The sequence below is a fragment of the Canis lupus genome, chromosome 27 (genome assembly GCF_048164855.1).
Source record: "Canis lupus baileyi chromosome 27, mCanLup2.hap1, whole genome shotgun sequence".
NCBI classification, from domain to species: domain Eukaryota; kingdom Metazoa; phylum Chordata; class Mammalia; order Carnivora; family Canidae; genus Canis; species Canis lupus.
The window spans coordinates 17,113,899-17,253,593 of NC_132864.1; the positions used below are offsets into that span (position 1 = coordinate 17,113,899).

Sequence of the window (139,695 nt, forward strand, 5' to 3'; positions counted from 1 at the left end):
AGAGAGAGAGAGAAACAGAGACATAGGCAGAGGGAGAAGCAGGCTCCATGCACCGGGAGCCCGACGTGGGACTCGATCCCGGGTCTCCAGGATCGTGCCCTGGGCCAAAGGCAGGCGCCAAACCGCTGCGCCACCCAGGGATCCCATATTTGTCCTTTTGTAACTGACTTCTATTCACCTAGCATTATGTCTTCATGGTCTTCAATTCTTGTAGCATTTATCAGAATTTCATTCCTTTTAAAGACTGAATCTAATTTACTACAATTTGTTTATCCATTCATCCATTGATGGACTAGAGCTGCTTTTTTTTTTTTAATTTTCTTTTGGTTTTATTTATTTATTCATGAGAGCGAGAGAGAGAGAGAGAGAGAGAGAGAGAGAGGCAGAGGGAGAAGCAGGCTCCATGCAGGGAGCCCCCTATGCGGGACCAATCCCAGGACTCCAGGGCCGAAGGCAGAGGCTCATCCGCTAAGCCACCCAGGCGTCCCTAGAGCTGCTTTTTAAGGAAAGGATTGGTTGACCTCCATACTGCACCATTCTGGAAATGAATCTCTGCAGGTGTAATTTTACATATATCTATATATTTCTGGATTAATGACTACCTCCCCCATTAGACAGCTCCATGAGTGAAAAAATGTTTTGTTGTTGTTGCTTGCTTTACCCCAGCCTCCAGTAGTAGGCACTCAGTGAATCCTTGTTGAATGTATGAATATTTAAGGTATGGAACGAGATGACTCCCCCTGATCCATTTTAAGCAGGAAGATTCAAGGGCAAATGTGCCGTAGGAAGAAAAAGAATTGCCGGTATTTGCTGATCACTGATACGTCGTTCAGCTCCATGCCAAGCTTCTTGATGTCTTGCCTCATTTAATCCTTACAACAAACCTTTTGAATGAAGTCTGTACGACGAAATCACATGCTAAGGCCAAGAATGGGAGTTCAGTTCTAAGGTTGTTAGCACAAGGCAAAAACTGGTATAACCGAAATGACCTAATCTGAACATTCACTCAAGTGAGATGCCTTTCGTCGCATGCTCATCCTGGAATTCATGGCCTTTGGGTGGAATGGTAGGGAACTTATAAACGACCCTCTCATCCCCGTCGCCTCTGTTTGACTTGAAATCAGCTAACTAGGAGAGACTCCACCTGACTAGTATCCTCCACGCTTTAAGGATGAAGTGGTAAGTGGAAGGGCGGAATAGGGGCAGGGACCCACAAGCTGTCAGGCGTTCTGGCAAGGAGTTGGGAGGGAGGTCTGCACGGAGGCAGGAGCTGGGGAGCACGGTGCTGGGGCAGGGCCGGGCCCGCGGTGAGGGCTGCTGAGTCCTCGGGCAGCCAAAGGATAGCAGGCTGGACCCCACTGCACATCTCCCGCTCATTCCCGGCCCTGGTCCCCACGCGGCCAACTCACCTGCTCCGAGGGCACCAGGCTTCTCCGAGCCGTTTCCTCCGCGGTGCCCGCGTTGCTAGGTTACCCGCCAATCCCGGGGGGAGGGACTCGGTATCTGACTGACTTTCCTTTTCACCATTCAATTTCTCGTTCCGTTCAGTTCGCCCCACCTCCTGAGGCTTGACCAATCAGAAGCACCGCCTCTCGGACCCTCCACCAATCGAAAGACCCAGGACTCTCTCTGGGTTGGGCTGAACGAGTAAGGCGGGGAGGGTGGGAGGGGAAAGGGGGCGGAGCTTCCTTATCCCGCCCCTTCCCAAGGAGGGGGGCAGGGAGTCCCGCATCAGCAGCGGGAGAGAACTGGGGGAAGGACGTGCCGCTTGGCCAATCACAGCTCATCATGCAACCTCGCTAGCCAATAGGCCGTGGCAAAGGGGAAATGGGGCGGGGCCGACGGGGTGGAAGGGACGGTAGGCGGCGGATGGGAGAGCTGGCGCAGCTGCCGTGGTGGCAGCGGCTGAAGTGGCGGCGCCTGCGGTGGCTGCAACAGCCTCGAGCCCGGGGCTTTGGCGGCGGCGCCCGCGGGCTGGGCTGCGCGGTGCGGACCCCGGCGCGCGGTCCAGGTTGCTGGGGCGGCGCGTGTAAGAATCCGAGGGGTGCGAGCGACGGCCTGGCGGAGAGGGCAGGGGTCAGGGGTCAGAGGGCGCGGAGTGAGGGTTTGCGCTGCGCCCTGGGCTGGGGGAGGCGGGCAGAGCGGGACCGGACCGCCCGCGGGAGTCGTCGCCGCGCTTTCCTCCCTCCGGCCCGGGCCGGGGCTTGACGCCCCCTCTCCTGGCCCCCGGCTTCCCGGGGCGACCCCCGCGCGGGGCCGGGACCCGGGACCCGGGACCCGGGCGGGGAGCACGTGGAGCTGGAGCCCGCGGAGCTGGAGCCCGCCCCGCACCCCGTCAGCTGCTCAGCTCCCGGGCGCCCGCGGGGACTCGGACCCGCACCCGGGGCAGGGATGGCTGCTGGCCCGCTTTCCTGGGCCCTGTCCCCACGGGTGACCCTTCCCTTCTGGGTGCCCTGCACAGGAAGAAGCCGAGCCCGCCGGAGGAGCCCTGGGCTGGGACTCAGGAGTCCTGCACTGTGTGACCTTGGGCAAGTCCCTTCTCCACTCTGGGCCTCACTTTTTCCCTCTCTGCAAAATGATGGGCTTGAATTCAAATCAGGGGCCTGGTTCTGCCAGGAGGTAGAGGGTAATGGTTAAGTGGGGAGGGCCGCTGAACTCAGACTGCCCACGGTGAGCTCTAGGCTCTACCAGAGCTTGTAAAGGGTGGGTTAAGTTAACCCCTCTAAGCCCCAGTTGTCCTCATCTGGGAAGTGGGGATATTAGCTAAACAGGATTTCTCAACAGCAGCGATACTGACATTTGAGCTACATATTTCTATATTGGTGTTAGGTCTCCCCTGTGTTTTGTAGGATGGATGTTTAGGGGCATCCCTGCCCTCTGCCTACCAGCACCCCCACCCCCTAGTTATGATAATCAAAAATGTCTCAAAATGTATGCTGCTGGCATCCCGTGGGGGGAGGGGGCAAAGTCACTCGGGTTGAGATCCACAGAGCTAAGATACTGCATGCATTGCAAACCAACAGTCATGTATTTTTTTTTTTTTTTAGATTTTTTTATTTATTTATTAGAGACACAGAGAGAGAAAGAGAGAGAGGCAGAGACACAGGCAGAGGGAGAAGTAGGCTCCATGCAGGGAGCCCGATGTGGGACTCGATTCCGGGTCTCCAGGATCACGCCCTGGGCTGAAGGCGGGCCTCAACTGCTAAGCCACCCAGGGGTCCCCCAACAGTCATGTATTAAACATTAAAATAAAAAAAAAACTTCTAGCCATTATAATAACAATGGTAACATTTAGAAACCTTCTTGATGGAGTTGAGAAGGTGGATAGATTCTCTTGCCTATAAAAAAAACAGGAGAGGATGACAAGATGTTCATTGTCAAAGTGGAGTGAAGGCTACAAGGAAGTTCATTTACATATTCTATTTTTGAGTATGTTTGAAAATATCTGTGGTAAGAAGTTAAACCGAAAAGAGAGCAAATAAAACATTTAATTCTTAAGACAGCCGGATGGTAGCGTCTCATTTGGGATTTCCTCTTTTGTCTCCCCGCTATTGAGATTGCAAAGGAAAATTAATCTCCAGACCTGGGGGAAACTTGAAAAGTCTTACAGGAAGTTGGCTGGGCAGAGAGCTACAGGCTTAGCAAACAGAATGGTGCTCACTTTCGCTGCCTAGTTTTACGAAGATACGAACGGAAAGGAACTTGCCCAGGGTTCCTCTGGTGATGTGCAAAAAGAAGCAAATTGCCAGGTTGCCATTTAGTGGGTGAATTTGGAGGCCGACTTGATTGAGCCCAGAAGGCCTCAGTTTGAGGAAGGAACCTGCTGCTCTTTCCGAGTTCAAAGGTCTGCTGTCAGATCTGCTGAGTCTTTGCTTTTGGTCCTACTCAGCGGAAATGGGAATGTGTATAAATAGGAACTGTAACAGGCAAGTTCTGAGTGTTTTAAAGTTGGGAGTCCAGGATGAGTGCCTTTGTTGTGTGACTGGACAGCACTTAAAAAAAATACTCTTCTCCTTCCTCTAAAACACCTAAATCTAGGAGAATAGTGCCTATATGAGAATGATATGGGCATGTGTAGGTAACCTGGCATGCCAACGCTGCACGTCATTGAAGCTAGATGCTCTGTAAATACCCAGGATGGGTCTTAGAGAAAATGTAGTGTAGTGGATAGGATAACAGGTCTGGAGCCAGACGATGAAGTTCAAAGTTTGGCTTCCCAGTTGTCGGTTCTTGGGCAAGTTACTTAATCTCTCAGAGCCTAGAATCTCCTACTCTGTAGGAGGGGGGGTTAATAATCCTACTTACGAAGTTTCAATCAGCTTTACTTAAAATTTGCTAGAAGAGCCCCTTACATAGTAAGTGTTCACTGAGTATGAACTACTATTATTTTAATGATTGTATTTTTTTTAAGTCTTTAAAATCTTCATACACAAAAAATCTTCACAAAACACATAAACCAGGGTAAAGAGGGATAGAGGTGGAACGTATTAGCCATAACCTCAATCTCCAGCCATAATTATGTTTAAATTTCCAGTATTTGTTCTTACAGAGCCCCCTCTCCATATTTTAATGCTATTAGTGTAATACTCTATTGAGATATAATTCACATACCATAAGGAATCCACCATTTTAAAGGGTACAATTCAGTCGTTTTTAGTACATTTGCATGGTTATGCAACCATTGCCACTGTCTAATTCCAGAACATTTTCGTCAGTAGTGGTTGTGTTTTGATAATTGTTTTTCTCTTTTTATTCCCCAAACCCTAGAAGATGCTTCTGATGGAGGAGTTTCTGAGAAGCACCTCTGGGCCAGTGGCTTTGAAAGGGAGCTCAAAGCAGAGACTATTTAAAGCTCTGGACATCGCATCCTGAGGGCTACTGTCGAGGAGAGCATGGCTGTGAGTTTAGATGACGACGTTCCCCTCATCCTGACCTTGGACGAGGGTGGCAGTGCCCCACTAGCTCCCTCCAACAGCCTGGGCCAAGAGGAGCTGCCTAGCAGAAGTAAGACTGGGGAGGGGGCACAGCTTTTCTGTTTCAGGGGTGAGTTGTGGGCTTGGTGGTCTCATAGTAGATGCATGTATGCTAATGCCTGACTCTGCATTTGACCCCTTAGTTCTGACACAGAAACTACTGGGAGACTGTGGGGTCCTGATCTTGCATCCCCAGCTTAGGGATGCTTCCAGGGAATGAGTAGCCTGCCCTCCCAGGACTCTCGCCTCCCTCAGTGCATTATGTCCCTTGCATTTGAGGTCTGCTGGCTTTGTTTGTGGATGCTTGGTGGGGACCTCAGGCAAATCTGCACTTTGGCTAGTTTCCCTGCCCCATTCCTTGTTAAAAAAAGAAACAGATTTCAACACTAGCCTCCTCTGTCCAACCTGAAACCGGCATGAAAGCAAAGATGATTGCTTCTCCACGCTGGAGCTCAGTCCCTGCACTGCCCAGGACAGGGTGGGAGGGGGCCAGCATTTGTTGTGATCCATTGATCTGAGGGTTTGGGGTTTTGCTTTGTCTTCCTTTTAAAACCAGAGCCTAGCACAAAGTGAGCCCAGGAGAGGTGAGCTTTAAATTTTTTACATTTTAATTGTGTTTCTGGCAGAATAAGAGACCTTACAAAGCTTTCTGGTCCTTGTCCTGGAGCCATTTCCCTCATATGCTCAGGCCTTGGATTAAGAGAGCTTCAAATAACTCTCATTCTGTGGAGGGTCCTAAGATGTCAGGGACTAGTGCTTTAGAATCTCCTCACCAAGTGCTTGTTCCATCTGCTGGCCATGCTCCTCAGCCAGGCTGGAGGGGGTACTGCTGCCTTCTGGTTCACGAGTGAAGATGCTCGGGTTCAGGGAAAGATGAGCCTGGCTCTCCCGTCTCCTTTGTCCACAGAGAACAGAGTTGAGTTCTCCCTGCAGAGCAGGTTGCTCAGCAGCCTCCCTTTGAAAGTGATGAAGGACAGCAGTGTCCCTGTGGACAGGAGTGCGGTGGGAGGCCTGGCTTCCTATAAACTGGCTCTCCTTACTTCAGCATGCTCAGCCCACTCTGAGTGGTAGAGATGGGGAATTCAGGAAGGGTAGATTCTTCCCTAAGCACCATTCAGGGCTGAGAAACCACAGGCTCTGATTTCAGGCTTACTTCTGAAATGCCCTAGAGCTGGCAAGCCTAGTGTTAGGCGCTTTCTTATCTGTTTATCTTAACTAAGATCCTTTTGTAGGGTAGGCAATATTATCCCTATGTGACAGGAGAGGAAACCATGAGTCAGAGAGGTGAAATGACATGCCCAAGGTCACACAGCCAAGCAAGTTGGGTGGGCGTAGATTTGAACCCAGGACCGTTGGATTCCCCTCCTCCTCCTCCTCCTCCTCCCTTTTTTCCTCTCCTGCTTCTCCTTGTTCCATCATAAGCCCTTAATAAATACAAGTATTGGCCCTTAGCATTTATGTATATTAATCTTATCATATAACCTCAAGATAAAATTATTGTTATTTTCCATATTTACAGAGGAAGAAACAGACCCTCAAAGAGGTTAAGTAACTTGTTCAAGGTCACACAGCTAATAAGCAATAATGCCCCTCTGATATCTGTCTCTACATCATTGTGTAAGGTGCTTTGAAGAAAGTGACATAAATGAATGTGACCTAGTCTCAGCTTCATTTTTTTTTTTAACGTCTTATGTTATGAGTTGGATGCTCAACAGACCGAGCCTCCCAGGCCACCGCCCCCACTGCTCCCTGCCCAGTCTCAGCTTCAAAGTAGGATACTCCCTACTGAGGGGGAGTGGTCAGGTCCATGGCCAACAAGGGAATGGACTCCAAGGGTAGGCGGTTGACATACTAAGGGTGTGTATCGTTCCAGAAATAGTCGGGCTCAAGATTCTAAATTGGAGTCCTGATCATTGTCATGGGTGCCACTTTTAAGCCCTTGTGCAGTATCAGAGCTGATGGCTGAGGGGGTGTTTGGCTCTCTGGCAGATCAAAGTGGGAAGAGCAACCTAGTTCTGTGTCAGGATCAGGTTTTGAATCACCGATGACGGAGCTTGAGTGGGAAGTAGGCCAAGTAGACAATAAAACCAACCTTGGATGGGCCGTTAGTGAGGTTATTCTTATCTTAGTGTGAAATTGGTGGCTTCTTTGGCTGTTTAAAAATAACAAAATAAAAAAAAAATAAAAGTAACAAAATATAAAACCCTCAAGGTCCAGGGAAACTGCTTTGTTTCTCCCCTCACCCTCTTACTAGGTCATTTGCTCAAACCTCCAGGAATTCATGGGTGTCATTCACCAAGGCTCATTGACAAAATGATCGGGCCTGCCTGAAGACAGGGTTGGCCTTTGTTATTTCATGCTTGGATTTTGGCGTTGACGTTCCTCCCAAAGTCCACCGGCCCTGCTGTCTGAGCAGCCTGTGTAAAACACAAATCGGACCCGGTACTCTCCCCAGCTTGCAGCTCCCCAGGACCTGCCTGTCCCCTACAGGATGCAGGCCAAGCTCTTTAGGCAGTGTACAAGGCCATGTGTGCTCTGGCGCCTTCTTGCCAGAATGATCCCATTTCCTGCCTCAGCCAGTGTCACACCGCTTCTAGTGCTGTGAAACCCCTGTGCATCCTTAAACCTCTCTGCTTTGCTGGCGACTCTGTCTGGAATGCCTTTCCCAGCCTCTTGTTTGCTGTTGTTCCTTATTTCCAGGTCTGTCTCGGAAATCCTGTTGATAATCCCATCTCTTTGAAGGCTTCACTGAACCTCCCCTCCCTGACACAGCTGATTACTCACTGCCCTTTTCTGCTTCGGTATCTAGATGAGACTTCACTATTACAAGTAGCTTACTGCATAATAATGACTTGCTTAACCATCTGATTACCTACTGGGCCCTGAGTTCATTCATCTTGGTATCACCCAGCTCTGTGCCTGCAGCATATAGGTACTTACCAAATCCTGGTGGAAATAAACCTAGTTGGGTTTCTGGAATCTTGTAACTACCTCCTAAGAGTGACTCTCAGGGGCCCCTGGTCAGAGGTGGGCAGGATTGCCCCCTGCCTCTTCTTCTAACCAGTGCTTGGAGTCTCATTGCTCAGAGGACAGCTGATTATCCTAGAGGCTGCCCCCGGCACCTCCAGCATATGGTTGATATAAACCCTTGTGGTATTTAAGAGTTGGCAGAGTTCAGACAGAGACCTTCAGCAGAGTTGAAGGGTTGGGTGGGCATGAGCCACTGAGAACCAAGCCAGCTTTCTAAGGGCATGAGCCTTGGTCGAGCCTGGGCCTCTGCCCAGCCCAGCAGCTGTCACTGAGCCTTCTGCTGGCTCTGTACCTATGTTCTCCTTTGTTTTAGTCTGCTTTAGCTGCCATGATAGATAGCACAGGGTGGGGGGCTTTAGCACCCAAAGTTCATTTTCTCACAGTCCTGGAGGCTGGAAGTCCAGGATCAAGGTGTCAGCAGGGTTAGTTTTTTTTTTTTTTTCTGAGGCTTCCCTCCTTTACCTGCAGGCAGCCAGCCGCCTTCCGACTATGTCCTCACATGTTTGTCCCTTAGTGTGTGTGTCTGTGTCCTAATGCATTCTTACAAGGACACCTGGCAGATTGGATGAGGGTTCAGCCCTATGACTTCATTTTACCTTAATTACCCCTTTAAAAGCTCTGTTTCCAAATACAGCCACATTCTGAGATCCTGGGGGTTAGAACTTCAGGATAGGAATTGTAGGGGCACGCAGTTCAGCCTACAACTCTCCTGCCCTCTCCTCAGATGTAAGTATGCAAAAGCCAAGCCAACTGTGCTGCCTACGACCTTTGACCCTGTGCCAGGAATGGCCTATGCTGGGGTGTTATCCCTGCTGGAGACTGGAGGGTTGGGATTGTTTTTTTTTCTCATTGTGGGGTAAGAATGGATTTTATCCAAGACTCCAGCATCTCTGGGCTATAAGAGCGGCTGCCTAAATGCTAATGTATGACTCATAGGCAGAAGATGTCAGGTTGATAAAGGAGGCAGGTAGAGGCAGAGGTATTTAAAGCCTGGAAATTAGAATAACCTTGAAAACGGGCAATAGGGCTGGCATTTGACAGTGTGGTTGCAGAAAAGCTCACAGTTTGCATTGTGTACCGATCAGGCAGTGATCTAGACCACCACTAGACCATAGCGTCTGAATGCTGGGGGCAATACATAGGATTTCCCAAGGGAATTCTGGTCACACCTTTTGCCTTCTCATTGCCTTTTGACCCAACAGTGGCCAAAATGGGCCTGCATACTATGCTTTTTCTGGGTATAAAAAGGATTGGGGTCAAGGGGAGTGGCCGAGACACTTGGTCTCACGGGCTACTTTGGTGCTGGTGGTCCATGGTTTCCAGATGACAAGCCATGCAGGGATAAGGCCTAAAGTAACAGAGCAGAAGAATCCCCTCCTCACCCTGATGCCTTGTATGCCATCAAGAGTTACCTAACTCCGTGGTATGTAGCAATATTGAGGGCCACTGCCCCCTTACAGGAGGCCAACATGTGGCACCCTGGCTCCTTTTCCAGGATCTTCATGAAGCCAGAGGCAGTTGGCATCAGGCTCAGTTAAGGTGGTCCAGAGTTGTTGGCCTTGGGGCAGGTACATCCAGGATGAGCTGGGAAAGAGCAGTGGGTGCTGTCTGCCTGAGGATGATCAACCCCAAGGCAAGCTCTTCATCACAGAAATCTGTGCCTACGGTTCCTGCCCAGTGTACTTGCCAAAGGGTGAAACCCAAGGGACTCCTATAGCTTTTACTACTTGTGATACCCCAGGTGGTAGGCTGGTTCATCATGTGGGCTCCAGAGTCAAGCACCAGGCTTCCAGTCCTAGCTGCGTAGGGATCTTCACCTCTGTAAACCTCGGCCCCACTCCTAGAGTGGGGTCATGTTAGCATCTCCCAGGAGAATTGTTGGGCTTCAGTGAGATCATGTGAGTGCTCCCCGTGAGAAGTTCTCAGCCAGTCGTAAGCATTATTGTCATGGCCGGAGACTGGGAATTCTTCTTTAGAACATGATGGTACACAAGCAGGGGTCCTGAACCCAGGCCAGGATCTGAATCCTGTTTGCCTCTCTCCTGGCACAGTGGGTGGCTACCAGCAAGCCAGGAAGCAGAGACAGCATGGCAGCTGGAGACCAAACAGCAATTAGATTTTCACAGCCTCCCAGGGAGCCTGGGCATTTGGCTCTGCAGCATCATTCCTCTGGATTTCTTAGGGCCTCACCAAGGCATAATGCTGGGTGTCACCAGGCTGGTGAAGGCACCAATTAAAATGAGCAAGCACCCGGCATGCTGGGTTCCAGCCTCATAACCCAGACCTAAAGCTTTTCACTTCCTCAGCCCTCTGAGTCTTCATGGGGGATCCTATCTGTTGCCTTGGACCCCCTGCCATGAAATGCCATCTCTCCCCTCTGCATGCAGAAAGCTGCCATGTCGAAATGGCAGTAGTGGCAGCTGGGTGCAGGCTGGAGTGCTGACCGCACTGCTCTTTACCCATTGCCTTGGGCTGGGGGGGGGGGGGCTCAGTTCATGCTTGCTCCAGAGCAGTCAGTTTCTCAGTCTCCAAGTCAGGGAGGGAACATAGGAGGGCTCTGACGGCTCACAGCAGTGCGTCTCTGGGGGCTTCTGATTGCGGTGCCCTCCCTGAGGCTGCCTCGAATGGTGGCCCAGGAAGGAAACCCAGGCTCTTGAGAGGAGGAAGCATCAATATGGAGATCGATCCCCAGATTGCCTTCATCCCACCTTGGCGTTCAGGGAGCACATGAGGCAGCTCTCCATTCTTATCCCTTTCATGGGGCAAATTCCCTGATTTGGACTTTTCTTAACTCTTTAACTCCTCAAGTATTTAAGCCTCTACCAATGCACCAGGCAGTGTCCAGAAGCATTTTGCTAGGGCTGGCTCTCTGTTGAGTGCTCCCAGCAGGTGTGTGTGGCCGGCGCTCTCAGGATCCTTGTCTGACAGATGAGGAAACTGATGCTCTGGGTGGCTGACACTCACCCAGGGTCACATAGCCAGGAAGTGCCACAGCATCGAACTCATGTCTCCTGACTCTGGACTCAGGCTCTTAACTGATGTGCCACATGCTAGGAGGAAAACTCTGTGGAAGAGGGAGAATTTTAGACCGAATTTTCTTTTCTACGAGGAAGTCTGTTTCTCTCTTTATCTTATTATTTTTTTAAACTTTTATTTCCTACAAGGCATGTTATTCTAAATTGGAATTCCATACCAGAGCTCCTTTTCATTGCATAAAAATAGCCAAGCCAATGGGGTGTCATTTTACAAACTGTATTGGATCATCACAGAGGAAGCAGAAAATGTGGGCAAGTGAAAAAGCTGACCACAAAGGACACCCACGATTCCCCCCCAGTAGAAAACTCTGGCTTTCTCCTCAATGCATATACCCTTCTCTGGTTCTTCCTCCACCCAGGCATTGGACTCAATTTTACATCACGGTGGTTGGGCTAAAAATGAGAACGTATAGGATCAAGATTGGGAAATAGAAAGGAAGGACAGAGGAGCACCAGCTTTGGAGTACAGAGTAAGGCTCAGAATGCTGCCTGGGGTCCTGAGGAAGGCCCCCTAAGGTCAGTAGTTCCCAGGGCAGGTGACCCCACATCAGGGCCTCCCTGGAAGATGTCCTTAGATTGGATAACTGAGTTAGGGCATTGGTGTTTGGGCTGCCTTTGGCACTGGAGGCCTCTTTTGCCTTGTTTGTTCTTTGTGGGAGGAATTTATTGAGTTGTAAAAACAGGATCTGGTTCAGCTGAATTGACCTTGTAGCATAGGACCCAGGGCCTGACCGGCCTAGGGCATGCTGGGAAGTGTGTAAAGGGTGGGACCTTCACTCTGGCACTCACTGCTGTGTAGGATCACAGGCTGGTTGTTACTAGATTTTCCACTGTATCAAGAGAAGTTAAAACCTACACTTTTAATCGGAAGTTTTCTGATTTTTAAATATTGGTAACCAATTCTGGTTTCTTAAACATGGCCAACCAAATAAAGTCTGGTCAGTGGGCTGCTGCTTTATGCCCTCCAAGCTAGAGCACACCAAATTAAGCCTTGGCTTTCTGTTCCGAACAAACGACTTCAAAATAAGGAAACAGTATACAAGTGACCAAGGAACCGCGGCCCATGAGATATTCTTGACCTTTGGGTGGCATTCAGTGGGAATTGGAATCAGCCCGGAGATTTTTCTGTCTCCTTCCACATGATTGGCCTAGAGAAAGACCAGATTTCATCCATCTGTGGAATGGAGGCCAGAACTAGGGGGTAGGAATGCCAGGCACATAAGGATGAGAGGACAGAACAGGCGGGCACTTCTCCCACAAACCCCTTCGTCTTCCTTTTCTGTTTAGTCTTTCCTCCCTCTGGGTTGTGGTTCATGTGACTCTCTGCCAAAGGGTCCATTTTCCATTCTTCTCATCTACATTCTGCCCAACTTTAAGACTTTCCTCTCTGTTCTCAGTTATTTGATCCAAGCTGGCTGGGACTTTTTTTTTTTTTTTTTGGCTTTTACTTTGAGAGGTAGGGTTTTTAAGCAGGTGTTACAAAAAAAAAAAAAAAAAGGCTTAATAGCTAGTGTTTATCTCCTAATTCTTCTTATGTTAATAATCACTGCCTTCTTGTCAACTGAAAAACTAGTAGAGCTTTTCAGCTAGCAGACACATATTTCTTTTTCTTTTTTTTTTTTTTTTTTAAGATTTTATTTATTTATTGAGAGAGACACAGAGAGAGAGGCAAGAGACATAGGCAGAGGGAGAAGCAGGCTGCCTGTGGGGAGCCTGATGTGGGATTTTATCCTAGGACCCTGGGATCATGACCTGAGCTGAAGGCAGATGCTCAACCACTGAGCCACTTAGGCAACATTTTTTCTGAAGAATGCATATTTCTGAAGAACTTAGAATAACTGCCATGGAGGTTTTTAGGTGTAGTTATGGCTCGTGGAAGGACCCATGGTCTGGGTGGCCGCAAGAAAATTGAGGATGTAACGTGTTCCTTTTGTGGCATGTGTTGGAACTGTGGGAGGGATTTGGAGGACAGGAGAATAAGGAAGGCAGGGGAGGTAGGGATATGGGGCAGGAGGAGTCAGTCTCCCTGATTCAGGGCTGGAGTAGTGTCTGCAGAAGCTCTAGAGAGACTGTGTCTGAGTGTGTGGAGTCTTTAAGGAGATATGCAGGGCGTAAAAGACCATCCCAGAGGAAGGGAACAGGCGGGCAGAGGCCTGGCAGTGTCAGAATGGGTGGGTATGAAGGCTGGTGCTTAGGTTGGAGAGTGGGGAGGAGAAATTGGCTCCTGATCTTGGAGGTTCTGTCCTCCTCCACCTTCAGGGCCAGGCCAAGCTGCTGGGACCTCATCCTGCGTGATAGAGAAGCTTGAGAAGGCGCTTTCAGCTGGGGAGTGACATGGTCATGTTTCCAGGGAGTGTCCGAGAATTCATGCAGGCCGCCCTGAAAAGAGTGGTTGGAGTTGAGTGTGGAGACTGGGTTACATAGTGACAGTCACAGGGACATGGTGGGACCTGTTTTCTTCAGCCTCAGCAGTGTTTTCAGAAGCGCCATAATCAAGCAGGCCTTATGGTTGGTCACAGGATGAGTACTAGCACCTGTGGTCTTACAGACTCCAGCTCCCCATGTTTGTTACCTGCCTGGGGCCTGTAGGCATTTGAGTTTGTTGCCTTTGAAGTATATTCTGGTGGCATGGCACTGACACGTATGGCACTGCAGCAGGTGACACTGTGGCAGGAGTCAAGGGAGCAAATGATGGTGAGGGCTCGACTAAGGGGTAGTAGACGGGCCTGTGGCCAGGTGGAATTTAGGGACAGGTGGGCATTGGGGGTGCTGGGGAGATGGGCAGGGGCAGTGGCACGGGCAGAGAGACGGAGGTGTGAGCTACCCCATGCAAGCCAGAGGCCAGGGCACCAGGGGTGCATTGGGTGTGGGCTGTGGTGAAGAGCAAGTGCTCTCAGGTCAAACCTGCTGAACTTGAATCTACTCTGCCATTTACTCCCATGGGTTAAACAAGGTGGCATACCTCAGACCATCACACAGTGCCTGGCTTATGCCAGGTGGAGCCCTTGGTAGATGTGAGCCATTATGATTAGGGTCAGAGCCGGCAGACCTATTTTATGGAGAGTCTAGAATGCCAATAGCAGGGGTGTGAACTTGGTCAAGTAGGACGTGGGAGCTACTATGTCCGTTTGGACCAGAAAGTGACATGATGAGAAAGCATCTCCCCTCTGACCTCTTGCCAACTCTGGCTGCCTTCTCCAGCTGCCAGATGCTCTTCCTTAGAAACCCTGAGGTGGGTGAGCCCTGAATATGAGTTACTTTTCCCTCTGGAGATGGGAGAGGGGAGGTGGGCGGACAGGACACTCCTAGGATGTTCTATTAGTGGCAGGAGCCAGGTGTGGTGTTTTTCTCTCTTTTCTGACCAGGCTCTGGTTTTACCCAGGGCCAGGTCAGATGCACAGCCTTGGAGCCCAGCACTGTGCCTGCCTCATGCTAGGCACTCAGGAAACATCTGGACAATACAGAACAGAGGAGTCCTCGCACAGGCTCCCCTGGCCTGGAGCGTAGCTGAATGCCTCCTAGACACATCTGGAGCTGCATCCGACAAGGGGAAAGGAGGTAGAGAAAGAAGAGTGAGGTTGGGATGAGCATACTCTGCTGTGCCCTGGCCCGCCATGCCTTCCCTAGTCCTGCCACCTCCAAGCCCTTAGCATCAGAGAGAACCTGCTCTCCTGATTTACAAAAGCAAGGCTTCTGACTGTATCTGGCAGATAAGTTTCTGCTTTGTCCACCCCCCCCCCCAACAATCCCTTGTAATCGAGGGCCAATCAGGAAGTCCTCAGTCGGCTCAGCCGGGAAGCTAGATCTAGCTCTGTCTGTCCTTCTCCACGATAAAGCCCGCATGTGTCACATTTCCCCTCCAGGCGAAAGGAGGTTTGGATTCTGTCTTCATAACCACCCTTCGTGTACTGAGGAGGTGATAGGTTGGAATAGGACAGGGTATTTGGATTGCAAATTTAAAAAATACTTATATGTTTTTTTCTCCCTCTATATGTTAGCTCTAAAAGCAAGCACAGAGCATAATTTTGCAACCAGAGTGTCTTTTTGTTTTTATTTATGTTTTTGAAGGCATGATTTAGGGGCTTTTTATTTCCATGAAAGGCTCAGTTATGTCTGGGGAATCTCCTAGTTGAAGGCACGGTGGTGTCAGCCAGTTTATGAATGACACTTGCACACATCTTCCTGGAATGCTCTGTGGGTACCACCCCTGCTCCCGGGCCCAACAGTGACTCCAGTAGCTGCAAATCAGTGTCCTATATGTTACCTTAAAGTCTGTCTTCCTCCCCTCTGAGCCAGGAGCCAGTCTTGTTGCTCTATTGTTAGAGGCAACAAAGCACTGTGACACTCCAAAGTGGGGAGGGAAAGAATGTAGGCAAGAATGTTTCTAGTTGCTTCACCCTAATAGTCCTTGTGCAGTCATGGCATACATCCCCATTTTGCAGATGTGCAATCTGAGGTGTGGAGAATGAAGCGGAGTAGAGCTCTTTCATTCTGTCACCAATAGTGGGCTGCCTTGTGCTGGCACAGGGTGGGGTGTGAGGGCGCCTGGACAGACAGATGGGTTGTGAGCCCAGTCCCAGACCCCTGCTGCCTCTGCTCTCAGCCCTGGCCCTGCAGGACTGCTTCCCTGCCCAGGCTCTAGTAGCCTTGAAAGTTTCACTAACCTCGGAGTGTAGACAAGGAAACCATAAACTTCCACCCGCTCACATGGTGAAGGTTAGGCCAAGTTCTCGGATCAAGTGAAAGATGAAGCCCTTGGAAACCAAGTACACTGACCCACCTTCCCTGCCTGGCTCTAAGCCCCTGGCAGGGGTCCCAGCGCTTTCCAGGCCATGAGAAATTTCTTCTCAGTTACACTCCTGGCTAACTGGCCTCCCTTCTCTTACTCCACCCCAGAACTCAGAACCAATAACCAGGAGTCTTAAAACATGGCACTGCTCATATAATCTCATTTGTTTTCTCATTTAAACCACTTTTCAGTACCCAATGTCCACGTAGGCTGCTATCTCTTGCTTCTGATCTATCCCCACTCCAACTTTCTCCAGCTGAAGACCTTTGTCCTGTTCTGCCAGCCAGCCTTCCCCAAGCCTCCCTAACCAGTTAGGGTAGTGGCTGCCCGTCCACACCCTCCCATTCTCCACGCTGTCTGTACCTCCTTCTTTGCTCTCTGTGCACAGAAGCCTGGTCCCTCTCTAGCACCTGCGAGGGATAGATTTGATTAATGTCCTATGTACTGAATTGAGGTTTGCGTTGTGCCATGATGGATTCCCAAAGATTGTAAGAAAATGGAAATTTTGGTGAAATAGATAAGTTAAAATATGCGTAAGAGGGCTGGGTTTGGCAAAGCATCTTCATAGTATGATTAATACCCCCTTGGTTCATCCAGTGTTGAGTTGGGTTTTATAAACCAAGTTCCTTCAGTCAGGGTTTAACCTGTTTGTGGATTTCTTTCGAGTGTCCCTGTGATGCCCATTGAAGCGGGGAGGAAGGACCGGGGAGAAAGGCAGAGTGCACCACTCAGTGTAATGTCTGGGTAGGTGCTGTTGTTTTAGATGCTGATGTGGGGCACAAATGTGCCTCTTTCTGATAGTACAAGTATTTGCAAAGGCGGAGACCGTGTCTTTTCTCTTCATACCCTGAGCACTTCATAAACAGATGCTAAGAAACATATCTGAGAGTGACTCACCAGATTCACAGAACATCCAAGGCCCCAAGTGACTCTGTGGGTCATAGCGTAGCCAGCTCCTGGAGCCATCTGGGGTGACAGGGAGACTCATACACATGTGATGGGTCAGAAATAGTCTAGGCAGGGCCCGGCCCCTGCTGCCCTTGGGAAGAGCTAACTTTTTGGATTGTTTTAGCACTTCATACTTCTCTGGGATCCCACATGTGTCCCATAATTGCCATGGCTGCCTTGGGTGCTTGGCTCCCACCTTCCAACCCCCCTCACTCCACCTCCCGGCCATTTGTAAGCTGCCTTTTTCCTCTTGCTATAATCTCTCTTTTTGTTAGATTGGGTATTTATTTTTTAATTTTTTTTTATTCCTTTAGCTCTTGCTGAAAATCAGCTCGGGCAGAGCGGTGGTGCTCAGTGCTGGCTAATGGCTTGGAGCACCTCCAAGCTGCCGGATGTGTTGGCTCTCACTTGTGGGTGGTCGTCGACGAGCGTGATGTCTCCTTTCTGTGACTCCCGAGGGTGTCCTCTTCTTGCGGGCTCGGCTGTTCACACTTGGCTGGCTGGTCTTGTCTGCAATTGCAGTTTTTAACGGTGCACCCCGGGGCCAGTCTGGTTGCCTCGACAGGGCTCAGATTTATTCAGTACCGGAGCCCACTCAGCCTCCAGGCCACTTGGCTGTGTGCTGTGGTTCCAGGTTGTTTCGTGCTGTTTTGGGTGTGGAGATCAGACGCTGGCCCAGGGTGCACAGACTCACAAGTCTGGAGGCAGGGGTGGCTTGGGAGAATTCTCAGGTTGTTAGAAATGTGCGTGCGTTGGGTGGGTGATGTCTGCTGGTATTCTACGACATTCTGCCGTTTCTTCAGAGACTCTCAGTCTACAGCAGAGGATGGGGTTGAAATATCAGCATCACTGGCTAGTAGCTGTGCAACCTCAGGTGAAGAGCTGAGCTTCAGCTTTGTTATCTGTAAAATGGGGCTAAGAATACTCCCGTTCAGGGTTGACACAAAGATTAAGTGGGAGATTCCATATAACATCTCCTAGGACCAACTCAGTAAGTGGAAACAGTAGGTAATAATAAAGCATCAGGGTTTTGTTTTCATTTTCTCTCTCTTTTTTTAAAGACAGTATTTATTCATGAGAGAGGCAGAGACACAGGCAGAGGGAGAAGCAGGCTCCCTGCGGGGAGCCCAATGCAGGACTCGATCCCAGGACCCTGGGATCATGACCTGAGCCAAAGGCAGTTCAACCCCTGAGCCACCCAGGTGCCCAAGGTTTTATTTTCAACAAAGTGGCGATGTTGCCCCTTCCTGAGCTTCGAGTAGGGAATTTGAGGACTCTGGATTGAGAGCTTGAACGTGCTCTTTCTTTTACTAAATTTCCTGACTTCCTTTAAGGAATGTTAGCCAGTTTTTTGAATTTTCTCAGATGGTGAATGTAAGAATGACGTTTACTCCCTTGACCGCTCTCTTGGGCATGCTCCAGGGATAGTTGAATTCAAGCAGCTCTGTGTCTCGCCTCACTCGTTAGATTGGCTTCTTGCTTACCATTGTGATGCCTCTTTGGGGCTGCCTTCCCCACTCAACAGGAAGGTACACTGAGGAAAAAGGAGGCGAAGAGAAGGCTGAAGGCAATGCCAGGCCATTGACCGCATAGGCTCTCAGGCCCCTGTTGCCTCCTCTGGGAGCAGCAAGAGCCAGACAAGCTCAGGTCTCCAGAGAAGCGGCATGCTTCAGCCCTCAAGCTCTCTGCACAATGTCAGCTTCCAACCACTGGGACTTCCCCCAAAGGGCCTGTGCCTCCGGCCACCTCACCCCTGTCTCGGCTCTTCTGAGCAGAGCTGCTAAGTGGCCTCGGAAGATCTAGATGCAGGGGGCGGGGCCAGTGTCTGTGAAAGCCAGGTCCAGCAAGCCTCCCTTGTGCTCCCATGCAGGGGCCGGTGCGGACCTCTGGTCTATGCTGGCAGGACCATCGACTGACGACACATCAAGTGGCATTGTGGAGAATGAATCTCATAGCCAGACTCGTCCTCTGAATGCCGCTTGTCTGCTGACCTCTTGCAGAAGCTCTGGGAGCTCCGGGTACAGTGAAAATGCCTTATCCTGGTGTGCTCTTCCACAGCTCCCTTCCTGGTCCTTGTGTGGTTCACAATTAGCATTTCTGATGCTTCCAAGTGAATGCGGGACAGATGTTCACACAGGTGCTGCACTCCTCATTGGGTAAACAGAGTGGAGCTTGCAGCCTGTGTGAGAGAGAGAGAGAGAGAGTGTGTGTGTGTGTGTGTGTGTGAGAGAGAGAGAGAGAGAGAAGCGGGGAGGGGTGGTTTGACGTGTGCATGGACATATAAGTGTCTTTTCAAGGCACCTGAAGCACTTTGCACATGATAGGTGTTCAGTAAATACTTTGTGATGCGTGTTCAGTACTAGTGAAAGCCCTTTGTCTCAATAAACCCCGTGACACAGAGGCATGAAGTAGAATTGCAAGCCGAGTCTTGAAATACACAGATGAAGGAAGGAGAAATCTCCTCTTGCCTCACCAAGAAATTAACCTGCGGGCATCTGGCAACCACTTGTTTTCTCTCCGCCTGGACAGAAGGGATGGTGCTGGGGTGTGCTGTAGTGGCCAGACCACGCGGTGAGGAGGCTGAGACAGCGGAAGTGAGCTTGGTGGCTCCCCGAGAGGTACCTGCCCTACACCAGTGAGCTCACTGTGCTCCCCTGGGAAAACTAACTAGCAATTTTGCTGTGCAGTGTTTGTAGATGCGGTTACGATATTCACCAAGATCAACCACCTTGCCGTGTATTTCCAATTGGCACGTCCAGTTGGGTTGGTTCCTTTTGAAACCCAGTGGCTCTGGCCCTGTCTCCTTGATGTGGCTGACAGCTGGTCTGCTGCTCCTGCCTTGTCTCCGCCTGTGTCAGCTTCAGGATCACTGAACCCTCTACAGTTTCCCAGATATGCCCTGCTGTTTGCTTTCCAGAGCTTTATGCATGACCTTCCTTGTTTCTGGAAGGTCCCTCTCATCACACCCCCATCCACCTTGTGATCTCTCTTCATCCTTCATTCTTCAGAACTGGCCCAGACATCACCCCCGAATTTCCCTGCCTTTGCCTACTGGCCTCCATGGAGGGTAGTTGTCACATCCTTTTTAGGCTGTTATAACTAAGAAATGACTTAATGCACCATAATCACATTCTTTCTCTTGCCTCCTGATTGTGAGCCCCATGAAGACAAAGTACATGGTTTGACTTTTTCAAATCCAATATGTGGCACAATGCCTGGGATACAGTAGATGCTGAATAAATGTCTCTAAATTAAACCGTATTTGTATCAAGAAGGCCAGCCTTTTAAAATTTCACCCACCCTGTTCTCTCCCAGATTCCTGCATAACTTAAGAACCTTGCAGAGTTGCTATCAAGGTCATGTTCAATGGAGCCTGCTTCTCCCTCTGCCTGTGTCTCTGCCTCTCTCTCTCTCTCTCTGTGTCTGTCATGAATAAATAAAAATCTTAAAAAAAAAAAAAAAGGTCAACAACCTCAGGATGTGAGCATGCCGGGTAGCCAGTTGGAGGTGTGTACTTGGAGCAGTAGTCACTACTCTAAATTACCAAGAGGCACTCATTTCCCCAATCCCTCCCAAGAGCCTCTGTGTACAGCCCCTGCTCCCAACCTTCTAGCCATTTCCCTGCCAGTTCAGGGCCCTTCAGTGGCTGAACTCCTGTATCTACAGAGAATCTGGAGATTTGGCCACTCAGGTCCCTGTCAGCTGGCCGGAAACAAAGTTGAAGGTGGCACAGGGCGTTATCCTGGCCACTTCCAGATGGGGGCTCCTCCTTCTAGAACAATGCTTGACCCATAGCACTGGCCTAGTTGAGCCTTTTGTTTTTCCTTTCCTCCTCTGGCCTGAGCCTTTGGCAGGACGGGTTTCAGGCTCCAGGCCAGTGATTCAAACTAGCTTGGCTCTGTGTCAGTTCCTGCCTTTCTAGAGGTCAATATATCTGCCCCGGTGCTCTGTCCATGTTTGCAGTCTTTATTAGCATGCATGGATAACAGGAGTCTATGTCCCCTGCCATCTTGCATCCAGTCGTCAGAACGAGAGGGCCTGAGCATAAGGAAATGTGCACTCTGCTTTCTTTCGGCAGCGTGTCTTTTGCCTGATTTTTATCTGGGGGCCTTTGAAGAGTCAGCCAGTGCAGAAGCAGTACCCAGAAAACTCATCAGTGTCACTCTGGTTTATTTGCCTCTTCTCTTTGAGTTTTTTCCCATGGAGTGGGGCTCTCAGCGACAACTGGCGAACGGTTGGGCGATTGCTCGTTGTCATTCTGGTGGGCACTGGTTTTCCAGAGGGCTCCGGGTGCTTTGTGGGTATCCACATTTGTTTCTGTGACACTCAGAGCACAGTTGGCCCCAGTCCCAGTTAATGGGTGGAGAAACTGAGGCTCTGGGGATGCAGAGAGTGAACCAGGGAAGGGGGACAGGGAGGGAGGGGCATGGTAGGGAGTGACCCTGGGTATCCAGGGCCAGGTTGCATCTTGAAGAGGATGTGCAGGGTATGTGTGTTTGAGAAAGGGTGAGGTTGTGCACCTGTAAGAGAAGGAGAAGTAGAAGGAGGGAGGATTGAATGAGAGTAAAGTCCTCCATTTACACCTGCCCAGAAGCACTCATGGTCTGGCGTTCTTTCCCATCTAGGAGCTCATAGGCCTTTCTCCAAAGCAACTTCTTGCCCTAGGCCCCAAAGGTCTCAGTGGCTTACTCAGCCCATGAAGACCCTGCCCTTGCCCTTGCCGAGTGGGGAGTTGGATCACAGAAGCCCTCCCCTCCTGCTCATTCTCTCCCTTTCCTCCCTGGTGCAGCTTTATGGTGGCATATGGAAACTGTTTCTATTTACCCAGCACTGCCAGGATGCTGCTGCACGCTGTGCTCCAGCGAACGGAAACCTTGGATTCCCTGCAGGGTCATTTCAGAGGCTGCATGCAAAGCAGCCAGCTGTTTTGCAGGGAGCGTCTGGGCCCTGTTACATCAGCGTGGAGGAAGCGTTACCATCTGTGCAAACAGGTCATCCTGGTTTGTCTGCGGCCTGTCCTCTGAACAGGGAACTTCTCTCAGACTTGGAGTCAATGTTTTGTTACTGTCCTTGTGTATTCTGATGCCTGCTCATTCAGCCTTTCCTTTCAGCTTCGTCCTCTCCTCCTGCCAGTGATTTTGTGTTCACCACCCTGGGCTGATTGCCAGGATTCAGGAAGGGTATATAGTTAAGGGGTAGGTGTTGCATAAACCTTTAGTGGCTAAGGTCTGCGGGGGGGGGGGGGGGGGGGGGCCCAGGCCTGAGGCCGCAGCCTGGTTTTCATACAGGAGAACTCTGCCTAGGGCAGCAGAAGTGCAGAACAACATGTTTCCCTTTCAGGGGACTTTCCCCCCAGCCCCCCCCCCCCCCCCCCCCCCCCCCCCCCCCCCGAGGCCCAGAATGGGATCTTCCTGGTTGCCAAGAATGTTCCTGGTCAGCTTCCTCTGGCCCTTTTAAAACCTCCTGCCAGCGGGAGCCAGTGGAGAAGCTGGCTTGCTGGGAGGGCCTGGAATCCTGCTCCTCCCACCCTCCTGCACCTGCTGTGTGTCTTTTTCCCTTCTTCCCTCCCGCTTGCAGTCCGGCTGCCTCCTAGGAATTGGACATGCAGAGGCCAGGGCCGCCAGCCATTGTCTTCCTGGAGGAGGTAGTGGAGGGCCAGCTCCCCAACAGCCCTGTGGTGAGGTCATCCAGTCTCCACCAGCTGGGCCCTTGCGGTATGCCTTGACCTTGCCTTTCTAGCTCACCTGGAAGAGCCCACCTGCTCCGGGTGAGGGCAGTGCCAAAGTCTGAAGTCATGGATATTGATTCTCACGGGGTCTCTAATAATCCCTGGTGTGAGAGGTAGTCTTGGCCCCTAGGGTTGGGCTGGACCCGGGGTGCTGTGGGGAGAGCCTCTGTGACTGCTTTGTTTTATGGGACTCTCCCTGTGCAGGGGGCATCTATGCGAGCACATCATTCACCTGGAGACCTGGGAGCCGGTATTTCTCCCAGGAAGTGCAGATTTGGCCAGGGTGGCAGGAATAGGTGGGGTGGGCAAGGCAGCAGGGCAGGTGGCTACTCACACCCCCTGAGGTCTACCCCCAGATAGATGATCCAGAGCAGCCCCAGGGGGCACGGTGCGTGGACCTTAACCACGCACATGAAGTGCCACATTATTCCCTGGCACTTCATGTCCATTGGTGATCAATCAGGGGAACTAGGAGTCCTTGCATGTCCTCCCACATCTGCTTCAAAGGAGTCTTTCCTAAGGAAGCCCACTGGGATCTGTTCCCCAAGAGGCAGGGCCTTATACCCCCAAACACCCCACCGTCTGAAACACAGGCCCACAGTCTGTGTCCTCGGGCTCTGGTGCCCCCCTTCCCCCAGCCCTCTGGCCTCTGACCTGCCCCCTGTACCCCTGCCTTCCTCTCCTTTATTGGCTATAATTGTCTTGCCTGTTTCAGAAGCTGCTGAGCCTTTGAACATGCCTTATAGTTCATCAAGAAAGCACTTGGGATTTGGAGCATTTCCATCACCTCTGTGGCCACTTTTCCAGCCTAGAAAGTGGGAAGCAGTGTTCAGTGGGGCAGGGAATTAGGACCCATGTGATGCCCCAGCCCCCTTATTTGCGGTGTACTGAAAGTGCTTCTGGACTTGGCTGCGGGGCTGCCCCCTCTGCGTGAGGGCTGCCTATAAAAGGAACAGGATAAGCCAGGGGCTCCCTGCCTTCCATTTGCGCCCTTTCTATAATCCCTAAATGTGCGTCCAGCCGCTGCCTAGCCACTGGAGCCAGGTGTAAAGGGGGCTCTGTGAGATCTCCTGTGGCTTTCCTGAAAAGCCCCGCAGCCTGCCCCCACCCCCACCCCCCAGAGCCTTTCAGCCCTCCCTGCATATAAGAGCCACAAATAAGCTATGGGGCTTTGCCTTTGGGGACCTAGTAAGCAAGCCAAGTTCTGTGTTCTGAGCAAGCATCAGGTTGAATGGTTAGAACAAAGTCCGCCCGGGAGGGGAGGCTCCTCCATTCTCTCTTCTTGGCTCTGCCAGTCACATTTTTCCTTTTCTTTTTAAGGGTCTGCTCTGAATTATTCTTTTTTTTTTTTTTTTTTTCAGTTTCCCCCCTGGACCACTCTGAATTATTCTTATACAAAATAGTGCCTCTCAAATCCTTAAAAGAATGATCTTTAGAAAACACAGAGATCAAGTCACTGCCCCTTAATGCCCCCTGGTACTCCCACTGTACTCCTCGAAGGAGCCCCAAGCTCTGTGCATGCCTCCTGGGCCCTGCCCTGCAGTCACTGGCCCCGGGAGTGCACTTCTAGAATCTTCGGGGAAGAGCTTTTTCTCATTTAATTCGGGTATTTGTGGAGCATTTGTGCATCTTGCTCAATACTGTTCTGGGCCCTGGGTACTCCACAGCAAGACAAAAGTCCCTCTCCTCACAGAGCTAACATTCCAGGAAGGGAAACAGACACTAAACAGGCCAACAAGTAAATAAATGCCCCAGGGGGAAGCACGGAGGAGGATTGGGCAAGCCAGTGAAGTGATTTACAAAGATGAGAGAAATCCGGGGAGGGCAAGAGGGAATTTAGGGAAGTGCAGAGGTCCTTAGGAAGGACCTTCCCCGCCTGTCCCAGGACAATAAGGAGGCCAGCATGTCTGGAGCAAGAGGGAGGGTGGGGTGAGACATCTCAGTCTCTTAGGCCCTTTTAATCCAAGGAAGGACTTGGAGTCTTCTTGGGAGCTAGATTCTGCAGTCTATTTGGGGCAGAAGAGTGATACCATCTGGCTTAGGTTTTTAAAGGATTATTGTTATGCTGAACTACAGAATTACTTAAAACACACACAAACAACAAGGAACTTCTCTGGCATAGAGACTAGACAAAGCCAGGGCCCAGGAGTAGGGAGCCCAGTTGGTAGAAGGGGTTGTGCTTCCTTGGGGAAGAGGTGGCTTGGGCCATGGCAAAGGGGTGGAGTGAGTAAGTCATGGGATCTTATGGTCCAAGCACAGCCAGTTATCTGGGCGTCATTCAGCATAACAAATTAAGGGTGTATGAGTGGGTGAGCCTTCTGACTCTCCAGGATGCTTCTGCCCTGGGATTTGTGTGAGTGTGGCTGCTCTGTTCAGTGCTTTAGGTCAAGGAAAATACTTTCTTGCCACCCTGCCAAGACCTTTTGCCTGTCTGTCAGTCACTCCTGGCCCTCAGTGGGCATCCCAGGTGCCCCGGCCAACAGAATGTAAAGCCCAATCGCTTCTCTTTGATGGGTCTCATAGCTGTGTGCACAGTGGAACCACCCACCACATTTCTCTGGTGAGGGATGAATGATCAGTGTTTGTGTTAAGAAAGGTGCTAGATGGGGAGCCAGGAGACCTGAGTGCAAGACTTGGCTGTCCCACCACTCCCTGGCCCCCAGTTCCCCACCTCTAAAAGGTGGACATTGAATTAAGTGGTCTCCACCACCCATTCCAGACCTGATAGTCATTGTTTCCAAGATGAGCAGCAGAAAGTACCCCAAAATCTAAGCGCCACTACAGTGCTCCTCAAATTTACAGACACAATGAGAATGAATCACCAGGAAAAGGAAATGTAGCAACCATGTCAATGACTATGGCAGTGTCCAAAAGTGGGCTCCAATTCCCAGATTGATGTCCGCCCAGCCCATAATACACCATCTTACACCGGCTGCCTACCTGCCGAGCACAGAGGGTGACCCTCCTCTGTAATTAAGCATGGTGCTTTTAAACATAGACCCGGTTCACTTTCTGAATGTGTGAGATTCTGGACAAGTTCACACTTGTTCTGTGCTTCCATTATCTTATCCGTAAAATGGGGACAATTGTGGTAGGTTATGAGGATGAAGTTCATATGTATATGGAGTGCTTGGAAGAATGCTGGCAGAAGCTAAGTTGCTGAACTCTAAGGTATGTCCATCTGGGGGGCTGCAGTTAATTAGGGGAAGGAGAGGGATGAGTGTGCTAAGGGACGCCTTTACCCTATCTGTGCAGCCAGGCGGTGTTTGTGGAAGACTGTTGATAACTAGCAAGGTCCAGGCGGCTGGTCCTGCCTGCGGGAAGCTCATGAATTTGAGTTGTTTTTAAGGCCATCTGCCCCTACCTGCTGTCTCTTCAGAGTCTCTATGTACCTGTAAACCTATGTACTTTCCAACCTAGATGTTGGAAAATGCAAGGGCAGCTAGTCCAGCTCCCCACGTGCTGGGTGAATCTCCTTTCTGTTGAAACATCCCATGGTTGGCTGTGGAACATCTTCTTGAGGCCCCTTGGTGATGGGGTCCTTGCTGCCTTAGCAGACAGGTGGCTCTGCAGGGCAGGGGCTCTCCAGGTACCTCCTGTCCCCACCCGGGGCTTCTGGGCACTGCCCTCTGCCCCTGGGGATGCCCACGAAGCCAGTGAGTGGATGAACAAGGCAATTGTTGGTTTAAAATTATTTTATGAAGAATAATTTCCAACTTACAGATCATATTTAGAATAAAATAACAAGTGCGTACCCAGCTGTAAGAGGGCCTAGCATTTACTAACTTACTTTTAGCAAATCAAACATGACAGTTAAAGCCCCCTCTGCCCAGGGCATCATTGGTCAACTCTGCTTGTTGGAAAGGCCCTCCCTGTGACATCCCCTCCTGGGTCCTCATTCTGCCCTTTGCAGCCCTGCAACACGTCTGCTCACACACACCAGCCAGCTCTCTGTGATCTGTGACCATGAAGTATACATTTTATCTCTGTGGTGCTCACTGTCACATGGAGGCTCCTGTATCCTCAGTGTTCCATAGTAACCAGCTGCCCTCTGGAGCCCATGAGCGCCAAGCTGATGATCCACCCAGAGCTTGGGAAGGAACGCAATCCTAAAGACACTTGCCGCCTCGATCCATATCAGCTCCATGCGATCCATATCAGCTCCATGCGGGTGAGGAAGTCTGAGTTTTTCCTGAGGGCAGGCCATTATGAGATTTTAAGCAGCAGAGCACAATCATGTTGATGCTTTGCTGATCTCATTCTGCAACCAGATGCCTGGAGTCAAGTGGCCAGGAAACGCTGGGGCAGTGAGAGCCAGTCTGAGGGCCTTTTACTGTCTTATAGCTGAATGGCAGGAGACCACCCCCCACCCTACCCCACCCTCCCCAGACCTGGTGACTTACTGGGTGTGATAGTGGAGAGAAAGGCAATGTCAAAGCTTTCCATCAAAGACTGGAAGCCTGGTCCTTTTCCCTGTCCCAGTGGTCCCTATGGATTTCAGAAACTGGAGGGAGCTGTTGTTTGTGGTTTTGAGGGGAAGACGGCACCCAAACCAGGGCACCTCAGGGTTCTGCCAGGCAAAACCCACTGGTGTGGGTGTGAGTTGCAAGGAGCAGCCCACGCTGGGGGGTTGCTATAGCCTCCCGGGTCACAGTGGTGTGCAGTGTATGTGGTGAAGGCCAGAGGGCAAAAACTGGGAGGGCCAGGTGCCTTCTCCCACCAGAAAGGGTGGAAGGACGTCAGATCTATCTGCTAAGAGCCCCAAGAGAGAGGAAGGGCTAAGAAGGTTTGCACAGAGGATCTCAGACGGGCTCACACAGATGCCAATGTCTAGTGCCGGCTGGGAAAGCCGCACTAATGTCCACTGCCATCTGTGCCAGCTCACGGCTGCCCACCCCACACTGGTCCTGCTATTTCTTTCACCTAGGACTGCTGTGGTGTGGGCATGGGCTCCTGCCGTGGCAAGTGAAGGTCGCGGAGGACAGGCACAGGCACACGAAGTCACGGGACCGTCCAGCTGTCTGCCTGCGGCTTCTCCTACTTGGGAGGTGCATTTTGGCTCCTGCTTCCCTGGTCTACATGAATGCATCCGGGAAGGTGGTTTGACCTTCTCCTGTCCCTGCCTAGGGCTTAGTTCTTTCAGAAAAAGACACTGGGGGTGGAGTCGGGGAATGTCTTGGGTAGAGAAGGACCAGGATGGTCAAGGGTGAGCTGCAGCCAGATGTGCCACCTCCTGCTTGTAACTTTGTGAAGTGATGGAACTGCTGCTGTATGTTTCATCCTTTTGGCACTACCCTGACACCCTTTCCAGGCTTCCATTTCTTGAGCAGCACGTAGCCTGCTGATGGGGAACTAGTCACCCAGTTCCGCATCTCAGCCCTGCTTGCCGCTCACTGCTTGGGCTCAGGAAGGTACCTGGCCTTTCTGTGACTTAGATTCCTCAAGTCTGAAGTGGGTTAATAGTACCTTCTTCATAGGATTGTCATGAGCATTACATGGTCAGTTGGTATAAAGCACTTAGATATGTGTCAATTATCTATTGCTATATAGCAGAGTACCATAAAACATAGTGCTTGAAAATAGCAGATATAGCCTTGAGATATTTTGTGCAAGAATCTGCAGTTTGGTGGTGCCCAGTAGAGGGGCTTATTTTTCTGCCACGCAATGTCAGTTTGGACACTTGGCTAGGGCTACAAGATCTGATTTTGAGATGGTTCATTTACCTGACTGGCAGGTTGCAGGCTGTTGGCAGGGGGCTCAGCTGGGCTGTGGACAGGGGGCTTTCCTTCTTCTCCATAGGCCTCTCCACCACACAACATGGTGGCTGTTCCATGAGCAAGGATCCCACTAGAAAAAGGTGATGGTGCCCTTATGATCTAGCCTCAGAAGTCATTAGCATTATGTCCTCCATCCTACATTGGTCAAGATAGGCACAAAGGCTCACTGGTTTCAAGAGGGAGACATGGGCTTTGCCTGTTTGTGGGGAAGCAGAAGGGTTCTAGAAGAGCACATAGAATGAAAGATCATGCTGTGACTATATTTGGAAAATAAAATCTGCCACAGCATAGGTTTTGGCATGTAGTAAGCCTCAATAAGTGTTTATTACTACTAGTTTAAAACCATTGTCAGGGGTGCCTCGGTGGCTCAGTTGGTTGGGTGTCTGCCTTTAGCTCAGGTCATGGTCCTGGGGTCCTGGGATCGAACCCTGCATCAGGCTCCCTATTCAGTGGGGAGTCTGCTTCTCCCTCTGCCTCTGCCACTCTCCCTGCTCGTTCTTTCTCTCTTTCATTCTCAACTAAATAAATAAAATCTTTAAAAAAAAAAAAAAAAAAGACCATAGTCAGCTGTGCTTCTCCCCAGATTCCTCTTTCTTAGAAGGTGGTAGTATAGTATAGGATAGTGGTTAAATGCATCTGCTCTGGAGCCAGGCTGCCTGGGGTCAAATCTTAGCTTTGCCCTGTAGAGCTGGGTAACCTTGGTTGAATTGCTTAACCTCCTCCTGCTGTAGCATTTATGATAGTACATACCTCTTGGGATTACAAGGATTACATCAGCATGGAGTACAAACACAGAGCCTGTGAGTAGTGTTAACTCCTTTCATATGGGCTTCATTGGTGCAGTCCCTTCCAGAAAGATTCTCCTAGCACACATTCTCCTAGTTACACATCCTAGCAATGGAGATGAAGCTCAAGCCAGAGTAGGTTTGTGAACTGGAAGTCCCTGTATTTCCAGAAGCCTGAAGGTTGGGAGGGGAGAGAGTGAAGTATACTGTTTTAAGATTCTTATCCTATGCATGAAGTGGCATGATGCCACTTGAAAGTGGACTGTGGTAAATTAAAAATGTATAAAATATATCCTGTAAACCCTAAGGCAACCTCTAAGTAACAAAAGAAAGCATTGCAGTTAAGCCAACAAAGGAGATAAAATAGAATCATAATAAATATTCAGTGATCCAAAAGAAGGCAGAAAAAGAGAACAAAGAACAGATGGGACAACTATAAAAAAATAGCAAGATGGTATATTTAAACCTAACCATATCAATAATTACATTAAATGTGAGTAATCTAAATACTCCAATTAAAAGGCAGAGATTTTCAGATTGGGGTGGGGAAGCAAGATCAAACTATGCTGCCTCTAAGAAACACAGTTTAAATATAAAGAACTAAGAGATTAAAAGTAAAAGAATGGAAAAAAACACTCTAATCACTAATCTAAAGAAATAATTAAAAGTTGGAGTAAATATGTTAACAATAGGTAAAGACTTGTGTATATTTAGAGAACACATGTATGTATGTATATATAAAATAACTCTCAAAATTCAAAAATAAGAAAATTACCCAAAAAAGAAAACAAATGAAAGATTTGAAAATGCTTCAACTAAAACATACAGATGACATATAGGCATATGGAAAGATGATCAATATTATTAGTCCTAAAGCAAATTAAAAGCATTGAGATTGAGATGCCTGGGTAGTTCAGTGGTTGAGCATCTTCCTTCAGTTCAGGGTATGACCTCGGGGTCCTGGGATCGAGTCCCACATCAGGCTCCCTGCAGGGAGCTTGCTTCTCCCTCTGTCTATGTCTCTGCCTCTCTATGTGTGTCTTTCATTAATAAATAAATAACAGCTTTAAAATAAATAAATAAAAGCATTGAGATTAAAACAATGCAATACTATCCCACAGTATTTAGAATGGTCAGGATTAAGAAGGCTGAGTGTGTCAGGTGTGGTTGAGTGTATGGAGGAATGAGGACTCTCCTGCACTGCAAGTGGTAATATAAAATGGGTACAGTCTTTGGAAAACAGTCTGACAGTTTCTTAAAAAGTTAAACGTATGATCTAGTGATTTCACCCCTAGGTATTTACCCCAAAGAAATGAAAGCATGTGTCCATACAAAGCGTGTACATGCATGTTCCTAGCAGCTTTATTTGAAACAGCCCCAAACTGGAAGCAGTCTCAGTGTCCATCAGCAGGTGAGGGGATGAACTGTGGCACATCTGTACAATGGTATGCTACTCAGCCAAAAAAAATCCAAAATGAGCTATCGAATCACCATTACAACATGGATGATTTTCGAAGTACTCACGCTGAGGGAGAGAAGCCAAACAAAAAAAGAACACATGCTCTGTGATTCCATCTGTATAAACTTCTGAGATGCAGATTCATCTAATAGCGACAGGGCGTAGATCAGGGATTGTCTGGGTGTGGATGGGTGGGCATGGATGTATGATCTTCATTGTAGTGATGGTTTCACAAGTGTGTGCATATATCAGAACATATCAAATTGTGCATTTTACTGTGTGTCAAATTTATCTAAATAAAATTATTCTTAAAAGTAGGTGAAGAAGAGCTTTGCAAGATCCTGCTGCCCCTGGCTGGCAGTTCAAGCTTAGAAGGACCAGTTATGACCCTGCAGCCATAGGAACTCTGCCTATTTTCTCCCCTTTACTATTTGGTGGTGAGCTTTACATATTTGCTTCCTGCCACCTCTGCATGTCTCCTTATTCAAACATGTTTCATTCATCTTCCTGTAGGTGGATCAGTTTGAGTGTGAATTGTGGGCAACGAGATTCTCATCCTAGATGATGATAAATCTTCCCAATAAATTAACAAGTTGAAAGTCATTTCTTGGTGCCTTTGTTTACCATGTATCAGTAGACATGCTTGAGTGTTGTGACAAACCCAGTTTAAACAAGCCTAAGTATAAAAGGATCTTTATAGGCTCAGATATTGGTGGTGGATATGAGGCACAGTTCAATCTTAGGGCTGGAACTAATGTTATCTCTGTGATTCTTTTGTTCTCTGTTGGCTTCCTTCTCAGGGAGGCTTCCCTCATGTGGTGGTGCCAGAGGCAGCCACCAGCCAGTAACAGGGAAAGAGCCCCACCTTCCTGAGTGGTCTAGGAAAAGGTCCGAGTTCAGCCATCATTGGCTGGGCTTGGGATAGTACCCCTGCCTGGACCAATCCCTGTCCAGGGGAATGAGGTGCTTTTATTGCACCTGCCCTGGAGACAGGGGTAGAGTCAGCCAGAGACAAAGAAGGTGGGGTGGGGAGAATAAGGAGAGGATGTTCTCCAAAGGCAGATGGGGTCAGTATTACTGGAAGTAAAGAGGCATGGGTGTCAGCAGGGAAAAACAACAGATGAGCCTACATCAGGGAACAAATCCAATTATTTTTATGTTTTAACCAAGTAGGATTTAACATACTTCCAAAAGTCAAAAGTGTACAAAAGAGGGTGGCTCAGTTGGTTAAGTGTCCGGCTCTTGATTTAGGCTCAGGTCATGATCTCAGGGTCCTGGGATTGAGCCCTGCATGGGCTCTACACTCAGTGGGAAGTCTGCTGGAGATTCTCTTTCTCTCTCTGCCCCTCCTCTTGCTCTTTTTCTCTAAAATAAATGATTTTTTAAAAAAGATTTTATCTATTTATTCATGAGAAACACAGAGAGAGAGAGACAGAGACACAGGCAGAGGGAGAAGCAGGTTCCCCGTGGGGAGCCCGATGTGGGACTCAAACTCTGGACCCTGGGATCACGCTCTGGGCTGAAGGCAGATACTCAATTGCTGAGCCACCCAGATGTCCCAAATAAATTAATTTTTAAGAAGTATACAGAAAGATCACTTTGAGTAACACTTTAATGCTGGCCCCCCACCCCTTGTAAGGAAATTTATCCTTCTTGTTTCATAGATATCTGTATGTTTTCTTTTTTCCTCCCTTTTTCTTTTTTACACAAAAGATAGCATATTATATGTGCTCCTTGAACTAGGTTTTTTCATTTAACAAGAGAATGAAAAGCATTTTTAATTAGCCATGCTAATTCCTGCTATTATTACATGGGATGGGGCATTGACTTGTAGATAATGGGACATACAGGTGAGCTTACGAGCCCTTTCTTCTGGTGAATGGTGTTTTTATCCTCTTGAGCCTACACTGTAAATGAATCACTCTCCTCTTCTTATGCAGATGGAGGCAGCTATGCTGTCCAGGACTCCCAGACCTCCAGCCTCGGCTTGGGGGGTGAGAGTCCCCCATCAAGCCCCACGGGACACAACTGGGAGATCAATTATCAAGAGGCAGCAATCTACCTCCAGGTGAGCATCTCTGATCAGGATCTGTTTTGGGTGCCTGTTGGCCAAGTAGGGTTCCCAGGGTAACCTACATCCCCAGAAATTCAGTTCAGGCTTTGGTTCCCATCTCTGCTCTGTGTGTGTGAGTGAGCTTTGCGTCTGTAAGATGGGGATAACCAACCTGATCATGCCCAGACAGGGAGGGCGATGTGTATGGGCTTTTTTGTGACCCCCACCCAAGATGGGTCCTGCCTGACCCTGAGTCTCCCTGAGTCTATCCACTTGACCTTCTCTGGCCTGATCCACCTTCTCAAGGGCACACTGGCAGTCAGTTCTCAAGGGAGGAGTTCTTTAAATACGTAATGTTGTAGTAGGGCTTTGTCAGCCTGGTATGGGAACTTAGACACCTTTATTCCTTTCCTGTTAATTTGCTGTGCTGCTTTCATGTTTGTTGTTTCTTACTTGGTTCTTGTTTTTTCTTTTCCTCTCTCTGTTTCTTTCAATTAAAAATTTTTTTCCTTCTTTTTTTAAAATATTTTATTTATTTATTCATGAGAGACACACACAGAGAGGCAAAGACATAGGCAGAGGGAGAAGCAGGCTCCTTGTGGGGAGCCCAGTGCAGGACTCGATTTGAGGACCCTGGGATGATGACCTGAGCTGAAGGTAGACGCTCAACCACTGAGCTACCCAGGTGCCCCCCAAAATACTTTCTTTATAGAAGTAATACATACTCATTGCAGTAAGTTTAGGGGCTGTGGAAAAAAAACATTCACTTAAGTCACTGCCAACATTCTTAAAGAACAATACATAGGTTTTATGTGTTTTGTAAAGTAGTTTTAAAGTCACGTGGTATCTACGGTTGTATGGTCTTTTTTCTCATAGTGTGTAACAGAAGCTCTTTTTATGTTATTATAACTCCTATAAACAAATTTTAATGACTTTATATCTGGTAAATGTATCCTAATTTATTTAAACCTATCCTGATAAGGCTGGATATTTCCCCTTTTACTGCTTCCCTTATTGTATGTTATGTGTTTCCCTATTATAAATTATAATCCAACGACAGTCTATGCAGAGAGTTATTTCTCTGTCACTTTAATATCCAAGATTATTTTATTAGAAAAGCCTCTAGAAAGTGGAATTACCAGATGGATGGAATCAACATTTTTAGGGCCCTTGATGTACAGTTCTCGAGTGCTCTCCAAAGGGGATATTGCCTCTTAGCTGCCCGTCTCACTGTCTGTGGCATTGCCACTTTAATTGCCACTATAAGATTTCCATCTCTTGTGCACACGAGGTTTAGGCATGGACATGGAATCTTTCTTAAATTCACTCGAATAATAATTTTCCGTAATCTTTTCTCTTTGAAGCAGCTCTCATACTGCATGTATGTGTTTTCTTTTTTCTTTTTCTTTTTTTTTTTATTGGAGTTCAATTTGCCAACATACAGTATATCATCCAGGGCTCATCCCGTCAAGTGCCCTCCTCAGTACCCATCACCCAGTCAGCCCAACCCCCTGCCCACCTCCCCTTCCACTGCCCCTTGTTCGTTTCCCAGAGTTAGGAGTCTCTCATGTTCTCTCACCCTCACTGATATTTCCCACTCATTATCTCTCCTTTCCCCTTTATTCCCTTTCACTATTTTTTATATTCCCCAAATGAATGAGACCATATAATGTTTGTCCTTCTCTGACTGATTTATTTCACTCAGTATAATACCCTCCAGCTCCATCCACACTGAAGCAAATGGTGGGTATTTGTCATTTCTAACGGCTGAGTAATATTCCATCGTATACATAAACCACATCTTCTTTATCCAGTCATCTTTCGATGGACACCGAGGCTCCTTCCACAGTTTGGCTATTGTGGACATTGCTGCTAGAAACATCGGGGTGCAGGTGTCCTGGCGTTTCATTGCATCTGAATCTTTGGGGTAAATCCCTAACAGTGCAATTGCTGGGTCGTAGGGCAGGTCTATTTTTAACTCTTTGAGGAACCTCCACACAGTTTTCCAGAGTGGCTGCACCAGCTCACATTCCCACTAACAGTGCAAGAGGGTTCCCCTTTCTGCACATCCTCTCCAACATTTGTTGTTTCCTGTCTTGTTAATTTTCCCCATTCTCCTGGGTGTGAGGTGGGATCTCATTGTGGTTTTGATTTGTATTTCTCTGATGGCCAGTGATGCGGAGCATTTTCTCATGTGCTTGTTGGCCATGTTGATGTCTTCTCTGTGAAATTTCTGTTCATGTCTTTTGCCCATTTCATGATTGGATTGTTTGTTTCTTTGGTGTTGAGTTTAATAAGTTCTTTATATTCTTGGAAACTAGCCCTTTATCTGATACGTCATTTGCAAATCTCTTCTCCCATTCTGTAGGTTGTCTTTTAGTTTTGTTGACTGTTTCTTTTGCTGTGCAGAAGCTTTTTATCTTGATTAGGTCCCAATAGTTCATTTTTGCTTTTGTTTCCCTTGCCTTCATAGATGTATCTTGCAAGAAGTTGCTGTGGCCAAGTTCAAAAAGGGTGTTGCCTGTGTTCTCCTCTAGGATTTTGATGGATTCTTGTCTCACATTTAGATCTTTCATCCATTTTGAGTTTATCTTTGTGTGTGGTGTAAGAGAGTGGTCTAGTTTCATTCTTCTGCGTGTGGATGTCCAATTTTCCCAGCACCATTTATTGAAGAGACTGTCTTTTTACCAGTGGAGAGTCTTTCCTGCTTTGTCAAATATTAGTTGACCATAGAGTTGAGGGGCCATTTCTAGGTTCTCTATTCTGTTCCATTGATCTATGTGTCTGTTTTTGTGCCAGTACCACACTGTCTTGATGATCACAGCTTTGTAGTACAACCTGAAATCTGGCATTGTGATGCCCCCGGTTCTGGTTTTCTTTTCTAATATTCCCCTGGCTATTTGGGGTCTTTTCTGATTCCACACAATGTTTTGTTATTTCTTTTGAAAGACTTCATTACATTTGGATATTTATTTGGTAGTCATTCACTTGTCTTTCTGCTGCTCATGTTTTATGCAGCCTCACATGAGTTGTACCCCTCAGCAGATGCATTCTGATCCAGGTTAAGGCAATAGAAATGTTTTGGGGACATTTTGGTGAGCTCAGGCGTGTCTGTTGATGATCTGGCAGGGTCCCCCAGGGTCTCCCTGTGCACCGTCATCTTCTTCAAGGTTGACTAAGATGCTGCAGAAGAGTATGGGGTGGGTCAAAAATCAGAGTTAGGATGGCCTAGGAGACTTCAGAAATTTGGTAATTCTTTCTCTCCTTAAGAGAGTGAGCAACCCCCACCAAGGTGGTTTGATCGTCTCCCATTTACAGACTAGCTGCTGACACTCAGAGGGGCTAAAGGAGTCCAAGGCCAACCAGCTAGTAAGTTACAGAGTGTGGATTTAACCAGGTCTGGCTCGGGGCACCTCGTTGGCTCAGTGGTTGAGCGTCTGCCTTTGGCTCAGGTTGTGACCCCAGGGTCCTGAGATCGAGTCCCGCATCAGGCTCCCCACAGGGAGCCTGCTTCTCCCTCTGCCTCTCTCTCTGTGTCTCTCACGAATAAATAAAATCTTAAAAAAAAAAAAAAAAAAAAAAACTGCAAAACAACCATGTCCAGCTCACTTCCAAAGGATGCTCTTTCTTCTGTACTTTGTGGCTTCGTTTCCAAACCTGACTACATGTATCCATTTGAAAATGAGCTGTGTGGTTGTGGAAAAAGAGCTACAGAACTGCAGATGTAGTAGGATAATTTTCATATAGCGTTTATATATATATATGTATATACCCATACACATATAAGTAGGTTCATACACACATATAGTAACATATACATATGTGTGCATGCACAGATCCCCACTCACATCTGGAAAGTAGTTCACCTAAGTGTTAAAGGTGATTATCTTTGGCTGATGGAATTTTTACTGCCATATAATCCTGTGTGTTATTTGAATTATTTTACCAACAATGCTTTGTTTGTTTGTTTGTTTGTTTGTTTTAAAGATATTATTTATTTATTCATGAGAGACACACAGAGAGGCAGAGACGTAGGCAGAGAGAGAAGCAGGCTCCATGCAGGGAGCCCAATGTGGGACCCGATCCCGGGACCACAGGATCATGACCTGAGCCACAGGCAGGCGCTTAACTGCTGATCCACCCAAGTGTCCCACAATGCATCATTAAAAGAAATAATGAAAAAAGAAAAGCAGAACTCAGATGCCTGTGAACAATAATCATGGCTGTTTCTGGGGGGTAGGTGTAGGTGGTGTCACACATGGTCTTCTTTTTCATGCTCTGTGGCTGAGCTGTAGCATGGCCCCCGAACCAGGTGGTTGGTGTACTCTGGTAACTGACTCCTTGCTGCTTTGAGATACCTGGTATCTGTGGTTTGTTTCCTCTCTTCCCAAATTTTACCTATTGATTCACACACCCTTGAGAGCCATGTACTCTGCTCTGCTCTGCAGTCCCAATGCCTCTGAGACAGACCTGGTTTCCTGGGTGGACTTCCACCCCAGGGAGCAGAGAGAACGAAGCTGGAAGTCACGTACAACTGGCCTGTCTTCTTATTTCTTGTAATCTAGTTCATGATCAGCAGTGAGGAAACAAGGCCAGTGTTCTCCTTGGGGTTTGGATGAGAATCCAGGGACACGAGTAATATTTCACTCTAGCCTTGGTGGTGGAGACCTTATCTTCTGTCTCTCCTGGCTATTCCACATCCCAGAGGTCAAACCTGAACCGCACCGCCCCCCACCCCCGTCAGTGGTTTCCTCTAGCCAGACCTTCATTCCTGGCTATTTATTGGAAGACATTACCTGAGAATTGCATTTTTAAGTTTTTAAATTTTATTTTAAGAAAGATTTTATTTATTTGAGAGAGAAAGAGAGAGAAGGAGCAGGGGGAGCAGGGAGGGAGAAGAGAACCTCCCCCTGAGCAGGGAGCCCGATACTCCCAGGGCTTCATCCCAGGACTCTCAGATCATGTCCTGAGCTAAATGCGGACACTTAACTGACTGAGCCACCCAGGCACCCTAGAAATGCATTTCTTAGTAATCTAAACCCAAAGTTTCTCAGGCCACTCCAGGTGTCCCCCCAGCCATGGAGGTGGTGGTAAAAACCACAGTCCTGCACAGATCACAGGACTGTGATTGACACTTGCTCAGCTTGCCCACTGTTTGATTCCTGGGGTGTTTCTTCCCTTTGTCTGGCTTGCCCCTGTTGAGTCTTTATTTTTTGTTAATGAGGGTAGTGATGTGTCTGGCTTCAGGAAAGTGACTCACCCAAAGCTACCCTGCAAACCACAGCTGAGGTCAGAGCTCCCCACCTCACAGCTATTGGGCAGTCCCCAGGCTGAGCCAGGGCCTGGGCACATGATCTCTTGCAGGAGTGGTTCATCCTACCAAGCATCCATTAAACACCTACTATGTGTACCAAGGTGAGACTTGACAAGCACCCCTTGCCTTTCCTGCTCTCTGAGACAGGCTTGGTGAGCTGGAGCCACCTCAGGGTGGCATGAGAGCCCACCAGGCTCAAGTGCTTGCCACATCACAGTGTGTCCCTCTGGGCCATAGTTCTTCTTCCTGCTGGCCTGTGGCTTGGGCAGGAATCACTGTGGTGTGTGTTCAACTCACCTCCCCGAAATAGGGTTTGAGCATGGGGAGGGTGGCCTTTGTTCCAGAAGAGCTGAATAGTTGGAATAGTTGAAAGTCTGACCTCATTCCAGGACGGGTGGAATGCTTCCAGAGGGCTCTAGGTCAGGAGACCTGTGTGTCCATTCTGGCTCTGCCACTCTCCCCTCCAGGAAATGAAGCTAGTGGGAAGAGTCTATGCTGAGTGTTCATGCTGCTTCGAAGTGAATGAAGCTGGATCTCTCAAGTCAGCACTACTGATGTTTGGGGCCAGATAACTAACTCTTTGTTGTGGGGGCCTCTACTGTGTATTTTAGGATGGCTAGTGATATCCCTGGAATTTGTACACTAGTTGCCAGCACCACCCCCAGGTGTGATGAACAGATATCTCCAGGCCAGGTTGGGTGGGAGGAGGTGGAGGGGACAGCATTGAGAAGCGCTAAAGCAAGGCAATGTATGTAGAGCATTCCCAAGTAAATTTCCACTGTGAATTGGCTGCTGGGTGGGGTGCAGATGTGATGGAGCAGATGAGGTGGGGTGACCCTCATCCCTGTGCCCACCAATTCCAGGGAGGCAGTAAAGACTCCTCCCTGCAACCACCAGCACAAGAAGGCTGACCCTAATAGGGAGTATGGCCTTACAGTGTCATCTGCTCCTAGTCACAAGTGGACCATTCCCAGGGCTCTGTCACTTACTTATTCTCTGCATCAGCAGAGGCTAATTGCAAAACCAGGGTGTGGACCTAGATTGCCTGGCTCTGTAAGCTCAGGTGCTACTGAAGCTTGTATGCCTTGATTTTCTTATCTGTCAAATAGGATAATAAAAGCACCCATCTGAGAGGACTGTGATCAGGAATAAAAGAGTGTCTAGGATTCAGGTAAGAGGCTGAGCATGGTGCCTAGCCTGGTAGGCACTTGGTCAGGGCCAGCCTCTGTCCCATTATGTTGGAGCGCAGGAATCAGGGCAAGGCCTGTCATTTTGCAGGGGTTAGGAAATGAGGTGAAATAGTCAAAGTAAGAAGGGAATATATATATATATATATATATATATATATATATATATATATATATATTTATATTTATATGTATATAGAGTAAAGGTATTCTCAGGCTCCTTTTCTTCTCAATGTTAGTATCATTTATAATCATAGTAACAGGTGACATCTGCAGGGAGGCCACCATACACCAGACACTGTCCTAAATGTCTTGTGGGAGCTGTATGAGTAAGTGGACATGTTAGTCCATTGGTAGTTGACTAAGGCGAAGGAACTTTCTCAGCATTCTCCAGGGAGGAGTGGGGAAGCCAGGACTCAGCCGTGTTGGCTCCTCCCCAGACCACAGTTCTGAGAGCAGGAGTTTGGCTGCCAAGGGGCTCACATGTGTCACCTCTGTTTGTTCTCCGGACTATTCTTTGATTCTTCCAGGTTGTTTTTTAGGAAGAAGCAAGTCTCTTGAGCCCCATCAGTAGACTTGACAGGGGTGCAGTTTGATGAAGATAATACTTTGGACCTTCCATCCTCCTCCATCTCTGGCCCGACTCCTTGCTCATCCACCAGGGCCTCCCCTTCCCCTCTGCCCCCCTCAGCACCTCGAGGTGAGTCATCCCGAGGCCTGTTTGCCCACACTGCTCTCATTTCCTCAGGAAGGCGAGAATAACGACAAGTTCTTCACCCACCCCAAGAACGCCAAAGCGCTGGCGGCCTACCTCTTCGCACACAACCACCTCTTCTACCTGATGGAGCTGTCCACAGCTCTGCTCCTATTGCTGCTGTCTCTGTGCGAGGCCCCTGCCGTCCCTGCGCTCCGGCTCGGCATTTACGTGAGTGTCTGCATGGCACACCCAATGGTGAACATTCTAGAAGGGCAGACACTATGAGCGGATTTAATACGAAGAGGCCCTGGGGGGGTCATAAAGGCCTCAGGAGCAGCAGTGGATCGTCAGTCTGGCTTAGGGTCCCTGCTGGAATGAATGCACCCCCCGTCCCCACCCTCTGATTTGGCTCACTAGTAATTCCAGGAAGGAGTGCTATCTGATTGCCTCACTTAGGGACCATGGGCCACATGTTGGCTCCAAGTAAGCAGTACATCTGATTAGCAGCACCATCCACCATCTCCAGGCTCAGGGGAAAGGTAGCTGGGTGTGACCACCAGTCAGGGAGACAGTGAGGCTGGTGATGCCACATCTCCTCCATACCCTTTGGTTGCAGGTCCATGCGACCCTGGAGCTGTTTGCCCTGATGGTGGTTGTGTTTGAACTCTGCATGAAATTGCGGTGGCTGGGCCTCCATACCTTCATCCGGCATAAACGGACCATGGTCAAGGTGATGTGTCCATTTCCGTATGGCATTTTCTTCCATTGTCACCTTCAAGCCTGTATTGTCAGTTTAATTCCACATCCCCCTTGGGCTGAGCCCTGTGTTCAGCAGTGTGACCCTGGAGCCCTGTCCTCACCAAATCTAAAAGCCTTGTCCAGATGTCATGATGATGCTGACAGGAGCCACTGTGATTTAGCATCTAGTGTGTGCCAAGCACTGGCACAACAGCCTTTGCGGGAGATGTGTTACTGTTCTCAGTTTACACCCTGCCAGCCAGATGAGAATGGGATCTAAATCCCAGAGGCTTGGGATTCAGACCCAGGCCTGTCTGGCCTCTAAGCCCATGCTGATCAGTAACTAGTAATCTACATACAGCTCCCTCTGTGCAGTGAGTAGGAATGTGGCAGGGCACACTTTGCTGTGTAGAAAGCACACACCCTTGTCCAGGAGAATGTGCCCAAGGAACGGCAGATAAGGATGCCCTGCGGACCTCAAGAGTGTGGGGAGAGCTAAAGGCAGAGGGTGGGCAGACGTGGCCGGACAAAGTGGCAGCTTCGCTCAGGGGGTACTGCTGGATGAGCTGCTGGGAGCTCTGCCTGTGGGTTTGTTCTCCTGGGGCTCCACATCTGTGCCTGTAGTCAGAGGGCTTGTCTCCAGGGGCTGCTTGATGTTGGGGGAGGCCTGAGAGAGATCTGGAGAGAAGGGAAGGGTCTCTCAAGGCCAGAGTGGGCAGGACCTGGCCAGCCCTCTGTTCAGGGTATTCGGGATGGGGGTGCTGATGGTGCTCTGTGCCTGTCCACCCCCAGACCTCCGTGCTGGTGGTGCAGTTCATCGAGGCCATCGTGGTGTTGGTACGGCAGACGTCCCACGTGCGTGTGACCCGGGCGCTGCGCTGCATTTTCCTGGTGGACTGTCGGTACTGCGGGGGCGTCCGGCGGTAAGGCCTGGGGGATGAGACAGTCGCTATTCTGGCCTGGTCTGGACCTCTGGGCCTGCGGGGCAGGACTCAGTGAGTCAAGTAGTGATAAGATCAGTCCTGCACACTGGGAAAATACAAGCACGCTCCCTTCCCTCGGCCACTCTGCCCACACGGAGTGGAAAGCAGTACTCCACTCAGATTCTGGTTTCCTGGCACCAGGCTGGGGCTCTTTCCCGTATTACCTGCAGCCTTCTGGGGCTGGCTTCTCTCTCTGAGCACATTATTTGCTCATGAAACATGGCAGCGGTGGCAGTTGAAAGCAGGCAGCTCCTCAAAGTCCAAGTGACTCAGCAGGCTACCACCCCGACTGAGGCAGGAGGCTGGACTCAGCCTGCCCACTGGCCTGGAGTTAAGCTTAGTTCTGAAGAATCCATCTGGAAAACCTCTTGGCTGAGGTACTGTTGATGAGAGCAGGCTAGTGGTTCATTCTTCAGGCCCATCCTCAAAGTTGGAAACAAGTGTCCGAAGAGTAGGTGGCCCCAAAATGTCTTCATGCATCCCACATCCCACTTGGGGAAGCTTTGTGCCCAAGGCCATGCACTTGGCCTTCTGCTTTTCCCTTCATTCCTTACAGGGGTCTGGCCTGTTTGAGCTCCACAAGCAGGAGGAGGGGCTGCCGGTGCCACACCTGCCCCGGGCCTCTCCAGCACCCCTGGAGTGCAAGTCCTCCGGGAAAACGCCAAGCGTGATGCCATAAATCAGGGTGCAGTGGGACTTAGCGTTGTGTGAACCAGGAGTTCCAGGCCCCCATCTCATCTGTGGAGTCCCAGACAGCACTCCCTTGGACCTCATCCTGCCTACCTCACCCCTTCCTGCCCTGCTTTCTCCCCAGCAACCTGCGGCAGATCTTCCAATCTCTGCCGCCCTTCATGGACATCCTCCTGCTGCTGCTCTTTTTCATGATCATTTTCGCCATCCTAGGTGAGTTTGCTGAGCCCCAGGGCCCTGGCAGTCTCTAAAACCAAGTTCACAGTTGAAGGAAAATTCACTTTGACAGTTTTAGAAGTCCAGGAAGGTTTTACAACTGGTTAAACACCCACGGCCTTCTATTCAGGGGATGAAGTATTAGGAAGCAAATGGAAGCCACCTCTGAATCTTTTCATGAGGTCCATTCCCTTTCCCCTCAGAGGTACCGCCTAACCTAGGCTTACCATGGGCATGTGTATCTTTGTAATTATACCTCCTATTTTCTTAAACCGCAAATAAATGCTGTTGCTTTGCATATTGAAAAAAATTTTTTTAATATTTATTTATTTGGGAGAGAGAGAGATAGCAAGGGAGAGGGAGAAAGCAGGGAGCCCAATGTGGGACTTGATCCCAGGACCCCAGGATCACACCCTGAGCCGAAGGCAGACACTCAGCCACTGAGCCACCCAGGTGCCCTCACTTGCTCCTGTTGACAGAATGTGTGTTCTGTAGAATGCCGCAGTCCCCACCACTCCCTAATGTTCTCCTTCTGCCTCCTGTGTTCGTTTACATCTACTTTGCAATCCTTTGACATCTGGGTTCGGGACCTGCTGTAACCCATTTTGTTTTCTGCCACCTCCTAGGCTTCTACTTGTTCTCCCCTAATCCTTCAGACCCTGTAAGTAATCTGTATTTGTCTGTTTCTTTAGTTGTTGCTGTTCCTTTTTTTTTTTTTTTTTTTTTTTGAGAGAGAATACATGCATGCATGGGGCGGGCAGGGTGGGGGCGGTACGCAGCAGTGGGAGAGAGAATCTTAAGCAAGCTCTCCATGCCAACGTGGGGCTTGATCCCACAACCCAGAGATCATGACCCGAGCCAAAATCAAGGGTCAGATGCTTAACCAACTAAGCCATCCAGGCGTCCCTCTCTCTTTATGTGGGCCTTTCCCCTCAGACATGGTGGCCGGCCTGACCCCTGGCCACATTAGGAAGGTCTCTCAGCATAATTTATGGCTCTGGAAAGCTCCGGTCACCCATACTTGAGCTGCTCCATTCCTTAAGCGCCAAGGGAATCCTCTTTCCTGCCCTTGAGAGTCCTGTTCCCAGCATCAGATCTGGAACAGATTTGGTGAAGGAGCAGTGGAGGGGAGCCAAGCCGGTGGTGCAGACTTGTGATTGTCTAGGAAAATAGTCCCAGTCCCCTCTGCCAGAAGCACAGAGTTCAGGAAGGAAGAGGCGGCTAGACTCCACATTTGCTCATTCCTCCATCCTCCATCAGGATTCCTTGGGAGGAGGGAGAGTTGGTGGGGGTAGGGGGGAGGAGGGTGGGGCCCTCTAGGTGGCCCATGGCGGCTTGTTCCTGAGGCCAATGCGTTCTTCTGCTTTCTTTCCCTACAGTACTTCAGCACGCTAGAGAACAGCATTGTCAGTCTGTTTGTCCTTCTGACCACAGCCAAGTGAGTGTGGGCTCTGCTAGGGCTTGGGACCTCTGCCAGTGCCCCAGAGTCTTCTCTTTTTAGCCAAGAATATTGCACCCCTGAGCACAGGCAGGTGCCAAGGGATTGGGGGTGGCCCGATGAGCTCGAAGCCCATAGATGGAGACAAGGGGAAGGTGGAAAAGAGAGATATCCTCTGGGAAGATGGAGAAAGGGAGAGAGCAGATGCGGGGTCCTGCGGTAATGCTCTGCAAATCCAGTTTCCCAGATGTGATGATGCCCTCCTACTCCCGGAATCCCTGGTCCTGTGTCTTCTTCATCGTCTACCTCTCCATCGAGCTGTACTTCATCATGAACCTGGTGAGTGAGCATGCATTGCGCCCTGTTGGAACTTCCATCCCAACCAGCACAGCCCTGGGCACCCAAGGCAGGGAGAAGTAGGGGCTGCTCTTGGCCTCCTTTGAGGAAGGGGTCCCAGGCTGTGGTCAAGTGTGGCATGGTGGCAGGTGCCCTATTGGGACTTGATTTCAGCTGGTTACTGGTGGTAGCAGCCTCCCTGGGTAGTACTTGTGTTGCCATTAGCTCTAGAGCTAGCCTGTTAGGTCACGCTATCCCGGGACCTTTTGTTCTCCTCCAAATGTGTGTCATAATAATTATAAAAGCTGGTTGGGGCTCCCAGATAACTTAGTCAGTTGAGCGACCAACTCATGATTTCAGCTTAGGTCATTATCATGGGGTTGTGAGATTGAGCCCTACATCGAGGGTGTGCTGGGTGTGCAGCCTGCTTGGATTCTCTCTCCCACCCCTGCCACACCCCACTCACACACACGAACACTCTCTCTCAAAATAAGTGAATAAATAAAATAACTATAAAAGCTGGCATTAATGAGGCTATTAGCAGGCACTGGGCCAAGTGCTTTATATATGAGGATAAATGATTTATCACAAAAACTCTGGAGCTACCGTTATGATTCTCAACTTATAGATGAGAAAACTGAGGACCAGACTGGCAGAGTGATTTGCCTATAGTTGCACAGCTCAGGGTGGCCAGGTGAGCTGGTCTGATTCTAGAGCTCGGCTCTTAACCGCTCGGACCTACTGCACCCATGTGTCTGTTTCCACTCCATTGATTGGGAACCATTAGAAAATCCATTACAGGATACATTCTGCTAAGGAGAACATAAAGTCCCTGGGCACACTGGTAATTTTGAAGGTGTTTGCAGAGGCCTAGCTGGCTGCAGGGATGTTCCTACCATCAGCAGATTGCCCCAAAGATAAAGCCATTAGGCCCATGTGGAGACCATATGTCAATGCCAGAACTATCGGAGAGGCTTTATCAGGTCTTGTGTTTATTTATTTATTTATTTTTAAATTATTTATTTATTTTTAAAGATTTTATTTATTTATTCATGAGAGACACAGAGAGAGGCAGAGACATAGGCAGAGGGAGAAGAAGACTCCCTGTGGGGAGCCTGATGCAGGACTCAATCCCAGGACCCCAGGATCATGACCTGAGCCAAAGGCAGATGTTCAACCACCGAGCTACCCAGGTGCCCTAAAAATTTTTATTTTTAAGTAATCTCTACACCCATTGTGGGGCTGGAACTCAGAACCCCAAGATCAAGAGTCACTTGCTCTACCAACTGAGCCAGCCAGGCACCCCAAGTCTTGTGTTTATTTTTATACTTCTAAAGAGCATTCTGAACACTGCTCCCCACAGTCAGGCCCCGGGTAGAAATAAAAAGCATTCACCCTGCGGTAGACTTGCAAAATGTCCTAAAAGCTTAAAGTCTTAAAAAGGAAAATACTTTCCTTTTCTAATTCTTCAAAATCAAATGTTGGCTATCTTTATAGGTATTAGAGTTCTTATATACAGTTGTTAGTTTAGAATCATAAAAATATATTCTGTGTAGCTGATTTGCTTTAATTTGTAATATACTCAGAGTTGTGAAAATCTAGGGCATAGGTCAGCAAACTGCAGCCTGTTGGCCAAAGCCAGCCCATCGCCTGTTTCTATAAATAAAGTTTTATTGGCACACAGCCACATCCATTTGTTGACGCATCATCTGTGGCTGATTTCATGCTACAGCTGCAGGGTTGAGTAGTTTCAACAGACACCATCTGGCCTTCGGAGCCTAAAATATTTGCTATCTGTCCCTCTACAGAAAAAATTTGCTGACCCTCCCTTGACCTAAAACAAAAGATCGATTTGAAGGGATGGAAAAGACAAGAGAGTTTCCCTCAAAGTATTTTTGAGAGAAAAAGAAAGTGTTTCCCAAAAAAGCATTCTTTCAATTCTGCTCCTGCCCCCCCCCCCATCACCCTTTGACAATGCAGACTGCATCGTTAATATGCCAGCTCTAGAATTAGGCAGCCCAGGCATGTTGTACCCCGGAGGGCAGGCTACCCCACCACTCTGAGTTCTGGGGCCAATGCATGAAGCTGTGGCTCATCGGGATCAGGAACAAGGGTATGCAGGTAGAAGCACTCTGTGCCATGCTGTTCCTTCCTGCTCTGAGGCTGGGATGGCCCTCGGCTCCCCGGCTGTCATATGGGGGAATTGGGTGTAGAACCCAGTGTGTTTCTCTTGATGCTTCACCTTAGAAAACCTGCCCAGCCAGTCATGAACTCAGGCGCAGAGAAGCACCGGGGGAATGTATAATAATGACTTTATGTATCCCAAGAGAGAAAATTTGCAAGTGATAGTGGATGGCCTTCCTCTGCTGATGCTTAGGGAATAAGCCTCATATGCAAGGGGCAGGTGGGAGGGTCTTCTCAGGCCCCCCTTGTGGGGTGGCTGGAACTCCCCCACTCCTTGAGACCCCACCACGCAGGGGAGCCAAGTCCCGTGTTCTTCCCTTATAGCTTCTGGCTGTTGTGTTCGACACCTTCAATGATATTGAGAAACGCAAGTTCAAGTCTTTGCTGCTGCATAAGCGAACCGCCATCCAGCATGCCTACTGCCTGCTCATCAGCCAACGGGTAGGGAGGGGTGGGGGCCGGACCAGGGAGGGGTGTGGTCCCTGCTGCCCTTCACTTGCCCTGAACAGTCCCCTAGGCACGGCAGGGCCAGCAGCTTTAGAAACCAGGAGTTCTGCCCCTGAGAGAACAAGAAAGAGTAGTGTGCCCTGGGATCCTTTGCTGTTCTGGGCATCCATAGTAGCTGCCACCAATGGAAGGGGCAGTCTGGGCTCTGTATTTTCCCATGTTTCCATGGCCACCTGCCCTCTCCCCGCAGAGGCCCGCCGGCATCTCCTACAGGCAGTTTGAAGGCCTGATGCGCTTCTACAGGCCCCGGATGAGTGCCAGGGAGCGTTATCTTACTTTTAAGGCCCTGAATCAGAGCAACACACCTCTGCTCAGGTGAGAGTGGATGCCAGGTGGGGCGGGGTGGCCAAAGGCATTCACAAGAGGGACTGGAGCGAGCCAAGGTACCAGGAGGTTGGTGGGCAAAGAAGCTTGTGAGAGACTAGTTTTCTCCACAGAGATTCTTCTAGTAGATAGTATCATTCATCAGATTTATTCTTACAAGTAACAGAAGCCCAGTCCAAGCTGGCTTGACACAAAAGAAATGAGCTGGCCCCACCAGTTGCTCTCCAGCCCTGAGTGAGGGGGGTAATCCCATGTGAGCCAGGTGAATGTGCATGCTTGCGCATACACACACACACACACACACACACACACACACACACACGCCCCTGGAAGAGCCTGCAGAACCAGCCCCGAGATCTGCATGGGCAGATCTTGGTCTTCCAGACTGCTGATGACCAGAACCCTCTTCCTGAGGAAGGAAGCGGGCCAGCTATGGCAACACCAGTAAACAAGCTCTGTCCAGGCTGAACTCAGTCCCAGCTATCCCATTAAGTCCTCTGCTAGAGGCAGCTCTGTCCCTGTCCATTTAAGAATTAGAGTAACCCAGGGCAATTCAAGCTGTCAGTGGTTAGTATAGATGCATGGCACCTGGAGGAGATCAAATGCCCCCAGGTAAGGGTCGTTGGGGCACTGAGGTACTGAAACTCACAGATGTCCCCTCCGCCATTAAAGGGGACCACAGGTGGTCAAGGGAGACCTGAAGCTCAGTGGGAACAGGTTCTGATTTTTTTTTTTTTTTTTTTTTTTACCTTTTCATGCTGCTTACAACAGCCTGAAGGACTTTTATGATATTTATGAAGTCGCTGCCTTGAAATGGAAGGTGAGTGCTTGTGAGTGGGACCAAAGACCAGAGACAGGGCGGGCTAACTGCTGGGGGGGAGGGGTGATGGGGGAGGGGAATGAGACTGAGCACACCAGCGGCCCAGCTGCTTGGCCCAGCTGCTTCCCCACTGGCTGGGACAACTCAGCTCTCGGCTTGGCTTGGCTGCCCGCACTGCAGGATTACAGGTGGCCCCCCTACAATATGCTCTGACATTTGCACTGTAGCTTCTTGGTTAAGAGCACCGAGTCTCAGGCAGACCCCATTAGTCACTGACATTGGGCAAGTTATCGAACCTTTCCAAGGCTTGTCTCACCAGGGAAATGGGAGAACGATGATCCCTACTTGCTGTTATTTTCAGGACTATACAAAAAGAAGGCATGGACATGGCTCCGTTTACATGCTTCCTGGACATTGGCATCTTTGTCATTGATAGATCTCTGTTTTCATTGTTGCCCAAGTTAGCCAGGGGAGCAGGGTAAACAAACGGCATCCAGGCCCGCAGGATGGTCCGCATCACTGGTCCTAACAGCCCCTCTCTGTGGCCCTGTTTCCTGGCCAGGCAAAGAGAAATAGAGAACACTGGTTTGATGAGCTTCCCAGAACAGCATTCCTCATCTTCAAAGGTAAGGTTGACCTGAATATGACATCTTGGCAGCTGGGGACAGATGGAGGTTTCCAGAGACCACAGATGAGCACATGCTCAGAGGGTGTGCCTGTATGTGTGTGTCTGAATGTCTGTGTGTGTATGAGAGACCAACAGTGTGGTCACCCCAGCAGGCAAATAAGTGCATTTTTAAAAAGGTAGTAGGATTCCATTATCCATTCCGTTCTCAAATCTGCCTTTGTACCCTCTAGTGTATTCAGGCCATCCTCCTGTGGAAGGATAAATAGCTCATGTATATGATCCCTGACATCATGCTTGCACAGCATAACATTCAGAATTTTAAAATCCAGGTGTTGCCCCTTCACTGAATGCCAGTTTTGAAGTTGCATGGAAGGGTATGGTTAGCTCGCGGGGGATTTCTTGTGCAAGAAGGCTGAAGCCTGGGCGTGGGCAGTGATGCACAAGAGTAAAGACAGTGTATCATATATCATGATTTCTCCTGCAGCTAGGGCTTTGGGCTCTGCTCTTAGTCCAGATTCTTTAGAGGGTTTTTGATTCTGTGGAGTGATAGTTACTCAAGTGGTTGAATCAATAGCTCCCGGCTGAGTCCAGTGGCAAGTTAAAGTTAGTGGTGGCCAACAAAGCTTCACTGTGCTCCCACCTGGCTCCGGGCTGCCTGGACTCTCTCTCAAGCAGCAGTTGGCTGTGTGGTCTGGCCTGAACACAGGCATGGGGTCATCCTCAGAGCATACCCTTCCTTCCTCACTCCTGGGCATAAACACCCTGACTGCTCATGGGTGTGAAGTGTGCGGTAGGGAATGTGTACTTGCCAATGAAGATTTCAATGTTAACATTTCTTCTCTTCAAATAGGAATTAATATCCTTGTGAAATCCAAGGCCTTCCAGTACTTCATGTGTAAGTGTGACATACCACAGTTCTAGGCCCCTTCCTGCCTGAGTCTTTTACCATTCCAGAACATGGAGAGTCAAGAGATTAGCCCTGCAGCCATGTTGCTGACTTTTTATTTTAGAAAATTCCAAGCATGTATAAAAGTGGGGAGATGATAATGAGCATCCATGTACCCATCGCCCAGCTTCAACAGCTGTCACCCCATGGCCAGTATTTCTATCCATCTGTACCCTCATGGTAGCTCATCATCTCTTCCCTAGACCTGGAGATTTTGGAAGCAGATTTCAGAACCACAGGATGTGGTCTGTCACTTAAGTCTATTTCTATCTGTAGGTTTCTCTTCCATCCCCTTTCTCTGTCTTGTGACATTTAGTTGAAGAAACAGGACTGTTTGGCCTTCAGTCTTGTTTTTGCATGCTCCTCTGTTGTTTATTTTCTGCCATTCGGTAGTTATAGGTAGAGTTGTATTGCCCAATGCAGTAGCAATTTGCCAGGTGTGATTATTTAAATTTAAGCAACTCAAGTGAAAAAAGCCACAGGAGCCACATCTCAAGTGCTCAGTCACCACATATAGCTAATGACTACTAGTTGGACAGCACAGAGGAGGACATTTCTTTTGTCCTAGGAAGTCCTCTTGGACAGTACTCATGGAGAAGCTTGATTGGATTCAGTCTTTCTAAGGAATTCTGGTTCCATTTGGTGGGAAATGGTGTTTAGAGACCACAGTTTGAAATGCTAAAGGTGTTCACTGCTTGGAGTTGGTTATTATTTCAAGGCCTTTCCATGGACAGAGGTAGGATTTTTGTTTTTAAAGATAAACTATATCGGGAGTTTATCCTGACTTTTTAAATTCAAATTCAGTACTATTGCATTTTTATCTAACTCCCTCATTCTTTCATATCCAGATACCCTCCCCACCCCCCCGTCTTAAAATACTGGCAAATCCTGGTTGCCAACACCACTCACACAACTACTCATTTGCTGTACCTCACAGTAGACTCATAACCATCTCCAGACACTAGTCCCAACACAGTCCCGACAACACAGCAACTAGAGCGCCATTCCAGGGACATATGTTTACATTACCAGGTGGTAAGGTCACTTATAAGAATTCTTCTCCCCGTTGAGTGTGTCACCAACTGGATATGCATTTAGGTTTCTTTATTTAATTTTATTTTTGATTTTCAGGTGTTGCTTTTTTTTACATTTAATTTTTGTTTTATACTTACGTAAATTATCTATATGGTTCCAAGTCAGATCTATAAAAGTATGTTTAAGGATACATCGTTTACATCCTGTCAAACCTCCTCTACTGGGTAACTTTTTTTTTGGTCTCTTCTTCCATTTTATAAAAACTATAAGTAGATGCATATGGATGCCTATCCCCATGTCTTAAATCAATGACAATACCTATACACTTTTTCCACCTTGCTTTTTTTCAGTTAACAGTGTATCCCAGAGACCACTCCCCATTAATATATAGAGATGTTCCTCGTTTCTTTTTAGAGTTGATACTTTACCATTTTGTGAACATGTCATAGTTGATCCAACTATGATCAGGGAAAAAGATCCCCTGTTGATCTTTTAGGGCACTTCTACATTTTTGTTCTCATAAACAGTTCTCTAGCAAATGGCTTGCAGTACAGATTGTTTTGTGTTTTGCTAGTATCTCATGGGGGTGGATCCCTAGAAGTGGGATTGCTATGTAAGAGGCCAAATGAATATGTAATTTTACTAACTAGTTCATGCAGTCATCTTAAAATCACATGTCTCTAGGAAAGAACAGACATTTTAATACTCAACATCTTTTACACCAACTTGGAGTAATCTGTAGGTTTTGCTGAAACAACTGGTTTCCCTACAGTGACACAGAACATGTTTTTAGAAATCTGTGGCCATTTTCTAAGTGAAACCACCAGTTGATGTAGCTCATGTGGTAAAAGCACTAAGTGGAAAGAAGCCATCATCTATCATGTGGGTGTGCAGAGCATCTCCTAGGGCTGCCAGGAGAGTAGCCAGGGGGGCGGCAGCTGTGAGCTATGGATTTGCACACCCATCTGTGCTTTCTCTCTCTATTATGGGCCTGTTTGCAGACTTGGTGGTGGCTGTCAATGGGGTCTGGATCCTCGTGGAGACCTTCATGCTGAAAGGTGAGCCCTGGCTAGGGGACCAGCCTGTCCTGTGGGCACTCCTGACCCCACCACTTGACCTCCTGCTTCATGTCTTACAGGCGGGAACTTCTTCTCTAAGCACGTGCCCTGGAGTTACGTCGTCTTTCTGACTAGTAGGTTTCTGATGTGGCTTTGCTGAACTACAGGTTTTATGTTTGTTTGTTTATTTATTTAAGATTGTATGTATTTATTCATGAGAGACACACACAGAGAGAGAGACAGAGACACAGGCAGAGGGAGAAGCAGGCTCCATGCAGCGAGCCTGATGTGGGACTCGATCCTGGGTCTCCAGGATCACACCCTGTGCTGAAGGCAGGTGCTAAACCACTGAGCCACCCAGGCATCCCTGAACTACAGGTTTTAAACCCTGGCTAGGGAGAACTTGCATTTGCTTGAGGGCCTCATGGCTCTTCTCGAAAATGGGGAGGCTTGATGAGAATGGAGCAGAAATGGAGTCTGATTCCATCCCACGCCTGTCTGGATGTAACTCACACTGGATGTAACTCACACTGCCTGGCTGCACGGGGTCGCTCAGCTTCCTCTCTCACTGCCCCCCCACCAGCACCCCACCCTTGTCCCAGCCCACAGCCCTCCTGAACAGTGACCTGCTCCCCACCACTGGTGTCCCTTCTTACCCTGACTCTTTGTACAGGCTGCTTTCTCTGCCTGGTGCACTCACCCCCTGCACCACCACCCCACCCCCCACTGCACTGTCAGACAGTCTTCCTCCTCCTTTATATCTAAACATCCCTGAGTGCTAAGCACCATGCTTCCTCCTGTCTGGACCCTAAGCAACATGCAAGTGTGTGCTGTGCTGCGTTGTGCACTGCTACACATCCAACACAGTGCCAAGCACGGGAAAGGTGCTCAGGAACTGTCTGGTCGATGGACAGATGGCTGGGCCATTCCCAAAGAGGGGGCGGGGGTACCTCCTCTTAAGCAAGTAGTCCCAGTTGACCAGCTCCTGGGCTGGGCCCCTCTGGAGGCTGTACACTCACAATGGGGTATGGGTGTGACATGACCTGTGGGGGAGGCTGGAGACCTCAGAAGAGCCTCAGAGGGAGACGAAGCCAGTCCAAGTGTGGGAGAGGCTGTGGTTGGGGCCCCTGCTAACTGCCTCCTCCTGTTCACAGTCTACGGGGTGGAGCTATTCCTGAAGGTTGCTGGCCTTGGTCCCCTTGAATACCTGTCCTCCGGGTGGAATCTGTGAGTGGAGAGCGTGTTTCTTAACTGAGACTGACGGTCGCGGGCCCCCTCCCTACATACTCACAGCGCACACCGTGTTCTGCAGTGGCAGAAGGAGGGGCCGAGGGCAGGACAGGGCTCTTGTCTCCTGGCGCCGTTCTGCCTGGGTCAGGCTCTTGTCTTACTCTCAGGCCCCCTTTTTTCTGTTCATCCTAGAACAATTCGTGGTGGCTCTTCAGGGTCCTCAGGCTGGCTGGCTCTAGCTAGTCATGGGCCCCCACACCCATCCCTGACAATGAGGCTCTTATCTCTGTAAAAACCATGATACTAATGGAGAAGGCGGCTCCACTACCAGTCGTGGTTGGCAGCTGGCTGGGGTGGTAAAGAGACGCTGTTCCACAGAGACCTCAGAGGCCACTTACCACCCACCCAAGTTAATGCCTCCATGGCATCAGCCTGTCCTCACGAGGTCGTAGCCTTGACAAATAGAGAAGGGTCCAGGAAGAGCAGTAGTAGGATGTGCGCCATGCTGTTTTTGGGGTCTTCGTGCACTTCTGAAGAGGCAAGAAGGCCCCCTACCTCGAGCAGGGCTGGCTGACTAGCCTCCAGGTGGGAATCCCACCTGCCCATTCCACCCCTTCCCTTAGGAAGCTCATCAGGGTCAGTGGTCACCCATAGAACCCGACATCTGCCACTAGAATAGGGCAGGACCTTCAGGATGGGATTTCTGATCCCTACTGTGTCTGCTGTGCCTGGGGGTCCAGCCAAGCTGGCCTCAGAAACCCCAGGGCGGCAGGAAGCTGCCCCTGCTGGGGTCAGCATGTGGGCCCCTGGGAAGGGAGCACTGAAACCGGGGCTGGGGAGTGGGGAGCTGTGGGAGGGAGGCAGGCCTGGGCAGGCCATTTGGACCACGGCTTCTCCCTCACCCTCCCAGGTTCGACTTCTCTGTCACTCTGTTTGCCTTTCTGGGACTGCTGGCTCTGGCCTTCAACATGGAGCCCTTTTATTTCATAGTGGTCCTGCGTCCCCTCCAGCTGCTCAGGTGACAGGGGCAGGGGCAGGGTGGGGAAAGCCTTGGGACTGGTCTGGGAAGTGGGGGGAAGGAACCCGAAGATTCACAAGCCTCGTGTCAGAGATGCACCCCGCTACAGAGGCATCAGGCCCTGTCTCCACCTGTGGGGGGAGTGTGTGGCCTGCTGTGCCTCCTCACATCACAGGGATCCAGTTGCCCCTGACTGTGGAGGAAGAGCGTGGCCCATGGCTCAGGTGACCTTGGCCTGCAGCAGGTATCAGCTGCAGCCATAGAAACACATATGCTCAGAGTCATAAACCAGAATGCCACAGCCTCCGAGGGTGCAAGGGGATCTTTGAGGGGCCCCCATGCTTTCCTGGCACAGTCTCTTGTCAAGAAAAACCCTCCCTTAGTCTCACCTTTTCCACAGAGACGGCTGCGGGGAATCAGTGAGGCAGCTCTCCATAGAGACCCCCGCCCCCCTTAGCACCTAGGGGTCTTCAGAAGTCTCGGTATCCTTGTGGGTATCAAGCTATGATCCCATTCGTGGCCTTCCTGGAAGGAGACATGGAGGTGGGGATGGTGGTCAGGGGGCAGGGTCTCGCTAGAAGAACCTGCAGCGGTGCCCCAGTGTTGGTGGCTGGGGTCGGGCGAATGTCAGCTTCCTCCCCTATGTGGTGGCCAGCTGAGCTGCCGAGCCTCCATGTTCCTGACTCCTCTGAAGGCATGGCTTCTGTTCCCTTCTTTCTGGGGCTTGCCTCCTGGCCCTGTTGGTAAATGGCAGTGCATAGCCGCTGCTGCCTCCTCCCCCAAGGAAGAGGCCAGGGAGATGCCCTGGGGCTGTCTCCCCACCTCCGCCCATGCCCGGGAGCGGGGGCTGCAGCCACACCGGCATCTGAGCACCATCGGGTCTCTTCCCTCAGGTTGTTTAAGTTGAAAAAGCGCTACCGTAATGTGCTGGACACCATGTTTGAGCTGCTGCCCCGGATGGCCAGGTACTGCCCCACCTCCCGGCCCCCAGGGCCAGGCGCCACGAGGCTTGTGCCCCTAGGGGGACAGCTGGGCGGTAGTCGGGGGAGAGGAGGAGGCCTGGAAAGGACTGACATCGAGGGTCTGACGGGTCTCCAAGGAGACTGAAATGTGGACCACCTCGGGTCTCCCTGGTACCACTTTTCTCCACTGACCTGTCTGAAATATTTAGTAGGGAGGGCAGGGAGCTGTCAACTCACTTACCACCTGTGTCTACATTCACAGGTAAGGGGTCACCTGTGAGTCTACCTTCACAGGTAAGGGGTGAATCTCTGGTAAAGGGGCATCTGTTACTAGAGTCCTGATTCGAGCTGGTTTTGACCTCAGACCTGAATCACAAGGCCCCTTCCCTGCAGACACTTTCCAGTTGGTAAACCTGGCTAGGGGCATGCCTGTCCATCAGTCAGCGCAGTGGGTCTGAGGATACTGGGGCTGCCGGAGGCGCCGGTCTCTCCCGCCTGGCCCCAAATCACTCTGTCCCTTCTGACCCTCCTCCCTAGCCTGGGCCTCACCCTGCTCATCTTTTACTACTCCTTCGCCATCGTGGGCATGGAATTCTTCTGTGGAATCCTCTACCCCAACTGCTGCAAGTGAGTACACATTGGGGCCTTGCCTTGCCTGCCCCCAAGCAGCCTGTTTTTTCGGAGGACCCAAACCAGGACTGGTGCGCCCCCCAGGCTAACCGTGTGGGTCTCCCGCAGCCTTGGGGCCTCAGGGACACAAGCCCTGGAGCACCCTTCAAAGCCCTGGAATCCCTTTGCTTTGCATTTGGGGGGGGGGGGCTTAGTTCAGTGCCGTAGCTAAGGGAGGGACCTGGAATTGGGGATGTCTCTGAAGTGAGGACATCTGAGCAAGTTTCCCTGTCCCCAAGCAGCCCTCCATCACCTGCCCTTGGGGCTGAGATCTGAAGGCCACCCCAGAACCAGGAGCAGTCTGAGGTGTGAGTTCCATGGCTTCCCCCTACTTCTCTGGGGACCATGGGCACTGGGCAGACACATCAACCCAGGCAGACAGATACCCACAGGAAGGCCTTTGGGGGCAGGGGTAGAGCGTGGGGAGCACAAGCTCCCATAGCCTCTCCTTTCCTGAAGCCACCACAATGAAAGCAGTGTCCCCTGGCATTAATTCTCGAGTCACGGCGCTCTCTTTAAAATTATCCCATAAGGCCTCAAGCACAAACTCCTTACAAAGGCACTGGCAGCCGTTTTGAGAGTCAGGCTGAGCTCAGAACCAGAGGCCCGTAGCAGTGGGCCACAACCTGGCAGTGCGCAGAGCCAGCGGGGCAGCGGCATGAGGCCTGGGACTCTGCCTTCTGAACAAGTTCCCTGGGGGACCAAGGACCAGAGTAGAAACCTCAGCATGAGCGTTAACACACCAGCCATAAAGGATTGGAAGGAAAACAGCAAATAAGCTCTCCGAACCCGGCAGCCTTCTAGAGCACTGCTGCCCGGGGCTGGGGCAAGCCCAGCAAGGAGCTTTCTGCTCCATGGGGTCACTGCCCGGCACCCAGGCTCTAGAGCAGATCCCAGACGGGAGAACCAGGGGAGACACTGTCTTCCTCTCCCTGCCCTGTGTCTCCCTCCTGTATCTGGGAGGGAGAGGGCTTAGCTGGTAGCAGAGAAATGCCAAGTGGATGCAGATAAGCCGGGAGTGAGCCCAGGAGTTCCCACCAACACCCGACTGCTGAGAGGAGCCGAGGGCTTCCCATGGGCCAGAGAGCTGGGTGCTGGGCCAGCCACAGAGGCTCCCTGGGCAGAGCTGGGTTTGCTTAAACCTTTTGTCCTCTGTCGAGGTGACCCAATTTCCACGTGACCTTCCCTTCTGCCCCTCTGTCTCCCTGGCCAGTACGAGCACAGTATCTGATGCCTACCGCTGGCTCAATCACACCGTGGGCAACAGGACCGTTGTGGACGAAGGCTACTACTATCTTAATAACTTTGACAACATCCTAAACAGCTTTGGTGAGTGCAGAGGCCACTGGTGGGACAGTCACTGCAGGCCCCAGGTGTGGCCTAGCAGAGCTGTCTGACGCCTCCCCCTTCCTGGCCATTTGCTATGCTTTCTGGAGTCCTCCTGAGCCTCCATGGAGGCTGTGGTTTACCCCGCCACAGGGGTGCAGGCCAGGCCAGATCCCAGCACTCACTCACCACCAGGTTTCGTTCCTGGGAGCAGAGGGGCTCCGTGCTTTGCCGAGAGCGGGGGAAGCCTGAGGCCAGGGAACCCACCCCCAGTCACAACCCCACAGTTGCAGGGTGGGACAGCCATACCAACCTGCCAAGTGCCCTATGCTGACCCCAGCTCAGGCCCACATGGCAGTGCTCCTGGGTTCCATGGAGAGGCTGGGGCAGGGGCAGGGCACAGCTCAAGAGGGAAAGGGAGCCCCTCCTGGCATCCTGGATCTATACCAAGTCAGGTCGGAGTAGCTCTCGTGGGAGAGTTTTTGTGGTCCCTCTCCTGTGTCTCCCACTCTTTCCCTGCTGCCCAGCCCCAGCCCTGGTTTGTCATAGGCACAGGGAGCGCCCTTTGGGGGACAGGCCAAGATGGCAGCACTCCCTGTGGGGTGGGCGCTCAGGGGAAGCTTTGGCTGATACTTCTAGGACTCAGCCCAGGCTGGCAGACGGGGATGCCATCATTTAGGTACATGGCACCCCGGATAGGTGGAGAGAGGCTACTTGAAATAGACTTTGAAAAAGTGATTCTGATTGAAATACTCCTCGCTCTCCCTTGCCTTTGGCAGTGACCTTGTTCGAGCTCACAGTTGTCAACAACTGGTACATCATTATGGTAAGGACCTCAGTCAGCTCCTGGGGGCCTCTGCCCACCATCCTCTGAGACCAGCTCTGGTCTTGCCTGGCCCCAGATGGGGATATGTCACTCTTCTGTTCCCTGTCGGGGTTGGGGTCCTGGGTCACACAGGGTTGGGGTTCTGTGGAGAGCCCACAGTGTGGGCTGGGCCCCAGGAGCCACCCCTCTGCATTTGCTAGACGTGGCTTCCATGCCTGCCCACCCCATACATCCCCTGGGGGCCAGGAGATGCCAGTTAGCCTGTGGATCTCTGTCCTCCTCCAACCACTGTGGGAGGGACTCTTTGACCAAGAAACAGTGTGGCAAGCCTTGTTGGGTTTTGTTTTCCATTCCTTAAACTCTTCTAAGTGCCATCCCTGCTTGGAACCAAGACTACCTGGGTTAGTCCTGAACCCTGCACCCTAGGGAGCATCCAGGGCTTATGCAGCACAGAGGGGTTTTTAGATCCGGGGAGCGAGGTCCCTCTTCTGTGTTTCCCACAACCCCAGGCAAATTGGGTAGGGTCTGTAAAGAGCTGGGCATGCAGGGGACCCTGGAGCAGCCCAAGCACACAGCGACCCGGCCCCACCCCGCTGCTCACTCACTGGCTGCCTCCCCTTGTCCCCAGGAAGGTGTCACCTCTCAGACCTCACACTGGAGCCGTCTGTACTTCATGACTTTTTACATCGTGACCATGGTAGGTCCCTGGGGCCATGGGACACTCTCCGCCCTTCCCCACTCCTGAGTCTCCAGCTGCCCCAGCCTGGTGGGCAGGAGCCCCCGGGGAGGAAGGGCCAAGACCAGGCGGCAGCATCCCACCTGGCTCCACTGGCTGTGGGCCCTGCAGCAGCTCACATTCTCACCCACCCTCTCTCTCTGCGCCCGGTCAGGTGGTGATGACTATCATTGTCGCCTTCATCCTTGAAGCCTTCGTCTTCCGAATGAACTACAGCCGCAAGAACCAGGACTCGGAAGGTCTGTGCAAGCAGCTGTGGCCGGAGCATGCCCGCTGCTCATCTGGCTGGCTGCCCAGCTGTCAGCTTTTTTTGCTGTCCAGTCCCGCTGTCTGGTTGTCCAGGCTCCTGGCAGTTTAGCTTATCTGCTGGCTGATCTGTTATGTCTCTCATGTGCATTGATTTTCAAATACTTAATGACAGAAGAATGCTCTCAATCTCACGTTCAAAATAAAAACAATCCACGTCCGAGATTAGAAAAATTGCAGAGCAGAGACAGGCTTATTGTGAACGCAGCAGCCCTGTGCCCCGCCTTCCCACACCCCCGCACACTGTCATCACAGCTGGCTGTCCCCTTCTCTATGATCTCCACATTTCTAAATAACATGTTCACAGTGCAGTTCTAGATTTAAAGGGTGTGAATGTTGTACCAGTGGTTCATCCTTCTGCAACTTGATCGTAGCTCTGATCATCGCCTCTCTTCTTCCGGGTTGCAGAGCTTTGTGCATACTGATCCTTCCGGATTCTCCGTCAAAACCACCACATACCTATTACTTATTTCCACATCTGTGTCTTATCAGGCCACCTGGCTCCATGCCAAAACTCTATCCCCTATAAGCTGCTGGCCCGACAGCACCCCAACACCCACAGCAAAGGGAGGGGAGAGGGTGTGAGTGCCAGGCAGGCAGGAAGTGGGGGGCATGTTGTACTGATGCTGGTTTGCTCCGAGAGGGAACACAGGGAACTGCCAGGGCGATGGGGAGGAGGGCTGAACCAGACCTGGCCAGAACCGCCAGGCCCCTTCCCAGTCCCGGCCTCCCCTCCCACAGTTGATGGTGGCATCACCCTTGAGAAGGAAATCTCCAAAGATGAACTGCTTGCTGTCCTGGAGCTCTACCGGGAGGTGCGAGGAGCCACCTCGGATATCACCCGGCTGCTCACAGTCCTCTCTCAGATGGAGAAACACGAGGTGAGGAGCTTCAAGGCCGCTTCTGACGGAGTGAGGGGCAGGTTTCGGCCTTGTGGAAGGTCTACCCTGCTGTCCGCCCCTCAAGCCGGCTGAGGCTGGGCACCCGCGCTCCTGCTGGGGCAGTCCCTGAGCCTCCACAACTTTCTTTTAGCAAAACACCGTGGTGTTTCTGGGACGGAGATCAAGGACCAAAAGTGACCTGAGCCTTAAGATGTACCAAGAGGAGATTCAGGTAAGAGTGCCCTTGCCCATGCTGCCTAGACCCCACCTGAGCTCCTGCCTGGGAGTGGGCCTCCCCGCCGATGAGCAGGGGCTGCCCTCCGGTTCCTTCCCTGAATGTGGAGTAGGGGAGGCTCCACATGGGATCAGGGCCTCCACTGGGACGGCTGCCCGTGGTGATTGGGACGCAGGGCTGGGCGGGGCTTGGGCTCAGGAACCCTTGTCCCTGCCCCAACATGAGCAGCTCTCCCATATGGCCCTGCTGCTTGAAGAAGAAATCTGCAGAACCTGCCTGATTTCTTACCCTGAGACAGAGCCGCAAGTGCAGTGGGAACAACAGGAGACCTAAGGGGCAAGAGGGGAGTGCAGGGGCCATGGTGAGCTGGCAAGGGGAGGACAGCCCCTTCTCAGGTACATTAGGTTCTCCTGTGCCTTAGGTCTCTTTTGGAATTTTTGGCTGTTTGGGGTTTTTTGTTGTTGTAATCGAAGAGAAGGGAGAAGTCAGAAAAATTTTTATTTACAAAATCTCCCTGTCTTTCCACATTGAAAGCTAAGTAAACTACCTTGCAAAGCACCATGTGGGCTGACAGCCTGCATTCCAGGCCACAGGCCACCTGCGCATGAGCTCTGCTTTGGGCCTTCTGTTCAGCCTCCGGGTCCCAGGGCTCGGGATAGTCTCCCACGCCGTCCATTGTGACCGTGCTGCCTCTGGCATTCTGTCAGCTAGCAGCCCTCTGTTTTCACTGGGACAGTGATGACCAGTGTCCACGCCCAAAGGGTAGGGAGGCTGCCTCACCCCAAGCTGACTCACATTTTCTGTGAAAACAAAGTGGTACAGGTGCATAGTGGTTTGTGAAAATGGAGCCGCAGAGACATGAAGCCAACATGAACCTTGGCATCTGCTGGCTCCGTGACCTTAGGCTCCCTCAGGCCATTCACACCTGTGAAAGGGGGACAGCCTCTGGCTCAGAAAGCAGAGAAGATGGCCCCACGTGGACACGCACTCAGCTGCTGTCCTTTGTCCCCTGCCCATCTGTCCACTCCCGGCCTCGATGTCCCTCTCTGTACCGTGAGAGGGGCAGAAAGTCCATCTCAGTCTTAAGCTCTCAAGTTCTGTGGCTCAGATTCTTTAGACATGTAAGGTAGCTTTCCTAATTAATTAATCACCTGTCTCTGAAAACGTCAGATGGCATATGGCATATTACATATGGTCTCAGGTCGGTGACATTTTTTTTTTTGTTTGTTTGTTTTGCAAAATGTTCTCATAGCCATATTGGAGGGCAGGACAAGGAACATGGGAGTTAGGAGAGGCTCTCAACTTCATCCGGCCTCATATAACTTCTGAGCCTCGCTTTCCTTGGGTGTGTCCTGAGGACACAGTTCCTGCCAAACTCAAAAGGGAGAGCACGGGGGATCCCTTTGTGAGGGACAAAAGATGACGTTTGCAAAAGGAGGATGATGATGACTACCTGGGCCTCGCTTAAAGAGAGGATGTGTGCCAAGGAGAATATTTATAAGGAAGTTTGCAAACCTCTAATTACTAAGGGAAAGATTTCATGATGATTCTTCTATTTGGGCCATATGCAGAATTCCCAGCCGGTCTGGGGGCCAGGGAACCTTGCAGCGACTGCAGTCACAGTGGCAGCCCTGCTTAATCCCCATCGCACATTCACACGAGTGTGTGCCCCGGGCAGGGGAGAGGTGGGCAGGGGGACGGGTGCTCTTCCGGCTGGGGCCAGCACAGGGCTGGCTGGAAGGGCTACAGCCCGCTCAGCACCCCGTCTGTGCACTCTGCTCTAGGAGTGGTACGAGGAACACGCCCGCAAGCAAGAGGAGCAGCAGCGACAGCTCAGCAGCAGCGGCCAGGTCCCCACCACCCAGCAGCTCCCAGGCAGCCGCCAGCGCTCCCAGACCATCACCTAACCCCAGCGTGTGAAAGCCATCTCTTCTATGCAATAACACAATAGTATTATTTTACTACAATGTATTGAAAAAAATGCGTGTGTGTGTATACATGCACATGCGTTCATATATATGCACATATTTATATATAGGAAGAGAAAAGACAAGATGGGGTTTGGTGCGTAACCGCCCTGCCCTGTTTTCCTTAACCCCAGAAGTTGCTTTGGTTTGGGAGGTCAGGCCACCTTGAGCTCTTTCTATTGTGGAAGGTTCTGGAAGGCCTCTTCAGAAGAAGAACACTTGGATAGATCCTGCCGATCTCCGCAGGGCTCACCTTCAAAGTGGGCCGGCCCACCCTAGGCCAGATCCAAACCGTCTTCCTGATGCTGCTCTCACACTCGCGTCCCGGCTGACTGACAGCTTCCCACTAACTTTCCCTGCAGCCCGTGTCACGGGGTTTCTGTGGCCTGCTTTAGGGACAAAACCACTTAGGATGTGGGTTAGTATTTCTATATATATGATAATATAATACAACATTCCTTTGGGGGACCAGTGCCTAGGGCGTAACGGAGAGAGTAATCAAGGGGTGTGATCATCCCCAGGCAGTCAGATCTCAGCCAGTGCTGGCAGTGCGAGATTGCTGGGATTTCACATCCCAGCCCTGGACGCCTTCTCTCCCACACTTCCTTTGGGTTTAACTCTTGTTGCTGCATATCCTTGTAAACCGGCCTCCTTTAGAATCTCAGCCCAGCAGGAGGATAGCAAGCAACAGGCCAGGCTGATGGCTACCATCCCGGGCCAATCCCTGAGATGGGCTTTCTCCGCCAGATCCCTTTTCCCTGTGATTTTCCTGTTCCAGCAGAGAGACATCCTGGTAAACACAGGATCCTGCTAAAGACAATGGCGGATCCTTCACATCGGGCATTAGGTTCTGCAGCTGGGAAGGGGCGCACCGAGCAGATGCTGACCGCGGGAGGTCCACAGCAGCCCTGCAGCTGGGCGCCTGCTGGTCCCCTGGGACAGCACCCCCACCTTGAGTAGTCCCCTCCGTGGACTCCACAGAGGCCAGAACAGGGACTCAGCTTGCCCCAGGTTTTTCCACTGGCACAGCTAGGTTCAGGTGGGCCCTCAGTTAACTGAGCACCCCCTCTCCGTATCTTGTGGGAGTTCTCCTGACAGCATGATTGGGGTAGGACTGGTGCTTGAATTCAGAGCAGGCATTGGGGTTGGCAGCCCTGGTGAGCACTGTTGGTGGCAGCAGCAGAAGCAGGGTCAGAGCTGAGGGTGGTTCAGCTCACCTGGGCTGCAAACCTCCCGTGGTGCAGGAGGGAGAGGTGGTGGGATGAAAGGGGTGGGCAGGGGGCAGGGGAAGCAGCCCCCACTGGGCCGTCTGGTCTAACCCCAGCTTTCCAGACTCTTCCACGGCCTCCTAGGACTTAGGAAGGTAGGTAGGTGGAAGTTCCCCTGCCACACGCTCTTCCTAGCCGGGCATGGCCTGATCCTAGGGGTCCCATACTGGCTCCCCTGCCGCCTCTCCCTGGCCATCTCCAAGGCCAAGTCTTCTCCAGGGTGGCCCTGGAGTGGCTGATTCCCAGAGCCAACATTGCATGCTGTGCCCCTTACCATGGGAGGAGCAGTAGACATTTGTTTCTGTTTTTAAAGCACAGCCCTTTGGGGAAACAATGAAACAGTGAGATCCCCACGGGGCATCAGGAGATTGGCATTGTCCTCTCTGTCTCTGGAAGGCCACCAGCCAATAGGTGCAGCTCTGCATCGAGTCTCAAACCAGAACCCCTTGCCCTCTCCAGAGAAGGAACTTTATTTATTTGCACAATTGGGTGCCTTTAAGCATTTGTGTGTTGAAATGGGTATTTTGGAATCAGGAGTCAAGGGACAACTTTCAAAGAAGGATAGGTCCTCTGCCCTAGTGTCTGGGCCTCATTCTAGTCCCCTCCCCTATGAACGAGGGAGGGGCCCCAGGGCCATTGCCCCTGATGTGTGTGGGGGAGCTAGTACCAGGACGGGTGGCAACTAATACTCCCTCCAGCCCTGTCCTCTGAGAAAGGCCCTTAAGCTAAATGGGATGAATGCAGTGGCAATCATGCAGCGGGCGAGACTCCAGCCAGTAGCGAGCATCCTTATAATGGAGGCTAAGGGCAGTTGGCCCCTTGGGGTCACTCAGGGCTGTGAGATCTGAGGGGCCCGGGACATTATCCAGCTCAGATGCCCTCTCACCGCTCATGTCCTAGCTGAATGAAACCAAGGTCAACCTTGCAACCTGCCCTGGGTCCCACCACCTGCCCTCGGCTGTGATGGCACTAAGCCCCTGCCCTGCTTTGGGGGAACGCCACATGGTCCCTCCTCCTTCCCTTCCCCAACCCAGCCTTACTCCACACATGACAATCATTTTGTACGGATAGCGGGAGCAACACTGTAAGGTTTTGTACATCGGTGATTTGTTACCTAGAAAACCCACTGTGTCTCCAGATTTCTGGCATATTAATTAAAAGCCTCTGCTTTGTAAACGTGGCTGCCGCCTCGTGACTTCCACCAAGTGCCGTTCTGTGGTTTCCGGTACTGTGGGGAAAGGGGAGATGTCCCATCCATGGTTGCTCCTGGCCCCACCTCCGCCCCACACCTAGACCTGCCTCAAAGCTCAGATACATCAGGCCCAAGAGCCTTTTGGCCTTGGAACCAAACACACATCACCTGGCCCAGGTAAGGAAGAAGCAGTAAAAGATGGATGTGCTGCTTTGGACACTTGAAATATTTAATAATTTTTGCACTGGAAAAAAAGACAGTTGAATCCTCTTGCTGCTGCTGGCGTAAGGCAGTCGGGCAAACTGAAGAGTTGCTTCTTGAAAAGGCAGGTCCAGAGCTAGTGACAGCAGGAAGGCACCGGGAAGCACTCACTCCGTCTTCCCTGGAGCTTCCAGGCATTGGAACCCCAGCCCCGGGCTCCCCCTGAGGTAGGCACAGAGCACAGTCGAACGGGCTCCTGTTTCACAGCTGAGGAAACCCAAGGTTCAGGGCACGGAGGAGCTTGCCAGCAGCCAGCAGACAGTTCTAGAAGCAGAGTCTAGAGCTGTGCCGTCCAATACAGTGGCCATGATGGGGCCAGGGCCCTGTGCTAATATTTGGAGCCATTGAATAATGTGTATGATACAGTACCTGCCCTTTGGCTTTTATTAACGTGACTAGAAGGTTCAAAATCGGGTATGTGTCTCATGTTCTATTTCCGCCGGACGGCGCAGCTCTAGAACTCGGCCCGGGGTGTCCTTGGCCCATGGTGTCCCGCCCACCATCGGAATTGCCCTGACACCCTAAGCCGGGGTTTGGCAGCAGTTGGAGCCCTGAGGAGAGGATGCAGGAAGGCAGCAGGACATGACTACGGGCCCTGGAACACCGTGCGGGGCTGGCGACACGGGCGGGGAAGGCCCTCGGCCTCTGAGAAGCCCCACAGATGATCCCAGGACGGCCAGCCTCTGTGTGCAGCTCCGCCCACGGCGCAGCCCGGTCTCTGATGTTCCAGAAGGAGGCTTGGCTGTTCTCCCAGCACAGGGCGGCCGCAGCCCCCCCCCGGAGCCACCCGGTTCACAGCCCCCCTCCCCGGGCCGCGCCTCCTTCCGGCCACCTGCAGTGACATCTCCCGGCCACTAGGCGGCCCCAGACACGTGGCGTCACTCACACACTTTTCAAGTGAATCACCCCAAATTCGGTCAGCAGGGCCACGACGAGGAAGCTGCTGTAGAAGAGAAGCAGGAAGAAGCCGTAGACTTTGTTCAGCTGGAAGCACTGCAGGGGGACTGAGACCAGGGAGCAGACGAGGCTGAGGCCCAGGGCGCCCGCCAAGACCCACACCAACAGTCCATCTGGCTCCAGCTGTGGGGGAACAGAGGGAGAGGCCGGGTCACTGCAGCCACCCGATGGTCGCCCCCGCAGGGGCCAGTGCAGGACTACTGGGCCTTTTGGCCACGTCCCACCTTGAAGTTCATGCTTTGAGCGACCTAGCTTGAGGTCATGTGTCCTAGCAGCCCTAGGAAACCGAGACCGTCCGTTACATGTACATGTTCCATGCAGATGCTGCAAACTGCTCCCCCCTACAGAAGAGCAAAAAGAAGTGAAATTGTCCTCTTCCCACTTCTCTTCCTTCCAGACTTAACGTTTGTCTAGCATCCACGGCAGAATCGACACTGGCCGCTGTGCCGGGTGTTTTACCTGCACCAGCCAGCCTCTCACCTTCCCACCCCCTGCGAGGGGGCGCCATTACCCCCAATGCATGGACGAGCAAACAGTCACGAGTGCGTGACAGAGCCCAAACCGACGTCCAAGCTCTTGACCATACCCTATCCTGCCTCCCCACACAGTGACGTCTGTGCACACACATCCAGATCCGCACACCAATTCTGAACCAGAAATGGAATCCCACACCAGGCAGTGTCTAAGAGCAAGCTGTGTCCTCCACCCAGCACAGCCCTGTGGCCATCCTTCCGTGATGACTTTCCCTGAAGACCTTCCATGGTGACCTTGCCTGATGCCATGTGTCCTACTTCATTAACAGGGGGACCATTTCCTAAACTCAGTACAAAGGCAGCGGAACGCGGACACACACACACCAGAAGGAGCAAGAAAAAGGAAGAAATAGGCCCCTCAGGGAGCCAACCCTAAAGCCTCATTATCTGGAACTCCCTGGAATTGATAAAGAAAGTAACCTCTTAAACCCAGGAAGAGTATAAACAAAATTTGCAGATGGTGTTTACCTTTTAGGAAAGCAAACTTTCCAGGGCACCTGGGTGGCTCCGTTGGTGGGACATCCGACTCTTGACTCTTGATTTTAGCTCAGGTCAAGATCTCAGGGTTGTGAGATTGAGCCTTTGCTTAAGATTATCTTTCTCCCTCGGCCCCTCCCCACCTCAAGAAAAAAAAGATCGTCTATTTAAAGAAAAGAAAAGCAAACTTTCTCGGAGCACCGGGTGGCTCAGTGGTTGAGCGGCTGCCTGCGGGTCAGGTCCCAGGGTCCTGGGATTGAGTCCTGCACGGGGCTCCCCACAGGAAGCCTGCTTCGCCCTCTGCCTCTCTCTCTCTCTGCCTCTCATGAATAAATAAAATCTTAAAAAAAAAAAGACGACTTCCCAAGCAGTCAGTAAGCAGCCATTTGCTTGTGGGTGTGGCCACCACCAAAGGCTGGCCCTGCTGCCAGCTAGTGACAAGCAGGCCACAAGAGCCGTCACTGGCTGAGCTGAACAGTGGGAGCCCAGAGACAGTGGGTGACCGGTCCCATTAACGTCACCATCTTTCAGCCTCACAAGACCCCAAGTGCTCTCACAGGGTGGGGGCGAGGGGCTGCAAACCATACCCCTCCCCGTCACAATCTCTCCCTCTCCTTTGGTCTCTGAATCGAGTGCTTCAGAACAGAGATGCCAGATGTGCAATGCAAACTGGCAGCCAGTGGGTCGAATGGGTGTCACCCTGTGCAATATTTGAGGCGAGCAAAAGTTCCCCTAGGACTCCTGATTTCTTCTCTAGAAAATCTGGAGTATCTGGCCACGTGCAGCCCACCTGAGTCACCCAGGTGGTTTGGTTACCCTCCTGGCGCCTGCAGGTCTTAGGGTTTTCAACCTTGTTAGAACAGGCTTTCTCAAGCCACCTATCTACTTATTTTAAACTTATTTTTTTTTAATTTTTTTTTTATTTATTTATGATAGTCACACAGAGAGAGAGAGAGGCAGAGACACAGGCAGAGGGAGAAGCAGGCTCCATGCACCAGGAGCCCGATGTGGGATTCGATCCCGGGTCTCCAGGATCGCGCCCTGGGCCAAAGGCAGGCGCCAAACCACTGCGCCACCCAGGGATCCCTAAACTTATTTTAAAAATGCAAATTTCCAGCCCCCCACCTCCTGAATTCCTGGGACCGAGGTCTCATGCTCCCCTAGGAAATCCTGGGGCATCCTGGACATGTGAGAACCCCCACTTGATGAGTCTCAGAACCTTCTCCAAACCTGCCAGGCTCCCACCTGCTATGGCTGCCTTAGTTTCCTCTCTCAGTCTGCCCTCCGTGGGCAGTGCTGGGATAAGATGTTTGGCCCGGCCCTCACCTCGTGCTTGCTCCCCAGGAAGCTTGGCGGGGGAGACCATCACCTCCACTTCATGGGCAAGGAGACTGAGGCCCAGAGATGCCCTAACTCACCCACAGTCACACAGCAAGAGACTTGAGTGATGGGACCAGTACCTGAATCCAGAGCCCTCCTGCCCCTTCCCCAGAGCCACATCCCAGTTACCCTGTGAACTTGTAAGCAGCATGTTTTTTTCAACCCTGTATGCAAGATATTTTTAAAACATTCTACCAATCAGGCTCGTCCCAAATTCAGACAAGGCCCCTCCCCAGCAAGCAGATGCCCGCCGAGATGTGAAGTCCCCCACCTGGGGGGTCCACATTAGAAGGGGCCCCGGCACAAGTGTCTGGCCGCTCACCTTCACGTCCGTGTGGCTCCTGGAGATCTGGAGCAGGCAACCCAGCCCCACGCCCACCAGGATATCTGTGGCCCAGCTCAGGAAGTTTGCTGGAATGACACCCCGCAACCCCAACCGCATGCGCATCAGCCTGCCTTATGTTCTACGCACCCTCACCCTCAAGACACCCTCTCTGAAGAGAGCCCTCCCAGTGTCAGCCCTTTAAGGAAGGCGAGTGTCTCGTGTGCATTTTGCACTGAGTCTGAAAGGAGGGAATGAGGCCACAGAAGTGCTGGCTACCTGGTAAGCACTTGGCTTCCCTGTGGCCAGGTGAGGTGACCACCCATGGTCCCTTGGGGGACTGGTGACAGAGCAGAGGTCAAGGCCATCTCTAGGTGTTGTTTGGGGGACTCTGCTCCAGGTGGGGCTTGTTCCTTCCGGCCCCAACCTGAGGGATCAGGAGCAGGTCCCAGTGGGTACAATGGGCCCAGGAAAGCCCCGTCCAGCGGGGAGTTACAAACCACAGGCTCATCTCACGGTCGCTGCCACCGTGCCGCACAGCCACCGCTTGGCACCAGGCTCACCCCACAGGCCCTTTCGTGTGGAGCCAGGGGAGAGCTGGACTCCAAGTGCTTTCAAGGAATATTACTTTATTTCACAACCAGCAACACCCACCGTTTGTTGGGCACACATCCTGTGCCAGGTACCGTCCTGGGTGCCTTACCCCACCATCGATCTTCATCCCAACTTGTTCTGAATTTACCGAGATTGTTGGGGTGCAGAGAGTAAGATGTGTGCGAAGTCCCAAGGTCACACAGATGGCACATGGTGGTGCCAGAACTGGAACCCAAGACCATCTCCTTTCAGAGCCTCAGGCTGCTTGCTTGTCCTTGTCTTTTCTATAGAGACCAGGGCAGGTGGCAAGTTACAGTCTGCAGGCCCATCTGGCCCACTGTCTGCTTTTTTAAATAAAGTTTTATTGGAACAGAGCCACGCCCATTCATTTCTGTACTGCCTATGGCTGTTCTCACGCTATAACCGCAGAGTCCAGCAGTTGCAGAAGAGGTTGGTGTGGCCCACAACGTCTAAAATATTTACTCTCTGGCCCTGTGAGAACAGGCTTGCCAACCCCTAACATTGATGGACCATGATGTCTCTAAGCAAGAGGAGGCGGGCATCCCGTAGGGCACACAAAAGCTCAGCATGGGGCATCTACTGAAAATGCCACTGCCACCCACTGAGTGCTTGCCAGGTGCCACACATTTCTGTCTCACCTCGGTCAATCCTTAGGACAACCCATCTGAGGTCAGTCCTCTCCACACCCATCTTACAGATGAGGAAGCTGACGCCCCTGCAGCTGTATAACCTGCTCCAGGTGTTAGAGCAAGAGCCAATCCCTGGAGTGGGCCACAGAGCAGAACGCTGGAGCCTGTGCCACCGGTGCCAAGGGGAGGGCAGCCCCACAAAGGATACTCAAGATGATGCCGCCGAAACAGGCAGAGAATGCCATCCGTGGGTACCCCTGGCGGGCCAGCGTGAAGTCTGAGAAGGCATCTGTGTGGAAACGAGAGACGGCCTTGAATGGAGAGTGGCTCCCCCTGGCCTTTCTTGGTCATTCACCCCTTATTGTTACCCACAGTCATTCAGTCAACAAAAACCGATGAACGCCCATCTGGGCCTTGCACTAGCTAGCTGTGTGCTGTGGCCACAGCATCCCATGGTACAATTCCCTCCTGGATGCTTTTTACCCCATTTTTTCCCACCAGGGGCAACTCTGGGTGTGACCTACCATTACTGCTAGCATGCACAGCAACTTTATACAAATTCAGAAAAGGTGCCCAGAAAGGTGAGTGGAAGGAGAGCTAGATTTTAGCCCACCTGACTCCCTGTTTGGATGCTCTTGTGCAGTGCACAACTTAGCCAACCCAACCTGGCAGCTATAGTTAGAGAAGGGGATATGTACGCATGTGTGAATGCCTGTGTATGTCACACACCCATGTACACATTCAGCATGGTTGGCTGCAACGGGCTCCATGTCCTGCCTGAACTCTGGGGAGCCACGTGTCCACACACTAGAGACTGGGGGAAAGGCTGGGGCTTCTGTAGTCTCCTGGCCAGGGTACGATCCAGGCCATCTCACCACGATACCCAGTGATGGTCATTCCAAAACAACAGTGGGCCTGTGCACATGTGCTCTGGCTAGGGGAGCAAAGAGCGGGAATGTGGCTGCACTCATCCCAGAGCCCCACCCGACCCTGAGTCACCTCCTATGCTGTTCCCCCAGGCCAGCAGAGTAAGCCCCAGGACAGTGTTGCTCAGCCTGAAGACCACTCCCAGGGACCGCAAGATGTTCACCACCTCTGTGGCGGCAGCATTGATCCACAGGGCGCTGGTCAGGAAGCCCAGGAAGGCAAAGAGCTGGGGAGAGAATTGGTGCTGATGGGACCAAGGCCAGTCCCCAACAGGGATATGGTCCCCAACAGGGACACGGTCTCCATTCCTCATCAGTAAATTGGGCTGATCACAGTACGTACCCTCTGAGATTGTCATGAACATAAATGAGTTAATAGGTTCAGGGAACACATACTAACTGCTCAATGAAATGTTAGTATTAAATGTCAGTATTAAAGAGCTCGACATAGCTTTCTTCAGCTTCCAGTCTAGAGACCAAATGCTGTCCCATGACCATAGAAAGAAACTGCATCCCCAGGAGCAGAGACTCCCCATCCCACCCAACCTTCCTCCAGCCCCAGGCCACTACCCCTCTGCTTCCTGTCTGTATGGATTCACCTGTCCTAGACGCGTCACAGATGCGGCCTCACACAACACGTGACTGGCCTTTTGTGACTGGCCTCTTTCACTCAGCATTAGGTTCTCAAGGGACATCCATCTTGGAGTGTGTGCCAAGACTTCAAAAACCAGTAAAAACACCAGCTGAACTTCTCTAAATCACCAATTTGTTGAAAATTTGACCTCCTTTGGGTTGACACACTCAGTTTCTCAAGATGAAAGCTACGAGTTTTTATCAATAAATAGTAAAAAATGAACATTTTAGTTGAACTTTCAAGAGTAAATTCTGAACAAACTGCCTATCTGCTTCTCCCTCTGCTATTCGCCCTGCTTGTGTTCTCTCTCTCAAATAAGTCAATAAATATGTAAAATCTGAATAAACTGCCTAAAAGTTCCTCAGAGTAATGCAGGGTGGAGAGAATGGAAAAAAAAAAAAAAAAAAAACCAACTGCAAACACCAGACCGCTCCATCCCTGGAACCTGGCTGTTAGAAACACAGGTGCTGGACACCTGGGTGGCTCAGTGGTTGAGCGTCTGCCTTCGGCTCAGCGTGTGATGCCAGGGTCCTGGGCTCAAGTCCCACATCAGGCTCCCTGCAGGGAGCCTGCTTCTCCCTCTACCTATGTCTCTGCTTCTCTCTCTCTGTGAGAAAAAGAAAAAAAAGAAAAAGAAAAAGAAAAAGAAAAAGAAAAAGAAAAAGAAAAAGAAAGAAAGAAAGAAAGAAAGAAAGCAAGCTTCCTCGAGAGGGCAGCAGAAAAGAAGCTGGCCGTTCCTCAAAAAGAGAAACATAAGTCTGACCCCGCAGCTTCACCCAGGAATACACCAAGAGAAGCAAAGCCTCTTTCCAGACACGAATTTTTACACAAATGTCACAGCTGTCTTCCTTGTAACATCCCTGGAGTAGAAACAACCCGTGTCCACCAATGATGAACAGAAAAACAAAGCGTGCTGCATCCGTACAGTGGACGGTAGTCAGCCATGAAAAGGAGGGACTCGCTAATCCCTGCCCAGTGCATATGCAAGGACCTTGAAAACATGATGCAAAGTTGCAAAAAACCACGTATCATATGATCCCATTTATATGAAAAGGTCACCAACAGGCAACTTCACAGACCTGGAGAGCAGACTGGCGGTGGCCAGGGGTGGGGGGGAAGGTGCGAGGGGAGCGACTGCCCTTTCATGGGGTTTCTTTTTTGGTGTTGAAAGGCTCTAAAGCTGATAGTGGTGATTGTTGTACAACTCTATGAGTATAATAAAACCCACCGAATCCCATACTTTACATAGGCAAATTGTATGGTATGTGAATGACGTCTCAATAAAATAAAAGCTGTTACCAAAAAGAGAGAGAGAGAACCTCGAACAGTTACAAAACTACTCAAAGTGAATTTAAAGACCCATCATCACGAACAGTGATTACTGGCCTGGCTGCCCCAGGGGCACGAACCGGACATCCTCCTGGAGATTCCAGTGCCCCTCTGCCCCACCTTGGAGTGCTAAGGATTCTTACCCAGTGAAACCTGGGAGGCTCGCTGTTGGAGGTGGCGAAAAAGGTCACGGCAGCCACGACTGTGCCCGCAATCACCACCACGGCCCAGACAGGAACGAGGCCACCTATCTCATAGACACCATCTGCAGAGAGGCAAGAAAGGGAGCTGGGACTTGGCACCGCCTCAGCTTGGCCCCAGCTCCCAGAGGACGCACCCTTTCCCCAGGATGGGTGGGAGGGCCTGGTGGAGAGACCCAGGGACAAAGCTCACTTATACTCAATTGTTTGGACATACAGTGTCCCCAGAGCTATCCCAGGTACTTCAGAAGGACAGGGAAATTAAAGTCAGAGCCCTTGCCCAGAAGCTAGCCATATTGGAAAGAAGGCAGACGATAGACTATCCCCAGCCTTTTGCCATGAGGGTAGGATGGGAATGCTAAGCCCACTCACCACCACTGTTCCCTCCAGGCCCATGGCAGACATCACTAATCAACCATCATAGTGACGCTTCTTCGAACTGAGCTTCAAGGCAGCACCCTCCAGCCAGGCATGGCCAATGGATGGGCATCACTTAGCTAAATGAACTGTACAGTCAAACCCAACCCTTACCCCCGGTCCTGGAGCCCAGCACCTGCTCTCTTGGTAAGTCCACTCCACAAACCAACCCATTAAAAGTTATGAAAGTTCTGGGGGCGCCCACGTGGCTCAGTCAGCTAAGGATTTGACTCTTGATTTCAGCTCAAGTCGTGATCTCAGGGTCGTGGGATCAAGTCCTGCATTGGGCTCCATGCTCAGCAGGGAGTCTGCTTGACATTTCTCCTTCCCTCTCCCTCTGCCCCTCCACCCCCAAAATAATAAATGAATAAATCTTTATTTTTTTTAAGACTTATTTATTTATTTGAGAGACAGACAGAGCAAACAAGCACACAGAGGAAGAGGGAAAGGAAGAAGCAGACTTTGTCTCTGCTGAGCAGGAAGCCTGACATGGCACTCGATTCCAGGACCCTGGGATCATGACCTAAACTGAAGGCAGATGCTTAACCAACTGAGCCACCGTGAATAAATCTTTTAAAAAAAAAAGTTATGAAAGTTCCAGAGGCTTAATATTCAAAACCTGAAAACCCTACAGGCAGGCAATATGCTCCAGAATTCTCCACACAACCCTTTTCAACACTAGGGAGTCAGTACTGGTCTCAAAGGCAATGGATGGTTTGGCTGCCCAGACACTTTATCAAGACTTTCCTCTTATTCTTTTCCAGTCTAGCTCATTGGCTGTCCAATGTCAGCTGCCATAAGAATTACATGAGGGGGGGATCCCTGGGTGGCGCAGCGGTTTAGCGCCTGCCTTTGGTCCAGGGCGCGATCCTGGAGACCCGGGATCGAATCCCACATCGGGCTCCCGGTGCATGGAGCCTGCTTCTCCCTCTGCCTGTGTCTCGGCCTCTCTCTTTCTCTGTGACTATCATAAATAAATAAAAATAAAAATAAAAAAAAGAATTACATGAGGGGGCTGATACACAAAGTCGTGTCCACCACACATTGTGTGAATCGCAGGAGGCAATTTTCACTGAACACATTTCTGACCAGTGGTACTAGCTTTGGAACCTGACACCCGAGCGTGGGCCCTTTCTCTGTTTTTGCCACACCTGTTCTGGGGGAATTTTAGGAGGTGGCTGGAGTGTGGGGTGGTCGGGAAGGGCTTCTTCAAGTGCTGAGGATGTACAATGAGGCATAAGCAAAGAGAAGGTACAAGGGCTGCAGGGGAAGAAGGGAGAGCTGGGTGGGAAGGAACCAAGCAGAAGAGACTAGAGGATGATGAGGCTGCCTTAAGGATGGCTGAGGGGGGGGACTTGCACCAAGAGGCACCGGGGAGCCATGGAGGTCTTTGAGTGGAGAAGTGACCATATCATAGGAAAAGCAGCACTTTAGAAAGATGGCTTTGGGGGTCGCCTAGAGAGGGAGGAGGCTGGGAGGCTCTGCTTAGGCTCAGCCCGGAAGGGAGTCACAAATGCTTTAGCCTGAACCAGTACCTCCCCAGTGTGGACCCGTTAATACCAGATGGTGCTGAACGTGGACAAGACGCTACCACGTCAGAATCCCATCTCAGGCGAGCGATTTCTCCTTCAGAGTCTCCATTGGTGCTAATAGGTCTGTAACGTCTCTAACACCTGCTACACGCCCTATGGAGCAAGGGCTCCTGGCTCAGATGCGTTATTTTTATTGAATTTATCTTTGTAGTTACCTTGAATGCATTGTCAATGAAGCCAATTTCCTATTGGTGCATGTGTGATAGTTTCCTTTTCAATAAATTTAAGTTTAAAAACAGCAGATTTGAGAAAAACGTCAAATAGAAATAGTATACGATGGGAGAAAAATCAAGAAGATGGCTCATGAATGACTGATGCTTGGGAGTCCACTCTTTTAAGAAGCCACAGAGATGAAAGTGAGTCCCCGGCAGTGCCCCTGCCCGGGGGAATGAGAGCCGCATGAACCAGACAGCTGGCACCCCTAAGGGGGCACCCTTCTCGGCTCTGGGGTCACCGGAGCCCTGGTGGGCTCTCTCAGAGTGTCCCGCCTGCCCCATAAATCTGGGAGGGGACCCACAGGGAGTTTACTGACCTTGTTACAGCAAAAAACGACGAGCCCAGCCATGCATTTGCCACCAATGCCCTACTTCCTCTACCTCCAGGTGGTGCCCAGGAGACAGAGAGGAACAGCAGCATGAGATATTAAAGATAGACAACAATAACCAAAAAAAATAAAAAATAAATAAAGATAGACAACAGGAAGAGGCAAAGCAGCAGGAACCGGAAGACGCCTGGCAACACTGGGCATTTCTTGAGCCAGAGCACGTCAGAAAGGGCAGAGACAGCCTGGAGCCAACAGAAAAACCTCCAATCCCCCAGCCAGGCGCCCCAATAGGCAAGGGAGGGGGCTGCCCTGATGCGGACAGTGGGCACCCCCACTCCATCAGGCCTCCCTTCTCAGCTCCAGCTGATCCTGCCTCAGGAACGGGCCGGATCTTGGGAAGGCCAGACCTGCCCTCTGATGTGGAATCTGCAAACACTGTAACGCAGGCGAAGGAGCAGAGGCTAGACTTGGTCCAAGGGCCAGCCGTGCCCAGCCTCCCTCTGCAGCCAGTGGCGCTGGGCCACTGGAGCGTGGGCGGCTGGTGTCCCTTACGGCCCAATCATATATTCAGCGCCTGCTGTTTGCCCAGGATTCTGCCTCCAGCCCTGGGCCCAGGTGTGGTTGAGAAGAAAACTCTGGAATGCGGGGAGGAGGAGGACGGTGGGCTAGCCTGGGGGAGGGGATACTCACAGGCCCCCGACTGCAGGGTTAGGGCCAAGACCAGCGGGCTGATCACCAGGTGCAGGCAGTTGAGGGGCCGCTTCCAGTTCCCATCCTCCTTGTCAGGATCCACGACGGGGACGGTGAGCAGCAGCAGAAACTCCACGGGCAGCTGTCAAGTGTGCCAAGGCGGGAGGGTGTCACCAGGGAGGTGCGCCGGGCTGGAGGCACCCTGCGCTCAGTTATGCAAGAATGTGGCTCTTGTGGCTGAGGCACGGGCTCTGGGCAGGCCCAGGCCAAGCCCCCGAAGTAGTCACCTCCTGCTGCTGGAACACAAGCCCAAACCAGTGCCTTCCGCAACACAAATGTATTCCCTTAGAGCTCTGGGGAACAGCGTCCCAACACCAAGGGGTTGGCAGGGCCGCGCTCCTGTTCCAGCTTCCAGGGCCACCTGCACTCCTGGCTTGTAGCCCCCAGTCACTCCCAGCTGGGCTTCTGGGATCACATCTCCTCGGACTCTGCCCCCCTGCCCCCTGTCTTTCCCTATTAGGACCCTTGTGATGACATCAGGCCCACCCGGATAATCCAGGAGACGCTCTGCATCTCTAGACCCTCATCACACCTGCAAATCCCTTTTGCCATGAAGGTAACATAGTCACGTTTCAGGGGATCAGGACATGGACATCTTTGGGGGGGCCATTACTCAGCTGACCACGGCACCTCATCCACTACTCCTGACCACACAACCCCGTGCATAGGAACTATTATTTTTCTCACCTTCTGGAAAAAGAAAGCGAGGCTCAGAGAGGTTAAGGAATATTTCCAAAGACACACAGAAAGGGACATGAAGCTGGAATACAAGGCCAGCTCCAATGGACTCCACACCTTGTGGTCCCAGCCAATAACTAAATTAACAATAACATGGATGGAGCCCTCACTACACGCAAGCCTCCGAGACATCATGGGTTCACCTCCAAACCACCTCAGTAAAGCGCATGTTGCAATAAAGCGAGTCAAATGAATTTTGTGGTTTCCCAGTGCATATACAAGTTACATTTATGTGACACTGTCTAGTAAGTGTGTAGCATGGTGTCTCAAAAAATGTGCATTCCTTAATTAAAAAATACTTTATTGCTAAAACATGCTAACCATCATCTGAGCTTCCAGCAAGGTGTAATCACCGATCCCAGATCACCACGACCAATATAGTAGTAGCAAAAAGTTTGAAATATTGCAGGAAACACCAGAATGTAACACGGGGACATGGCATAAGCAAATGCTTTTGGAAAAGTGGTGCCAGTGGACCTGCTTAATGCAGGGTGGCCACAAACCTTCAATCTGTAAAAGACGCAGTGTCTGCGAAGCTTAGTAAAGCCAAGTGCGATGAAATGAGGCATGGCTGTTTGGCATCGTACTCAGCCTTTCACACATTAGTTTTTATTAAATTGTCACAATGACTGTAAGAGGCCTGCTACTGTTCACAATTCCTTCCTGCAACACAGTTAAACGCCCACATACTCTGTCAAGTGATTAGAGTCTGCAGAATATATTTTCCTGCCTCACTGATGTTGAACGAGGCCAGGTGACTAGCTCCAGCCAGTGGGCGGTTGGGGAGTGCGATAGGAGTAGAGACTTAAAATGTGCTTGTGAAGTTTGCTTTGGCCTCTTGTGCCAAGACAAGGGCACACCCCCAAGTACCCAGTGACCCCAGAATGAGATATTGGGCAGACCTGAGCCTCCAAACACAGCCTGAATGAAGTACAGTCCCTCCAGACAAACGAGAGAAAATAGTGTCACTTGTACGTCAGGGCGATTTGGGGGGTTGTTTGTTACACAGCATTGTTGCCTCAATAACTTATAAATATGACCACACCAGAAGGAAGGCACTATCATTCTCTGCATTTCATAGTGGAGGAGACTGAGGCTCAGAGAGGCCCAAGGTCATCATGCTGCCAGAGCCAGTGTGGAGTACAAATATAGTTCCATTATTTGCCCCCCTCTCTGACTGAGGAAGCCTAAAACCTATTCATGTTGGTCACTTCCAGTTATGTCCAGGAGGAGATAAGGGCTGTGAGGTGAGACCCCTGCCTCTTCTGTTCTGGGTGGTGGAAGGCAGCTACAGCTGTGCCTTCCATAAACTGGCCTGGGCACCCCACTAGGATCTAATCCTCAGGAAACTTCAGCCCATGAAAGCAGCAAATGGTCAGAACAATCCAATCTTGTCCTCATTTGAACTCCCCTTGACCTACTCCCTCATCCCAGCCCCAGGGCCCCCCTCACCAAGTCAGGAGGGGTTCCTTCCTCTCTCCCTCTGTCCCAGATGCAATCCTTCCTCCATGGGGGGCAGGGCAGGCCATCAGCCAAACTATAATTCGATTTCCCTATCAAGTCCCAGGTCATCTATTCTGAGAGGGTCTCAGCAGACCCTGGCCCCTCTCCTCTCACTGAGCTGGAGATGGTTGAGTGGCCACTGTCCTGCTGCTGTCAAGGAACCCTGAGCCTGGCTCCAGGGTCCCCCCTCCTACCTTGAACACCTTGAGGACCCTCCAGGACACCGGCTTGTTCCTCCACTTCCTGTAATCCAGGGGGTTGAGGGCCTGGGCCAGGAGCTGAGCCGTAGTCTCCTGGTAGAAGAGCAGTGGCCGGTACTCTTCACCTGGGCGTACAAGGGGGAGAGGGACATGTGTCCAGGGCGGGCTCAGCCTCCAGGAGACCCTCTCTGCTCCCCCAAATCCTGCCAAACCTCTGGAAGAAGGAACAGCCCAGGGCCTGGCTCAACAGTTGTGCAATGGGAGGTGAGGCTGCTTTCATGGACCCCATCTCCCCACTCCGTGCCCCCAGCCCTGCCCTGGTGCCCCCACCCTCGCTGGGCACAGAGTCCAGACTCACTGTAGTCATAGCTGTTGGAAGACACTGGCTCCTCCTCAGAATCTGAGAGCATTTCTGTAGAAGAGAGGGGTGTGTGACACGAGCCAGCTAAGAGGCCTAGACCCTCGTCACCACCAGGCCAGGGCAGGACCCCTCAGGGCCAGGGCTGCTCTCAGGGTGCAAGTGTCTGGGCCCTCTGGATGTTGCATTTCTCAGCAATCCCCAGGAATGCTCAGGATTCTTATTGAGTGAGAGAGTCTAACTCAAAAAACATCTTCAGATGTGATGATGTAGCTACAAAGCCAAATTTAACAAGCACATTCGAAGACACAATTCAAATATTTGCTGACTTCCATTTTGTACTTTTCAGAATTTGGACCCCATCGTATTTTTCTTTTTCAGTCTGAAACTTTTCTCGGAAGTCCTCAGCCTGAGCCCAGCAAAGAGGGGCCTAAAAGGAAAATAGTCTTTTTCATTGCTAGTCCCCATCCTGCCTTTGTGTGACTTTAGGCCTCTCTCCAGGACTCATTTCTCCTTTTCTTCCAGCCTGATGGGCTACGATGGGTCTAGAAGACAACACAGGCGTGATCTGTGCTGAACCCTGAAGGCTCAGTTGACAGAGGGGAGGAGAGGAAAAATCACAGCAGACTTCCTGTAGGGGGAGTCACTGGCACCTGCACGTTGTTCACCAGTCAACTGTGTATGTTCGTACGTGTGTTGTATATGGATTTGCGTATGTGTGTGGTATGTATGTATATATACTTGTGCATGTGTATATCTGTACGTCTGTGTGTCATGTAGGTGTGTGCCTGCACCTATTTGTGCACACATGTATTTGTATGTGTGTGTGCTATGTAGGCATGTGTGTTCGTGTGTACACCTATTGGTGTATATGGAGGCATTTGGGCTCAAACCCGGGGGAAGGGGGATCGTTACCAGATGTTAGCAGTGACAGCCCTTAGCCAGATGTTGCCCTGGAAAGAGCATGGAGGAGGAAGAGCCGGTGAAACCGGACAAACTGAGGATGAAAGTGAAATCAGCACAAACAAAAGTATTCAGGTGGGACCTTGGTAAAACAAGCAGAAAAAGCACAAAGAGGAGATGGACAATGACGTTGGCCTCCAGAGATGTAAGGGAGTAGTGAAGGGCGCAGAGGGTGCCAGCCCCCACTGGCCTCCCTTGGGAGCTCAGTTCAGACCCTTACCTGGAGTACCTGGCATGGAGTAGACCAGGGATCTCCTCCGCTGCCATCGGTAGATCCAGGTGCAGAGAACCACAGTGAGCACATAAAACACGTACAAGCCTAGGTAACCTGCAGACAAGGGTGCAAGCCGTCACCAAGTGGCGTCCTGGCCACAGCCCCAGAGAACAAGCACTGTCAGTTCTATTGCTGGTGCCTGGTGGTGGTGGTCTGTGTTGGCCTAGCCCAGTACCAGTAGGTAACTGGCCATTTCCTAGAGCGCCCCCCCGCCTGCCCGCTACCCTGCTTCTCCTTGGCCTGTCTTCCCTTCCTGCCCCCCATAATCTGGCAATCAAAGAGGTAATACCTGGCACAGACAGGGGCCTCCAGGACCCTATTCAGGTGCTAAGGGTTGGTGTCCCACTCTGTGCCCTGAGCTCTGGCTACACTGGGTTTGGCTCAAAGGGGCCTGATGACAAATCAGAAGGCAGCAAGAGAGAGTCTGTGGTACTTTCTCCAGGCTGCCTCCCTGGTGTGGGCCCTGTCCCAGGCAGAACCTGGGATCCTCTGTGACTGTCGCCTGTGCTTGGTGGCACTAGGTCTAGGCCTCCAGTCCTCGCTAGGCTCTGGCCACCAACCCCTTGCCTCTCAGGGCTCCTACTGTTGCTGGTCCCCGGTGGATCCCTGGACATCCCTGCATCCCAGTGTCCCTCGGTGGTTTCCATAACCCTCTGTGAACTGTGCCTCTATCCATGGATCACGAGTGGAGAGTGTACACTGCAGGGACCCTGCTAGCCACAGTCAGCAACCTGGCTACACTGCTTGTTAAAATGTGACATTTTGAAAATCCAGAACATCACCCCAGTCTCCAAAACCCTGCCCTTTTGGTTATCTCAACCATATGTTCCCCTTTTTGGCTCAAGCCAGCTTTGAGTAGAGTTTCCCTCACTTGGAACCAAAAGTGACTCTGTCCTGCTGGCCACCTGCCCGTGTCCTCCCCACCCCGCCCCCCGGCCTCCCACCTGGCAGCCCCGGGATGACCCTGCCTAACCCTGTGGCTGCTCACCCAGGGCCCATGCCAGCGTGACCCTGCCGAGGTAGAGCGCGGTGAAGGTCAGGAGCACGGCTACCATGTAGAAAATGATGTCTCTGAGAAAGGGCCTGGAGGCGGCGGTGAAGGGGCGCAGGATGGCGATGCCACCGGCCACCACGGTGGTAACCAGCACACCAGCACCTGGATGACGAGACACCGAGCTCAGCCCGCCCCGTGGCCACTCCCGCTGCCCCACCGCCTGCTCCTGCTGCCCCCGCTCTTACCAAACAGCGCCCCAAAGGCCAGGCCAGCTGTGCGCGGATCCGAGAAAGCCACCAGGGCGCTGAAGATGTCAGGGGCGCCGTTCCCAAACGCCAGGAAGGTGACGCCATGGGGGGAGCATGTCAAGGGGACACAGAGCAGCAGAGCAGGGGCCCCGGCCCGACCTTTCCGGGGCCACAAGTCGCCACCCCGTCTCCCAGCCACCCCTCCAGCCGCCCTCCGGCCTCCGGGGCCCAGGCCTGGGACTAAAGGATACTGCCACATTGTGGGAGAGCCTGAGCGTGGTGGAGATGGCAGACAAGTTAGGGCAGAAGCTACGGAGGAAAAGCAAACTGTGTGCCTTCACGGCCATCCTTCCCCTAAACCCGGGGTCACCCGAATGCCAGCCTCCCGGGGACTCTGTTCCCATCTATAAGCCGGATGTGAGCCCAAGGCCACACTCACAACTTTGCCGCGGTGACTCCCAGAATCAGAAACAGGTAAAACAGCCAGAAAGCCTGTGGGGGGTGGGGGGTGAGGGGGTGCAGAGCGGGAAGGGAACGGTTAGGTCCAACTTGGGCCACCAGCCCCGCTCAGCCCCTAACCCCTGGGCCAGGGCCTCACATAGAGTGTGATGGCCAGAGGGAGGAGGTGAGGTGGGAAGCTGCAGAAGATGCCTTCGAGGTAATTCAGGTAACCCCCTTGGCTGCGGCAGTCAGGGGTGGTCCGGACGAAGTCACAACGGTCAGAGACATTCAGGCTGCACACCTCACGACACTGCAGGAAGGGATGGAGCGGGGCGTCAGGGGTCAACACCCTGAGGGCAGCTGGACCAGGACCTTGTAAGTAGCTGAAGACCACCTCCTTCAGCCCAACCCCTAAGCACCCCCAACACCCTCCAAGTGTCAACTGTGCACTTTAATTTTTTTAATAAAGTTGTTTACACAACTAATTCACGAATACGTCTTTGTTTCCCAAAACAAAAACCAAACAATATATAAAGATTTCTAAATTCCCCTTTCTCATCCCTACCCCCATAATTCCACCTCTGTCCAAAATTCCTACCACGATCAGTTTCCAGAGGCCCTGTACGGGCATAACGACCTTGTATATACAACCTATTACACAGTTGGTTTTGTTTTACGGAAATGGATCCACCTCAAATCTCTTGTTTCTATAATTCCCTTTTACCACTTCACCTAAATGCCATCTATTAATATATTGGTACATGTAATGATGAGGAAGGTGATAAAAGTCAAAGCATTATGAGTAATTTTTATATGCCAGGCACAGTGCTAGGACCTTAAAATGTTATCTCAATTAATCTGTCTCACAGTCTTGCAAGGAAGAGACTATTATCACACCCCATACACAGATAAGGAGACTAAGGTCATGTCCTGGGTCCCCTCAGTGGTAGACAGAGTTGGAATCCAATTGGTTTGAGGTTCTAGAACCCTGTCCTTAGCCATCACACTCCCTGTGGACTCCCTGTAGTCTTTTTTTTTTAAAGATTTTATTTATTTATTCATGGGAGACACAGAGAGAGGCAGAGACATAGGCAAAGGGAGAAGCAGGCTTCCCGTGGGGACCCCAATGTGGGACTTGATCCCAGGACCCCAGGATCATGCCCTGAGCCAAAGGCAGATGCTCAATCACTGAGCCACCCAGGCATCCCTCCTGTAGAGTCCTTTAAACATCAGGGGAACATTTCATGCCCTGAATGACACATGAGAGGCAGCCAGGGGGGAAGGGTAACATTTCCCCAGCGGTGGGCATATCGCCCGATTTTTTAGTATTCCCAGCAACAAACATCCTTTCACATGACTGACTCTCTGAGTGCATGTGAGGATATTTTGAAAAAGAGAATTCTAGAAGTAAAAGTACTGAGTCAGAGTGCATCATAGTCTGGGTTCCCCCAGAAACAAGAATTTATGAGTAAGTACATGTTTGGGAAGTGTATGAAATACAAGCATCACAATGGGGCCATGGGAGGAGGAAGGCCAGCGAGGCCAGATTGGGACAGCCCTCCCAGGGCTAGTAATCCCAGGGGCAAGGGAGCTGTGGTATTTATACACCGACTCCTATTGGACATCAGGTGAGGATGCTGAGGAGCATCCTCACCTGCCTCCCATGTAGGCACTTCCTGCCTACCATGCTTATGGGCAGTTCTGGAAAAAGATGCTGGCAACTAGAAGTCAACAGAAACCCACCAAAATGGTAGCATCCAAAAGATACGGGCTGGACCCATCCCTCTTGCTAAAGGACAAGTAGCTTAGACATTTGATGGGTTCTGCCAAAATACACTCCCTCAAACCTCACTTATACACACTCGCACCTGCACCTGCCACTAAGCCTTGTCCAGGCCGAGGTGGTAGGAACCTCCTCACTGTTCAATTGCAAGCCCCTGGTTACTTGTCAGTGCCCTTCTCGTGTGCTGATGGCCATCTGTATTCCTTCGAACTGCCAGCCTTTTCTCTTGGAATGTTTGCTTCTTCTTATTGACTTGCCGAAGCAGCGCTCTATATAATGGATATTTATCCATCGTCATGTCATGCATTTGCTTAAGCATTGTCCTCCTCTGCCTGGAGAGGTCCCTCCCCCTTCTCAAACTTTCTGTTAAACGCTTTGTAAATACCACCTCACGCCCATTAGGATAGCTACTATATAAAGGAAAGCCAGAAAATAGCAAGTATTGGCCGGGATGGGGAGGAGTCAGAGCCCCTGTGCACTGCTGGTGGGAATGCCAAGTGGTGCGGGGCTGTGGGGAAAAAAACACGGCGATTCCCCCCCAAAATTGAAGAGAGTTACCAGTACAGGGATGTAACGCACAGCACGGTGACCGGTTAGAGCTGCTCTCTGGTAGGTATGAAAGCTGTTAGGACGATATATCGTAAGAGTTCTCATCATGAGGGGAAAAATTTTTTTCTTTTTTCTAAAAAAAATATCGGGGCACCTGGGTGGCTCAGTGGTTGAGTGTCTGTCTTCAGCTTCGTGACAGGGTCCTGGGATTGAGCCCCCCCATCCGGCTTCCTGCAAAGAGCCTGCTTCTTCCTCTCTCTGTGTCTCTGCCTCTCTCTGTGTCTCCCATAAACAAATAAATAAAATCTTAAAAAATAAACAAAAAGTAAATAAAATATCTATACGAGATGAGATATATTAACCAGGCTATGGTCACCGTTTTACAATATATGTAAGCTGACTCATTGTGTTGTAGGCCTTACACTTGCAAAGTGCTGGATGTCCATTCCTTCTCGGTAACAGTGGGAAAAAGTAGAATTATCCTATGATCCAGTAAACCCGCTTCTGGGTATATACCAAAAAGAACAGAAAGCCAAAAAAAAAAAAAAAAAAAAAGAACAGAAAGCCAGGTCTCAGAGAGAAAATGTGCATGCCCATGTTCACAACAGCCAAAAGGATCAGAAGCCACTGGAATGTCCCTGAGGGATGATGAATGGATGAACAAGATGTGGCATATCCATACGGCAGACCATTACTCAGCCTTTAGGGAAGGGAGTTCTGACACGTGCTACACGGATGAACCTTCTGGGCAGCCGTAATAGAGAACACTATGCTCAGTGCAATAAGCCAGTCACCAAAACACAAACACCCATTAGCTCTATTGATAGGAGGTACCTGGACTAGTCAAACTCCTGGAGACCTGAAGCAGAAAGCAGGGGTGGGGGGAGGAGGACATGGGGAGTTCTCATTTAATGGAATCTCGGTTTCGCAAGATTGAAGAGTTCTGGAGGTGGATCGCGGGGACGGCCGCATGACAGTGTGAACGTGCTAATGCCACCGAACAGCACACAGAAAAAGTTCACAGATAGTGAAGTTTATGTTATGTATATTTCACCATAATTTAAAGAGAAATAACTGTCAAATCGTGGGGCTCCACACCCTTCAGCCCTCTCTGAACTCCCACCAACACCATGCGGCGGGTGAGATTACTGGACTCTGAACTCTCTGGCCATCACCCCAGTCCTGCCCCCTGGCTCTCTGCCGATACAACACCGAGCCCGCTGTACTTACGGCCCCTGCCGTCCCTTCGGCCCAGTACCCCATTCCATCTGTCCTCATTAATCCATGTTCATCCTCCAATCCTCAGTTCCAGATGCTTCCTCTAGGAAGTCTTCCCTAACCACCTCCAGCCTATGGTAGATCCCCCAGTTATAAATTCTCACCACCCCAGGTCCTCTCCTTCCAAGTACTTATGTGTTTTGAAATCTCCAGTTATTTGTAGGATCATAGACTTCTGTAGTGTCTACCTCTCCTGCCAAAGTCTTGCCCAGTGCCTGGCACACAGGAGGTCCTCATAACTGTTTTGCCACACACTGTGTTGGGCACCGTCTCACTCAGTCTTCATGACAGGCCCCGGAGGTCGGCACAATTCTTTCCACTTAACAGATTAGAAAACTGAGGCACAGAAAGGCAAAGTGACTTGCCCAAGGGCACATAGCCCACCCCTCAAACTCAGCTCTGCCTGAAAGTTACTAGCTGAAGCTCCTGGGGAAACAGCCCAACTCGGCAAGGGTAGCCTCTTCCTGCCTGCTCTCCTTCCATCCTCCCCATCCTCAGGGTCAGCCAGGATGGATGCAGGGAGACACTCCCACCCCAGCTTGTCTCCATCTCCCTGACAGCAGCGTGAGCTAGCAAGGCAGGTCCCCCAGTCAGCCTCCAGGATCACATTCCTCTGCATCCTCCCTGCACCCATCCTGAGGGGGTCATGCCCGCCCCTCCACCACCCCTGCCAAGGCCCACCACCACCTGTCCCCAGCTCTCTGCCCTGGGTGGTGTAGTTACATGGCACTGCTCTGAGTCTGGGGTGGGTGACTTTTCAGCTCTTCCCTGTTCCCTCTCATCCTCTTCCCTGAGTCACTAAGGACACCCAGGGAAATATTTGGCCCTCTCCTGGCTCTGGCCAGCTTCCCCTCCCTAAACCTTAGCACCCTGATCTACAGCACAGAGATGTTTAGACCCATCACTGGAGGTTTAGGGGAGAATTTGTTGAGCTTGACACAGCGCTGGCCTAAGTGCTCAATAACTCAGAGATTATCTGGCACAAGCCACAGACTACCGCAGTCTTCCTGCCCCGAGGAGCATGCCCCTCTCCTTGGAGAGGTAGCAGTGAATTTTATGACCACAGTAACCACTAACCACTTTCTCTTCTATAAAATGGGTATAATGACCCGTTCACCAGCCTCTGAAGGTAGGCATGAAGGTACTTTGCAGCCCCACAAAGTTGGCATGGGCACCAAACACTCAGCCCTTCAGGTCAAGTGGGGGGTGGGGGGGTGGAGCCTGTTACTCCATTCTCCTGGGAATGGGGAATGGAAGGATCTCCAGGCCCTTGCAGGTGGAAGGGACTCCAGAGGGTCATAGTGAGCAGTCCCCTGCCTTCAGTCTTTAACTCAGGCTTCACTGTGACCTGTCCTCTGCTTACAGACATCAGAATGGTGTGATTCAAGTTCCCACGGCCTGTCTCAGTGACCTATCCCCTCTCTGCCTTGGGAGGAAGACTTCCTGCCTCTCACCAAGATGGTCCCATTCTTCCTCCCTCCATACATCCAAGTCAACAGCACCACTATCCACCCTCTAACCCCCCCCTCCAAAATCTCTCTTCTACTCTACCACCATGCCCTTCTGTCTAACCCATCAGTACCTCTCGCTCGTTGTGCCACCAATATTTATCTTAAATCCCTCCAATCCCTTCCTATCCCCAACCACCACCACCACTCACCTAGATAACTGCAAAAGCCCCCACTGGTCTCCCTGCGGCCACCCTTGCTCCTCTCAATTCATTCTCCCTAGAGAAGCCAGAGAGCTTCTTTGAAGAGATAAATCAGATTTTGACATCCCTCTGCTCAAAACCCTCCACGGCCCCCAACTATTGTAAACAAATATCATCTCCTAGTCTCAGCCTATAAGCCTTTTGTAATCTGACCACCAATTACCTCTTCATCCCCATCTCCTCATCTCTTAACATTCTCTCCCTCATTCACCCTGTTCTAGCCATTCTGGCCTCCTCACTGCTCCAGGGGCATACTAAGCTTGCTGCTGCCCCAGGGTCTTTGCACTTGCTAGTCTCTCCTGGAGACAGACTAGCAAACTTGCCTGGAATGTTCTTTTTCCAGATGTCTGTATAAGTGATTTTCCTTTTTCCATTCAGGGCTTGGCTCAGAGATCACTTCTTCACAGAAGCCACCTGTGACCACTGACTCTGAAATCATTGGAAATACACCTTCCCCATCACAGCTCCCACCCAGAGAGGTAATTGGCAAAACACTTAACATTTTACCACCTGAATTTATTACTGTGCTTCTTCCATCCCCCCAGAAGACTGTTAGCTCCATGAAGGCAGGGATCTTTGTCTATGTTGTTCCCTGGTAGACCCCAGGGCTCAGCTCAGTGCCTGGCACATAGTAGATGCTCAGGAAATATTTGTTGACTGGATGAATACACCCGCACCTGATGCCCTCTTCCTACCTGGATGCTCACATCATCCATGGGTGTCTGGTTCACACCTGAGGCTGAAAACTGGGGGCCGATGTGGGCCTCTGTAAGTGAGCCCCTGGCCCCGGACACCGTCTCCACCATCAGCAGCACACAGAACAAACTCAGCACCCGCTGCAGATTCAGCTGTCTGCTGGCCATCAGCCCCCAAGGAGGCCGGCCCTCACTCTCTGCTTCCCCTTCCGCAGTGTTTCACTTCCAAACAACCCGTAGCTCCGGAGGCCTGTAGAGAGTGAGGTGACAAGGAGGGACAGCGTCACCAAAGAGCCTAGGCCTGTGCACGAAGGGACTGAAAAGTTTTTCAGTTGAGGAAACTGCCCTCCCTCCCTATCCCAACCCTACAAAGGAAAGCCAAGTGTAGAACCGCATTCCCGGTGGAGGCTCTGTGGAGGGCCCCAGGCTCCCCCCCACCCCGCCACCCCCCCCCCCACTTCAGCCTGCGGATTAGTTATGCCCTCCTTCCTAAGTACCCCATAGTGTCTCCATGGAGATGCAGGCCTCTCCCACCCACACCCACCCCCTAGCCTGAGACTGGAATATCCGGGCTGGAAGGATGAATCCAGGAACTCCACAGATTTCAGCTCCGGGGGGCCAGCTAAGTGAAATAAATACCAGAAGCGGGCAGTGGTGGGGAGCTGGCAAGCCCTCAAAACTATAGAAACATATTTCTGGGGGTGGACTTGGCCTTTGGGCCACCAATTTGAGACGACTAAGCAATGCCATTCTGGGTCTTACAGTGAGCTAAGCACTTATCACAAGATGACCTCATTTAATTCCTGAAACCGGCCAAGAGGAGGGACTGTTATTATTTCCATTTCACAGATGAGCAAACCTGGGCCCAGAGCCAGGTCCATGTCCTCGCTCAGCCATTGTGCCTTACATCTCTCCTCTAGTCCTCAGGACGACCGTGGAGGTGTCATTGTACCTGCCTGTCTTACAGAGGACAGGGCTGGGCTCAGAGGAGTTCCCTAACCTGCCCAAAGTCACACGGCAAGGAAGTCACAAAGCCAACAGCAGCTCCTCTGATGGGGAAATCAAGGTCCAGAAGGAAGTGAGTTGCTCAAAATCACACAGGCTGTTAGCAGCAGAGCCGAGCTGGATTCTAGCGTCTGCCTTTTCCCTCACTGCCAGGGCAAAACCAGCTTCAGTCCTTCCAAAGACCTCAAACTGGAGGAAAAAAAACCAAGTCCTTGGCACACCGATTTTGTTCTTGGGGCTCTTCCACCTGCTGTGGACGAGCACATTTTGTTTTTGCCATCAGCAGACACAAAGTTCAGAAAACAACGTTATTTTTTTTTTTTTTTGTAATTCTTTGCATAGTTATTTCTCAATGACTTGAGGGCAGGAGGGGGTGGAGAAGGCCCCAGAGGAAGAGCAGAGAAATGGAGGAACAGAAAGGGCCTGTCCCACCGCTCTTTTCTCACCTGTTAACTTTTCCCTCTTTTGTTGGTTCCTGAAACTCGGCACCAGGTTTCCACTTCAGCCCCAGCCACGCAGGAGCTGTGCGGCCTTGGGGAGGTCACTCCACCTCTCTGAGCTTCTGATTCCGCGTCTGCAAAATGGGGACAAATGCTGGCCCATCGGGGCATAAATAAGAGCTCGATAAATGCTTGCGCCTCAGGCGTCGCGGGCTTGGAGATCAGGACGCGCCCCCTCTGTGGGCTGCCAGTCCCGGGTGCTCAGCCACAGGGAGCACTTGGCAGCGCCTCCTGAGCCCGCCCGCGCCCCGCGCTCCGAAGACCCGGCGCCCCCGAGCGGGCGGCGCGGACGGGAAGCTGGGGCGGTGGCGCTCTCCGCGGCTGCACCGTGTAGGTGCCCGACCCGCGCCGGGGCGCTGCTCCCCGCTGTTCCCCGATCCTTCACGGAGGTGGAGAAGTTGAAGTCCCGGCGCCCGGCCCTCCCGGACGAGAAGGCTCCGCTTACCTCGGGCCGGGCCTGGGACCCGCCAGCTCCGCACCTCCACCGCGCCGAGCTCGCGGCCTTCCCGGCCCCCCGCCCCGCCGCCGCGGATCCGGGCGCCCCGCGGGTGGCAGAGCCCCGAGCACTTCCCCGGCCCCGCCCCGCGCGCCCCGGCCCTGCCCCGCCCCCGCCCCCGCCGGGCCCGCCCGGACACGCCCCGGACACGCCCCCGAGGGCTGGCCCCGCCCCCTCCCTTAAAGGCACAGGCTCCCGCGCGGTTCTGGGGAGGCCCCGGTGCCGGGAGGCGGGGCGCGGGGGCCGGTGGCGTCCTCCCTACCAGCCACTTTCTTTCACTCCAGTGCCTGTCGGTTCGGCTTTTGCAGCTCGAGCGGAAGCTGAGATAAAACCTAGCGGGTGGGATCCCTGGGTGGCGCGGCGGTTTAGCTCCTGCCTTTGGCCCAGGGCGCGACCCTGGAGACCCGGGATCGAATCCCGCATCGGGCTCCCGGTGCATGGAGCCTGCTTCTCCCTCTGCCTGTGTCTCTGCCTCTCTCTCTCTCTGTGACTATCATAAATAAATTAAAAAAAAAATTAAAACCTAGCGGGTAACGCCGGCAGGAGGCTGAAGAGGGAGCGTTAGAGGATGGAACTAGGGTTTGTGCCCCGCTGCGTCTGGGGATGAGCGGCGAGAAGGGGTGCTGGGGAGGTCCCCGGAGGGGCGGGTCCCGCCTCACCCACAGACCGTCGGCCTGGCCCGCCTGAAACGCCTCAAGTTTGCGACACTTGCTGATTGGGGTCAGCGCTCCCCTTGTGGTTCCGCTCCTAAAAGCAGAACCTGGCACGTAGAGGCAGACGGGAGTCGTGCTGCACTCACACCCCGTCCCCGGGTCCCGCCTGCGGGGGGTCGGGTGCTCGCCGCCTTCGCGCGTGCCGGGTGGCGGGGCAGCGGGCTGGGCCTGCGGCTGACGTCCCCTCCGGGGCCGCCCAGCTCCCCCATCAGCTGCAGGCGGCGACCCCACTCAGCGTCCAGCCCTCGCACCCCTTTCTTTCTTCGACCCGAACTCCCGACCGGGCCCGGGAAGGGCTCCCCAAGGCCTAAACACCCCGCCACTTACACACGGCTGCACCCCTGCTCCCCCTGAGCTCCCTGCCCCGATGCCAACTTGGCTTTTCCACCCGACAGACTCTTACTGCCAGGCCCAGCTCCACCGCCGTCCTGCACCCCACCCCAACCCCACCTCCGTCCCCTTCCCCCAACCGCCAGGGCCCGCACCTTCCCAGGTGCCTTGCTTTCAAAGACCATACCTCCAGTTACCCTCTCTGTACCTGATGACATTGAGGTCCAGAACGTGCAGTATTTGCAATCTCAGAGCCTCTGGTTTCTGTGCAACCCTTGGTAAACACACCCCGAGCCTTATTTTCCTTCCCTGAGAAATGGGGATTTTAATAGTACCTACTACATGCAAGATGCAATCCTACACTGTGTGTAAAGCCCTAGGCTCCCTGCCTCATGGCTCAGTAAATACTCCTTCCGTGGAAGGCACTGTTGCAGCCATTCATTATTCCATGAATCCTGCAATACAGGGACTGGCATGCTTGATCCCCGGCCAGCTGAGAGCCCATCAGAGCAGGGGGCAGGCCAAGCTCACCTGTATGTAGGTACAGGCAGCCAGCACAGTGGTGCCCACAGCTAGTGGCTGTAGGGGTGGGGGGATGATTGCTCCCCAGGCCACCCACTACTTGGGGAAGTAGCTCCAAAATTGCTGAGTGTGGAGCCAAAGTCCTTCCTTATGGGGCCCTGACTGGTACTTGGTGGCCCAGCCAGCCTAAGAACTCAATGTCACCATCCTAGTTCAGCTGGACTAGCGGATCATTATCTCCTTGTCTTCCCCCCACACACACACACACACACGCCCTGGGGGCAGTTGGGGGATGGGGGTGGGGAGGAGATGAGTATGTGTTGGGAAATCCTAGGAAAGAGCCAAGGGAGGAAAAGAATTTGGGGGGACAGACACAGAAGACAAACAGGGCCTGGGACAGAGACTCTGGTTTGCTCTTGCCCTGGTGGACACTGTTCAGAATCAGGGCCTATGCCCCCATCTGGGAAAGGCCATTTTGACATCACGGGGTCATCATCATATGAGGACCTTTGAAGTCACCCAATCCAGGTTCAGATCCTAACTCAGCCTCTTACTGGCTACTCGACCTTGGAAGAGTCATTCACTCTTTTTGAACTTCACTCAGTGTCCTCATCTGAGAAATGGGGTTACGAACAGCACCTGCAGGGCATGCCCGGGAGTGTAGTTAGGATGCACTCAGATCATATATGTAAACCCCGTCACCTGCTTTTTTACAAGAACCTGGTTCTTGTAAAAGCTGAACACATGGAAGCTGCTAGTATTATCATTATCACTGTCATTATTATCGCCGAAGATAGAAGGACCTGACACGGTAGATGAAAATGTTGACTTTGAGTGAAAGATTTCATGCTCATACCAGGTATCGATAGCTCCATCCTCAGAACAACCACATTTATTACACATTGGGGTTTCTGTCAGTCCAGAATTTGGGAATGGCTCAGCAGGGTGGCACTGGAGCAGGTCACTTCTGTGCTTGGGGCCCCATGGTGGCTGGGCTGGGGAGGCCACGGGCTGCCTGGATGTTCCTCTTCTCTACAGGGAATATTGGGGCGTCTCCGTCGGATCTCTCTGCACAGGCTGGTCTCTGGGCTTCCTCTGGGCCTGGCAGCCTCAGGCAGCCGGACTCCGATGGCATGGCCAGGGGCTGGGGCAGCTCAGACTATGCATGTACAGGTTCCAGGGGACAGGGCAGCAGCTCCATTGCCTTTTATGACTTAACTGTGGAAGGGACACTGTGTCACCATGTCACACACACCATAGACACAGGTCCACTCAGATTCAAGGAGAGAAAATGGATCCCACCTTTCAGGGGGAGATATGTCAAAGTAGTATCATAGGAAGAGTGTGTGAGGGATGCCTGGGTGGCTCAGCAGTTGAGTGTCTGCCTTTGGCTCAGGGTGTGATCCTGGGATCTGGGATCGAGTCCCACGTCAGGCTCCTTGCATGGAGCCTGCTTCTCCCTCTGCCTGTGTCTCTGCCTCTTCTTTCTCTGTGTCTCTTATGAATAAATAAATAAAATCTTTTTTTAAAAAAAAGGGAGAGTGTGTGATATTTGAACTCTTGATGTGACTATGTCTGGAAAGTACGATTGGCCCCCCTGCGTTACTCCACAGAAGTGACTAATGGTGCATATTTAGGTGGCATACATGGCAGCAGAGGGGAGTTATATTTTGGAGGTAGGAGGAGAAAGGACCCTCAGATCTCAATGAGTGGACAGCTGTCCACAGCATCACATGTGGGCTGGGCCTGTCCTCAATGTCTTTTGGACAAACCTCAAACCGATAAAAATAAATATGGGCCGTTGATTGGAGACTTCCATTTGTAGCACGGGTTCACATGCTTGTCCCATTTAGCAGCCCTATGGGGCAAGGCCTATAGTGATCTTGGGTTCACAGAGCAGGAAAATTGAGGCGATAAAGTGACCTCGCCCCCAAGGCTCCCACTGGGAAGTGGCAGAAACAGGATTTGCACCTAGGTCTGTATGACCTCAAGTGAGTCTCCTTTACCACTCGGGGCCGAGCGTCCTGCATCATTCAGGCCAGCTCTGCCCAACACTCAGCACCCCTGTCCAGGAGCCCCAGTGCACGCTGTAATTCTGGGAATAATGCCAGTATCTCAGGAACGTGAGCAAAAGCCGTAAGGCTTGAAGGGGTATGTCAAAGAGGAACCAGGGAATCGGAAATTTCAGTCTTAGCCAAAGAGACCCAGAGTTCCTTCAGTGTGCCTGAGTCTTACCTGTAACCAATCCAAGTTCCCTCTTGATCCTAGCAACCCTAGGAGTGAGCAGATTGTCACATCACACCTACTTAAACCCCCCCAGGGACGTGGCACTCACTACCTTTCTCAGGAGCTCAAAAACCAAAGGAAGTGTTTCCACTGGCATTGCCAGGGGGAGTCTCCATTGAAATGATCCTTCTAGAAGATGATGTGGCAATTCATAGATGTCAACCTTCAGGGCCACAAAAACACACATGCCTTTTGTGCCACCGTGTTGCTCCGGAGCTTTTCTGAAGTGAAGATTCTAGAGAAGATGTGGGCCATCCTGTAAGCACAAGTGTTCAGGATGGCGATTTCTACAATTGCGTGACATTTAGAAACCCCCTAAATGATCCGGCAACGGAAGATTGGGTAGATGTCTCTGAGATCTCCTGGGAAATGTTGCCATGAGGCCATTGAACGTTGTTTTCCTTACTTCTCTTCCTTTGCTGTCTCCTCTTTCAGAGAGATAAAATCTGCTTTCCTAGAATGCCCTCACCTGAGCTCTAGCACTGCCTCGTGGAAGCAATTTAGATGACATGTGGTGTGCAGAACTTAGAACCCTGAACTGAGAGAAGAAAGGCTGAGGTCAGAGAACAGTGCACCCTCGCTCCGTGATTTTCTGCTGGGTGCCTCCCTAGCATCATGTTCTAGAACACACCTTCCTGTACCTGGGGAATATCTGGTTAACCTCCACCAAGATATTTCATATATACTTGGCTTCCTCTTCCAAAGGAGGCTTATTACTTATTTGCTTGCTTTGTTTTTAAAAATGTTTAAAATTTATTTTTTATCTTTGTTAGAGTGACCTCGAGTAGGGGAGGGCAGAAGGCTTGGGAGAGAAAATCTGAAACAGGCTGCATGCTCAGCTCAGAGCTGGACACGAGGCTGGATCCCATGACCCCCAGATCATGAACCTGAGCTGAAATCGAGAGTGAGGCATGTAACCAACTGAGCTACCCAGGCACCCCTTTAGGAAGTTTTATTGTGGACTATATTTTATATGCAAAATGGGTCCAAAAATATTTATTTATAGTCAATACAATAAAATAAACACACAAAAACCCTCCATTTAGATAAAAAACAGAACTTTATCAGTACGTTAGGAGTCCCTAAAATCACCATCAATTTGATGATTGTGTAAATCATTCTCCCATCATATGTATAAAACCTTCTTTTGTTTCTATATATATGAAACATATGTACAATATATATATGTATTATTTCTAATATATTTTATTAGATACGTATAACAATATAGGAAATTGTTATATATTATGCATACATAAATATGTTATAATGTATTATCATATATACATGTATACATTTATCACTATGTGAGTATTCCTAAGCAATGACTTCTTTTGTTCTGCCTGTTTTTGAACTCTATGGAAATCGAACAGCAGTTTGTATATTCTTCTGCAGCTTCTTTCCTTTACCATCCTTCTCATGGCCTTCGTCCCTGTTGTCCCATATGGCTTTTAATTCATGCACCTTCAGTGCCGTGTCATAGTCATTGCACGACTCTGCCAGAGTTTATGGACATTTTTCTGTTGATGGCTATACACGGGTTGTTCCTGGAGTTGTTGCTACCAATGACATCTTTTTACATGTCTCCTGGTATGTGTGCAAAAAAACGTTCCTAGGGTATGGTGTTAGCCAGAGTTCAACCAGACCAGGAGATGGAGATTCAGAGATGTAATGGAAGGAGTCGATTTACAAGACTGTGGGAGCTGATTGGGTGAGTCCAAAACCCAGAGGGCAGGCTGGTGGAAAAGTCTTGGGCATGAGCCATCACAAGTGGAATCTCTTCTTTGGGGAACCATCAGCTCTGCTCTTAAGGCCTTTTGAGATTGCATCAGGGCCACCCAGATGATCCAGAATAGCCTCATTTGCTTGAAATCAACTGATTATGGACTTTAATCACATCTACAAAATTCCTTCACAGCAACAACTAGCTCAATGCTTGACAGAGCAACCAGGAACTATAGCCCAGCCAAGTTGAAATATAACCCTGACCTTCATAGTTGTAAACCAGGAAGTGGGATTGGTTGGGCCAGAGCGAGGATCAAGGTGGGAAGGGAGTCACAGGCATGTGTTTTCGCACATAATATCATTCTGTTTGTTTCTTTTGTTATTGGAAAGGCAGAAAGAATAGCTGTTGAAGTCCGAAAGCCAACACAATGAATGATGAAATTCGTTCTGCCTCTTACCCCTTTCTAAGGACCCCCCACCCCTCTACCTTGCCCCTGCCCTGCCCCAGACAACCAGTTAAGAGCAGGTGTATGCACTATATGCATATAAGTATCCCAACTTTAATTTCATTAAATTTTTATTAAAAAACAGACTCACGATATTGATGTCACTTTGTAACTTGCATGTTAAAAAAAATCAGTAACATTTTATGGGTGTCCCTCCTGCCTGGACAGTTAAGTCTAAAAATCATTCTTTATAATAGTTGCTTAATAGTCTGTTGGTCAAAGAAAGTCACTATAACTTTGCAAATGCTCCTCCTGCATTGGTGGGCACTTCCCTGGCTTCTGGGATTTGCCCTCTATTAACAATGCTCCATAAACATCCTTGCAGACCTTTCCTCTGGAGCAGCTGTTTTTATTTCTGTGGACAGAATCCCAAAAGCAGAAGGCAGACTGAAGGGCGGGCGTATTTTAAATGTCAAGAGACTCCAGCAGATACTTCCCTGAGAAGCTCTAGCAGTCCACACTCCCACCAGCAATGTCAGATCAGGGAATACCCATTCCCTGCATGCTCACCAGCACTGATTTTTAACAAATTTGTTAACTCTTGCCAACCCAATGGATTAAAAAAGATAATAATAACACTTTCTCAGCATCACTTTAATTTGTACTTTTTCCCTGTTGGCAAGCCTGGCAGATTTTCAGAAGCATGTAGCTACTTGGATTTTCTTTTCATGAACTGCTGGCTCATGTCTTTGGAATATTTTTCTATGGGGCTCTTGCCATTGTTGCCAGTACAAAATGGCATTGTTCAATCAGTTTTGGTGAGACTTTGTGCATGAGAGCACCACTCATTTTTGGGTCCCCTATTCTTTTGTGGGTAAGAAGTAGGTCTTGGATCAGCCATTCCGGTACCTTATTTACTGGAGTTTGTCCCTGGGGAGAGTTACCTCTCATCTGGGACTCTGGCTCTCTGCCTTTAAAATGGGGTTAATTGGTCTTGGGTCTCTTAAGCTTGTTTTGCAAAGATGGAAGGAACAAATGCACATCAGATGCTTGGGATTTGCAAGTGCTCAGCAGGTGGATGTCAGATGCTGTTATCAGGAGTGAAGTCTACAGGAACACAGAATTGCTCTGTGGTCACACACAGCACACCCAAGGTGACTGGCAGTGGCCATGGGGGGTCATATGACTCGTGGAGAGGATCAAAGGCCATGTGGGGGGGGGGGAACTACTGTCACAGTAGGGGGCCTGAACACTGACTGGACTGTCCCTGAGCCTGACTGGTGTCCTCTCTGCCTGAGTAGCCCTGTTTTCTTGCATGGATGGCTGCCTTGGATGGTGGGGCCCTCAAAACCAGCTGTGACAAGGGTAATACCTGAATAGGGGCCAGGGTGTGGGGGACAGGACAGGATCCTAAAACACAAGGTCAGCTCCTTTTTCTGAGGCCCCCAGCAAGCTGGGGGGTGCATAAGAAAGTGACATTAGGAGGCAGGACAGGAGAGGGTCCCATTACTTCCAGGCTTCCAAAGTGCCCAGGACTACCCACAAACCTCTGGACGAGCCTATATGGTGTAAATGACTCATCGCCTTTTCACTTGGGCTCAGAGAGATGAGGTCACTTTCTCAAGATCACACAGCCAGCAAATGACAGAGCTGGGATTTGAAGCCAAGTCTGAATCCCCAACTCCATGCTCCTAACCATTACCCCACTGTCTGGCTAATGAGAATGCTATTGCCCTCGCTTCCAGTTGGTTAGATCACAGCAGGCACCTGGACCAAAGGCCAGTGGGATGTGTCATGCAGAATTCTCAGTGGAGCAACTTTAGACAAATACAGTATACTTAGAAGGCACCAGTGCTGAGGACCAACAGTTAGGAGTTCCACTACGGGATGCCTGGGTGGCTCAGTGGTTTGAGCGTCTGCCTTTGGCTCAGGGCGTGATCCTGGGGTCCCGGATCGAGTCCTGCATCGGGCTCCCTACCGGGAGCCTGCTTCTCCCTCTGCCTACGCCTCTCTCTCTCTGTGTCTCTCATGAATAAATAAATAAAATCTTAAAAAAAAAAAAAAGAGTGCCACTAACTTTCACCTTGCATTTAATCCTCAATACCCCTATGAGGTTGGTTGCTTGGTCACTTGAGCCAAGGACCCCCACCCAGTGAATGAGGGTTGGAGTGGGGGCACAGGGCCCAATCCCACTCTAGCCAGGGCCCCTGCACCATGGTTAGGAGGGAGGCACGGAAATCGGTGGAGTGCGCCCTCTGGTGGTGGGCACAACCGGCAGCGCCCACCGGGGCCTCGGAGTTGAATTCGATTCCTTATTCTGGCATTTCCTAATAGCGTGGCCTGGGCAAGTCATTTTACCTGCTAGAGTCTCAATTTCCCCATCTGTAAAACAGGAATAGTAATCGTGGGGACTTCTCGGGTAGCTGTGAGGATTTGGTAAAGCAAGTATTCACCGGTTATGGTCAACACACCATAGTGATAACTGAGAGCAGTGCGGAGGGAGTGATTCCTTCCTTTCCAGGGATGGGAAGGGAGCTGTAGTGACCCCTTGGGGCCAGCTCACCAAGGGTAGGGGGGGGGGTGGAGGGGGGTTGGGGGGAAGGGCACCATGGAAGCTTTAGAAAGTTATTTTGGGAACAAATCAAGAACCATCCTGTGATCTCATGCCACCTTCTCCCCTCCTTCCCAGGCCTCCTTTCTCTTCTTTCAAGGCCACTCAGCCAGGAAATGTCAGAGCAGTCTGCCTCCCACATCATGACTGTGCACTTACCACCTCCTGGCTAATCTCCCCCAAACCCTGTCTTTCTCACTGTCTTCACTCCCCAGCTCAAAAACCACCCATGGCTCTCCATGGTCCCCCAAGCTCACTGTCCACCATCTACCTTCAACCTACCTTCTCAAACTGCCTCTCCATCCCTGTCCTCCACTCACAGCAAGCCTGCAAGGATACACTTTGCATGTGCCAGGCTCCAGCAGGCAGAAAGCTGAAGATGGGGCTTGTCATTGGATTCAGCCCAGCTGGTTTACTCACTGCCCACGTCTGGGGCCTCTGCCCAGGCTGGACCCCTAACTGAGAGGAATGTCTTCCCCCCTCCTTGGTTCTAACCCTCACTCTATCCAAAGTTCGAAATGGCAGTAACCGGCTGCAGGAAACTTGCAGAGTCTGATCAATCTAACCATCTAAGGTTAGATCACACCCCTAAGGGTGGCTACAGTTTTAAAAGACAGATAAAAACAAGTGTTGGAGAGGATGTGGAGTAAATGGACCCCTTGTGCAGTGGTGAGAATGTAAAAGAGTGCAGCTGCTTTGGAAAAGTTTGGCAGTTCCTCAAAATGCTAAATATGGGATTACCATATGACTGCTGAATAACTGTCCTGGTTAAACCAGGAGCCTCTGCACCCTGGCTCAGCCCTGTCGACACGGTTCCACCCTTCTCTGGGGAGCTCTGTGGTGGTTTCAGGCACAAGATGTCCCGGAAGCTAGCTTATTCTCTGTAGAATCCCGACTGCCTTTGGTGGATCAGGGCACGAGGTGTGCTCCTTGTCGCTGGGATGTCCTTGCCCCTGGGACTTCTTAATGGGACAGAGGAAGGAAATGTGTAAGTAGACTTCCATGTATAAAGCCTGAAAAGCCACGAGTTGAATGAAGCTGATACTCCCAATTCAGCCCACTGCCACAACAATCTTCCGAGGTTTCTAGCTTTCCATATTTGCATTTCTCGCAGTGCCAAACCTAGATCCCAAATCAGCAGTATATATATTCATTTACTTAATCCCACATACACAGAGAAAGTTTCAGAATACCACTTTGGAGAAACCAATCATGACACAGAGTTTACAATTTGTTCAGTGCAAATTCTGTGTTCTGTGATTTATTTGAAATAAGTCAGGTTTGTTTGTCTCTGTTTGCATTCCTCTTTATGGATTTCCCCCATAGTGTAGATTTGTATTTTTTTAAACTACACAAAATAGCAACACATTTACAAAACGGAAACAGAACAAAACACATTTCCAAAAGTCAAAACTATACAAAAAGAGAATGCTGTATGTTAATTATACTGGAATTTAAAAAAGGAAACTACAAAAAGATATCCTCATAGACATGTCATTCTCTCTCGTCATGCTCCCACCCCTTTCTTGCCCACCTCCTTGGGGGAACTAATTTCATTAGTTTTGGGTTTATCCCACCTGTGTTTCCTTTGCAAAAATTAGAAGATTCAAGTACATTTTATTTCCCTTTCTTTCACAAAATATAGAGTGCTCTGTATACTTTTTTGCACTTTAGTTTTTTCAATAAACATTATATCTTAGTATCACTCCAAACCGGTTTATAGAAAACTTCCTTATTCTTTTTTTTTTTTAACAGCCGTGTAGTACTCCATTGTGGGGCTGATCCAGCTCCTCAGTGAATCTCCTATGTATGGGCATTAGAGTGTTTCCAATATTTTAAAATTATAAATAATGCTGCTGCCGTGAACAACTTTATGCATAAATATTTAGAAGTGGAATTGCTGGGTCAAAAGGTAAATGATTGTGAAGTTTTTTGAGACACTACCTATTTCCTCTCTATTTAGCATACCTACCAGCCATGTATGTATATATATTTCCCCAGGATCATCAAGAGAGTATATTGTCAAGCTTCTAAATGTTTTCTAATCTGATGGGTGAGAAGTCAGGGTTTTTTTTTTTTTAAGTTTCTTGAAAAGTAGTACAGTTTCTGGGCAGTCTTTATCCAGCTTCTCCCAAAGATAACATCCTACATCACGAGGACACCTGGGTGGCTCAGTGGTTGAGTGTCTGTCTTTGGCTCAGGTCGGGATCCCGGGGTCCTGGGATCGAGTCCTGCATCCGGCTCCCTGCAGGGAGCCTGCTTCTCCCTCTGCCTGTGTCTCTGTGTCTCTCATGAATAAATAAATAAAATCTTGAAAAAAAAAAACCCGAAACATCCTACATAACCAAAATATAATGATCAAAGTCAGAAAACTGACATTAACACCCTGCTTTCAACAAAATTACATACCTTATTCCAATCTCACCAGTTTTTACATGCGCTCAAAACTTCTGGTGTATACTTCTATGAGATTTTATCCACAATATAGCTATAATTTGCATTTCTCTTATGGCCAACAGTGAGCATTTTCCATGAGTTTAAGGATGATTTTAGACCTTTTTTTCATGAATAGTCCGTTCATTTTTTTGTCCATTTTTCTGTTTTTCACATTTCCCCTCCTCAAATGGAAAGACTTCTTCGTATGTTAATGATATCGGCCTTTTATTTGTAATATATGTTGTAAATATTTTCTCCTACTCTGTCTGCTGCCTTTTGTCTTTGCTTATGGGTGTTTCTTCCACATGCAAAAGTCACAGGAGACTTTGTGTAGTCCACTGTATTAATCTTTTATGACACCCGAATTTTAAGTCCTAGCTAGACGGCCTTTTCCCACACACAAGTTACGCAGGAGTTCACCTACGTTTTCCTCTATATTTGCATTTTTATTTTTTACATTTAGATGCTCATCATTCAGTTTGTATTTGTGTATGGTGTGAGGAGTGGATCCTGGCTCAGTGAGTAAGTACAGCAAGCTATTAGCAAGAGATGGCAGGCGCGCGGGTGCTCACCACGCTTGCGTCTTTTCTCAAGGTTTGACAGTTTGAAGCATCCGCGGTCGGGCGAAGCGCGCGAAGCCGGTGGCGCAGGGGGCGCCGCTGGCCCTTTACGCCGGGCCCCGCCCACCCCGGAAGGGCTCGCGCAAGCCCCGCCCCCGCCCCTCCGGCCCCGCCCCCGCCGGCCCCGCCCCCTCCGGCCCCGCCCCCGCCCCGCCGCGGAGGGCGTCACGTGAGCCGGCTGCGGGCCGGGCCCTGCGCGGTGATGGTGGCGCCGCTGTACGGCTCCCCGGGCGGCCGCCTGGCCCGGGCGCTGACGCGGGCGCTGGCGCTGGCCCTGGTGCTGGCCCTGCTGGTCGGGCTGCTCCTGAGCGGCCTGACGGGCGCGACCCCGGTCTCGGGGCGCCGGTGGGGGCCCAGCGGGCCGGTGCCGCCCGCCTCCCGCAGCCGCTCGGTGCGCCTGGACCCCCAGACCGGCCAGTTCCAGCTGGTGGATGGCCTCCACCCGGATGCCGTGGCCTGGGCCAACCTCACCAACGCCATCCGCGACACCGGGTAAGGCTGGGGGGGCCCGGCGCCGGCCTCGCCTCGCTGCCCCAGGTGGTGCCCCCGGCTCCCTCCAGGTCCGTTTCCCGCCTCCGAGGCTGCGGCGCGGCGCCCCGGACCGGGGCCGGGTTGGGCGGGGGCCAGCGCAGCATCCCTCGGCTCAGGGGGACCAGCCCGTCGCCCTAGCCAGGGGGATAGTGCCTCCGCTGCTCCAGAGGCCGCATCCCGGCCGCCCAGGCCCCACTGCCTCCGTCCGGATCGGCCCGAGCACTCCCCCACCCCACCCACGCCTCCCCTGGGGCCAAAGGCTGTTGACAGCTCCTCGAGAGAGGCTCTCACTTCCCTGATTGTGGCTTACCCCACAGGTGCCAACCCCCTGCCTATTCCAGAACCAGGGCAGCTTCTGAGCCTGGGTTCTAGGCCAGCGAAAACACCCAGGGTCCCTGAATTCATGTAGACCCACATAGTATTTTTGCTTGGGGTCTGCACCTCCTTTCTCTCCTCCCTCCCAGTCCAGGGGAAAGTTACTTGGCTAGTTAGTTAGCGTGGAGCCAAGTGCTCCGGCCTCCTTGGTAGTCGCTGGGGATCAGGCTGTTGTTCTGACTCCCCTGCCTGTCCGGGCTCCCATTTCCCTGTCTGTGGCTCAGATTCTGAGGATGTGCTCTGGCTGGGAGATGGAGTGGTACCCTTCTCAGGCCCCGTCCCAGGGCCTTGTGCCCATTCATTCGCTAACCTGTTGCACTTGGCCCTGGGGACAGAGCTGAGCAAGGTGGGTCTTGATTCAATGGGGGGAGACAGAGAGTGCCAGAAGATAACCTGACTCAGTGGGTGTGGGCGAAATCTAGCCTAAAGCCTTGTCAGCGGGGCTCGGGCCCTGGATCAAGGCTGTGTTGGCCATCTTAGTAAACCCTCAGTCCCCTCCTACCACCCTCCCACTGCTCCCATCCATTTGGCTGGCATGCATTAATTCCTGCAGGCGTTGGGGAGATACAGGACACCAAGGACACCCCCATTTTTTGATGCTTTGTGGTACTTGGGAGGGGATCAGAGAGACGGAGATGGGGGTTGGGGAGATTGTGAGGAGGGGATCTGCTGCAGACACAGGAGCTGGACAGGGCTAATCTGGGAAGGCTCCCAGGGAGAGGAGGCCACAGGGTGGGCTAGTGTCCATGGAGGGAACTAGAGCTCTGTGGCTCTGTGGCTCTGAAATCTGGTGACCCATTCTCTGCTGACTCACACATGGTTTTGGCTCTGCTTAGCAAAGCCAAGAGGGCATGACAAATCTCAGCCTGTATGCTAGCTAGGAAGGAGGCACAGAGGTGAGGCCCAGCATGGGGAGACGTCCTTGTCCCCAGGAGGCCCCCACAGCGCTGTGTTGCTCCAAATTATGGAAAACGAAAGTGGAGAGAAGACTTCCTTGATCGTGCTGGTTGGAAAGCTCTTTGTGTTTCAGCTCTTTCTCTATGTGACCTTGGGCAGATCACTTCGCCCCTCTAAACCAATTTTTTCTCCTCAAGGTGAGGCTTGGAGGGAAATTCACTGGGATTACAGAAAGCACCTCTGTTTGCTAACTGAATGAAGGGATGAGTGAAAGAAAAAGGAGCAGGTGTCTTCTGCCCCCATTTTACAGTTGGGGAAACTGAGGCCTGAGATAAGAGCCCAGGTCTCTTCCACACTTATCCCTCTCATGTCCTCTTTCTAGCATTCTATCTGTCCAGTCTGCCCGTTTAGCCCTGGGGGCTGTGCTGTAGGGAGAATGGATCAGAAGCCCCCATTTTGGAAGCAGGGAAACTGAGGCCCTTAAGATCCACCTCTTAGGGGCAGCTGGGTGGCTCAGTGGTTGAGCCTTTGGCTCAGGGCATGATCCCGGGGTCATAGGATCGAGTCCCACATCGGGCTCCGCTTCTCTCTCTCTGCCTCTCTCTGTGTGTCTCTCATAAATAAATAAATAAAATCTTAAAAAAAAAAAAGAGAGATCGACCTCTTTGAACTCAGGGATAGGATGAAAGAAAGGCATCTGAGGTTTCCTGGTCCCTGATCAGCAGAACCTCTGAACCGTCGGTGACTCTCTTATTTTTCAGAGCGGAGGCCAGTGGATTACAGGGATACTCTTCTGTATACCTGGAGTTGGGGGTCTCTCCTCCTTCTGTCCCCCACTGTTCGCCATGGGGGATCCTGGGACTGTCAGGATAAATTCCATGTCCTCTTCCCCCGCATAACCTGTCCTCTTTCAGTTGTGCTGTGTCTGACCTTGGACGGGTGATGACTCGCTGTAAGGCCTGAAACATTTAGGATTTGGTGCTTGGGCATCAGACGTGCCCCAGGAGGCAGAGCCTGCACTAGGATGGCTGTGGCCTTGGTACCAAGGAGGCTGAACCTTCCAGCCCTACCCTTTCCTCCTTCCCTGACCCCCTCACCTGCTGCCCGACACGAATCACAAATCACCATGAAGTTGGAAAAGGAAGTGGGTACCAATAGAGGGAATTACCCTGTTAAGAAGCATAGAACCAACTCAGATACACCAAGTAACCAGAGAAACCCAGCTCAGTAAAATGCATAAATACCATCCAGCTGTTCTTGGAAGTCAGGAAAGGTAAACATCCCATCAAGAACAAGGAAGGAGTGGCAGCCACAGATAAGGTAGGGTAGGGTGTCTGGGGTGCACAGCACGGTACCCTGAAGCATGGTGTGGAGCTGGGGGAGGTTTATGAGTGCTCATCACACAGCAGTGGTCTGATTTTTCTCAGACATGGCCTCTTCAGACCCTGGAGACGTCGTCAGGCGATAGGCACCCATGAGACATGAAATCACAGTGTGGCCCATAGACTTTCCAGAAAGAAAAAACAAAGATTGGAAAAACAGATTAGTGCCGCCAACTTTTTATTTTTGTCAAGTGAGTGCATTAAAAACAGAACAGCGTTTATTGACCTCTGTCAATTTTATCTCATAAGAGATCAACTATTTTGGAACCAAGTAAGCAGGAAGGACGTGTTCTTTAGTAGAGAGCAGTCTAAGGAATACATTTAACTTTAGAAATGCTTGTCAGTGGTCTTCTTTTAATCAGGGATTGGGATAGGGTTTCTCAAAGCTGTCAATCTGCACAGTGTGAAGGAATCTAGACACCATTTGCGTGAGTTCAAGCCTCCCCATTTTACAGACGGGGACGCCGAGGCTGGAAGGGCCAGGTAGTATGGAGCAGAGTTTCAGGTTTACTGAAAGATCTAGGCTCACATCTTAGCCTGCCTTATTTCTGTGGTGAGGATGGTGACAACCCTGGGGAGGTGGTGGTGAATCTTTTGATTTGGCTTAGGGTCTGAAGCCACAGAGGGATCCTTAGAACCTTCAGAGGCTCCAGCATTGAAGTCTGGTAGCTTAGAACAAAACCCCTTGAATGGGAACATCTCCCACCCAAAGTGTTCTGGAAAGATAGGTGGAAATTCATCTATTTGGGTCTTCTGAGAACTCAGGCAAAGTAAATAAAACCCATCTAAATGAAATTACCCCTTTGGAACAAGGCAGCATACAAGGAGATGAGGGTGGGCAGGGGGTGGGGGTGGAGGTGAAGGAGTTAGTATCACTTTTTACTCTTCCTCCTTTCAAGTCTCTTATGTTATTGGTTTTATTATACAAATAATTAACTTGGTAAAAAAGATCCCACTGGTTTAGGTAGGATGTGTGAGGTAAGTCCCCCCATATATAATCACTGTTAGCTCTTTCTTCCAGAACTTTCTATGCATAAATAGACCTAAGTGTGCATGCATATGTGTGAGCATAGATATGCATGCATGCGTGCTTGCATAAAATGCTTTTCACACACAGGGTTGTCCTGAGTCAATCGTTTATCCTTCTCTAATCTTTTTTTTTTTTTTTTTAAAGATTTTGTTTATACCTGAGAGACACACAGAGAGAGACAGAGACACAGACAGAGGCAGAAGCAGGCTCCCTGTGGGACTGCAGACTCCCTGATTCAGGACTCAGGACTCGATCCCAGGACTCCGGGATCACCACCTGAGCCAAAGGCAGATGCTTAACCACTGAGCCACTCAGGTGCCCTGATCTTTTTTTTTTTTTTTTTTTTTTTAATGTTGTCTCTGACATCTTGTCAGCATATGACACCCCTTTCTCATCATAGCAGCTGGCATGTTATGTCATTATCTGCTTACATTCTGGCACCCCAACCCCAGGCACCCACCACCCCCACAATAGCTATGGGAAGGCCAGGCCTGAATGTCATTCACTTTTGCACACCTTTGGATGTCTGGCACCTAGTGGACTCTCAAAATGGCTAGCTTGCCAAAAGTATCAGGTGAGCATGTTTTGATCATCTTTTCTTCTCCAGAGTCTTCTCTAGGCCAGAGCTGTTCTTGCCTTGGAGCTCTCCAGTGCCGTGTTAGCCAGCTCCCCACGAGACTGTCCTGGCTGAGCCTGGCTCTGCCTTGTTTTGGAGGCTCTTCATGATCTCATTGGTGTCTTCCTATTGCCCCTCGTTTTCTTAGTAGAAATTGCCTTAACAGGTGCACTTGGGTGGCTCAGTCAGTTAAGCCTCTCCCACGTCAGGCTCCCAGCTCAGCAGGGAGTTGTCTTCTCCCTCTCTTCCCTGCTCGTACTCTTTCTCTCTCTATCAAATAAATAAATGCAACCTTTAAAAAAAGAAAGAAAGAGGGATCCCTGGGTGGCGCAGCGGTTTAGCGCCTGCCTTTGGCACAGGGCGCGATCCTGGAGACCTGGGATCGAATCCCACGTCGGGCTCCCGGTGCTTGGAGCCTGCTTCTCCCTCTGCCTATGTCTCTGCCTCTCTCTCTCACTGTGTGCCTATCATAAATAAGTAAAAATAAAAAAAAATAAAAAAAAGAAAGAAAGAAAGAAAAAGAAATTGCCTTAACACTGGTTTCTCCTCGAGTTATGGAAGCCACCTGGGTGAATAATTTTGTGTCCTTGGAGCAAGGATGAAATCCAGAACCAAAGATGGATAGATTTGGCTGCGTAAAAACTGGAAACCTCTATATGGCAAAAACAAAAGCAAAAAATCAATTAAAATGCAAACATTTTCAATATTAGTGACAAGCAAAGGGCTAATGTGTACATAGAGAACTTCATAAATCAATAAGATAAACACAGTGGAGAAAAGTGAATAAAGCACTTGAGCCAAAGAACTGTAAATGACCAATAAAAATTTAAAAACAAGTGTAGGGGTGCCTGAGTGGCTCAGTCAGTTAAGTGTCTAGCTCTTGATCTCAGCTCTGGCCTTAATCATGGGGTCATGAGTTCAAGCCCCATGCTGGTCATGGAGCCTTCTTTAAAAATTAATTAAATAAATTGAAAAAATAAAAACAAGTGTAATTTAACTAATTAAAGGATTATTATTAAAACAATGTGATGGCATTTTTCAACCATTGCCTTGGCAAAGATGAAAAAGATCAATAGGAATCATTTCAAGCGAGAGAGTGGGCAGACAGGAATATGCACATGGTGGCGAAGTAGTCTCTAGCCCAGCGTGGTTGCAGGCTGGCAGTGGCAGCGTTGGCATCACCTGGGCGCTGGTTAGAAATACAGGGTCTCAGGCCCTGCCCCAGACCTCCTGATCAGAGTCTGCTTCCAGACAAGGTCTTCAGGTGGCATGGATGCATGGGAAGTGCTGCTTCCCAGAAGGAGTGGGAGCCATCCTGCCTGGAATTGAATCCCAGCTCTGCCCTTTGCTGGCCCTGTAATCTTTGGCAAATATATTGGTTAGTGTTGGGCCACAGTGCTGTGTAACAAACCACCCACCAAACCCACTGGCTCCAGAAATAACCATTTATCCTCATGGATCCATGGGGCAGCCAGGGCAGCTCTGCTTCATGCTATGAGTCTGCAGACCTGGTCTGCTCCATGTTTCTGTCACGTTCCTGGGAGCAGTGGGCTGGCTGGGGCATGTTGCAGTGGCAGTAGCAGAGGCATAGGAGGGCAAATAGCAACAAAGGAGGCCTATTGAAGGCTAATCTTATAACTGGCACATGGTCTCTATCTGTATTCCATTAGCCAAAGCAAGTCATATGACATGGCTGAGCCCAAATCAGTGGAGCAGGGAAGGACTCAGCCATTGGTAGGATCACAAAGTTTCACAACAGAGGGTACTGATAGGGAGGATTGGGCAGTAGTGCAGGCTTCCAGCAGTCATGGAACTTGGCCTCTATTCCCTCCGCACCTCTTCTATGGGGAATAACGGTGCCTACCTGGGAGGATTATAGGATTGCCATGAGGATTGAATGACTTAGTAAACAAGAAGTGACTAGAACAGCATCTGGCACAGAGGAAGCCCTCAGTTGACACTGGCTGGTGTGTTTATCAGGGCCGGGACATGGATTGGCACAGCTTTTGGGGGGCTGCTGTTTGTCAGTGCTTATTAAAACTAAAAATACATGTGCCCTTTGGCCCAGCAGCTCCCCTTTTAGGGATTTAGCCTGCCGAGTGCACAAAAACAGATGGCCATTCCCATGAATGACAATTCTTCACTATGTTTTTAATGATTTAACACCGGGGATGGCTGTGTGCCCAGCCAAGGGCTGGTTTTGCGTTTGCCCCTGTGCTGACCAGGTGTCCCCTCTCCCACCCATCTAGGTGGGCCTTTCTGGAGCTGCGCACGAACGGCCAGTATAATGACAGCCTACAGGCCTATGCGGCGGGTGTGGTGGAGGCTGCTGTGTCTGAGGAGGTAAGGGCCATGTGGGGGAACCTGGGGCTCCTACCCCATACAGTGTACCTGCCAGGATGCTTTGAAGGGTTCTGAGGTGAGGTGCCTGCAGAGTGGGCCCCCATGCCCCCACCCCCAGCCCTCCACAAATTGAGGAGCAAGCTCACGTGCATTCTTTAAAAACTTAGGCTACATACTATTTGATGCGTATAAGGGATGTATACCATGTTCCAAGTCACGAAGCACAGCAATAAAAGAATATCCAGACCAAAACGTAGAATGTTACTGATCCCTCTGAGGCCCCCTTTCTACCCCTGCCCCCAGAGGCACCATCACCCTAAATGTGACTTCCATTCATTCATTCATTTATATTGAGATATAATTCCCATGCAATAAAACTCACTATTTTATTTTATTTATTTATTTTTTAAGATTTTATTTATTTATTCATGAGACACACACAGAGAGGCAGAGACATAGGCAGAGGGAGAAGCAGGCTCCCTGCAGAAAGCCTGATGTGGGACTCGATCCCAGGACCCCGCGATCACAACCTGAGCTGAAGGCAGACCACTCAGTCACTGAGCCACCCAGGTGCCCCAAACTCACTATTTTTGAATGTATAATTCAGTGGTTTTTAGTATATTCATAGGGTTGTGCAACCATCACCACTACCTAATTCCAGAACATTCTCATCACCCCAGAAAGAAACCCCATACCTCCCTTCTTTCCCTCACCCCGTCCCCCAGCAACCATTAATCTGCCTTCTGCCTCCATGGGTTTGCTTATTCTTAACATTTCATATGAGTGGGTGGTCTTTTGTGTCTGGCTTCTTTTACTCAGCATTGTGTTTTTGAGATTGATCCACGTTCTAGAGTGTGTCAGTACTACAGTCCTTTTTGTGGCCAAATAATACTATATTGTGTGGACAGGTCACATTTTATTTATCCATCTGTCAGTGGACGGACACTTGAATTACTTCCACTCTCTTACTTTTGTTAAACTAGTTTTATAACACGTGCCAAATCCTCCGACAACACACAATTTTGCTTTACTTGGGGCTTTATAAAAGTGATATAAATTTGGGAAGTCAGCCCACATCAGAAGGGGGTGAGACTTTGCAGTGAGAGCCCGTCTCCTGCAGCATGAGGGGAGGTGGGACACCCACTTGGGAAAATCATTTGGCAATAATAGAATTGAGCCGCACAAACCCTAGGGCCCAGCGGCCCCGTTCCTGATACCCTCCGAATGACCTGAGGATGAGCCTAAGGTGCTTAGAGCAGTAGCCCCAGAGTGGGAACAGCCAAGTGCCACTGACCAGTGAATGAGGACCCAGATGGGTCATATGCAAAGTGCCCTATGATAGAGCTTTGGGGAGGAATAAGCAGCATGGACACATCCTGGATCCTGGCTGGTGAGGGGGGAAGTACGCATGGCAGATGGCTGCACACAGGGGACACCCCTTTATAAAACTCTTGCTCCTCATTCTGACACCCAGCAGTAGTTTGGGATGTCCTTTTGGGACCTCAGTGTCTGGGGAGCTGCTCAGACACTAGGCCAGGCTGGTACTGTTTGAGGCGCAGTGAATGGGACGGGACGAGATTCCATCTTTCAGGGGCCCTATAGGCTGCCGATGGAAGTGTGGCCACCCCACTGAGACTCAGAGAGGCGAAGTTACTTACCTGGGGTTGCGCAGCCAGTCAGCAGAGGAGCCAGCATTCAACGCCAGCTCTGGCCGACCAGAGTCTCTGTTACTAACCGTTCTTGTTCTGCTGCCTTCCCCCTGGCCCAGGAGCTTCTTGTGAGTGGTGATTGTGTCCTGTCCCCAGCTGTGTCCCCTGCACCCAGGCCAGAGCCTGATGTAGGACAGGCACTTGGGAAATGCTTCTGGAAGTAGTGGACAGCTGCACGGAGGAGGTGGCATCTTACTAAGGCTTCCAGGGTAGAGTAGAATTTGGATGTATTTCATGGAGATGGCAACGGAGCAAGGGGTCCCCAAGCGGTCCGTCTCGGGGTACAGGGTGCCGCCACAATCCCCTCGTTGACCCATGTGTCTTGGGAATGTTTCCAGTGTGGTGAGGGGTGTAGCTGGAACTTACCCCGCCAAGCTTGGCACAGTGAGAGGTCCACGCTTTGAGACATTACAAATCCACACATTTCCAGGGTTCAGATCTTGACACTGTGATTCATTACCCAGATGGCCTTGGGTAAGGTAATCATCTGCCCGTGCCTCAATGTCTTCAGCTCTGACGCAGAAATGGTGATAGAGCACTTTCCTTACAGAGTTGCCGTGAGGTTTGAATGTGTCCATGCAGCATGCCATTCATGGGAACCTGGGCAACGAGCTAAGGGACCTTCTTCCCCCAGCTGGAATGTCAGCTGTGGGTGGACTGGGGATTCCAGGCCAGGCCTGGCTGATCTTAGCTGGGTTTATCCCGGCAGGTCAGCTAGGGCAGCTGGTTGGCTTAGAGTGGCCTCATTCATATACCTGGGGACTGGCCCTCTGTCAGTTGGGGTGACGGGGCTGATGTAGTGTTTAACTTGCCAGGAGGCTAGCCCAGGCTTGTTCATGTCACATCAGGTCAGGGACATGTGGATGGCTTCTTGAGGGCTGGTTGAACTGGCCTTCACTTGCCCATGTGAACTCACTTGTGAGTTAACTGCTATGTCCTTGGAGCTGAGGATAGCACATAGTAGGGGCACGAAAGGGGTGGTTAGTTGATTGACTAAATACACCCATATCTTTTAGGTCTCCAGTAACAGAGGAGACGCAGTTTAGAACAGACTTTGAATGAGGGCTTTCAAAGGAGGGGGACATCTAGAAGCTTCGGGCCCTGATGGGATGGGAGACGGATGGGTGACTAGCCCTCTGGGGGAGGAGAGCCAGTGGGAACTGAGGCACGGAGGGGGCCTTGCAGGGCACCATGCTTCTTGGAGGCCTGGGTAGGGGTGAGTCGGGGGCCAGCGGGGCCCACAGCAAGGAGAGCAGCCTGGTGACCCCGCCCCTGCCCTCGCCCACCTGCCCCCCCCCCACAGCTCATCTACATGCACTGGATGAACACCGTGGTGAATTATTGTGGCCCCTTTGAGTACGAAGTCAGCTACTGCGAGAGGCTCAGGAGATTCCTGGAGACCAACCTGGACTGGATGCAGGAGGCGATAGAGCTGAACAAGGACTCTGCGTACTGGCATCAGGTGCGTGTGGCCCCCTGTGCTCTGAGGGGCACAGCAGGCTGGGGTTGCTCCCCTTCCAGCTGGCTGGCCTGCCCGTCTCCCACCCTCTTCGCCAGGCCTCTCTCTCTCCCTCCCTTCTTCATCCACCCACCCACCCATCCATCTATCTTCCATTCATCCTCTCCCTCCCCCCTTCCCTCTCTGCTCTCCATCCACCCACCCACCCACCTGTCTCTCCATCTTCCATTCATTCCCCTCCCCCTCCCCCCACCCCCCCTTCCCTCTTACCTACCCATCCATCCATCCATCCATCCATCCATCCACAGGTAGTTTGTTAGCACATGCACCACACACAGGCTTACCCATCTTTTACTCTCCCATCTGCCACTCCCCTCCCATCTTAGGCCAGTTCTTGGTTCTCCCACCCCCCAACCATTGACGTACCCCATGTGGTTGCCTGTCCATCTCCCTGCCCACCATCTATCCACCTGTTCACCTCCCCCCTGCACTTCTTCCCACTCACTTGCCCAGCCCACTCGGACCAGCCACTTTATCTGCTTCATTCCCCACCTTCCCTCCCAGCCGTCAGCCTTCGAAGCACCTTGAAGTGTCAGTCTCATCATGGCCACTCATTCTCCCCACCAGGGGCCACCCTGGTCCCTGGGGATGATGCCCACACTCCTTTGCACCCTCTCCATCCCCAGCTTTGGCTCTTGCTGACCTCCTCGCTCTATAGTCTAGCCTCCCTGACTTCCTGCTTTCTGGAACAAGATGTGTTTGTTACCTCTGTTACCTCTTGCCTCAGGACTTACGATCTTCTGCTCCTCTGCCTAGAGCGCTTCCTCTTCCCCCTCTGCCTGGTTTACCTCCCACCCCTCACCTCTGTCCTGTCCCCATACTTTCCTGTGATGCTCTAGTAAGGGATTTAGAGTCTGTCTTCAACTAGACTTGAGCCCACGAGGACAAGGCAGGGATCACATCTGCTTTGCACACCATGGTATCCCTGGCGCCCAGCACGAGAGCTGGCACATAGTAGGTGCTTTATATGTAAATGTTTGTTGAATACATATAGATGAGAGAATGGATCTGTCTTGTCCTGTCTGCGCATCTAGCCTGTGCCACCGCCTGGACATCTGTCCTTCTGACCACCCTGCCATCCACCTGGACGATTACTTCTCAGTCCTTTCTTCCCTTCTATGTATCTTAGCAGCCATGCTCGGTGCTGCCTGACTGTCCATCCTCTTGTCCATCCATCCATCCCTCTAGCAGATGCTCACGAAGTGCCTGGTATATACTCAGCGCTGACCCTATGGGGTACACAGTGATGATCTCCCCTAGTTAGAGAACAGTGACAGTGACAATGACAGTGGGGAGAAGTTAGCTAATGAGACCTGTGCCCTGAGGCAGCAGCGCAGCCACTAGTTAAGCTCAGATTAGAGAGCAGTTGACAGTGGGTCAGGGCTGGCTGGGAGGCTTTCTGGAGGAGGTGACATTGATCTGGGCTCTTAAGTAGGGGTGATTTAGATTGGCAGAGGGCAGAAACATATAGTTAACTAAGTGATGGCAAGAGAGAGGGTGGGTGCTGGGGAAGGGGTGGTCAGGGCTGTCTGGATCCTGGGGGATGCACCTGGGCCACTCCTGCCCTATCTGGATCCCCAGGCCAGAGCCCCTCCCATTACAGGAGAAGGCATGAGCCCGGGTGGGGAGGCCTCACCCCATCTGCCCCTCCCCCTAGGTGCGGCTGACCCTCCTGCAGCTGAAAGGCCTCGAGGACAGCTATGAAGGCAGTATGACCTTTCCAACTGGGAGGTTTACCATCAAACCCTTGGGGTTCCTGTAAGTGCCACTCCCGGAGCGGACAGGGTAGGGGAGAGGGCCATGCATCTTACCATCAGACAGACCTGGGTTCTAGTACCCATTCTGCTGCCTCCTGGCCCAGCCTTCCAGGGCCTCAGCTTCCTCCTCTGTGAAAGGGGTATGTGAATACACTCCCAGCAGGCTGGCATGGTAACCCTCTGGCACCCCTGCCCTCCTCAGCCTGTTGCAGCTCTCTGGGGACCTGGGAGACTTAGAGCCAGCCCTGAATAAGACCAAGACCAAGCACGTTATGGGCTCTGGCTCCTGCTCTGCCCTCATCAAGCTGTTGCCCGGCCAGAGTGACCTCCTGATTGCCCACAACACCTGGAGCTCCTACCAGAACATGCTGCGGATCATCAAGAAGTACTGGTTCCAGTTCCGGGAAGACCCCCAAGGTGGGTGGACGTGGGTGTATCTGTGTGTGTGAGCGTGCGTGTGGCACGCTGGGGGAGGGCACTAGGAGGTGTGGACCTTGGCCCTGTACACGCTGTGCCCTAGGAGTCCATCTCACTTTTAACATTTTTGTTTTCTGTTAGCTCCTTTTCACAAGGTACACCAGTTACCTCTTTTTGCATGACAAATCACTCCCAATTTTAAGACAACAGAAGCGTAAAAGCACAGCCATTTGTTTTTGCTCTCGTGTCTGTGGGTCAGCTGGATAGTCTTGTTAGTTTGGGCCAGGCCTGGCTGATCTTGGCTGGGCCACTGATGCTTCTGCAGCCAGCCGGGGTGAGCTGGCTGACCGAGGGTGGCCTCATCTGCATGTCTGGGGGTGGCTTTCAGCTGGGTGTTGGGGCAGCTGGGTAGCTCCCGCTCATTCTCCTGACATCTGGGCAGGGCCGTGCAGAAGGCCTCTCAATGGCTGACTGAAACTGACACAACATTCTGTTGCTCGAAGCAAGGCAGGTGACCAGCTCAGATTTGAGAGGTGGGGAAACAGCCCAGTATCTGATGTGAGGAGTCCTGGAGCCCCACTACAGGGTGCACCATGGGAAGAATTACAGCCGATACTCAGCACAAACACCCGGCTGCACATGAATACATTCTTCCTGTCGAATGTGAAAACTTTGCAACTAAGGTCCAAGTACCCCAGAGTGGCCCCCCACCCTGATCCCTGGCCCCAGTGTCCACCCCAAAGGTAGCCACTGCCAAATGTTTACAGTGCATCCTCCTTGGCGAAACTAAAAAAAAACCAAATGTTGCCAGGTGGTGGCGAGGGGCTGGGGAAATCTATACCCACATCCTCTGCTAATGCGAGTAACGGTTGGCGCTGCCACTTTGAGGAAGAACCTAGCCGGTATCTGATGAAATTCAAAATCTGTCACTCTCGTGGTCCAGCAATTCTTGGCCCAGATCTATCCCTAGAGAAACATTTCGGCTTCCGCACAGAGATGGTGTACAAGGATGTCAACTACAGTAATGGTTTGGAAACAATCTAATGCCCATTAACTTAAGTAAATTTCGGAGTTGACATGTATCCAGAGGAATGTGCACATTGTACTTGTGTAGCTGGAGTATTTGTAGACGCACACATCTGTGCACAGCACCCAGACTGAGAAACGGAACATTCCTAGCCCCCAGAAGCTGCTCTCAGGTCCCTTTCCAGGCACTTATCTCTACCCCAGCATAACCTCCCTCTGACCCCTTACAGCATAGATGAGCCTGATTTTGAATGTTCTGTATGTAGAAACATACAGCACGTGCTCGCTTGTGTCTGACTTCTCTCACTTAGCATAATGCCTGTGAGGTTCATCCATGTTGTTGTTTGTAGCCATAGATCGATCATGGTCGTTGTGATTGATTCATGAACAGTGTAGTATCTCCTGAAAAAAAAAATCCTATGCAAGGGAGCGCCTGGCTGGCCCTTCAGTAGAACATGCAACTCTTGATCTTGGGGTTTTGAGTTTGAGCCCCAAATCACTTGAATACTCCATAGCCCACAGGAGGTAATTTCTGTGAATATTTTTTTTTTCCGTAGACTAAAATGTACCTTATTTTCCCATTTGTTTTCACTGATGTTTATTATGCTAGTAATATGTGAATACATTCTTATGGACACGAATTCTAGTAGTGAATGAAGAAATAGATCTCTTGTGATACCCTCTTCCAAATTCCAGACCCTTCCTAAGAGGATACCTGTTGCCATTTTGGTTTGGATCCATCTAGATTTGGGGGTTGACTTATATTGTGTATACACGATCCATTTTTTTTTAGTTAATAGGTTTTACTTTTTAGACAATCTCCAAGTTTACAGATAAATTGGGTAGATGATACAGAGTTCTCATATACCTTCCTGCTCCTTTCTCCTATTATGAACATGTTGCATTGGTGTGGTACGTTTGTTACAACTGATCTACCAATGCCCATAATTTACATTCAGGTTCACTCTGAATAGTATGGTTGTATGGATTTTGCTAAATGGACAATGATGCATATCCACCTTCGCCACCCTGAACATTTTACTTTCTGGGTTTCTTTTAAACATAAATAAGATCATACCATATAGGATTTTGGATATTACCATGTTCAGTCTACCTTTTAACAGCTGATGTTAAACTTTTAACTAGTTCTCTATTGAGGATGTCCGGTTGAGTCTTTGGAGCTTCAGATGATGGTGCGGCAAGACAAGTGCGCCCCCAAGTGAAAATGCTGGATTAAAAGATGGGCATAAGTAGAAGTGCCTGGATGGCTCAGTCAGTTAAGCATCTGACTCTTGATTTTGGCTCAGGTCATGATCTCAGGGTTGTGAGATTGAGCCCCATGTCAGGCTCTGCACCTAAGCGCAGGATCTGCTTGTCCCTCTCCTTCTGGTCCTTCCTTCACTTGTTCTCTCTCTCTCTCTTTCAAATAAATAAAGAAATAAAATATTAAAAAAAAAAAAAAGATGGGCATTACTAGTTGCACCTGGGTAGCTCAGTTGATTGAGCATCGACTCCTGATTTCAGCCCAGGTTTTCATCTTGGGGTTGTAAGTTGAACCCCAGCATTGGGCTCCACACTTAGTGTGGAGCCCACTTTAAAAAAAGAAAAAAAAGATAGGCATAGTTAAGTACTTTAGTCTCTGAATACATACAGCCTAATTACCTCCAAAAGTGGCTGGGCCATTTTACACTTGTCCACAAGTCTATGAGCATGTGTCAGCTTTCCCCTCAACCTTGCCAGCACTGGATGTTATGGTTCATTTCAATTTTTGCCATTCTTATGGGTGATAAATGATATCCTGGGCTGAGGTGTTTTTTTTTTGTATGAACTTTACTGATGGACAGCTTAAACACATGTAGGATGTATATATTGGTGGGTCTGGACAAACCCACCACTCAGTAATGCCAGAGAACATTTCCACCCTGCAGGCAGCTTCCCTGTGCCCTCTGTAGTTATTATTTAGGCAACCCCTCTTCAAGTTTCCTTTCTGTTAGGTTAGTTTTGCCTGTTCTAGAAGAAAATAAAACCTGCACTAATATTTTAAAATTTCTGGTAATTGGAAAAAAAAATTCCGGTGGTTGATCTACTTATTGGTTTATTTATTTTGTGGAATTGAAATTCACATAACATAAAGTGAACCATTTTCAAGCGAACGATTCAGGGGCATTTAGGACATCCCTGATGCCATGCATCCACCACCTGTGTCTAGTTCCAAAGTATCTTCATCACCCTGGAAGGACACCCCTTGTCAGCAGTCCCTCCCCTTTCCCTTTCCCACCAGCCCCTGGCAACCAGCGATCTGCCTTCTCTCCCTGTGGATCTGCCATTCTTTTTTTTTTTTTTTAAGATTTTATTTATTCATGAGAGACACAGGCAGAGGGAGAAGCAGGCCCCCTGCAGAGATCCCAATGCAGGAGTTGATCCCAGGACCCCAGGATCAGGACCTGAGCCAAAGGCAGACACTCAACCACTGAGCCATCCAGATCTGCCCATTCTAGACGTTTCATGTGAATGGAATTGTACAGTAGTGGCTTTCTTGTGACCAGCAGCTTTCACTTAGTGTAATGTTTTCAGGGCTCATCCACGTTGTATTAGTGTCAGTCCTCCGTTCCTTTTTATGGCTAAATATTCCATCGTGTGGATAGATGACAACTTGTTTATCTGTTATTATTGATGGACGTTTAGGCTATTTTCACCTTCTGGCTTCCAGAAGGTGAATTAAAAATTAGTAATTTTTAGTAATGAAAACAAAGTGCTTAAGTAATGCGTGTTCACTATAGAATATTAGAAAATATGGTTGAGCACAGAGAAGCAATAAAACTTGCTTGTACCCCACCCTGCCTCTTGCCCCCAGAGAACCACCATTCATATTGGTGGTTTTCCCCTCCAGTTCCAGCTGTTTAATTATGATTTTGCCCTTTTAATGTTTGTTTCTTTGTTAATTACATGGAAGTGGCTCCTGTGGTCCCTCCGGGTACCCTCACACCTGCCTCAGAACCCATTGTACCCGAACCCCATCCCTTGACAAGTGCTGGTCTGGTATACGGTGCCCTCGATTGTAGCCAGCCTACACACCCACCTTGTGCCACCAACACTTAACTTCTGAGTCTGGGGACTTAACTCCTTACAGCTGCCATAAAAAAGAAGGAAATCCTTCCGTTTCTGACAACGTGGTTGAACCCAGAGGGCATTATGTGAAGTGAAATAAACCAGGTACAGAAACACAAGTGCTGTATGATCTCACTTCTACGGGGAATCTTAGAGAGTGGAGCTCCTAGAAGCAGAGACTAGAGCAGTGGTTGCCAGGGCGGGGGCGGGGGAGCGGGGAGGAGGGTGAAGCCACAGACTTCAAGTAGGTTCTGGGGACCTAAGGTGGAGCATTACAGTTAACAGTAGTGTCGTGACACTTGAAATCTTCAGGGAGGAGAGATCTCAAGCACTCTCGCCACACACAAAAATGGTGACTGTGTGAGGGGATGGGTGCACTTGTTAGCTTGATGGTGCTCATCAGTTCACAGTATGAGCGCGTGCATGCGTCACATTCTCACACTGCGCACCCTAAGTACAGACAATTTTTGTCAGTTATACCTCAGTAAAGCTGGAAAATGAAAAAACAAAGCCCATGTGCTCAGACTTCTGTTTTTTGCCCTCTGGATTATCTTTTTTATGATAGATCTTTCGATTAAAAAAAAAAAAAAGTAGGGGAAGGGTTGCCTGGCTGGCTCAGTGGAGCATGTGAATCTTGATGTCTGGGTTGTGAGTTCAAGCCCCACATTGGGTGTAGAGATTACTTAATAAAATCTTTAAAAAAAAAAAAAAAGGCCAAAAAGATTTTAGCAAACAGAACATGTTTGTAAAGAAATGTATGTGTATATATCTTTTTTTTTTTTGCTACTAGCTTTCTTTTTTGCACACACACAACCACACACATGTGCACACATACACCACAAATGTCCTGTTTTGCTAAAATATCAGAACAGATGGAGGCACCCCATGAGGCCTGCTGCTCCCCACCTGGACACTCTGGCTCTTGGGTTGGGGCTCGGGGGTCCCTAAGTGGGCTTGTCTGACCTGCACCCTCCCCCCTTGTTGGGCTCACTCTCCCCTCCACAGAGAACTCTCCCCTGGCTCCTGGCAACAAGCTGGTCTTCTCATCCTACCCTGGCACCCTCTTCTCCTGTGATGACTTCTACATCATGGGCAGCGGACTGGTGAGTGTCCCTCCCGTGTCGCCTTTCTCTCCGGGGCTACAGTCACCTGGCAGCTCTGGGCAGGTGGGTGGATGTGGCCCCCACCACCATCTGCACTGGGGCCTGTTCTCCTGCTGTGGTACTTGGACCACAGGATTAGGGGAGGGGTGAGTGGCTTCTTACAAGTGGAGACCCAATCCCTCCCTGGCAGCCAAATCCTACAGCCCCCCTCCCCACCGGGACTCTGCATTCTGAGCCAGCCCTCAGCAGTCTCTGGTCTTGAGACCCTTTTGCAATATTCTTGACCTCAGTGACCCCATTTTGCTCGGATGTCTTGAGCATAAGCCATTCCTCCCTCCACCATGACCTTGCTGTTTCTCATCCTGCCTCCCCTCCTGCCTTCCTCAAATTCCCTCTAACTGGGCCAGGTTTTCTGAATAGATGTTGTTTACAGTGTTTTGTTTTTATCGGTTTTCCTGGCTGGGGTCCAGACTTGTTTAGAAATCTGTTCCTGGCACCCCTCACCAGGGCATTGAGCCCTGAGATTGCAACATGCGGAGGAGGAAAAAACATCGCTGTAAAAAATACCCTCCAAGCGGAAAGTGCCAGTTCCCTGCTGGAGTGGCAACAAGGGGCGCTTGCTTTTTCTGCTATTTTCCCCTTGAATGTGCAAAGAGGTGTGAGAGGGCCAGGTCCCAGGTCGTAGGCTGGAGATCCCCTTTAATGCAGTCTGGCTGGGGAAAGGAGGGGACAGTCTGGGGAAAGACGACTGAAAAGGTTTCATCTGGTTACCTGGGAGGTGTCCTGGCAGGAAATTTACTTTCCATCACGGTCTTTTATTTTTTAAGATTTTATTTATTTGACAGAGAGCATGAGTGGGGGGAAGGGCAAAGGGAGAGGGAGAAACAGGCTCCCCATGGAGCAGGGAGCCCAACGTGAGGGGCTCGATTCCAAGACCCTGAGACCGTGACCCAAGCCGAAGGCAGATGCTTAACTGAGCCACCCAGGCGCCCCATCAGGATCTTCTGTTTTTGTGCCACAGATTCCTTTGGCAGTCTTAGGGGGCTATGAACCCCTTCTCAGAATAACATTTTTAAATGCATAAACCAAAGTATATGGGATCATAAAGGAAACCAGTGATATTGAAATGTGTTTATAAAATATTATGTAAATAACCTTTAAATATCATATATGTGCTGTTTTGTTAACTTTTTTGTTTTGTTTTGTTAACTTATTAAGTAAGTAAGCTCTGGTAGTGGGTGTGCTAAATACCATAATTGGAAAGGAACGGGGAGCATAAATGATATTTTGAGATAGGTGCAAGCGACCCTGTTGTGTGGTGGGAATGTATCTGATTTCTGTAGGTGACAGTCTCGGGTACCATAAACGTCACAGTGGTGCGTCACCCGTGCTCACAGTGGAGAGAGATGCTGAGTTTCAGTTTGGTGGTGGTGGGAATGAAGAGGTGGTATTTTCAACTCCAAGTCTGCAGACTCCCTGAGTACTACCCCAGGTCCAGAATTCCCCCATCCTGAGAGGGGAGACTGCCTTCCAGGGCTTTCTAGGCCACGGTGATTGGAATCCTGGCAGTGGCTTTGGATGCTGAGAACAGCCAGTTGAGGGACAAGGAAGCTACGGCTGGGAGCGGAAGAAGGTGTTCCCAGCTGGGCATTCCTCTCAAGAGGCTTGCTTTCCAGATTCTTCTTTTAAATATCACATTTATGGCTATTGCTATCTTTTAGCTGTTTTTTGGGCTTTGTATAAAAAAGGAGGAAGCATGCTAATATCCTGTTATAAAGGAACAAGCATTGATTTAAGAGTTGGAAGTCTGGTGATCGAGTCTTGGCCTATCCACTTACCAGCTGTGACCTTTGGCACTGTCTTAGCTTCTTCAGGCCTCAGTTTACCTTTCAGTAAAAAGCAGCATTAATAGCCGTGCTGGGTTTTCCCAAGGGGGTTGTGAGATTCCAAGCTAATAGCCTCCAGCCGCCTGACTTTCCCTCCAGAACTGCAAGGAACGGGTAGAAATGGGATGCTGTCCCTTCAGGGAAAGAGCTGACCGACTTGGTTGGGAGATTGGGTCCATAGGAGCAGCACCTCGGGCTCTCTCAGGGCCTGTCCCCAGGGCAAAGCTGAATGCGTGATTGTGAATCCTCCTCAGCGCTCAACCAGGGAACCAGTGAGGAACATGCACACAAACCAGCACATGAGGTTTTAAAGAACTGTGGCCAACGTATGGACCATGATTGATATAGCAGTGCTACTTGGTGGCAGCATGCCCTAGCTGTAAGTCAGGTGGCCCTTCAGTGCAGCGCCCCCTTGGCCCTTCCACAGGTGACCCTGGAAACTACCATCGGCAACAGGAACCCAGCTCTGTGGAAGTATGTGCAGCCCAAGAACTGTGTGCTGGAGTGGGTGCGTAATGTTGTGGCCAACCGCTTGGCCTTGGATGGGGACTCCTGGGCAGACATCTTCAAGAAATTCAACAGTGGCACGTGAGTGGGCTCCTGGCACTGTGACCTCACCCAAGAAATGGACCAACTTCCCCCCTCAACAGTCAGACCCCAAGGGACCTGACATGGCACCAGGGCCACACACCCCACACCCTTTGCCGAGCCCCCTCATGGTTCTTTTTGGAATTGGAAGGTGTCTTAGAGTCTTCTCCCTTGTTTTATACTTAGGGAAACTGGGGCTTTACATCTCCCCTGCAGGTTCTTCCAACCAGGGAAAGGCCCCAGAGGGAGGCCAGGAAGAGAATTTAGAATTTGAGGGCTCTGGAGACAGGGCGAGGGCCATCTGAGCAGGTGGGCATGGGCAGATGGGCTCCCTGTAAGCTAGAGACACAGGAGGGTCTTAGAGCATTGGGCAGAATTGACCCTTATTCCAGTAAGCACTAGAGAACCAAAGACTTCTCTGGAGCAGACAGACAGCATGATGAGAGCTGAGAATACCAGGTCAAGCTGCAGTGTCAGGGTGACAGTCAGATTGCAGGACACCGCCCCCCACCCCCATGTCACTCCTTTCCCTTGATTCCTGGTGGTATGGGGCACTGGGGGATGGGGAAGCTGGGGCAGTGGCAAGGTGTGTTCAGTCCTCCTTCCTTGGCCATGACAGGTACAACAACCAGTGGATGATCGTGGACTATAAGGCATTTGTCCCTGGTGGGCCTAGCCCTGGGAACAGGGTGCTCACCATCCTGGAGCAGATCCCGTGAGTACCCTGGGAAGGAGAGCAGGGTGCTCCAGGCAGAGAGAACTGCCTAGGCAAAGGTCTGGAGACATGACTCAAAGGCAGGCCAGGTGGGAGCGGGAGGCAGCCCCTGACTGGGGCAAAAGATCCAGGACATAATCTACCTCTGGGCAGTGGGGAGTCATCAGGGGTTCTTAAGCAGGGCAGTACTCGCAGGTGCCCCTTTTCTCACCAGTCTTGCCCCATCTCTCTTCTCGGTCCCAGGGGCATGGTGGTGGTGGCTGATAAGACCTCAGAACTCTACCAGAAGACCTACTGGGCCAGCTACAACATACCGTATGTCCCCACCCCCATACCTGCCTCTCCCCTGCTCAGCTTTCCCTACTGGTCAGGGGTCCTTCCTCGCAGGATCTTTTCAACCCACAGAGCAAAGAACTTACTCTGGCCTTTCTGTGGCCAGGAAAGCCCTGCCAGTTTTGGGATACGGTTGTGGAGCTCAGGTCTGTGCCCATAGTAGGGTCCTGGGGGTGGTCAGGCTCAGGTGCCGACCCTTGCTGTGGCTCCCCCACTGCGTCTGCTGTAACCGGGCTGCTCAGCCATTACCTCTGGATGCTCACTGTGCTCTGCCGAATGAGAGGTTTGATCTTACAGCCACTGAGTGGTGGCCATGGTCCCTGCTTCCATTTCACAGATGAGGAGACTGAGGCCTCCAGCAAATGCCTGACTTCCGTGAGGCACGTTCCCCAGCTGTTCAGTGATGAAGTCAGCATCTGAACCCATGTCTCTCGGACCACAGAGCCTGAGCTTGGTCACCCCCCCAAGTCACCCCCCGCAACATGAACAGAAGATGTTACTGTGCTGTCCTTTCGTAGTTGTCAGTGATAATGTTGTGCTGTGACTGCCCCTCCACATCCCCAGCCACAGCTCGCGTGGACAGAGATCGTGAGTGACCATCCTTGTTCTCTGTAGGTACTTTGAGAGTGTGTTCAACGCCAGTGGGTTGCAGGCCCTGGTGGCCCAGTACGGGGACTGGTTCTCCTATGATGGGAGTCCCCGGGCCCGAATCTTCCGGCGGAACCAGTCACTGGTGCATGACCTAGACTCCATGCTCCGGCTTATGAGGTATGTTGGAAGAGCATGAGCCCCGAGTCCCATAGAGCTTTCTGTGCATTTTACTGGCATCTGCGTAAACTTCACCGCAAGCCCAGGGATCACAGGGTGGCAGCGAACTGTAACCACATTTACAGGTGAGGGTGCTGACCATCTGTTGAGGGGCCACCCACTGCTGAGCACCATACTCAAATACCAGAGAAATGGGACAAAGCAGGGAGCAAGCACCCTGGCTGTGGGAGATGCTAAATCCATCAAGCACTCACACTGATGTGGGTGCATAGCCAGGGCTCGCTGAGCCCCTAGAAATGCGATACAGGGGTAGGATGGGGCATCTCGCCTGGGTCGGGATGGGGGGCCCCAGGGAAAGGGCCGCCTGAGCGGATGAGATGATGGGCATGGAATGAAGAGGTGAAGGGTGAGGGAAGCCCATTTGGGGCTGCCGGCCTGGGGACCTCGGCCTCCTCTTCCTGGCACGCCTGATGCCCCCTCCCTTCCCACATCCAGGTACAATGACTTCCTGCACGACCCCCTGTCGCTGTGCAAAGCCTGCAGCCCCCAGGCCAACGCAGAGAATGCCATCTCGGCCCGCTCAGACCTGAACCCGGCCAATGGCTCCTACCCTTTCCAGGCCCTGCATCAGCGCTCCCATGGGGGCATAGATGTAAAGGTGCTGCCCTGCGCCCCGGTGCCTGGGGGCAGTGGGTGGGCTTGGATGCCATCTGGGCTGGAGCAGGGACGGGAGGAAGTGAAGGCTGGGTCAGAGCAGATGGCAGGGTGGAAGGGCAAGGTCAGCATTGGGCTGTGGGTGGGGTCAAAGTTAGGGCTGGGCTCAGCGACCTCTGCCCTGGCCCCCAGATGACCAGCATGGCTCTGGCCAAGGCCTTTCACATCATTGCGGTCAGTGGCCCGACGTGGGACCAGGTGCCCCCGTTCCAGTGGAGCTCCTCGCCTTTCAGCGGCCTGCTACACATGGGCCAGCCTGACGTCTGGAAGTTCTTGCCCATTGAGACCTGGTGGGACTGAGCCTCCTTCTCTGCGCTGCTGACCCCCAGCAGGGCCATCTGCCGGCTGCCGCCCTGACCTCCTGCCTGCCCACTCCATGGGCCTCGTTCCCTGCCAGGTCTGGGACCTGGGTGTGCCAGGTTCCCTCTTGTCTGGGTCGTCTCCTGGCTGGGATGTGGAGTCCAATGGGGCCCAGAACTGAGTCGTTGGCTCCCCTTAAGTGGGGGGATGCCGCCCCTGCTCCTTGCCTCTCTCCTCTACTCTGCTTGTCTCTCTCCCCTGTGCTGGGGCCCTGTCCTCATGCTGCCCCATCTCGAGGGCTTGGGAGGGGTCCTTGGATGGGACTTGGGACCCCTGGTAGAGCAGGAGGGGACCATTCCAGTCCCTGCCTCCAGTGTCATTCCGGCCCGTGGCTCTGGGACTTGGGGGTTTCAGCCCTGAGATCTGGGCGTTGCCTCCGGTTGGCATCCATCCTCCTGTCTCCCAGCCCTAGCTGCTCTGCTCCCTCAGGAAGCAGCCCCCTTGCTTCCCCTTCTGGGCAACTTCCCTGAGGACAGAAACTTGAAAGCAAACAAAAACCAAAGTTTCTGGTGACTTGTGGCTGGAGGGGCCTTCGGGGGTAGACAAGAGTGTCAGCCCCTATGCTGCAGCCTCATGCCCCTTGCCTCCCAACTTGGGCCTGCCCTTGGCCTCAGGGTGGTGCCCACAGCTCCCCTGCTGTAGGAACCAAATTGCAGACTGTGCTGCCATTAAATGAGAGGCCGTGGCTCCTGTGCTGTGTTTTTTGGGGCAGTAGGGAAGGCTGGGCTGGGTCCTTTCTCCTCACTGGCTTGGGTTCTACACCATCTACCGATGCATTCTCCTGTCCATTCTTCTGTCTAATCTATTCATTTATTCACCTGCTAACTCACCCATTGTCCATCTGCACAGTCATCTATCCACCTACCCAACCGTCCATCCATCCATCCACCCACCCATCCATCTATCCATAGAACCATCCACCCACCCACCCATCCATCCATAGAGCCATCCATTTTCCGTCCACCCATCTATTCATCTCTTTCATCCATCCACCCGTCTACCTATTCATTCATCTATATCTGTCCATCCAGATGTTCAGTGAGCACCTACTTTGCTCTGGGTGCTATCCCAGGGCCTTGTTAACCAACAAGACTTTCCCACTGTGGGATACAGGCCAACACGAAACAGAATCTGTCACCAACTGATCTTAGCCAGCTGGTCAACCCCAGTCCTCGGCGCCTTGGCTCTTAATAGTGGTCAGAGGGGTCTGCCTGCCTTTTTGGGGGGTTTTGTGCTGAATCAAGTGGGACAGTCGAGGCTGGAAGCAATCCTGTTCTGGGAAGGTTTCCCTGAACTGAGCACTATTTCAGTCCTACTCTGTCCTGTAGGTAGAATTCTGAGGCCATCCCCTATAAAATACATGTCTGTCTCTCCTGGCTGGAAATCCGTGTTTGGGGCTGCGTCCAGGCGGGCGTGGGGCAGGTTTTGCAGTCTCCCCTGAGTCTCACAGCCCCTCTGTCAGGGTGGGTAGGGGCTCTGCAGGCCCGTGTGCATCTGCATCATGTCCTGAGGGGCTTGAGGGGTCTCAAGCATCACTCTGGGCTTAGGGATTCAGTAAATTGCCTGGGGCTGTCGTGGGTGGTGTGGTGGTGGCCCCGCCAGGCCTTGAGGAGCCCGACAGGCCCTCTTCTACTTTCCTACACCACCTTCAGCACATGTTCCCCTTGGAAGACTGCATTTGATGTTCTGAGAGGGTTTGTGTGACATTCATTTCAAGTCCACTCCTTCCAAGTCCAGTGGGTGTCCAGTGTCAGTTTACATACCCCCAGAGATGGGGGGCTCACTACTCTGCTCCCAGTGGTTCTGTGATCACATCATTCTGATATCAGGAAGGACTTCATGTCAGAACAACTCCAGCCTCATCTGCCTCTCGGGTTGAGGGTTGGTTCTGTCTCCAGGGGAGGCAGCCCTTCCCCCAAATCTCTTTTGGCCTCCTCTCTTGCTTCCTGCTTTCTGCCTCTGGACATGCAAGCCCAACTGGGAGCAGGGTCCTGGTCTCCCAGGTGCCAGGGGTCAGGGCACAGGGTGCTCAATGTTGGGAGCCAGGGCTGCAAGCAGGCAGGTGGGGGGAGGGGAAGGAGGAAGGCAGACAATGATGAAGGAGCTCAAAGGATCTTTGTTTCATAAATATATTTTTTTCTTTTTAAATGAAAAAATCAACAATTAGAAAAATGACAGGGCGGGGCCGGGCTGGGCTTCCTGTGGGGAGAGGACGGATGGTTCTCAGTCTGGGCCCACTGCCCTGTGCGCCTTCCAGGGAGGAGGCCCATCCTGTAGTGGTCCCCGTCCCTCCTGCCCTCCCTGCTCCGGGGACCTGGTATGGGACACACGGGTGGCTGTCACCTAGCCACGGTGGCTAGGGACAGAGCCGCTGCACAGGTACCAGAGAGGTTCAGTTCACAGCTTTGCTGGCTGCCGACCCGGCTCCGCCTCGGAGCTGCGGCCTGTTGGCAGGGTGGGCTCATGGGAACGAGGAGGGAACCGGCTGGTCCGGGCCACAGGCTCACAGGCAGACACAAGAATAATATTTGCATCGAGGCCTGGATAAAACTCCAGCCCCTCCAGAGGTCCCCTGGGAGTGGAGGCAGGCAGGCGGGGGCCCTCACTTGGGCAGCCCATTCATGCCCAGCTGTTCCTTGAGGGCCCGCAGCTGGCTCAGACTGATGTTGCTGCCCCCGCAGACAATGACCACGAGGGAGGACAGCGGGGCCTGGAGCTTCCCCTCCCCTTGCAGCTTCTGCACCACGCGGCTGTACACGGCGGCCAGGGCTGCCCCGCAGGCGGGCTCCACCAGGATCTTCTCGTCATCTGCCGGGGAAGGGTGGTGAGGGTGAGGCCTGGGTGCAGGCTGCAAGGGAACGGCAGGGCCGCAGACTGGGTCCGGGCCACACCTCCCGTCACTATGCTAGATTGACCTTCCGAGGCGAGGTCTCATCTCGAGTGCTCGCACTGATGAAACGATTGTAACTGCCCAAGCACTGGGTTGAGAAGGCTTGAGTCATCATTTGAGCAAGACTGCTGTGGTCGGTTAGCCCAACTGACTGCTGGCACAGGAGTTAACTGGCAGTGTTAGTGCTACCTTTGCGTGTGTGTATGTGTGTGCGTGCACGTGTGTGCATGCGCACATATGCATGCACCCCACCCCTGTCCTAGACTGAACCTAGGAGTCCAGCCTAGTTATAGACCTATTTCTGAAGCCAACCCTGAGGCCTGTATTTTCCTTTTTCACCCTGGCTACCAGGAAGCTCACAGCATTTTAAACAGTTATTATTCCTTGCTGTCATGGTTATCAGGTTTCTTCACTTGTGGCTTTGGCCTTTCTATTTTTACTGCTGCATTGTATTATCTTTCATAGTGGGAGGTTCTAGGAAGGGATGGGGAGATAGGACGATGAAGAAAATTTACAGCGAATGGGATCTCTTAGGCCACTGAGCAGACAGCCAGTTAATCCCCAAGCTAGGGGGTCAGGTCTTGAAACATACCCACGAACTTCTCAATGGCAGCCACAGCCTCCTGGTCCGAGATGACTTCAGAGAAGATGGGGTGTTCCTGAAACAGCTTCAGGGCTTGAGCCCCCACAGTCTTCACGCACAGGGCCTTGGCCACGCTGGGAGAGGTGGGGATAGAGAAGAGGACGGGAATGGGGCAAACAGGAGGCAGGAGAAAGATCCTTAAGCAGGATCCATGTAACTCCAGGACCTGCACTCCTATTCAGTGCATTCACTTTCTCCCCCCTCTCCCTGGAGTCATCACCGGTTCTATTCCCAGCTCACTGGGGAGCCCCTGGGGCCTGAACCACCTTAGCCCTAAGCCCAGCATGTGGCACATGTAGGCACGCGACAATTATCCTCAATCCCAACCCTGCAGGATCAGAGCCCAACATGGTAGCTCCCAGGTGCCAGGTTCAGGAGCCCAGGAGTTCTTACCTGGGCTCAGTCTTCCCTATCTGCGGTAAGGACTTGTCTACCCAGTATCCAACCCAGCTGCATGTGGAGACGTGGTAGGAAGATATTTCCCAGCCTCCCTTGCAGTAGTCGTGGCCACATGACTAAGTTCTGGCCAATGAGAGGTAAGTGGAAGTACTGTGCCTGTCTTTATTTTTTTTTAAAGATTTATTTATTCATGAGAGACACAGAGAGAGGCAGAGACACAGGCAGAGGAAGAAGCAGGCTCCCCGCAAGGACCCTGAGGCGGGACTCGATCCCAGGACCAGGATCACGCCCTCAGTGGAAGGCAGACGCTCAACCGCTGAGCCACCCAGGCGTCCCCTGTGCCTGTCTTTAAAGGGAGGGGGCTCCTCCTGCCAGAACGAGCATGGGTGTGATAGTCGGCACATGAGCAGCTATTTTGGGCCATAGGGCTACATGATAAGGACGGTGGAGAACAAACGCAACGAACCTGGGCCTCTGGCTTCATGGAGCTGCCCTGGACCGCCTACCTCTAGGCTTTTTTTTTTTTTTTTTTCCACTTATATAAGAGAAAGTAAAGTTGAATCTGGTTTAAGTCACTGCTATTTGGGGTACTTGTATAATGTGCCAAACCTAATCTTAAGTATCATCTCTCAAAGGTTTGGGGCTGGGATATGAGCTCCTGGGGACCGGGGGCTGTGTTTATTCACCACTCTGTCCCCAGGATCAGCACTGCTTGCACATTTTAGGGGCCCAGTAAATGGTTGGCAAATCAACAAGGTGTGTAAAACCCTGCTGCAGGAAACTCAATAAATGCGTAATATTGGCCTCTTCATGTGAGGAGTGTAATGTTCATGGTACTGAGTCACGTAGACTCGGTCGCATCCAGTCTCAGCAGTACCACTTGCTGGCTTGTGACTCTGGGCAAGTGACCAAAGCCTCAGCTTCCTCATCTGTAAAATGGGACTGACATGGAGGTGGTCTGTCTACCTTGCAGCCAACACCGAGGCGGGCTCCCCCAAGGCTTACCGAACACCGACAGAGGCAGGCCCTCTGCTCACCTGGTAACCTGGGACAGGGAGACCAGCTTGCCGGCAGTGGTGGCAGCGTGGAAGCTGTGGGCTCCGGCGGTCTCCATGGCGATGACAGGCACGTCCCCCCAGCCCACCTCTTGCAGCCCCTGGACCACTCCGCACAGCAGGCCCCCGCCGCCCACTGACAGCGCGATGGCCCCTGGCTTTGCACTCAGGGTCTCCTTCAGCTCCTTCACGATGGAAGTGTGGCCTTCCCTGGGGAGGGGGGGAGGGGGCACAGGTCAGGGCTGGGCTCCCTGGAGACACCACGCAGGGGTCCTGGAGGTGCCACCTGTCCTCCCAGGCAGCTGATGGGCTTTGGGCTAGTTGCCTGATCCCCAACTCCACCCCGACTTCCAGCTGCCAACATCTGCGTGACTACCCAAGGGCTTTCTCTGGCCACTGGAGCTGCTTACAACTGTGGCAGGAGAGGACACCCCCGGAAAGCAGCTCAACCAATGTCTGCGGGAGTCCAGAACGGTGGCAGTTGGTGTATAAACCCCAGCACGCTCTCCCGCAGGTGGAATAATTCTGGTTTGGGATCCACACTGGCTCCCAGGGGCCCCGAGTGGGCCCATAGCGGTCACCTGCCCATGAGAGCCCTTTACTGGCTCCCTTCCGGCCTCGGCTCACCTCCCCTTTCTCTAACGCCACCTGTACCAGGGGACTGGGCTCCACATACCAGATGAGGGGGTCGTCAAAGGGAGGAATGTACACCCAGCCAGGGTTGTTCTTGGCCAGGGCCTTGGCCAGCTCGAAGGCCTCATCCAACATCTGCAAGACCACAGGGAGGTTGGAGGGGGTGAGGGGCTGGAGACCCTGCCCAGCCACCGGGTGCCCTCCGCGGCCCCTGCCCTGGGTTGTTGGTACTCACCTCACCCACCACCTTGACTATGGCACCCTCATTCTTGAGCCGCTCAATGGTGAGGGCAGGGGTGGTGCTGGGCACAACGATGGTGGCAGGGATGCCCAGCTTCCTGGCAGCATAGGCGGCTGCCATGCCTGCATTGCCCGCTGCCAGGGATGGGGGTGGAGAGTATGTCAGTGCAGGAAGGCCTGGGAGCCCAGCTGGGCCTGCTCGCCCCCAACCCTGGGGCTCTGCACACCTCCCTGAGTGACAGCTCGCCTCCCCCCCCCCCCCCGCCCCGGAGTTCCAAATTGGGGCTGCTGCAGATGTTTGTAATGGCTCATTGCTATGGAAACCAAGGCCCTGGGAGGGGGGGTGCGCCGGGGGGTGCCTGGCCTGGGACACACAGCAGGGCACAGGAGGAAGCATGCAGGCCACTCACCCGAGGAGCAGACGAAATGTTCACAGCCTTGCTCAGCCCACTGTGGAGACAAGAGGGGAGGTCAGGCCACCGCCCAGACAGCTCTCCTGTCCGGAGTGCTTCCCAGTGATTCCAATACGCACCAGGCCCTCTTTCCTTCACAAAGACTCTGTATTGCCCTAGCCTCTCAGATGACATCGCCCCGCCCCGGAGACTGGCTCAGGGAAGGGTTGGGGTGAAGGGAAGCAGGCAAATGATGGCTCTGGGCTCAGTCCATAAGGAGACCCCCTTGGGTGGCCCCCCTTCCTAGAGGGAGTGCTAATGGCAGATACAAGGGCTTTGTGAGAGTGAGCACACAACACTGGCCTTGTCCTTTGAAGATAAAGGACATGCCACCCTCACTCAGATGCTGCGGAGCCCTCCTGTACCATCTTGCAGAGGTGTCCAATGCCCCGGATCTTGAAGGAGCCTGAAGGTTGGGCACTGTCCATCTTGAGGTAGACGCTGGTGCCTGCCACTTTGGACAGCGACATGCTGTCACGGATGGGGGTCTTCACGTGCAGGGGCTCTCCAGGCGTCATCGCTGGGAGGAAGGAAGGACACCCAGATGGTCAGGAGAGCCAGCCGCTGCCATACAGCCCTCAGTGTGCCTCTGAGTGACTCCTCCCCTCACTGCCCACGAAGCCGAGGAAAGAGCCCAGATGAGGAGCATCCTGGAGACCTGAATTCAAATCTCAACTGAGCCACCTACGTACCAGGTGACATCACACAACCAATCCCCCCCCCCTGCCTCAGCTGCCTCATCTGTAAAATGGGGACAAGGATTCTTACCATCACCAGCACCGTCACCCACCCCATGCACACAGCATGCTGGGAAGCTGTGAACATTAGAAATAACATTCAGACCTTGCACCTTTCCAGGGGCAGGAGGTGGAGATGGATTTGCAGGTGCTGATTCAGAGTGAGCTTCAAGATGCTTAAGTGGTAGTGGTAAAGAAGGGGCAGGATAGCAGAGAGAGTCTATTTGTGAAAAAATATGGGGACACCCCCACCACGTACATAATCCATAAGCTTCTGTGTGCATAGGCCGTCTCAGGATACACACAAGAAACTTGTTAGGGCAAGGGGCTTCTGGGGAGAGCTGGCACTCAGCATCCCTTTTGTACTGTTTGAATGTTTTGTCGTGTTTAGGGATTATCTGTTTAGATACATGCATTTTTTTTATACTAACCTTTGGAAAGCCCCGCACCCAGTTAGAGAGACTTTTTATAGTCATTATATTATGTGATAATCACTTCTAAAGTGATCACCACGTGCCACACAATGTTTTAAGCCTTACTGATATTAATTCATTTAATCCTTTTAGCCTTCCTAGGAGGTGCCTTATCATCCCATTCTCCTGATGAGGAAAAAGGCTCGGATTGTGTTTCCTGGGATGGCCGCTGTAAGCTCTCCCCATCCCACATGCATCTCTTATGAGTGATCATCTCAGTGAGAGGTGGGGTCTGTGCTTCCTCCACATGAGCCCTGGAGGGGCAGAGGGTGTCTGTGGCTGCAGTGACACTATGTGGCTTCCAAGCAGCAAAGTGCTGGTAAAAATGTTTACTCTCCAAGATAAAGCCCTGATTTGTAGTGTGTGCACCTCTGTGCTGTACATAAGCTTCACCAAGGCCGCGTTCACACTACCAACACGATGTCATGAGTGTGGAGCTGGGAAGAGATGGCACAGTCCGCTTTCCAGAGCCTGTGTGAGTCGGCTTCAGGGCAGCCCCTCACCCAGGGCTGGGTCACAGAAGGGGACACAGCCTCCACCTGGCTATTTCTCTTGAGCAACTCTCTCCCAAAACCCAGCTGCCGTGAGGCGGGTAAGCGTAGGCCTCATGCAGAGGCCATATGGAGGTGCCCCTACCTGACAGCTGATGGCCAGCGTCACTTGTGAGACGGGTAGGTGTCTGTGTGTGTGTGTGACCTTGGGACATCACCAGCCACTGTCACACTGCAGCCGCCTGAGAGAGTCCAGCGAGAACTGCCTGCAGAGCCCAATTAAGCCCCAGAGCCATGAGACATCAATACAATGATTGCTGTTGTTTTTGGTCACTATACCTTCGGGCAGTTTGTCACATAGCAATAGGGATCGGAATATTAATGTGACTTGCCCAAGGTCACACAGCTAGTGAGTGGGGGAGGCAGGATTTGAATTCAGACAGTCTAGCACCTGAACTAAGCTGTCTCCAGGACACATGGGCATGGCTCAGGCCTCCCGGTCTGGACTGACTCTGAGTGATGAAGAAGCTGCCATGGTCCGGAGTCTGGCCACATACATGCAGCCTTTTTTTCTCTTCTTTTTCTGATTCTCCCCAACTTGGGCTGAACCAGAACTGATCCACAGATGGTTGGGTAAGTCACCTCTCTGGTCCCCCACCACTACCACCTCCCCCATCCCACAAGGCCAAGCAAGACTGGCTCCCTCTTTTCTACCTCCCACCCTATTTCCAATGACACTACCTGGTGCCGCCCTAGCCCTGGGCCATTGCCACTCCCAGACTGGGCTAGATATGCCTTGGTCAGAAGCAAAGTGAGGGGTAGGCTTCCTGACCACTCCACCACCCTTAGCACCCCCAAATATGGATCGCTCGTCTGTCTGAATTAACTGACATTCGGGGCCTAAGAGAGGTGCTCAACAGATACCATCTCTCCCCTAGGATCTCTTGAGCAAAAGCCAGGGACTAGAGGCACTCTATTACGGGAGCATCCCATATCTGTCTGAATTAAGTTTAATGAACCTTCTGGAGGTTAACCCTGAAACAAGGGCACCCTCATTCTGGCTGAGTGGACCTTGTGCACGTTGCCCAGCCCCAGCCTCAAAGAGCTGTCCTGGCTGGATGTGGGAGGCAACCCCCACAAGACCCCTTTTGGGTGGATTTGGGAAGCCTCCTCCACCTCTGGTTGCACCATGCAATGCCTTCAGGGGAGGGGTAGGGACCCCCTGTGGTCACCACTCCCTCCAGCATAACATCCTGAGGTTTTGCCAAACACAGGACAGAGGGTACTAGAAGCTGCTATCTACCTAATGTTCCCTCCTGGTCAGAAGTCACTCCCCCTCTCACTTGGCTTATATAGCAAGAGCTCAATAAAAATGAACTATCATTATATCTGGGCTGGACATTTTATTTTTTTTTTAAGATTTTAAAAATTTATGCATGAGAGAGAGGCAGAGACACAAGCAGAGGGAGAAGCAGGCTCCATGCAGAGAGCCTGATGTGGGACTCGATCCTGGGACTCCAGGATCACTCCCTGGGCTGTAGGCAGGCGCTTAACTCCTGAGCCACCCGGGCTGTCCATGGACTGGACATTTTAAATGCATGATCTCATTTCATCTTTACAACAGCTCGATGAGGAAGGGTCAGTTATTGTTCCCATTTTAGGGAAATGGGAAACTGAGGCCCAGAGCTAGATGCCGACCCAGCCAGTCTGGCTTCAAAGCATGGGTTTTTATGCTCAACTGACTCTACCCCCTCCTCTTCTCCTGGAATCTCCTGGCATTCCACAGGCACTCCAGTCTGGGGTGGGGCTGAGGTGGGGGTACTTACCTGACCAAGGCAGTGAAGGTGGGCCGCCCAGGCAGAGGGAGCAAGCCGAGGAGGGATAGACGGGAGGTGGTCTAGATGTATAGACTGGATAGATGGTCCTCTCACGGATGGAGGTAGATGGACAGTTAGAATGTCTGCTGGATCGTCCCAGGGCCTATGGGTCTGGGTCTGGGTCTTTGGTTCCCAGCTTTATTCCCAGGGCGCCGTCCAGCAGCCAATGGGGACCCAGGGCTGGCCACACCCCCGCCAGGCCCGCCCCCTGGCCTGTGGCCCTGGGGCTTCCAGAAGGAGAGAGGGAAGCTGGCTGTGCTTCCCCTGCTGGCAGCTTCCTCTCCTCTCTCCCCTCATTCACCCTTTCCCTTCCCCATTCTCAGCGTCTTCACTGGCAAGTGGGAATAATACTGACTTCCCCAGGATTGTTCCCAAGAGTTTGCAGGGTGGGAGACGGTGCACTTCATGTCACTAGCATGTGCTTGGCACATAGTAGGCACCCAGGAAACAAACCATGGGAGGAAGTGGGTCCTATGATCATCCTTGTTTTACAGAAAGGGAGGCTGAGACCCAGAGAGTAAGAGACGTGAGCAGGTATTTGAACCCAGTGGGCCTGCCTCAATGTGAATTACCTTCTCCTGTCATCCTTTATGATTCTTTTGTCTTGAAGAGGCAGATGGCTTAATGGGTATGACCCAGGTGGCTCAGGGTTCAAATCCTGGCTCTGCCATTTACTAGCTGTGTGGCCTGGTGCAGGTCAGTTTGCCTCCTGGAGCCTCCCTTTGCTCATCTGTAAAATGGGGATGAAAATGGGATGTCCCTCCTCGGATTAGATGGCATGATAATGCATGTGTATGTACGGGGCCTGGAACTGAGCGAATGTTCGGTGTTAGCAGCCATCATCATCATCATCTTCATCATCACATGCACCTGAACTCACTCCCTGCCCCATGCCAAGCTCCCTGTCTCTGGCTGTGTGCAGGCGTCTGTTTGTCCACAGCGGTGGTGTGCCCACACACATCTGCTAGGATCTTTTTCCTGCTTCCCTCAACAAAGCCCTTTTGTCCCACCAGCCAGGATGAGAATAGCAATGAGACAGAGGGCAGTGAGGGCACAAACAGCAGGCACCACTGTCCCTCTCTGTGGGACAAGCTGAGCTTCCGCAGGCACTTCCAAGCCCCCTCCCCAGTGGGATGTCTACGGGCATGTGCTGGAGAAACAGGGTGATAGAACTGAAGCCGTGTGGGCATCGAGCAGTTTCCACGTAGACACAGCTTCCCTGTGTGCATCTGAGTGTATACAGTCGGCACTCACGTTGCCTGAGCGTCTGTTTGTGCCCGATCCCCTGCCAAGGGTTGCTGTATGGGGTCTCACTGAACTCTCGAACCACCAGGTGAGTGGGCATCTTGTTTTTTTTTTTTTTTTTTTTTAATATTTTTATTTATTTATTCATGATCGACAGAGAGGGAGGGAGAGAGAGAGAGAGGCAGAGACACAGGCAGAGGGAGAAGCAGGCTCCATGCACCGGAGCCCGACGTGGGATTCGATCCCGGGTCTCCAGGATCGCGCCCTGGGCCAAAGGCAGGCGCCAAACCGCTGCGCCACCCAGGGATCCCCGAGTGGGCATCTTGAATGCCATGTGCACAGGGGACAGGCTCAGGAATTCTGAGTCCTTTGCCGACACAGGGCTGAGGAGAGGGTGGAGGTGGAGGCTGGGGGGCCAGGTCATCTGGCCCAGCTTGGTCACATTCAGAAGACCCAGATGTAGGGTTTGGGTGCTATGTCCACGTGCGGTTATCCACGCAGCCAGGGGGATGACGGCTCTCTCATAATGTTGGATTCATCTCCTCTTCCGAGTAGCAGCTGGGAGTGACTCGGGTGGGAGGGCAGGGAGTGGCAAGGGTGGAAGAGGACGATTCTGTCCTTCCTAAGACCTCTCCATATTGTTCCATTTGTTTCAACAAGAATGCATCACCTTCGTGATTTGAAAACTGCCACATTAAGAAAATCAATCAAAGACCAGAAAGAGGGAAGGCAAAATATACATCCCTGTTGTTGACATCCTGAGTGTGTCCTTTTTAAAAATAATAACTCTGTTGAGCTATAATTCACATACCAGATACTTCACCCATGTGTGGGGTATCAGTTTTATTTAATTTTATTTTTTCAAAAAGATTTTATTTAATCATGAGAGACACACAGAGAGGCAGAGACACAGGCAGAGGAAGAACCAGGCTCCCTGCAGGGAGCCCAACGTGGGACTCGATCCCAGGACCCTGGGACCATGACCTGAGCCAAAGGCAGACACTCAACCACTGACCCACCCAGGTGCCCCTGGAGTATCAGTTTTAGAACATTTCATCACCCCAAAGAAACTCCATACTTATTACTAGCAACTCCCCTGTCCCCCTCCCTGCAGCCCCCCGCAGTCATGGTGGATCCTCCCATTCTGGACGTTTCATATCAATGGAATCATGTGGCATGTGGCCTTTTGTGTCTGGCTTCTTTCACTCAGTACCATGTTTTCAAGATACATCTGTATTGTAGTGTGTGTCAGTGCTTTGCTCCTTTTTATGGCCAAGTAATATTCCGCTGTGTAGATGTGCCACATTTTTTTGTTTTTTGTTTTTTGTTTTTTTAGATGTGCCACATTTTTATTATGCAGTCAGCCAGCAGTGAATAGACATTTGCTGTCTGGGCGTGTCTTCATTTTTAAATATGTAAGAAATATGTGCAGGTGCATGTGTGGTTCTGTATCCCATCATGTGGATGGGAACCCAAGGCCCTCTGAGGGCAGAGGGCTCACCCAAGATCACTCTGGGGAGCAAATGTGAGTTACAGACAAATGTGGCTGTGCAGGGCTAGGTAGGGGGCCACGGAATCAGGCTCACAATCCCAAAAATGCTGAGGTGTAAGGAAACCAGAGATAAAGGAACAAGCCAGACCGCCCTGCCCTAGGTGTGGGCCGGAGCATGTCTTTTTTAATGATAGTCATCTATGACCAACCAAGAATAACCAGCCCGCATAGAAGTAAGCTGCTAAAGATGTTATCACTAGTCCTCACTCAATGTCATAACAACAGATATGTTAAAAGGATTTAGGTTCCCCGGTTGGCTTTTGATAAAAGACCAAACCTACAAGCCCTCAGTGGCAACCCTGTCAGGACCCCTCTCACTTCTGAGAGCTTTCTCTATATCTTTGCTTAATAAACCTCTATTGCTTTACTTACTCTCCTTTGTCCGTGAGATTCATTCTTTGACTCGGTGAGACAAGAACCAAGCTCTCCCGTATCAAATGGAGCAGAACCCGGAAGAACGGCCATGTGATGGGGATGTTCTGACCAGGAAGCTGGGGGAGGGTCTTGAGGGAAGGCTGCAGCTGTCACTGTGCACACATCAGGGGGATCAGTTCGGGGGTGGGACTCCAGCATCCCAAGGTGTGCCAGTTTTCATAGTGCAAGTGAACCACTTTTCTGACAGGCCCACCTTCTAATCCAACTTTTGTCACCAACTTGCTGTGTGACCTTGGACGAGTTACTTGACCTCTCTGTGCCTTAGTTTCTTTAACTGGTAGTAGTGTCCACCTCTTAGATTTGTTACGAGGATTTAAACCTAATTGATATAAAGTTATATGGATAGTGTCCAGTGACTTGTGGGCACTTGATAGGTGATGGTCATTTTTATTTTCTGGTATTCAAGAGGACATTTGAGTCTCTAGTTCTGGGTGATGGGGCACAAGGGCTTTTCTATTCCATCTAACCCTCCTTTGAAAGATCTTCAGAAGTAGGTGAGAAAAGTGAAAGTCACCTCCTCCCATTTAGCGGATGGGTAAACTGAAGCCTGGACCTATCCAATGCTGGAAGGTGAGGGCAGAGCCTAATGGGGAACAGAGGACTAGCTGAGGACAAAGCACATTGACAAGTCCTTGAAACAGGCAGAGGGACATTCCTGTACCAACTCAACTGTCTCTATGTTAATACTTTGCTAAGGGCAAAAGGCAATCTTAGACCGACCCACAGGATCCTGTAAGCCCTACTGTAACATGTAAAAATTCCTTTAGAAATTTCCTTTATCTCTAAACCCCCCAAGGGGATCCCTGAGTGGCTCAGTGGTTTAGCACCTGCCTTCAGCCCAGGGCGTGATCCTGGAGACCCGGGATCGAGTCCCATGTCGGGTTCCCTGCATGGAACCTGCTTCTCCCTCTGCCTGTGTCTCTGCCTCTCTCTCTCTCTCTCTCTCTCTCTTATGAATAAATAAATAAAATCTTAAAAAAAATAAACCCCCCAAGATACACGTTGGTGATCATCCCCCAAGCACATGGTCCACCGATATACATCTTCAGGGTCTCATGACTCAGTTTTATTAGACGGTAATAAATGACCTTTTCCCAACAATAGCCAGCCCCCTCAAGGTCCTGGAAACCTTGCTTCCAAAATTCCTTAGAGAGTGCGCTATCCCCAAACCCCTCCCAACTCCCAGGTTTATAATCAGCCACTCCTCACAGGCCAGGGGCAGCAGCTCTTCCTGCCCACGGGTCCTGTCCCCAGGCTTTAATAAAACCACCATTTTGCACGAAAGACGTCTCAAGAATTCTTTCTTGATCATCAGCTCCGGACCCCACCCCACCAAACCTCACCTGTATTCCAAAACTTCATCAGAGCCCACAGGCCCAAGAGGAGGGGCAGGAGTCTGGCTGGGGGACCTTGGGCAAGTTGCCTCCCTCACCTCTGCCTGCTGGCTCTCTTACATCACACCCTCCCCAGAAGTGTCCCCGAGGATGGCCAGATCGGCGTGTCCTTGGCTGCAGGAGGTGGGGATTCTGATTGTTTTCACAGCTCCGAGAGGAACGGGCAGCTCTCATCTCTGTTTGCCCACTGTGGCCTCGGAGTTTGCTGATTGGTTAAGGTCTCTGGCTCCTGCGTCCATCACACTTGGGTTGAAACGGACACCCAGGTGTGACCTCAGCGAAGTCCCTTAACTTCCCTTCACGTCGGTTTCTTGCCTCCAGAAATGGGGATGAATCAGCGCCGTGCCAGTCAGTAAGGGCTCAAAGAATGGTAGTTGCCATTATGATTATCTTTGGTCTCCCTGAGTCTTCTCTCCTTATTCATGTTCCCTCTCCATCAAGTCTGGGTTGGTATCTCTTTGGGATTCTGCAGCCTGGCTGTCCCTGGGGTCTCTTCCTAGGGGCTCGTGAACAGCCATAGGACAGGTCTGTACTGACCCCTTCCTTGCTGGATTCCCCATTCTTGCCTCTATCCACTCAACATCCTATCAGGCACAGGACAGCCCCACACAACAAAGGATTATCTGGCCCCAAATGTCAGTAGTGCCAAGGTTGAGAAACTCTGCTTAAGAGTAATACAGATTGAGACTAATACCTTCCTCATTCTGTCTTCTCTAC

The 139,695-nt window shown here is 51.2% G+C and overlaps 5 protein-coding genes across 13 annotated transcripts in view; 3 read left to right on the forward strand and 2 right to left on the reverse strand.

The window, feature by feature from the left end:
- The first annotated feature begins 1,870 nt into the window (after positions 1-1,870).
- On the forward strand, positions 1,871-64,278 carry TPCN1 (two pore segment channel 1). 3 transcript variants are annotated; one of them, XM_072802614.1, is made up of 28 exons: positions 1,871-2,029; positions 4,768-5,004; positions 32,465-32,592; positions 39,827-40,003; positions 40,392-40,505; positions 41,306-41,436; positions 42,311-42,399; positions 43,029-43,063; positions 43,782-43,840; positions 44,080-44,179; positions 46,685-46,801; positions 47,058-47,182; positions 47,963-48,011; positions 48,574-48,637; positions 49,490-49,534; positions 51,622-51,678; positions 51,759-51,812; positions 52,833-52,905; positions 53,819-53,926; positions 54,820-54,891; positions 55,426-55,515; positions 56,771-56,886; positions 57,663-57,709; positions 58,338-58,406; positions 58,600-58,684; positions 59,493-59,632; positions 59,784-59,864; positions 61,652-64,278. In XM_072802614.1, the coding sequence occupies exons 2-28, from the start codon at positions 4,893-4,895 to the stop codon at positions 61,772-61,774; spliced, it is 2,460 nt and encodes an 819-aa protein (XP_072658715.1). In that variant the 5' UTR covers positions 1,871-2,029; positions 4,768-4,892; the 3' UTR covers positions 61,775-64,278. The 3 variants fall into 3 exon arrangements, with proteins under 3 accessions (XP_072658715.1, XP_072658714.1, XP_072658716.1); XM_072802613.1 differs by lacking the exons at positions 1,871-2,029; positions 4,768-5,004 and adding an exon at positions 14,296-14,596; XM_072802615.1 differs by lacking the exons at positions 1,871-2,029; positions 4,768-5,004 and adding an exon at positions 22,344-22,489.
- A 221-nt stretch (positions 64,279-64,499) lies between these two features.
- SLC8B1 (solute carrier family 8 member B1) lies at positions 64,500-89,677 on the reverse strand. Of its 6 annotated transcripts, none has more exons than XR_012019221.1 (18): positions 89,546-89,677; positions 89,047-89,174; positions 87,596-87,845; positions 81,737-81,889; positions 81,578-81,630; positions 81,389-81,447; positions 81,136-81,240; positions 80,885-81,052; positions 79,843-79,950; positions 78,660-78,713; positions 78,296-78,426; positions 75,801-75,942; positions 72,501-72,622; positions 70,468-70,621; positions 69,677-69,757; positions 66,514-66,580; positions 65,737-65,853; positions 65,531-65,635 (listed from the first exon to the last, which is right to left on the reverse strand). XR_012019221.1 is itself a non-coding variant. In XM_072802618.1 (18 exons), the coding sequence occupies exons 3-17, from the start codon at positions 87,761-87,763 to the stop codon at positions 65,761-65,763; spliced, it is 1,656 nt and encodes a 551-aa protein (XP_072658719.1). In that variant the 5' UTR covers positions 87,764-87,845; positions 89,047-89,174; positions 89,546-89,677; the 3' UTR covers positions 65,531-65,635; positions 65,737-65,760. The 6 variants fall into 6 exon arrangements, 4 of the variants coding, with proteins under 4 accessions (XP_072658718.1, XP_072658717.1, XP_072658720.1 ...); XR_012019220.1 differs by lacking the exon at positions 65,737-65,853 and adding an exon at positions 68,225-68,289 and having other exon boundaries at positions 66,514-66,665; XM_072802618.1 differs by lacking the exon at positions 66,514-66,580 and adding an exon at positions 68,225-68,289.
- Positions 89,678-101,472: 11,795 nt separating this feature from the next.
- On the forward strand, positions 101,473-125,149 carry PLBD2 (phospholipase B domain containing 2). The gene is made up of 12 exons (XM_072802620.1): positions 101,473-101,777; positions 108,366-108,459; positions 111,472-111,630; positions 113,345-113,445; positions 113,647-113,861; positions 119,001-119,098; positions 121,412-121,572; positions 122,192-122,287; positions 122,531-122,602; positions 123,236-123,388; positions 123,884-124,046; positions 124,235-125,149. The coding sequence occupies exons 1-12, from the start codon at positions 101,488-101,490 to the stop codon at positions 124,400-124,402; spliced, it is 1,770 nt and encodes a 589-aa protein (XP_072658721.1). The 5' UTR covers positions 101,473-101,487; the 3' UTR covers positions 124,403-125,149.
- A 1,428-nt stretch (positions 125,150-126,577) lies between these two features.
- SDS (serine dehydratase) lies at positions 126,578-134,486 on the reverse strand. 2 transcript variants are annotated; one of them, XM_072802621.1, is made up of 9 exons: positions 134,302-134,486; positions 132,621-132,741; positions 131,140-131,294; positions 130,733-130,772; positions 130,318-130,457; positions 130,126-130,217; positions 129,432-129,659; positions 127,945-128,069; positions 126,578-127,270 (listed from the first exon to the last, which is right to left on the reverse strand). In XM_072802621.1, exons 2-9 carry the CDS (start codon positions 132,688-132,690, stop codon positions 127,065-127,067), a joined length of 1,056 nt encoding a protein of 351 aa, XP_072658722.1. In that variant the 5' UTR covers positions 132,691-132,741; positions 134,302-134,486; the 3' UTR covers positions 126,578-127,064. The 2 variants fall into 2 exon arrangements, with proteins under 2 accessions (XP_072658722.1, XP_072658724.1); XM_072802623.1 differs by lacking the exon at positions 132,621-132,741 and having other exon boundaries at positions 134,302-134,484.
- A 962-nt stretch (positions 134,487-135,448) lies between these two features.
- SDSL (serine dehydratase like) overlaps positions 135,449-139,695 on the forward strand; it is a 27,648-nt gene continuing 23,401 nt past the window's right edge. The window contains exon 1 of the mRNA XM_072802634.1: positions 135,449-135,685. The gene's annotated coding sequence lies outside the window, so the exon portion shown is untranslated. The remainder of the gene's footprint in view (positions 135,686-139,695) is intronic.

Excerpts from the sequence above, each read along its gene's own strand:
- PLBD2 (XM_072802620.1), top strand. The coding sequence starts at position 101,488 with ATGGTGGCGCCGCTGTACGGCTCCCCGGGCGGCCGCCTGGCCCGGGCG. Across the intron at positions 113,446-113,646 it reads ATCAAACCCTTGGGGTTCCT|CCTGTTGCAGCTCTCTGGGG; the intron begins GTAAGTGCCACT and ends TGCCCTCCTCAG. Across the intron at positions 121,573-122,191 it reads AAGAAATTCAACAGTGGCAC|GTACAACAACCAGTGGATGA; the intron begins GTGAGTGGGCTC and ends TGGCCATGACAG.
- SDS (XM_072802621.1), bottom strand. The coding sequence starts at position 132,690 with ATGTCCCAAGGTCACACACACACACAGACACCTACCCGTCTCACAAGT. Across the intron at positions 128,070-129,431 it reads TCCCTGTCCCAGGTTACCAG|CGTGGCCAAGGCCCTGTGCG; the intron begins GTGAGCAGAGGG and ends CACCTCTCCCAG. Across the intron at positions 127,271-127,944 it reads TGCCATTGAGAAGTTCGTGG|ATGACGAGAAGATCCTGGTG; the intron begins GTATGTTTCAAG and ends CTTCCCCGGCAG.
- TPCN1 (XM_072802613.1), top strand. The coding sequence starts at position 14,311 with ATGGGAGAGGGGAGGTGGGCGGACAGGACACTCCTAGGATGTTCTATT. Across the intron at positions 46,802-47,057 it reads GCCTGCTCATCAGCCAACGG|AGGCCCGCCGGCATCTCCTA; the intron begins GTAGGGAGGGGT and ends CTCTCCCCGCAG. Across the intron at positions 56,887-57,662 it reads CAACATCCTAAACAGCTTTG|TGACCTTGTTCGAGCTCACA; the intron begins GTGAGTGCAGAG and ends TGCCTTTGGCAG.
- SLC8B1 (XM_072802616.1), bottom strand. The coding sequence starts at position 87,763 with ATGGCCAGCAGACAGCTGAATCTGCAGCGGGTGCTGAGTTTGTTCTGT. Across the intron at positions 81,448-81,577 it reads GGAGTCACCGCGGCAAAGTT|CTTCTGCCCTAACTTGTCTG; the intron begins GTGAGTGTGGCC and ends TTTCCTCCGTAG. Across the intron at positions 68,290-69,676 it reads TTTCGGCGGCATCATCTTGA|ATATCCTGGTGGGCGTGGGG; the intron begins GTATCCTTTGTG and ends GCTGGGCCACAG.